This window comes from Haliotis cracherodii, unplaced genomic scaffold (assembly GCF_022045235.1).
Source record: "Haliotis cracherodii isolate W230 unplaced genomic scaffold, xgHalCrac1.p SCAF_1, whole genome shotgun sequence".
Classification (NCBI taxonomy): Eukaryota; Metazoa; Mollusca; class Gastropoda; order Lepetellida; family Haliotidae; genus Haliotis; species Haliotis cracherodii.
This window is the reverse complement of record NW_027266264.1, coordinates 14216377-14330645: the sequence shown is the minus strand read 5'-3', so window position 1 is coordinate 14330645 and position 114269 is coordinate 14216377. Positions and strand designations below refer to the sequence as shown.

General features: G+C 38.6%; 4 protein-coding genes and 1 pseudogene across 6 annotated transcripts; all 5 read right to left on the bottom strand.

Moving 5' to 3' along the window:
* Window positions 1–3081: 3081 nt before the first annotated feature.
* Window positions 3082–18124, bottom strand: LOC139460208 (protein quick-to-court-like). 3 transcript variants are annotated; one of them, XM_071241726.1, is made up of 5 exons: window positions 18049–18124; window positions 10261–10905; window positions 8919–9146; window positions 5730–5825; window positions 3082–4784 (listed from the first exon to the last, which is right to left on the bottom strand). In XM_071241726.1, the coding sequence occupies exons 2-5, from the start codon at window positions 10807–10809 to the stop codon at window positions 4464–4466; spliced, it is 1194 nt and encodes a 397-aa protein (XP_071097827.1). In that variant the 5' UTR covers window positions 10810–10905; window positions 18049–18124; the 3' UTR covers window positions 3082–4463. The 3 variants fall into 3 exon arrangements, with proteins under 3 accessions (XP_071097827.1, XP_071097819.1, XP_071097833.1); XM_071241718.1 differs by lacking the exon at window positions 18049–18124 and adding an exon at window positions 15561–15650; XM_071241732.1 differs by lacking the exon at window positions 18049–18124 and adding an exon at window positions 15578–15635.
* Window positions 18125–39944: 21820 nt separating this feature from the next.
* LOC139454296 (CD109 antigen-like) lies at window positions 39945–51854 on the bottom strand. Its single transcript, XM_071235920.1, has 16 exons — window positions 51822–51854; window positions 51172–51306; window positions 50570–50708; window positions 48468–48644; window positions 48141–48219; window positions 47598–47754; window positions 47242–47316; window positions 46837–47020; window positions 46450–46664; window positions 45174–45344; window positions 44003–44065; window positions 43624–43733; window positions 41759–41906; window positions 41085–41187; window positions 40784–40875; window positions 39945–40049 (listed from the first exon to the last, which is right to left on the bottom strand). Exons 1-16 carry the CDS (start codon window positions 51852–51854, stop codon window positions 40038–40040), a joined length of 1893 nt encoding a protein of 630 aa, XP_071092021.1. The 3' UTR covers window positions 39945–40037.
* A 187-nt stretch (window positions 51855–52041) lies between these two features.
* Window positions 52042–80318, bottom strand: LOC139454285 (CD109 antigen-like). The gene is made up of 22 exons (XM_071235909.1): window positions 80276–80318; window positions 80021–80083; window positions 78089–78246; window positions 77653–77678; window positions 76706–76874; window positions 76391–76461; window positions 75932–76057; window positions 75440–75479; window positions 74646–74739; window positions 74040–74157; window positions 73610–73837; window positions 73150–73320; window positions 72669–72767; window positions 72278–72340; window positions 64621–64812; window positions 63480–63629; window positions 63152–63220; window positions 62682–62715; window positions 56059–56178; window positions 54476–54494; window positions 53193–53310; window positions 52042–52173 (listed from the first exon to the last, which is right to left on the bottom strand). Exons 2-22 carry the CDS (start codon window positions 80077–80079, stop codon window positions 52042–52044), a joined length of 2256 nt encoding a protein of 751 aa, XP_071092010.1. The 5' UTR covers window positions 80080–80083; window positions 80276–80318.
* A 23693-nt stretch (window positions 80319–104011) lies between these two features.
* LOC139460199 (alpha-2A adrenergic receptor-like) lies at window positions 104012–105511 on the bottom strand. Its single transcript, XM_071241712.1, has one exon. It carries the CDS (start codon window positions 105509–105511, stop codon window positions 104012–104014), a length of 1500 nt encoding a protein of 499 aa, XP_071097813.1.
* A 6840-nt stretch (window positions 105512–112351) lies between these two features.
* LOC139454278 (alpha-2A adrenergic receptor-like) lies at window positions 112352–113864 on the bottom strand (annotated as a pseudogene).
* Window positions 113865–114269: the final 405 nt, after the last annotated feature.

Genomic DNA, 114269 nt, shown 5'->3' with positions numbered 1-114269 from the left:
AAACACATTTTATTGCACGTTAGAATCAAGGGTATATTATTTATCAACCAACATCCAAGGACCTCTGGTTTTCCGTCACCAAGAAAGCAACGTTGAAAGTCTCCTACAAAAGATTGGAAACTTACAAAATTAATTAATTCAGTACATTCTATGTGTCTTGTAATTTATTCTCAAATGATTGTACAAATAATTTTACTACAGTCAATTATAAATGTTATGAATTAGTATTACACCGTTGTTGTGAGAATGTAAATTTCCCATGTAGTGGTAAGGGTAGCCTAGTTGACATAGCATGCCAGAGCGGAACCACGTTCGAGTCTTCACAACACGTGTAGTCATTTAGTCAACGTGGTTGCAGTATAGATTTGTGTATTGTGTCATGACGCTCTGCACACAGCTCAGTTGACGATACTTAAAAGTGGTGATTTCTGGGGTAATCAGCTACGAAATAGCTATTCAGATGTTAGTTAAGATATGCTGGTAAAGTACAAGGGTTGCTGATTATCATATGATTCCTTTTGCGTTTTCTGAGGTCTATGAAGATCACCTGGTGTCATCACTGATTTTCGGTGATCCATTCATATAATTTTTACCGTTATTTTGGCCAGTAGAATCTGTTTCGTCAGATAATTGACACTAGATATTCTCTATCGTTAACGTTTGATATATATTGGATGCAATATTACTGAAATGATAGTGTAACCTCGCTCACTCACTCACTCACTCACTCACTCGCCCTCTCATTCACTCGCTCACTCACTCACTCACTCATTCGCCCTCTCATTCAATCGCTCGGTCATTCAGGCGCCGGTCCGGCATCATACATCTGCACCTTTTTAATACTGGGCAAAACACGTGTGACAGTGATATCCCCAAAAGTGTATAGAAAGGCTCATTAAAGCTGTTCTGGCCAAACTTAGCTATGCATTTATCTACCTGTGATATTTGCACCAAAAGTGTGCCCCATGTTCAGGGAGTTTTGTACACTACACGTACTAGATTTGCGTAAGTTACATTATGTCCACATGTGGTAATGTTGAAATAAACGACGAGTGGGAATTGTTTATCGTACAATCAAACACTTCAAGGAGAATAAACCATGAGGGGCACAACCCCGAGTGGTTTACTCTCCCTGCAGTCTTTTATTGTACGATGTACAACGACCACGAGTCGTTTATTTCTTATATGATATCAGCATCTTGCCCAACCTGTTAAACAATGTTAACAGAATGTACACGATTCAAAAAAATATTTACACGTATTCAAATAAATAAATGATGGCTCCCTGAATACAATCCGACCTCGGCAATGTCGGACAAGTCCATTTTATGACCATGGGGGTCACGTGTGGTATTTCCCCGATATTCGCACAATTTTCACGTCCGTTCTATGTACCCTTTCTCCCAAAACAGATTGTCACATATCTCCCCCATATGAATGCAATCATTCGGTCATTGCGCGCATCTGCATTGCCTAGCTACATCTATGGGGAAATCTCACGAGACACGTCCCTCTAAAAAATAAGGTCGTCCAATTTACGACGTCATCAAGTTGTGAGAGCATGTTTGAATTTCCAGAAATGACGCCATGATAGAACAATGTTTTATCGTGAAATAGCTATCTTATATTCACTGATAATTTAACTTATGAGCGTATATTTTCTATTGCATTAAGCGACAGCCTTCACATTATAAGTTATTGTAAAGTGTATATACCAAAGGAGAAAAGAAGGGTTGGTATGTTCCGTGGACACCGCAACTTAGCAATTTTACAATATATCAGTTAGTCCAGCTGATAAACCAAAAAGGGTAAGAAATGCTCTTCCTTCCTTTAAAGTTATTTTCTAGAGAAGATGTTATTAAAAAAAATTAGATAAGGCAAGGGTGAAAATGTGCATATACCTTTTTTATGTAATTGTGTAAGTTGCATATTCACTATGGTATTGAAATACTCCACGTGCAGTGTTTTCAGTAAATGATGTGTGTTCCGGCTTAACAGGTTATAGGTACGTGGAATGGTCCCTGAAATTGACTTTGCCAAAGCAACCAGAAACCGGAATTGCGGAATCCGGACTTACCAGGTGTCACTATATATCTCATCTATGCTTTACAAAAGAAATGGGATAATGGAATATATTTATGTGTATATTCACCGTAAGCAAGTGTTATTAATATTTATACTTTTGAGGGGAACAGATGTCGCTTGAATATTTCATTAATATTTTTCATGGTTGAACAAGGTATGATCGTATGTGTAAACGTTGACAGTGAACAGGTCACACATACCACTGAACACGCCAGACAAACAACTGAACAGGCCAGACACACAACTGAACAGGTCACACACCCCACTGAACAGGCCAGACACACCACTGAACAGGTCACACACACACTATTGAACAGGCCAGACACATAACTGAACAGGTCAGACACACAACTGAACATGTCAGACTCGCCACTGAACAGGTGAGACACACCAATGAACAGATGAGGCACATCACTGAACAGGTGAGACACACCACTGAACAGGCCAGACACACCACTGAACAGGTGAGACACACCAATGAACAGATGAGGCACATCACTGAACAGGTGAGACACATCACCGAAGGGGCCAGACACACCACTGGACTGGACTGCACAGTTCAGCACACTGAAATACACCAAACGGAAGTTTGAGAGTATATTGCCGGAATTACCGACATGGAACGACCATTAAGGTCATTTCTTCAAATGAACTTGATATCTCCTTGGATGAGATTGGTAGAATCCTTTGGCCGTATTATTTCTAATAACTTTAGTTTGTGGATTTTCTTCCATAAATCATAATTAAATTTAAATAACTTGTTTCAAAATGAGGTCTGAAAAGTTTGAAAAAATATATAGATAAGTCAAAGGGTTAGTTCCCATTGTACATAGATTTACTTTGATTTTTTTTCTGAAATTCTGCAAACAAAAATCTCATTGAGAAATATAAAAAAAAGTCTGTTCTCTTAATTATTTGTAATATTTGTGGTGGACAAGTGCGGATAAACGTAATTATTAAAATAACGCCCCACTAACAACAATATACACTGCCGATTACTGAGTGTTTATTCACAGGACATGTATATGACAAATTGCATATATTACAGTGTTATTTGCTCTGACGTTTCAAGTAACAGATACATGGCCAAGACGACAACCTCGGTGGTAAGTCCTCACGAACATGCACGCAGACAAGATGGTGACAACAGACAACATGGTACCATACAGCTTCGAATACAACGGAAGGTAGCAAGATGTAACTGAGTTTGCCGTGCTGCTGCTCCCTACAAACGGTTTCAACTTGTCGCTACACTGTGTAGCGAGTCAATACGCCAATATTAAAATCGGTTATAGGGAGCAGTACAGACAGATACCGCAGCTAAGCCAGATGTATCAAATTAAAGGATTGGTCAAAGCCAAACTACTTACCCCCCAGGGATGAACAGGTCAAGTAAAACAGTATCAATGATCCCCCATGTACAAACCACACAATGAATACTCCCTTACTTCGGTAAAGAAATAAAGGACTGGTTCTCGCAAACGCCGGGTAATTAAATTGTTCGAACATTATACACAGACCGTGGTCCTTCAACAGACACTGCCACCACATCGCGACACCGGGTCTTTAGAAGCACGGTAGTATGCCTATATAGACTTATATCCCTGCACGGACATTTTGCATCGTATCTAACATCCAATTCAACTTGAATTTTTCTCCAGGAAAAGAAAATGTCTGTCTACGTTTTGACAGAATCTTAAACTGACAACAAGCGCGTTGCTTATTTTACACACGACTTGAGGAACACCATACCAGGAATTGTTGTCTTTCACAAACCACCTGTATTCTTACCTAAGTGTGTGATGGAAACTTCAGACATGCAACCTTAGTAAAAACGGAAAACCCTCGGTGTGCCGGACGTTTCAGTTTATGCCGAATGTTCATCTCCCGGACGTTGACAGACTAAGCAAATTCCATATTCCATTTGTCGTGATCCTGGAACATCTTATGTGTAACGCGACGTCCGGATTAACAAGGTAGCACTATATACAGATTACATGAAGTATGTATTTACAATGAATTTACTAAGCTAACCATTTGAAAACCCACCGTGTCATAAGCTGAAGCTAGAATGACTTATAATTGTTTCCTAGCAGATACTTAAATGGTGGGAAATGATCTCGAGATACGTAAAAGTTCCAAATCTATCTTAAAAATGGAATAGTACAATCAGAAAAGGTCACAGACACAAAACATGGAATGCTATTGATGAAAGGGTATCGGCAGATAAACACAGACACTTCATAATGAAGTACACCTCGAAAATGATGGATGATGCTCTTCATGGAACTGAAAGGAACTTCCCTACTCACAACTGCAAAATAAGTCTCAAGGCCTATATAGTACAAGCCATTTGGAAGAAGTACAACTCCCAGAAATCACGTTTTCGATTTAGATTTTCTTTTCTCAGCCAAGCCTTTAGTGATCTTCTTCTTCTGAACATCACTGAAGTTAAAGATTTGGATCATTGCTCTGAGATGGTCGTCCGAATCCTTGTCTGTGCTCAGGAAGTGGAAGAAGGAATCTTTGAGAAACCTGAGAGTCGTCTCAGCCTCTGTCTCAGGCTTCTCAGCAACCTCATACATCTCCTCGCGTCTCAGACTCTGCCACTTGGCCAGCTCCGCCTGAGATTCAGACAGCTTCTTCATCATCTCCGTCATCGTCACCTTCTCCTTCCCTGACTTCACCAACATCTCCAACTGAATCAGGGTAAAAGATCAAATGTGTTAGTAATTTTGTATTTGGTTGTGTGGGTAGGAATATTTGACTGTTCTCATACACTGCACAGCGGCCTGCGCAAGACAGTTTAAAGTCAGAGCCAGCCAAACAAGTGGCTGAGAGAATGAACAGCGATTGATGTCATTGGGGAACGACACGCATATAGAAAGGTCACATACTGTAGCCAACCGATCCTTATTATTCGGCCCTGTCGCAATAAGCCAGGTCGCATACTGTAACAACCGATCGTCATTGTTCGGCCCTGACGTAATAACCGAGGTCAAATCCGGAAACCAGCCGAAGGCTCCAAGAACTATCATGGGACACTGGGGACCTGGTTTATCCCTGAGGTGAGGTGAAATGGGGTTTAACGTCACGTCCAAGATTATTGCACTTATATAGCGACGTGCATGTACGTGTGTGTGTTTGTGTGGCTGCTTGTACTAGTCCGGACTGATGCCGATTTATAGTGCTAGCTCACTGAGATACCATGCCGCAGTTTAACATGAATACCCCACTCAGACACAGTATACTGACTCCGAGCCGACCAGTCCTTGTTTTAGCTCCTTAATGCCGAACGCTAGACAGGGTAACAACAAGTACCATCTTTCAACGTCTTTTGGTTTGACGCGCCCCGGGATCGAACCCCGGACCTTCCGCTCCCCGGGCGGACGCTCTACCACTAGACCACGGAGGCGGTCGGTTTATCCCTGAATCCTCACGGGAAGGGCTGGTTACTGTATGTGTTCATAAATCAAGTGCTTGACAACACACGCAGGCTATATCGACGTTGGAAGTCAACATAATCGTTGATAACACCAATGTTTCGAGTATTTGCCCGAGCATACGTCTTTATATGTGTATATCTGTGTTGAGATGCTGGTAATAAGTGATATAGATTAACACATTCACAGGGCGACTCTTACCTCATCCTCCCTCTCGAATTTGGCTGACATCCTGCCTTTCTCGTACATTTCCAGGTACATTTTCTTGTGGTGCAATTCCTTTGATTCTGTGGACTCCTTCAAAATACACAGGGCAAATTATTAACATGACTGAGGAATTTCCATCGCTTTAAATACACACGGCATAACTGTTTTTTTTTTAAAAAACCTGGAGAATTGTGATCGATTAATAGAGCCTTCTTTGGTTTTCGTAAGTTCAAAGGACGTCTGAGAAGCGGATAACCTAGTGGTCAATGGCACAGTCATTCACTGTGAAGTGTGATAAACATCCTACATGTGCGACCTGCCTGCCTCCCTTGGAGACCATTTGATGTTCAGGGATGGGGTGTGTCTGGGGTGCTTTGAAAGGGATAATTTGAAATAATAAAGAAAAAAAGGACTGTACAAAAAAAATGTTCAGCACCCGTCTTGTCTCCTTAAATCATATTTACTGAACAATACCGTCTCTAACAGGAGATACTGAATCAAAGAGCACAACACTTCAACCATCAAACGAGACAGTAAATCAGCCTAATCGTCTCCAACAACCACAATGACTTCCCTGAAAGAAAACTAACATAAGCAGCCCAAAAGCCATTAAATCAACAGAGATCAAGTTTATTTTCATCCCATCCGCCTACTATGAACTCAGACCCGTGACGATCCGGGTAGAATAGGTCTTCAGCAACCCATGCTTGCTGCAAAAGGCGACTATGCTTGTCGTGAGAGGCGACTAACGGGATCGGCTGGTCAGGCTCGCTGACTTGGTTGATGCATGTTATCGTATCACATTTGCGTGGAGCGATGCTCATGATATCAATCACAGGATTGTCTGGCCCAGACTCGTTTATTTACAGACCGCCGCATATAGTTGGAATATTGCTGAGTGCGGCGTAAAACAACAAACAAACAAATGATTTAGCAATACCCATCCCACCTATGTATACGTAATCTCTTTTATTCGGTCTTCTCATGACGTACTCTCTTCCACCATGTTGGAGGTTGTTGTGTAGATAGCCCGGTGGTTTAAACGATCGCTCTTCCCGTCGAAGGCCCGGGTGCGATTTCCCCTCATGGGTACTATGTGTGAGCCCCATTGCTGAAAGCGGCGTAAAAACATACTCACACACTCACTCGACCATGCTGTTATTATATCATCGAGGCGGTCGGGTAGCCTAGTGGTTAAAGTGTTCGCTCGTCACGCCGAAGACCCTGGTTCGATTCCCGACATGAGTACAATGTGAGAAGCCCATTTCTGGTGTCCACCGCCGTGATATTGCTGGAATGTTGCTAAAAGCGGCGTAAAACCATACTCACTCACTCACTCACTATTATATCATCCTTCTGTTGTTACTATTAAATCCACTCTAGTTAATCTCTCTCATGTATGCAATTGTTGTAACTGATAATCCTCAACCTATTATATGTATTCTGTACCATGTTAATTTTTTCAGTCTTGCTTGACAACGGTACAAGGATCAATACCGAAACGTCGCTATTACAGTAAAATACAGAAGTAGTTAGTGAGTGAGTTAGTGAGTGAGTGAGTGAGTGAAATGGGTTCTACGCCGCTTTTAACAGTATTCCAGTTATATCGTGGCGTGTCAGCTTAATGTGGAAGGAAAGACCGAAGTGATGCAGGTCTCAGACGTTTACCACTTCGGTGAAACCCACGAGCACGGGTATGGTACTGACAAACCTAGAAACATAGGTTTCTGGCGTGTCCAAGGGACGCAACTCTGCACAGCGAATCGCGGCGCCTTGGACGAGTGGGCCACACGTGTCCCCGAAAGCAAAGCAAGTAAGCATGTCCTGGTTACTTTGAACAGCACTGGTTAACATTGAGTTACGTCCAAAGCCTTTATGTTGACAACTGCATCTCCTTTATAACTTTGTAAAAATCGAAGAGACGACACACGTTACAACCATTAAATCCTTTAACAGCATCTACACAGAGACGTACCGTGGCCTTGACAGTGTGTTTCACATTATACATTGATTTCTCCGTGGTCGTCACAATACTTCCACTCATTGCTACATTGATTGTACACAATAATCACATCTTAGACAGCTATGTCGCTATAATGCAACTTGTAAGACTATTGTCTTGTAGCAAATTCCAAATCATCTGAGTCACGTATAACGATTTGCATAGCGAGAGAGAGGGAAATACATGCGTAATTCTGACATGAGCTCAGTTACTCTTGGGGCGAAATACCCACTGTAAAAGTAGCCGAAGTGAAGACGATGTGTTTTCTAAACTTCCGGGCAAAAGAATATATACACTTGAAAATTGGATTTGACCAAACATTTACAAACGTTTGCAAAACGTAACCTTTCGCCGAAAGACTGCAAACTTAAGGTTCAAAACACAACCATGATACCTGTATCAAATGGAAACACCTTTTAATGTTTGTTTCATTTATAACCGCCATCAAACTAGTGTGTATATTTCCCCCCATTTAAAGTAGGTAACAAGTCAGCCTGACGTCAATAATAATGCGATGTGATGACGTCAATAATGATACGTGGTATGACGTCAAAATATGTTTGCATTGCTACAATAATACTGTTGTGCTGTAATTATTACACCCCTGCTTCGTATGTGTTACAAACTCGCTTTGTCTTGAACCTAACTGTTTGTACAATTCTCTATCCTTTAAAAGTTACAGATTCAGAAAAGTATATTTCCTCTACATTTTCAAACACATTCTGCTTGTACATATGCCTTATGTCTTTACTTATGTTTGTTCTTATGGCGAGAGAGTCATACAACTCTTTCTCGAAGTTGTTTGATCAAGGACACAAAATTCAAGACCTCAGTGGATCTTTCAAATGGTTTCATGGTAGACAGGTGGATGGCGTTTCCGGGTTTGAAGCATCAGTAGCAAACAAGCCATCAGATGCAGTTCCCTGTTTTGGCTTGTACCATATATTCCCGGGTTTTTTTCAGATGAGGAGTTGATTTGCCTTTGCATGTGTTTGTGACGGGTGCCACAAGTGGGGCACAATACGCTCACCTTCTCGCGAACTCCTGGCGTCATCACTATTTGATAGTGATTCATAAACAGAGATTTCTACTTTTTATGAAAAGGGCTTTGTCGTTTATATTTACCTCTATATGCGTTTTATTCTTAAAGTTTGAACATGTTTTCCGCTTGCTATACTTACTCGAAGTCCTTGAAGTGTGGTTTCTAGAGCATTGACAGCTTTCACAGATTCTTCATAAGACAACGTGAGGTCGTCATATTTGGTCGCCATAATTTCTAGATTGTCCATGATTTGTTTCACCTCTTCATTCTTCGTGTCCAGAATATTCTGCGCCTCCTTGCCGATGCTCTGTCTCAGACTGTTCACTTCTCCATTCTTCTCTTCCAGAGTCTTCTCCAGTTCTTTAACCTGCAGAATTGTATAACCACATCGTCAGGAAATGTGAACTGAAGCAGAATGATGACCTTGCAGCATGACCGTCAAGGTCATCACTTCTGGAAATATGATGTATTTACTTTTTAAGCAGTGGTATCGAGATTATTGTGTTAAAAATAGAACCTTTTGCATTAATTAGAAACATATACAATAATATAATCATATATTAACCTTTAAGTCATGTATGTTTCTAATTTTACAGCCGAAGTCCCGGGTTTGATTCCAAACATGGGTACAATGTGTGAAGCCAATGTCTAGTGTACCACGCCGTGATATTACTGGAATATTGCTACAAGCTGCGTAAAACCATACTCACTCACTCACTCGCTCTAATTTAACAGATTTTCGTGAAGAAGGATACACATATCGAACTGTGCCTACGATATTAGGCATTCCCCGTGGGAATTCCGGTTTAGAACTAGCCTCACGCAACCTATGCTGGTTTTGGAAGGACAGAAGACAGACATGTGACATCATATCTCGATAGCGTGGGACGTTGATCTATTGATTCCTTGAAACAGTCTCCAGCTATACAGCTGGAATATTGCCTTGGCGTTAAACAACACTCCTCGCCCACTCATTCTTATTCTATATGTCATGGAATATAACAACGCATTGGAATATAACAACACAGTTCATTGTCACTGGAACAATATATCTAACTAAAATATACGACTGCAGAGGCAAAGTGTAATGTTTGATGTAGCTTGGAATTACCACATGAATTATGAATTTGAAAGCCATATATACCCCTGTTGTGAGATGAAATGGTATTTCTTCTCTCGTTCATGGATAGTCGTGTAATTTGGTATGATTAATAAAAAATCACACTGACATATATTCATATGCTAACTTAATTCTAATAAATTATATATATGAAAACCCCACAGACACAACTGAAGTATTCATTAATAGAATCTTCATAATTAACCACACACACACACACACACACACACACACACACACACACACACACACACACACACACACACACACACACACACACACACACACACACACACACACAATACCACCCCCCTCCTAAATACACTATTGGCTAGACATTTAAACTCAATTCAATAATCACCTGTTTCTTAAGATCTCTGATTGTCTGCCCCTTTCTCTGTGTCGGGGTTAGGTAGTCGTCCTTGTTAGCCTCGAGTCCATGTTCAAGATGGCTCTTCTCTATCCTCATCCTACTGGTGATTGTTTCCTTTGTTGGCGCATGATGCACGACTGAGTTGCAGTCAAGACTGTTGCAATCCCTCCTCAGCTGTTTCCCGGATTTACTCCCCTTACCTTTCCCACACACCTCACTTCCACAGTCATGGGAATGTCCAGCATGGCTGTTACAGTTTTCCGTTGCGGAACGTTCAAGCTTGGGTTTAGTTTTTACCGGAAGTTTTGACGTCTTTTTCTTTGGTTTGGAGTCGTCAATATCGACCTGCTCCAGACTCTGGTCATCGGTTTCGAGACTGTCTGTGAAACTGGACATTGACTGGGAACGTCTGACTTGCGAAGGGAGGCCATCCTCTTCAGTTGTCTTAGAGCTTTCACTGGGTGTCTTGTTGTTTTCCATGTTGTTGACTTCAGTATTTGTGTCCTCCTGAGTGTTCTCTACTGTGGTGCTCTCCATTTTGCAATTCTTACGAGTGCCGGTTCTTGAAAGTTGTCTTCTTATGGCTATCTAAACAATATTGTTGAACATCACGTCCGCTGACTCGTGGTAGCTCTGTAAGAATTAAGATTATGTCAGAATACAGTATTACACACACTCCAAATGGCGAGAGTAAGAACGTCAATATCAACCCACCAACAGCCCTGCAATCCACCTTACCAGGAACTTAAGCGAGTGAATATGGTTTAACGCCGCGTTTGGTAGCATTCCTGCAATATCACGGCGGGGACACCAGAAATGTTTATCCTCAATGTGTAATTCTATGGTAAAAATAAATGATGTAAGCGAATAATTAACAACGATATATCATATTTGCTGACACCTCAATCCGTTTCTGTGATATTGTTATGAACATCTGTGACGAGTTGTATCTGAATCGATATATCAAACTAGCGCCCCGTGTTCTCTGATTGCTGAATAACAGATATATATTATATGCATTATGCATGGAGGCCATGTTCGCTCAAATGTTTATATATAAACGTGTTTAAATACACATATCAAGGTATATCAACAGGTATTGTCAAAATACCTGTTGGTATTAATGTATCTTTTCTACCGATAGGGCAGGAAATGCTTAACACCCTTTTCGCAAAAACTTGGTGTCATCACTGATTTAAAGTTATCCATTCATATAATTTTTACCTCTATTTTACCTTTTACGCTCAATGAAATATGTTTCGGTCGATAAGCAAGACTGGTGGTGACGTCTCATATTTACATGTGGATGAGTTAGGTGCAACGGTGCATTGAACAGTATCCTAGGTATGTCATGGTGTGTCAGCTTGGTGTTGGAGAAAAGCCGGAAGTGGTGCAGGTGTTTACCACTTAGGTGTAACTCACAGGTAACAGGTGAGTCTGGTGAGTCTGGGAATTGAACCGATGATCAAAGTTTTCTTGCACTCCCAAGATACACAACTCTGCACAGTGAAATTCAAGTCACAGAGATGAGAGTATGAACGTCAAAAACATCGAGGTGTTGATAAATACATGATAAGTTGTGTTGTTGACAAACGACATATAGCAGTTGTTTTTTTAAGAACACCCACAAGTTGGATCATTGATAAACAGCATGTATGTTATATTGTTGATATAATTTGTGTTGTTGACAAAAGACACATAGAAGTTTTTGTTTTTTAAGAACACCCACAATTTGTGTTACTCATAAACAGCATGTAAGTTATATTGTTGATATAAGTTGTGTTGTTGACATACTGTTAAACTTAATTTGCTATGCACATGCGTATGATTTTTGGTTTATATTAAAATTGTTATTATTGGACTGACATCTTTGGGCATGAGATGTCCCACCACTGTGAATAGTATGATTGAATTTCATGTTTAAACTATGCTATAACTATGCTATAAAATGGTTCAGAGAATACCATCTCCAAACTATGGTAGACTATATTGGATATCAACAGTGGGTACTTACACATGGGGACGTAGATCTGTAGGTGATACTTGACGACGTAGACTATATTAGATATCAACAGTGGGTACTTACACATGGGGACGTAGATCTGTAGGTGATGCTTGATGACGTAGAGTATATTAAGTATCAACAGTGGATACTTACACATGGGGACGTAGATCTGTAGGTGATACTTGACGACGTAGACTATATTAGATATCAACAGTGGGTACTTACACATGGGGACGTAGATCTGTAGGTGATGCTTGATGACGTAGAGTATATTAGATATCAACAGTGGATACTTACACATGGGGACGTAGATCTGTAGGTGATACTTGATGACGTAGAGTATATTAGATATCAACAGTGGATACTTACACATGGGGACGTAGATCTGTAGGTGATGCTTGATGACGTAGAGTATATTAGATATCAACAGTGGGTACTTACACATGGGGACGTAGATCTGTAGGTGATACTTGATGACGTAGAGTATATTAGATATCAACAGTGGGTACTTACACATGGGGACGTAGATCTGTAGGTGATGCTTGATGACGTAGACTATATTAGATATCAACAGTGGGTACTTACACATGGGGACGTAGATCTGTAGGTGATACTTGATGAGGTAGACTATATTAGATATCAACAGTGGGTACTTACACATGGGGACTTCAGTTTTGTTAGTTCGCCTGGTCCAAATATAGTGCTATGCGGTACTAAAAGTTTTCATGGCGCCCATGGGGCTTAATAACTTCCATTTAAGAGTGTCTCTTTTGCATACACAGGAACGGTGGGGTAGCCTAATGGTTTAATCTTTCGCTCGTCACGCCGAAGACCCGGGTTCGATTCTCCACATGGATCCAGTGTGTGAAGCCCAATTCTGGTTCCCCCCCCCCCCCCCCCCCCCCCCCCCCCGCAGTGATATTGCTGGAATACTGCTAAAAGCGGCGTGAAACCATACTCACCCACTCACTCTTTTGTATACGCACTTGTATTGATACAATATATATGCAAGTATTGTTCAACGTGAATATGAATGAAATGATTCTGTTATGTCTCAAGCAACAATAGCCCCACTTTATGACGGCGCCCTGTAAATAATCCGGGCCAATTTAAACAGTGGCTGTCAGCATGAATAACGGTCCACACCGTAGGGGCACAATGATACATAGTCAACAAATCAGTACCCCCAATTCTCCTCTAACGACTTGGGACACAAGGGGCCTATTCTTCTCCGGAATCCAAGAACACATATAGGTAAACAAACATTGCAGAATCAGCTGATTTTCCAGCATATGTTACAGTATATTGCTAGCATGACTACAAGCAATATGATATATTTATATCTCTATCTAGAGCCAAGTCTTGACAATAAATACCGGTAATGTATTGACATTTACAAGCTGCATCATTAACTCCCCTGTATCAACAGCCTGTAATGGATGTTGTTACATTGTGACCTTAGACCGACTACAAAGACCGAGCTGCAATAAACACTTTAAACTACAGGCACATGGCAAGATGGTCGCTGGTGTTTCTGGGTTAGTTGGATATTTACATCGCTTCTTATGAGGCAGAGACCATCAGCTGCTTTCATACAGGTGGAGTTTGGAATATGAGTGTTTTGGTTTGGAAACAGGCGAATGATTAGGTTATCCAATTAAAGAAGAAATATTGATTGTCGACTCGCGTTTTCTTTGAAGCAGTTGTACACGTGTCTAGATATTTCACCCTCCCCTCTCAACAGCATTCACCCTCATTTCTAATCTCTAAGCCCTTAATATTTGAAACCAGCCAATTGTCACTTTTCCTCCTGGAAACAGTTCAGGTACTTACTTGTACGAATGAACTGTAACTTGGTAACGATTGATTTTTTCGCGAACACCTGGCGTCATCACTGATTTTAAGTTATCCATTTATATCAGCGCTGTTTTGCCAATTACGCCCAGGGAAATATGTTTCGGCGGATACTCAAGACTTGTATCACTCTTATTCTCTGCCGTTGACGTTTTATATTTACGTGTGGAGGAGTTTGGTTTAACGCTGAATTGAACAGTATTTCAGTTGGGAGACGGCGTTTTTAGCTTGGGAGGAAAGCCCGAAGTACCTACCCGTATTACAATATTGTATCTGATGATATGTCAGTTTTCTATTTAATACTAATACTAATACTAATACTAATACTAATACTAATACTAATGCATTTATAACGCGCAAGATTCCATTCACCAAGTGGATGCTCATAGCGTTACACTATTATTACCCCGGTCAATGGATCAGTGAGCACTCGATTTTCATTCTCATCTCCCTGGGGAGTATACAAGCTGTGAGCTGTGAGGCGCTAGAAGGTTAACAGGTTGTGACGAGGATATATGATGTTGTATTTTTCTGAACTATACAACTCTGAGGAAGTTAATAAACCCCGGTATCCTAACATGATAGCTTATATCTAATATAAGACTTAACGAATGTTTCAGTTCTTCTCAAGGAATGGTTTCTGATTAATCCCACGCTAGCCCTTCTCTTCATATTTAGTAACTGACTAAAGACGACCTTATCATGAGACACGATAAGACAGGACTACTTATCAGAAAGTGCATGTCAACTGGAGACTAGTATTTTGTGTCGGTGAACGCTTGTTACATGCCTCGTACAAGACGCCGGTATGAAGAACGTCCATTCAAGATTGTTTCGAAAATGTGCGTCTCCTGTATCAGTGGTACTTAAGCAGCACGCGATGGGTTGACTCACAGTTATATAACACGTTGAACCTCCACTGCTCTGTATCACGATCTGTGTCAGATGGTGGTTCTTGTATAAGAATGAGCTATGCAAGCGGTATATTGATCAATTTCCTGAATTGGCTGTCTACACGCTTCATGTATACAGTCAACTTGACATCTCTATAACATACACGCGACGGCTGTGTGACATATTCCCTACCCTGACCACCCTTTACATATCTTCTCACGGATTACAGCTGTTAATTAAGACATGCATCAAGATTATAGGAACTGATACTTATATGGTACGTCTTACAAATGTTACGTACAAAAAAGAATATATATATTTAGGCATAATCAGGAAAGGAATGCATGTATAGGTCTTTACTTGATAAATTGCAAGGCAGTCAATGCCAGATGTTTGTTCGCATATATCGACGTTTGTGCCACAACATATACTAGTGTTTGATATGGGGAAATACAAACTTATCACATGTCTAGTCTAATGATTATGTTACTGACACTTTTCACTCATACATTGATAGAATACACAAAAGTCCAACCTTATAAACATCAGTACCTCCGTATGTGTAGCTGAAGTACCTCCAGACAATTCCCGTCCAAAATCAGCCCCCTCGACAACAAGATTCACAACCGGTGAGTTATTAGTTTGCACCCACCAGTATTTGATTCGCCTATGCTTATAAAACTGAGCACAGTTGGTGCATGTCACTGATATGGTATCTATTGATTTGTATGAATAAATAGAACAACGCCTGTTTGTCTTGTCAATAGCGGAGATTATACATTTTTAATTATTACTGGGCATAAACAACTGTACAGAAGCGTATTTGTACTCCTTAAGAAAAGATTGTATAGTTGAAATATTGTATTGATGTCTACGTGTTAGGCGAGACTGTAGTATTTCTGATTTTTAGAACAAAAATTGAAAGCGACGAAAATTTATAAAAAAACATAATAATTTTAGAAGTCATTCAATTATTCTATAACATTAATTAATTGACAAAAGTGAAAACACCATTGTTTTAAAAGTAATAACTTGCTGGGTCAGCACCTCAAAGAAATTATCTCCAAATATGTTTGAAATATTCCTACGTATGTTCAAGCCGGGTTAACAATAAACTCTTACTTATTTAGTCGCTATACGTTTATATAATCTACAGCTATTATTAATCGTCAAAGATCCTTTTAGGAAACGTCCTTTTCCCTTCATATTGAACTAATTAATCATGGGTGTCAAAACAAACACGACACCGGTTTATCACTGCACACGAGGTGTTATCGACAAGCAGGGCGCACCGTGTAGAACACACTGTAGATTTACCTGGGTTGGGATTCAGCAAGGCGGGCTCTTGCAACCTGTTACATTGCCTGCCATTCAATAAATCGTTCATTTAGATTCAGCCCAGGTACCATTGTCTCGCGGTTACTTGTGTGAAACATATTTTTGTACGGTGGTGTGTGCTGCATAAGCAATGTTGTGTTTCATTGTGAAAGTTGGCTTCGTGTGATCGTCATAGATAAGATTGATAGATGACTATAAAGCCTTCTATGTGCAAAATTATAATCTATATTAAGAAATTGATAATATCCATGAATTATAACCTTGGTATTTAAAAAATACGGTTTAATTTCTATACAATTCAAACCGCAGAGTCAAATCAATCCAAGTGGATTTTTATAGTAAAATATGTCAATGGTAGATTATATTATGGTAAAGGTACGAAATCCCAGAATCAAGCTGTTAACACACACCTACTTAATCACAAAACCGAACACATGACGTTATCTATAATTGTGTGCGTGGTTATATGTAGAGGTATATGTAGAACTGAATCGATAAAAATGAATAAATAACGGTTAATGTTATATACAAAATTCCTACATCAAATATAAAACCTATTGATTCTATTATTGTCGAAACAATTTTATAAATATGGCGAAAGAAAATGTTTCCATGCAATGCTGCATTTTCAAGGTGACCTGTAGGGTATGCTCATCCTCTGATTTTATAAAAAAAATTGTCCCAAGGGAAGACTTTCGCACACCTTCCAATTCACCCAGGATTCAAAATTGGTTTAAAAGATTTTGTAAACACGAGCGAACGATTGAAAACTTGAACATTGTTTTCTCGACCTTAAAAAAAGAATTCTCCAGATTAATACGCTTAATTTCCCTGACAGGAATGCGCTTTTAAATACTGTCTGACTTTCGTACAGTTGGTTGGTTGGTTGTTTTACGCCGGACTCCGGAAATTCCAGCTATATGACGGCGGTTTGTAAATAATCGAGTCTGAACCAGTGAATCCAGTGATTGACATCATGAGAATCGATCCGCGCCATTGGGATCGATGCCATGCTTCAACCAAGCAAGCCTGACCACCCGATCCCGTTAGTCGCCTCTTACGACAAGCATAGTCGCCTTTTACGGCAAGCATGTGCTGCTCAAGACCTATTCTACCCCGGATCTTCACGGGTCACATCAGTACAGTACGAGACAATATCGTATTTGAGTGAAACTATCTACGTATTACCTGGACGAGGTGAACCGAGACCAGAAAGCAGGAACAATCCACGTCATCGGTTACTCTGGGGTCATCGGTCAGGTCACAGAGAGTAACCTAACAGTACCCGTTAGACATCAATGGGGTGCTTGAGACCTGGTCTGATCCGGAATTGAGTGAAAGAGTGCTATTTTACGCTGCAACCAGCAATAAACAGACTACATCACAGCAATCTGGAACACATTTCGCCAGGGACACCAGTGGTCAACAGTATGAGCAACGATCCACGCCGTCGGGGCGGGATGACACGTAATCATTAAACCACACACTGTTACCACTAATACAATTGTGCCCAATGTGGCCGACCCATACAATAAGGTACCGGGCACCTGTCCGCCCCATACCAACTCGAGGTTTACTGAATTGAGCGACCATACCGGAATGCATACGTTTTGTACACACTGACACTAAATTGATTAAAAGTGGGACATTTCTTTCAATTGCTCGTGTTAGCGACTGATACTTACTGTTGAGGATGAAGAGGCTCCACTATGTTGCTGTATCTAATGTATCCAGCACTGTTAGCACATGCTACCAACATTGATATCATAAGTGTTGTCTTATCAATAATCAATACTGATATGGGGAGCGTTGCAGCTCGCGGCCACGTGTCGCTGTCTTGTCAATATAACTAGACACATGAACATATAGGACATCGCCAGGGTCGGTTTCCCAGATACTGCGACCCGTTGATTTCAGAATCCTAGTGTAACGTTAGCATGGGACTGTACTTTGTGAACGCAATTTTACCATGAGTCACTGGGGCTACTAGGCTGGGAGCTCGAGGGCATGAATGGGAATTACGTTACTTTTAACAATATTCGCAAAATAGACTATTGGAGTCGTGATGAGTTCTTTGCGATGAATCGAACCGAGTAGTGTGCCCGTCAAACTAACACACTCCCAACTGCACGAGACTACATGTGGAGAAAATAATTTCAGTTCAACCTACAAAATCGGGTTAAACATTTCCCAAAACATAGTACAATGCTAACTTAACAAAAGTCGTCGATTATATGCCTGTGAGTTGAGTTGAGTTGAGTGTATAGCAATATCACGACGGGGAACACCATAAATGGGTTTCACACAATGTACCCATGTGAAGCATGTAAACCGGGTTTTCGGCGCGATGAGCCAAAGTTTTACTCTCTAGTCTTTTCCACCGCACCCCCACGTTTTAGCCTCTAGTGTCTTCCACCGCACCCCCAGGTTTTACCTTCTAGTTTTTTCCACCGCACCCCCAGGTCTTACCCTCTACTTTTTTCCACCGCACCCTCAGGTTTTACCCTCTAAGGTGTTCCACCGCACCCCCAGGTTTTACCTCTAAGGTTTTCCACCCCACCCCCAGGTTTTACCCTCTAAGGTGTTCCACCCCATCCCCAGGTTTTACCTCTAAGGTTTTCTACCCCACCCCCAGGTTTTACCTCTAAGGTGTTCCACCGCACCCCCAGGTTTTACCTCTAAGGTTTTCCACCACACACCCAGGTTTTACCTCTAAGGTTTTCCACCGCACCCCCAGGTTTTACCCTCTAGTTTTTCCGCCCCACCCCCAGGTTTTACCCTCTAAGGTGTTCCACCGTACCCTCAGGTTTTACCCTCTGGGGTTTTCAACCGCACCCTCAGGTTTTGCCCTCTAGGGTCTTCCACCGCACCCCCAGGTTTTACCCTCTGAGGTTTTCCACAGCACCCCCAAGTTTTACACTCTGAGGTTTTCCTCCGCAGCATTTTTTACCATTCAGGGTTTTCCACCGCACCCTCAGGTTTTACCCTCTAGGGTTTTCCACCGCACCCTCAGGTTTTACCCTCTAGGGTTTTCCACCGCACCCTCAGGTTTTACCCTCTAGGGTTTTCCACCGCACCACCAGGTTTTACCCTCTTGGGTTTTCCACCGCACCCCAGGTTTTACCCTCTTGGGTTTTCCCCCGTACCCCCAGGTTTTACCCTCTAGGGTTTTCCACCGCGCCCCCACTGAGTGAGGGAATGATGAACCACGACACAGTCGATATCTTGCAATGATCCAATCCGGAACAGACAAACAAGCGACTGAAAAAACACGAGAAGCGACCCAGGGCCAATGAGGCACGTTGACACAGAGCTGGTCAACTGATCCAATTGTAATCTCATCGTACAACCAACAACAGGACACGCAACTTCAGTACCTCAAGACTAGTGATTGCACTACATACTGACATTCTTATATTCATTTTCACAAATATGTTTCACCCCGTGTAATGAAACGACGAGTTCCGCAAATGGAGATATAGTTTCTGGAGAAAGTCGCTTTCTTATATCCAAAAAAAAATTTAAAAAATTCTTATATAAAAAAAAATATCTACTGGCGTTTAGTCAGCACTCAAAGAATACACAACTGCTGATGGATATCTTAAACATCTTATCTTTGAAAATCAATGAATTAGCTTCTCTTCTGCATGAATTTATAACATTTCAAACATGGTAGGCGTCATATGGTTGCAAATTCATTTCTAACCCCAGTCTTTATTGAACCAACTTTTGTTACTCAAAATTACCCGGCCACAGATTTCGTGTTACATGTATGAGTAATGATTAAATAGACATAATAACATTTAAAAACAGTTCTTTCAATTCTGTCTTGCATAAAAAAGTTTATTTGGTGAGATGTTAATGAAGTTTTCACACCTTACTCAATGGCACTTTATTGGATCGGGTGGTCAAACTTGGTGACGTGGTTGACAGCGTACGGTCGTGCCCTGACGACGTGGATCAATGCTCATGACACTGAGACCTGCATTGTCTGTTCCAGACTCGATTGTTCACAGGCATCCGTAGTACGAAAGGACTATCTAAGGCAACCAACAAACACTTTATACTTTTTTATGAATATTGTGTGCCGGTACTATCACGTTTTGTTACCAGGACAAGTAAATTAATATTTCATTTATAGTACACACATCGAGACAGCAAGGGTATATTGCGCTACCATAACACAGTCAACGAAACCTAGCGGGGAGTCGATGTCGTCTCTTAATGGCAACGGTTCAATTTGACTTGAAGTATCTTATGGCCTGGTAAATATATTGTTTCCTTTCAAGCCAAATTGTCATCAAGTATTAATAGTATGGGAACGAGAAGGCTGAGCATGCCAAGTACGGGGGACATGTATACCTGGAATCCCAGTGCTGACCTCCAACACGTTTCACTCGGAAAATGATACACTTTTCTATGATTTACACATTCCGACAAATATATATATGCTATATATTTCAATGAACACACTATTGAAACACGTACATCATTTTCTTGACAAACCCAGGCAGCCTTTTTTAGTTTCTGTTTGATATAACTTGTGGACGTATTCAATTTATACAATATAAATTTATATAAAATTTAACACAGTTGTCTTTTACAACAACATGTGACTGTCACTTAGATATATTTTACGATATAAAACTATAACTGTTAACGAAACTAAAAGGTAAGATTATTTTACCAAGATGTTGATAGTCGTACGCACAACCTGATTGGTTTGTTGTGGTTTTATTAACATCAGATCGATAGATAGTGGGACGATTCGTCTAGCAGGATGCCTGGTCGTGGAAGATCTAGAAAGCCCTCTATACGGGGTCACGTCAAAAGGACCCTCAGCAAACTTTGCCCGCTCAATCAAAATGAATGATGGATTGGTTTCTGAGTCAATTGTTGATTTCAGCCTTCAAAAAACGTTTCGGCTTCAATTTAATCTTAATTTTATCAGCACAGTCCTTTTTTAACCGTTTATTTTGTGCCCGGCGGTAAATCGATCAGAACAAAAGAAAAACGAACTTTCCGTTCACAGTGCAACCTTCTGGGTGATGATGGCATAGCACTCAGAAACAAAGACAGAGTGATGTTTTAAAAGATGCTATTCTCCTAACAATCCAGAGATTGTGAATAACGATCTGCGCCGTCGGGCCACGATGATACGCAATCAACAAAACCACTGGTTGCTAACAATTTGGGGATAAATCAGGGGATCTTGCAGGCCAGGGTAACATCGTGACATTGTTCTGAGTGCTGCAGGACTCTAGCAACATGTGGTCGTCTGGTGTTATCGGTTATTTGCAAATCTCATCCTGGTTTCTCGGAGCATTCGAATTACAATCAATCATAATCATTTGATTCCTCACACCCCGGATGATAACGCCACCTTCACAAAAGCGATCACCTTCAACAGAAACATGGCGTGACATTCACCTCGACGCGTGCAGACATTTATCCTACCACCGGATAGGTTGACCATGAAACGTGACTCGTCACAGAAGAGGACCTTTCAGCAATTGTGTCTTTACTACTGGAGACGTCAACGTTTCTATTCTGCCTTCAAAACTGGCCGTCTGGCTGGGCGCCTCGCTCCGATGTCGAACATGCGTACACGTCGTCGGACTGTCTTCACGGACACGCCTTAGTTGCCAGGAAAGGTAAGGGCTGTGAATGTTCCTGTGTGGATCCTTGTCGAAGATGCATGGTTCGATTCTATAAAGGCCGCCCCTTGCGGCGTGAAACGAATCACACACTCACACTCACTCCCACCCATATACTTTATCTCTCGTGAAAGGTTGGGAAGAAACAGAGATTGTAACCAAACTATCTAACATGCATGAATAAAACAGCACCTCCTAATGTCAACAGTTAAATATTAACACAGTGGCGTATTTTTGTTTCACTCTGAACAATGGGATACTGACTTTAGTGGTATGAAGGAATCCCAAAACTGGTCAGTCTAACTGATTATTCAGAAACATAAAGTGCCTGTACATTTGATATATACTGAACCAAATTAAAAACTTCACAATAGTAAAGTTTTAACATTTTGACCATTTATCATTGTGGGCCCTTATTGTGTATTTAAACAGTAATGGCCACGTATTGTCTTCAGATAACTTCCGTTTTTGTGCAGGTGAATCAATCAAAATCATGTGCACAGCACTATAGTGGCAAAAGTGTTTTTTCACGTGAAACTGGTCACGTGGCCACAATACCGCACGTGTATTCAGCCATACTTGTTAGCAGTCATTAAAAATATAAGAAAAACACAAGAAAACAGAAGTCTTTAAGGCCATTTGTCATGCCTCGCCTTTCAGATGTGCAACGTGAACGTGCCATCGGCATGTTGCAGACGGGAACGTCCGGAGCTGAAGTCGCAAGGACGATGGGTTGTTGTCGACGGACCGTTTATGATTTACAGACGCGTCTACAGCAAACGGGTACCACCGCTGATCGCCCTCGGCCAGGTCGACCACGTGTGACGTCACATGCAGAGGATCGTCAGATTGTCTTACGTCACCCCCGTAATTGATTTTTGACGGCTACATCAACCAGAAATGAACTTTTCAGGGGTAGACTGAGTGCGCAAACTGTTCGAAACCGTCTGAGAACTGCTCACCTTCAAGCACGACGGCCATACTGCGGGCCGATTCTGACTCAATTACACAGCCGTCAACGTCAATTGTGGGCACAGCGACACTTACGATGGACTCAGAGGAATTGGAATCAAGTAGTCTTCAGTGATGAATCCCGATTTAATCTTCGATTTGCTAATGGTTGGGGGAGGGTGTGGAGGCGCCGTCATGAACGTTACGCCCAGTGTTGTGTACAGGAAGTTGACAGATTTCGAGGCGGAAGTGTCATGGTGTGGGGTGCTTTCTGTGGCAATGCACGTTCCAGGCTTCTTGTCATCCGTGGCAACCTCAACGCTGCTGCTTACCGCGAACAGGTACTGGCACCAGAACTTCTGCTTTTTATGGCAGCACATGCACCCGGTTTGATCTTCCAACACGACAATGCCAGACCCCCCACAACAATTTTGACAAGACATTTCCTTCAGAATGCGGAAGTCAACGTCATGGACTGGCCGTCAAGGTCTCCCGACCGCAATCCCATCGAATACGTCTTGGATGCTCTTGGCAGAAGTCTGCGCACTCTCCAGAACCAACCACAGAATTTGCAAGATCTTGGCACTATTTTGCAGCAACAACGGCGTCGTCTTCCCAATCATGTGTTCACAAGCATCACACGGTCCATGCGGAGGCGTTTTGTGGCAGTTGTCAACGCACATGGTGGCCATACACGCTACTGAACTTATGTGCCATCAGGCTTGGGACTTATTAACTGTTGATGTTATTACCGAATACCGTAGGTGCTTGACACAAATTATGCTTACCACCGTTAATTAAAATCCTTCTTTGGACATTAATGATTAAAAATTACTTTCTCTGATACATTTGTCCGTTGTATATCATATATGGGATTACTTTTAAAAATGTGAAGTTTTTAATTTGACTCAGTATATATTTGTTGAAACTTTGAACAGGTCCTATTTTCCCAATTTAAGGAGAGTATATAAATATACGCACACGCACACGCACACGCACACGCACACGCACGCGTACACCACGCACACTGATTGTGACATCCCGTGGTCCCTTTGGGTCTAGGGACACACCATTTAAAAAGCTGCAGCCTGGTAGTTCAGGTTGAGAGATGCTCCTGGGCGTTGATACACACGACGTCCAAGTTCGTCCCGCATTTTCATATCTCTTTATTTGCCAAAGCAGTACTCAGAGATGTTCCTAAAACAAAGTTAGTGCCACGTAATTGTTGTGTCGGAGGGTGTTATGCTTTAGGAATTGAAACTGAGGGCCAATCTCACTAGACAAACTGGACACATAACTTCTAAGTCGTTTTATATCATAAAGACCTCTACGAAACCTCTGTATTCGGAGTGAATTAAAGCCACTTCGAAATTTACTTAATGCCCTTCTGCATTATAAGTTATATATATTTACCAAATATAATTCAAATTCAAGCAAAGATTTAAAAGAAAAAACATTTTTCCAATGGTTTTGATGTATTAAGTATACCTTGGCAATCGTAAAAAAAGCAATCTTTCAACCTTTGTTTTAATACATTTCGGAACAAACTTTCATCCCTAACCTCTTGTGAGAACCATTCCTACTATTCCAAATCCATATGGAAAGATCAGACCTTTCACCTGTGTTGCACAGTTGGGGTGGCGTCTGTCGCATGTTTTCTTTAACATAAGATAATATGTGTGGATATCTATACGGATGCATTAAGCAATATTTAACAGAACTTTACAAAATTGTATGTGTACACGTTCGATTGATTCTCGCGCTGTAAAACCCCAAATTTCACTTCCGTCAGTTAAGATAGGTACAGTCTTTTTATCAAACATTTCGAAGGCCACTTTAAGTGGAATATTGTTCCTTCTTATTATTGACTCCAAAGGAATATGGGCTTTACTAGCCTGTTCTGAAATGATCTTAGCTGCTCTATTCCAGACAAGTTTGGGAGTAATCATTAAATTTAAATATTTATAAGCATTGGCAATTGTTGTGGCATTACCATTATGAAACCATTTTGCATGAACAGAAAGATGGCCACTAATTTTAAATACCATTATATTTGATTATCCATCTTACCGAGTAAGTATATAACAAGTGTTGTCTCTTTTGCAGTTTCACAGGGGTATCTGACACTGGAATTAGATCGTCTTGAAACAATAATGCTAGGATATTAAACATTTGTTTCAGATATGAAGATACCGACCTGCAGAGACGTAAACATGTACTCCACCAATTCCTTAATGAAAATCGAGAACGACAATGGACTGAGAGTACAACCGGACACCAGAAGAACAAGTAAAATAATATGACAACTGTAGACTTCACACTATCATACATACTCTCTATAGTCGTGTAAATGTCCCATGAATTCCAGTTTGTAAAAAATATATAACAACTTTTTCCTCTTTACAAGGTCAAATACTTTCCGAAAATCGATAAAAGCCTCATAGAATGCACCCTTTCCCCGAGTTATATATTTGTGGACAGGTGATTGGAGGATATATATATATATATATTATCTACTGTAGAATGTCCCTTTCTAAACCCACCCTGGTATTCTTAAATCATATTCCTTGTTTCTACAACTTGGTCTAATCTATTATTAAGAAAACACAGACATATCTTACTCATAACGTTTAACAGTCTGATGCCTCTGGTACACTACTAGTAGTTCTCAGGATAACACGACTCCGTCCCCATGTAAAGTCGAGAGGAACCTCGATTCGTCACTGACGTCAATGGCGCTACTGTCTGACACAGTTTCTACTCCATTATTAAACGTCCGTCATTAGATTTCGATTATGGCACTTTAAGGCCATGAATCGTATATCACGTTCTAAATGGTTTCACTTATTTCAAATCTACCACGCCATGTTGCATCGGTTTGCAGATTCTATTACCTTCAAGTCCCAATACATGATTGGTTGAGACAAGATACACTGAAGGGTATACTGAGTAATACACCAGGATACACTGATGGAAGACAAGGTAGAAACGTTGCTAAATATATACTATGTCAAAATACAGGAACACAATGCTTCGTGGAAATTTTAGATCCAATCAGCCAAGGCACGTATGGGCTTTCACACTTAAAATATTAATCACCTCGGAGGACAGTGCTTGCAATAATCTATAGTCAAGCCAATTGATTCTTTGTAGTTTGTCATTCAGTCATGGTAGTCATGTATGTGGCGGTGATCATCTTTAACCTTGTAAAGTGTGGCAGTTCATTGTTCCTTCCACCCATCCAATGTTATGAGACAACTAAATATGATGTTGTCGCTTTGGACTTGACAGCGATACGCCAGCAAATGATATGTTCCACGTTCTGTGAGGAATCTTGCAAGCCAATGCTTCTGCAGCACACATCAGTCTCATGCAAAGACAAGAAGAACATTTTTCAGCAATCTACACAAAAGGACAAAACTGAAGGTAATTTTAATCAGTCAAACATTCAACCACTTTATAACAGGTTAAAACACACATGAGGGGCAGTCGGGTGGTTAAAGCGTTCGCTCGTCTGGCCGAAGACCTTGATTCGATACCCGACATGGGTACAATGTGTGAAGCCCATTTCTATATTGGGAATATTGGTGGAATATTGCTTAAAGTGGCGTAAAACCATACTCACTCACTATGACACACATGACATCAAACATCAAGATCTCTCTATGAATCCATGGATTTTGTGTGGTGTGGTGTTTGATTAAAAAAATAAATTGTCCCAGGACATTCTCGGAAAATTCAAATAATCTTCAGAAAAATACAATGCGAATTGAGCAGGTTGACAAACATATATTTTTTAACACTTTTGTACGACTTTATCGAAACTAGAGATGTCAGTGAACCAATGCAAGAGATAATGTTTAACATCTTTCTCCTAAATCATAAGAAAGTTTCTTGAATTTAGTCGATGTTTCTGAGCATTTTGCTGATTAAGTGGCTCAGAAGGGGGAATAAAACGTCACTCATTGATTCGTTTTATCATGTATTTTAAAATGAATATGATCAAAGTGGCTCATTTGTGTTGGAGGAATAAAACGTCATTCATCATATTTCTCCAATGAATATGATAAAAGTGATCACAACGTTGCTGTCCCATTCGAATAGTTTGCACGGCAAATAATTATAATGTAAAAGTGAAGCATACAAGTTGAAAAAAACCATCCAAGTTGTTCAAATCTCTTGTTATTGTTATGAACACCTGCATGTATTTGTTTAGGTCATTTATAACATAAAACTTAAAAGAATATTCATCAGGGTCTCAACACTGACACTTATCAACAAGGATTCTTAATATTTATGCCGACACAAAAGAGGTCGTATTTAATTGTCTTTAGGCTGTGTAACATTTTGTTAACGCATTCCTAAGGTTTATGCACATCTAATGGGGGACAGATTGCATGATAACTGAAATTAAATATTTGCAGAATGTCTCCAATAGTTTTTTTTCTGTAAAATATGTTATCCGTCACTGTGAGAACAAATCCTTAATATAAGAGGGCTTGATTGTGATATATTTTATGAAACAAGGGAAGTATTGTTTTTAGTTCAAAGTGCTAAATCCCGTTTCGTGACAACATTGGGTCATTAACTAAATTCATCGTGTATTATTTTAAAGAATGTCATGCTCAACACATGGTGCATATTTGTCTCAATAGAATTCATCTTCGGTGTATATCAGTTCATTACGTTGATATAAGACCCGTGAAGATTCCGGGGTAGAACAGGTCTTCAGCAACCCATGTTTGCCGTAAAAGGTGACTATGCTTGTCGTAAAAGGCGACTAACGGGATCGGGGGGTCAGACTCGCTGACTTGGTTGATGCATGTCATCGATCCCAATTGCGTGGATCGATGCTCATGATATTAATCACTGGATTGTCTGGTCCAGACTCGATTATTTACAGACCGCCGCCATATAGCTGGAATATTGCTGAGTGCGGCGTTAAACAACAAACCAACCAACGTTGATATAAGGAATAAAGACCAATTGTCTTCCAATGCTTGTCTTGTTTCAGTTTGCATGAACCACAGTCAAATCATGGATCTCTGGAAGGGCGCGTCAATTGTAGAACACAATACCAAAACATATTTGGGTACCAGTTTAAAGGTCTGCGAAAAAAGATGCGTGGAAATGAAACAGTTTGTGTGTGTGTCGTTTGACTTTGGTCATCGTTTCGGTGTATGCTACCTGTCCAACGTTAGCTACTTTGAGGTACCAAGCTCTGTTCGCTTAAGTCATGATCCAGAATGGACACATGGATGGAGAAAATGCGTGGAATGGAGATTTTTGTAAACCACACGATTTGTGACTTGGGGAGTCGGGTGACCTTTGAATTATTAAAGTTGACAGGTTCACATGACAGTACTCATAACGTACTCACAACGATGAGAAGTCATCAGATTTTGACTTCAGAGAAAGGTCAGTCCCCAAGAAATCACCGCCTGTCACAAGAGTATGGGGATAAGTGCCATAGTTATTCCACTGTTAAACGTTGGCCAGCTATGTTTAAGGCTGGGAGAACAAACTTTGATGATAACCAGAAGTCTGACGACCCTCAACTTCCATCAATAAAGATTCAATCAAGGAGTTGATGTCTTTATCTACTTTATCTATTTAGCAACAGAAAGGTTTCACTAAAATTCTATAGGCGTCTCCTTTATTGTTTATATTTTCTTTTCAAATGTGCTTATTCATCACGTAATATAGACCATAGGCCAAGGTTACACAACCATCATCTTGAGTAAGGAAATAACATAATAACGGAGACTTAATTATAGTCTTAGTTACACAGCTTGTTATACATACAATAGAGAAATATCTCAATGAATAATAGATATCCGAAATATGTAGAAATATATATTCATCTTTAACATGTTTAACATCAGTACTTTCAACTTTTGACTTGACTGTAAGCCTGAAGACCTGAAGGTCCATTCCTCTTTTGTACTCGAGGGGCGGTCGGGTAGCCAAGTGGTTAAAGCGTTCGCTCATCACGCCGAAGACCCGGGTTCGATTCCCGACATGGGTACAATGTGTGAAGCCCATTTCTGGTGTCCCCCGCCGTGATATCGCTGGAATATTGCTAAAAGCGGCGTAAAACATACTCACTCACTCACTTTTGTACTTGATTCCAAAGCTCCATAGCAATCCGCACAACAAGAGAGATATTGCTGGGTCCAGCTAATGTCTAGCCAAATCCCTGTCTCAACGAATAACCATAACCCTTAATACAATCAAACATGGACTTTCTTTATATTCACAGAAAGTATTTGAGACAAGTGGAATCAAAAATATGTGGATTCTCAAAAACCCAAGAGATTTTGCAATTCAGGTTCAAAACATTTTTCAACTTTTTCAACTTTGTTCACCACTATCCCACATGGCAAACTTCATACCTTGATCCATGGAGGTTTTGTTTTTAAACGTGGTAGCCATAGATATAGTTACATACCCATCTTAAGAGGTTCAGGTAAATTGGTCAAACATGAAAGCAAACGCCATCTGAAGTTCACTGAGAAAATAATACGTGAAATGCTGGACTTCCTCATTGATAACATCTATGTACAATCTGAAGGGTACGACATTTAAGCAAGAAGTAGGCATCCCCATGCACACCAGTTGCTCTACCCTTCCTGCTGATCTGTTTCTGTATGTACATAAATAAGAAAATCCTTCTCAGATTGGCAAAGTCAAAACAAGGTAATTTGGCCAAGAAGTTCAACCTAAGCTTCAGGTACATCGATGATCTGATATCTTCAATAACCATCAAATAGCCAATTCACTTCCACTGATTTACCCACCCGAACTAGAAATAAGAAACCAGTGAGACCGTGTCATATGTTTCATATTTAGATCTATGCATAAAGATTCAGAGTGACAAAACCCTCTCCACAAGACTGTATGACAAGAGGGATGACTTCAGCTTTCCAATAGTCAACTTTCCCTTTATGTCGAGCAATATTCCAGCAGCTCCAGCCTTTGGTGTTTACATTTCGCAAATTGTGTCGTCCAAATCAGCTTGCACTTTCTTCCAAGATTTTAAAGAGCGTCATACAGCTCTTGCTCAGAAGTTGTTTGATCATCGTTATAACATTCAGGGCATCTCTAAAGCTTTTAAATGTGGAGGACTATATGTTCCCGTGTTTTTGGTGAACAATTGACTTGCCTTTGCATGTGTTTGTGACGGGTGCCACCGGTGATGCAGGACATCTAACCTTTTCGCGAACACCTGGTATCATCACTTTTTAGTAGTGATTTATAAACACTTGTAGTCAGAATCGTATAATCGACAATGTTTTGGGCAGAGATTGCTTATGAATATGGAAAGGGTTTTGTCGCTGCTAGTTACAGAATTATATCGTATTCATTCCCATGTTCCCAAATATATTATGCCCGTCTCTATCCTGGGTTTGTGCGAAATAATCTAAATTGACTATATAATTTCGATGAAGCGTTTAACCATACAAATATGTTTGAACATTGCGCAACCAAATGTTTTTGTGCCAGTTGAGAGTTACGAATGCCAAATCCAGCTGATGAATGAATTTCAAGCTATACATACTTTAACAAACCTCTCTTACAATACAAGTACAATTATCCGCTAATTAACCCTTTGCCAATTTCTGTTACCATTTCCATCCTATATCAAAAGCAAATCATAATATTTTGATGGCTCTCCGAGGTCAGCAGTAGTGTTGATTATAAGTGACACTAGCAGTGAGTGCTGAAGCAAGCATTTGTTACCCCTTGGTATCAGTGGCACGTTTATTGGGATTTCCTCGGGAAACCATTTAGAATCACATCACATTGCTGGTTAAGGTGCTGCGTTTTTGACACATATGATGTCAAGGAAATCTAAAAACTAGGATCTAAGCTCGTAAAATAGTCGCGATCAACCTAATGTTGACAGTTACTGGAAAATCACTTTATTTCCAAACCTATTTAAAAACATGCGTTTCGTTTGCGTTTCAGTTATATTATGAAAGCAGTATTCAAATTGGACCCGTGAAGATCTCGGGTAGAACTGATAACCCATGCTTGCCGTAAGAGGCGACTGTGCTTGTCATGATAGGCGACTAACAGGATCGGGTGGTCAGACTCGCTGACTTGGTTAATACATGTCATCGTATCCAAATTGCGTAGATCGGTGCTCATGATGTCAGTCACTCGATTTTGTGGTTCAGACTCGATGATTTACATATCGCCGTCATATAGCTGGAATATTGCTGAGTGCGGCGTTAAGCAACAAACAAACAAACAAGCAAACAGCAAACGAATACAAATGGTATTTATGAAGAAACTTATGTAATCGTACGTAGTGATTAGTCAAAGAATTTTGAGCTTCTTGTTCCATCTGTATGTTTGTTCTTCTCAGTATGTTGAAGGAAAAAACGGTTTTGATTGAAGTACAGGTGCACGTAAGTCCGCAAGTAACTAAACTGACAAGGTAAATATTTTGAAAGTTTACTTGATGACATTAATTTTGTTTTTGATTATTTTATTAATATATAAACGTGCTATGTCCGTGAACGTACTTTTGTATTTTCAAATTTGCAGTCACATGTACCTCTTTCACTTGACATCATAGTCATAAGCGAGAACAACAATTATGAAGAGACACACGACATGGTCACATCATTCCGACAAACACCCTTATAATATTGACACATGCAATAGCATGCATTACATACCGTAAACTAATAATAATGATACAAATTTTCAAATGATAACAAATGTTATATTGGGGATGACACTTTCTTAGGAAGGCACAGATTCTCATTCTGGGTTGAGTCCTTCCGGGATTCGAACAAACACTGCCACAGTGAGGCACTAAATCTCCTGCACACAAAGTCAGCGATCTAACACACTCAGCCACCGAGGTTTCCACATGCTTCGATAATTATACCACTACAAAAGGTACATCAGTCATGCACAGCAACTTCCAAATAGTCACCCGTGTAATCACGACTTTCGTGTACTCGATTATGGAGATGCGTAATTATGAAACGACAAGAGGAAATCTTACTGCAAATGCTTGGTTATCGTTCAAAGGTCCTCATGGCCATTTAACAGTTGATACTATGTGAACTTTTTAAATTCTAATCACATCTCCCTTTGAAAATTCTGTTAAGTGAACACCTTTAGTTCTATGAGTTCAATATTGTGGCCTACAACAATACAAGAAAGTTGTCCATGTTGCACCTGTTTATTGAATTATGATCAAAATAAACATTTACTGAGGAAACAAAGGATATTATCATATGTCGGTGGGTGGTCGTGTTCCACGCCGGAGGTATCCACCTATATGAAATTATTGAAATTCATATTATGTACCATAACACAACTCATGATAGTTTGGTTGATCGAGTTTACATGTGGTCAATGATCAAGCCGAAATCTCGAATGTCAAATATTAGGATAATTGGCCTATGGATTCGCCTCTTACATCCATGTTTCTTATGAACATCTGAAAACTGTGCAATAATAGTTATTACATGAACACTTACATGCATATCTTCCAGTTTGTGTCATTTATGTTGATAGTTTGATTAACAGAAATGTTATACTACGAAATCTACGCATTGGCCAGAATTTTATATAAATCATGTCAAATAGACAAATATTGCTAACGTGAATGTTGGTAATACAGCTACTTTAAACTACGCCAATCGTTAGGTTATTAATGGAACCTAGTTGCATGCTTGAATGACGGGAAATACGTACATCTGCCAGTTACAATATTATTTGAACAACAGTTAACATACTAACAAATAGAAATGATAATATTAAAGATTTTATCGACATGTGGAATTACATGTCTCCTTTTCATACAAGTATTTTCTCTCAAGTATTTGCATTAAAGTGAAGTGAATATTTGGCCTAATGGTTAATAAATACACAAAGCAAAGTAGATTTACAGTTTAAACAATTACGCTAAATACAGACATGCAGACATCAATGGTATATGTCCTAGCTGTATACCTCTTCAAAGTAAAGATCAACGTTGCCATTCCTTTCGTTTAAGGCTAGGTGAGCTGGTGATCATCTGGAAATCAGGCTGAAATTCAGTGGGAATGCCTGCTTGTATCACCGCCATTCCGCTTGATCCAGGCAACAGCCATCTGGACAATGAGAATAAGATTATTGCTGTGTTTCGACTTCCTTTGTTTAAAAAGTGACTGATCTATAAACGAGGTCAATTTTCCTAATGTATGACAGACGATGGAGAAGACCTGTGTGTGTGTTGAAGGGCTTCTTGAAAGGTGTCTAAAATCTAAACGCTCACCTGGATATGTAGTCAACAGTTTTAAATGTCACCAAAGATAACCACTTAATTCTTTTCAAACATTTTCTGAATAAATACTGAGGACAAACGTGTTAACAAATATGTAACAAGTACGTAAATGTCTACACTATTTCTAAATCTGCAAGATTGAGTGGGTGAGTGAGTGAGTGAACATTGTTTTACGCCGCTTGTAGCAAACTTCCAGCAATATCACGGCGGGGGACACCAGAAATGGGCTCCACACATTGTATCCATGTGCATTTTGAGATTAAATAACTCAGTAGTGTCTTTTTTAAAAATGTAGCTATCATGGTGACAGTTTCAGCTTTATGTAGGGTTGAGGTCAATGGTCAAATCAAGGTCAAAATTTAGAAAATCACCAAGAACGGTACATATATGTCTTCACATGTATGGAATTGAATTACATTGTTCAAACAAATAACTGTAATGTTTATAAATAGCTTCTTCAATGTGGCTTGTGTGACGGGGTAACGTCAACTGAGTCTTCAGCAAACTCTGACCGCTCAATCAAAATGAAAGATGAATGGATTTCTGAGCCAATTGGATTTCAGCTTTCTAAAACGATTAATCTTCAATTTGTCTTAATTTCGTCAATATAGTCCTCTGTCAACCGCTTATTTTGTGACCGTTTCGGTAATTCAGTCAGAACAAAAGAAAAACAACAACGAATTTTCCTTTGATAGTGCAACCTTCTGGGTGAAGATGGCATAGCACTCAGAAACAAAGACAGAGGGATGTTTTAAAAAATGCCATTCTCCACTAGGATCTCCTCGATTTCGAGATACAGAATCAGATCTGCTGTTTCGAATGTTTCGCTCGTATCGAAAATGTAGAAGCTCTCACGCTGAATGGTTGATAGGAAAGTTCACCTGATGTTACCTCAATATAGTGTTCGTCAGATTTTGATGCAGAGAGGTGTCGAACCAGGTAAACGATTTGGTTTTTATTAGATAAAGGTCCCGAGAATATGCTGAAACACATAAGCAACAGGAACAGAACTCAATACATTAATCATTGTTTGTTGATGTTTAACTCCGCAATATTCCAGCCATATGAGAGCGGCCTGTAAACAATCGTGTCTGGACCTAACAATCCAGGGATTGTGAACAACGATCCACACCGTCGGGCAATGATGATACGCAATCAACCAAGCCACTGGTTGCTAATCATTGGTGACAAATCATGGGTTCTTGCAGGCCAGGGTAACATCGTGACATTGTTCTGAGTCAGATACTGCAGCTGCCGCAGGACACAAGCAACAAGTGGTCTGGCGTTATCTCTCTGCCAGAACCGTTCTGCAAATTAGGTTTCAAAAACTTTAAAAAGATCATTTGCAAATCTCATCCTGGTTTCTCGGAGCATTCAAATTACAATCAATCATAATCTTTTGATTCCTCACACCCCGGATGATAACGCCACCTTCACCACAGCGATCACCTTCAACAGAAACATGGCGTGACGTTCACCTCGACGCGTGCAGACATTTATCCTAGGGTCGGATAGGTTGACCATGAAACGTGACTCGTCACAGAAGAGGACCCTTCAGCAAATGTGTCTTTACTACTGGAGATGTCAACGTTGCTATTCTGCCTTCAAAATTGGCCGTCTGGTTGGGCACCTCGCTCCCATGTCTTACATGCGTACACGTCGTCGGACTGTCTTAACGCCTCAGTTGCCAGGAAAGGTAAGGGATGTGAGTGTTTGGGTGTGGATCCAGATTGAAGATGCATGGTTCGATTTTAAACGGACCGCACTGTGCGCCGTTTAACAAATCACGGGCTCAAACTCACACTCATATACTTTCTCTCTCGTGACAACCAGACAATCGTACATGTATGAATTACGACAGTACCGATGGTGGCAGTGTAATCTAATCTCAAGGTTTCAGGTTTGTCAAATCTATGCCACGGACAGTGCTTGCCATAATCTATAGTCACACCAATAGTGTGTCATTCAGTCACTGTAGTCATGTATGTGGCGGTGATCATCCTTAACCTTGTAAAGTGTGGCAGTTCATTGTTCCTTGCACCCATCCAATGTTATGAGACAACTAAATATGATGTTGTCGCTTTGGACTTGACAGCGATACGCCAGCAGATGATATGTTCCACGTTCTGTGAGGAATCTTGCAAACCAACATATCTGCAACACGCATCAGTTTCGTGCGAAGACAAAAAGTCTAGTCTTCAGCCATCAACACAACAGAACAGAACTAAAGGTAAGTTTAATCAGTCACACATTCAACCACTTTTATAACAGGTTATAACACACTTGACATCAAACACCGATATCTAGATCTCTCTATGCATCTATGGATTTCTGGATGCGTGGTGTGATACTGTTTTAGAATGAAAAAATAACTTGTTCCAGATAATTCTTGAAATAAAATACAAATATGCTTCAGAAAACAACACAAAACGAATTGAGCAGGTTATGAACAGACTCATAATATTGTAACTCATTTGTACCACTTAATCGACACTAGAGATGTCAGTATACCGAGAGATAATGTATATCATATTTCTCCTGAATCATAAGAAAGTTTATTGAATTTTGTCGTTGTTCCTGAGCATTTTTGCTGATTAGGAGGCTCCGACGGAGGAATAAAACGTCATTCATTGCTTCGTTTTATCATGTATTTTTCAATATATATGACCAAAGTGATCACAACGTTGCAGTCCCACTCGAACAGTGTACAAAGCAAATGTTTGAAGAAATTTAGCATGTTAGTTGAAATAATCGAGAAGGGGAGAAAAAGACCATACAAATTGTATAAATGTCCTGTTATTGTTTTCAGCAGCTGCATGTATCTGTTCAGGTCATTTTCAATAGAATAATGAACAGAATTTTCATCAGGGTTTGAACACTGACACTTATCAACTAGGCATCATATTATTTATACCGACACAAAAAAGGTCGTATTTAATTGTCTTTAGACTGTGTAATATTTTAGACTTTAATACCATATGAAATGTAAGTTAGAAATTGCAAGATTCCAAGTGCGAATAAGGATGGGTGGCGAATGATCCGTTAAAGACAAGTTGATTCAAAATTAGCTTGAAAGGGTTCCAGTTACACATTAGTTCTGGGCTGACACAATTAATAAACAATTAATAATGCATAGTTTATGTATGATCATGATAATAAAATGCATTTTTAAACGATCTGTTTATGAGAAGTACGCGGACTGGTAAAAATGTTCAAAACCTAACTAACTTTCAACTCTGTGCCATAAGAAAGTGAACTAGTTAATGTAGTTTGTTTGATTAGTTCACTGCAAGTGTATTTAGTCTTTTGAAGCCGTTTGTATATTAATGACAGCCAGTTGAAAGTGATCGGGGTCCAAATTCACACAGAAATGGAAAAGAACGAGTTCCGGACAAAGACTGCATATGACACGTGTATTGTGATAACTGTCCCAGGTATTTCACTGTTAAACGTTGGGCAGCCCCTGTCATTGCCAGAGAAAAATATGAGCTAACTTAGGAGGATTTCGTAACATTCAAAAAGAGATACCTAATGGGTGATGAAACATAGGTCCTATGACCCCGAGTGAAAACGTCAATCCATGGACTGGAACCATTCCACATTCCGGCTCCAAAGAAAGTTAAGTCTTCAAGATCAGTGAAGAAAGTTGTGGTCACTGTATTCTTGGATGCAAAGGGCGTGATCCATATTGATTACTTTGAAAGTCAAAAGACGATTACCGGTGCCTACTATTCTGATTTACTTCATTGCCTGAGAGATTCTATAAAAGGGTCGAGGAATGCTGACTGCTGGAGATCTACTACTTCATGACAATGCCTCTTCTCACATATCTCGATTTGCAAAGGCTGTTGTGCGACAATGGGGGTTCGAAGAGCTTCATAACCCTTCATACTCGCCAAACCTGGCACCAAGCGATCGCCACCTGTTTCCGAAACTGATAGACACCTTTGTGGAAAGCACAATGTCGACAACGATGACCTCAAAGCTGCAGTGAATGGGTTTTTCGGGGTGGCTTCACAAAACTTCTTCCTGACTGGAAATAGAAAATCTTTGCTATCGATATGAGAAGTGTATCGAAAAGAAGAGAAATTATGTTGCCAAATAAAATTGCAAACAATTTTACAATTATTGTCTTTGTTAGCTGGGTTAAAACGTTTTGACAAGCCCTCGTATAAACAGCTAACTCTATGTCCCATACTCATTGTTACTAATAAGGAGCAATTTAAGTACCCAAATAGTACTAAATCTGTAACTTGAGTTTAATCAAAGACAGGATAGATGACCTCATTTCGTGGAACAATGCCAAGACCAATGAGTATCTTCACTTCATCCGTCCACAAGAGTAAAACTCATAGCAACAACTAATAATCCATACTAAGCGTTTCTTTGGTTGTTGTCTAACGCCGCACTCAGCAATATTCCAGCTGTATGACGGCGATCTGTAAATAATCGAGTCTGGACCAGACAATCCAGTGATTAATATCATGAGCATCGATCCACGCAATTGGAGTAAAAATGTCATGGCACTCAGAAACAAAGACAGAGGGATGTTTTCAAAAACGTTATTCTCCACTCGGATCTCCTTGATTTCGCGATAGAGAAAGCAGATCTGCTGTTACGAATGTTTCGCTCGTATCGAAAATGTAGAAGTTCCCATGCTGAATGGTTGACAGGAAAATTCATCTGATGTTACCTCAGTATAGTGTTCGTCAGATTTTGACGCAGAGATGTGTCGAATCAGAGGCAAAGATTTGTTTTAAGAAGATAGAGATCCCGAGTATGTGCTGAAACACTTGAGCAACAGGAACGGAACGCAATACTTTAATTATTGTTCGTTTGCTGTCAGCGAGCCTGAGCACCCGATCCCGTTAGTCGCCTTTTATGACAAGCATGGTCGCCTTTAACGGCAAGCATGGGTTGCTGAAGATCGATTCTACTCCGGATATTCACGGGTCTCGAGGCATAAAGCTTTCAATAAGTACTTATGGTAGACAGGTGGAGGAGTATATGTTCCCGTGCTTTTTCGGTGAACAATTGACTTGCCTTTGCATGTGTTGGTGATGGGTACCACCAGTGAGGCAGGATACGCTTACCTTTTTGCGAACACCTGATATCATCACTATTTGATAGTGATTCGTGATTCATAAACACGTGCTCACGATGTAGTCGGCATTTTACAATCGACAATTTTTTGGGCAGATATTTCTCATGAATAATGAAAGGGTTTTGTCGCTGTTTGTACATAAAATACATCGTATTCATTCCAATGTTCCCCAATATTTTATGCCGGTCTCAGGCCTGAATTTGTGCGAAATAATCTCAATTGACCTTAGGATTTCGATGGAGCATTCAACCACACAAATAGGTTTTAACATTGCGCAGCCAAATTTTTTCGTGCCACTTGAGAGAGACGAATGCCAATCTTGCTGATACTTTAATTACAATCAATAAGTACTTTAAAGTATTTCAAATACTTATAATAAAATTATTCGCTGAATTAACCAACTGTTAATTTCTATTTCCATTTACATCAGATAGCACAAGCAAATTATTTTATTTTGATGGCTCTCAGAGGTCAGCAGTACGGTTGGTAAAGGCAAACGCTACTGAAGACGGTAAATTGTAAAGAAAACACGAGGAACATTTTAAAACGCTCTGGCCACCTTGAAGCGTTCCTATGGCTTACCTCCGTTGGCTTACCTCCGATGGTTTGCTCTCGCTGTTGTCAATCTTGGCATCGATATGTAACACTGGCAGAGGTAGGTGAAGCAAAGATTGTGTTACCCCTTTATAACAGTGGCACGTTTATTGTGATTTTCTCGGAAAGCCATTGGAACCACATACCATGATTGGTGAAGGAACTATCAAAAAAAGGATCTAAGCTCGTAAAATGGACGCAATCAACCTAATATTGACACTTGCAAGAAAACACTTTATTTCCATACCTATTCAAAAACTTGGGTTTCACTGTAAACTATGAATGCAGTATTAAAATTGATTTACAAACGTGCAATGTCAGTGAAAATATTTTTGTATTTTTACATTTGCAGGTGCGTGTACCTCTTTCACTGACATTATTGTCATAAGCTAGAAACCCAACAATAATTATAAAGGAACAATTCGCTGAAATGGTCACATGACTCCGACATGACACTTGCAATAATATTATGCACCGCATACCATCGACTGATAATAATGATACAATGTAACAAATGTTATATTTGTGATAACATTTTCTCAGTAAAATACAGATTCTCTTTTTGGGTTGAGTCCCATCTGGGATTCGAACCCACACTGCCATAGTGATGTACCTAGCCGCCAGCACATAAAGTCATCGATCTAACCCACTCAGCCACCGAGGTGTCCACATGCTTCAATAATAATACCACTCCAAAAAAGTTCATCAGTCATGCACAGCAACTTCCAAATGGTCACGCGTGTAATCACGAATTTCATGCACTCGATTATGGAAATGCGTAATTATGAAAGAAGTGGTAATCTAAATGCAAATCCTTAGTTATCGTTAAAAGGGCTCCATGGGCCTTTCAGAGTTGTTTCTATGTGAAATTTAAGAATTTAAACCACATTTCCACATGAAAATTCTGTTAAGTGAACACCTTTAATTCTATGAGTTCAATATTGTGGCCTACGACAAAAGAAGAAAGTTATCAACGTTGCACCTGTTTATTGAATTAAGAACAAAATAAACATTTACTGAGGAAATAAAGAATGTTGTCATATGTCGATGGGTGGTCCTGTTCCAGGCTTGCAGTTATCCAACTATCTGAAATCAATTAAATTCACATAATGCAGCATGACACACATCTGAAGATAGTTTGGTTGATTGAGATAACATTTGGTCAATGATCAATCCGAAGTCTCAAATGTCAAATGTTTTTTAATTGTATTCGCCTCTTACATCCATGTTTATTATAAGCGTATGAAAACTATGTTATCATAAAATCACTGATTTCGTTTGGCGAAACGAAAGTAGGAATGTATTGCAAATAACATTTCTGCGATGAGGTCCGAAAATAATTATAACGTCACATGAACACTTTCATGCATATCTACCGTTTTTATCTTAATTATGAAGATGGTTTGATTAACAGAAAGTTTTCTATCACGAAATAATTGGCAGGCTTGTATCTAGTAAACAGATTGATAAGCGAAGTTTCTCATTTCAAACAGATGGGCTACAATCTTCTTTGTGATATTGACCGTTACATACATAATTTCTAAATGTGTATTATGTTGAAGGTATGTACGATGAACTGCTATGTTTTATGTTTACATTCAAGATTTATGCAAACATCTACGCATTGGTCAGATTCTTACATAAGACTTGGTCCGTTTGAGATGAATTCTCATAACGTGTTCACATGTTAGGATTTGAATGAGATCCAATGCTTATGTATCGTTTACTCCAGGGTCATGTGCATGTAAAATATTAAATATGAATAAGCTGAACAGTTTCTCCATTCAGTTACAACTTTTACAATATGTCCATTCACGAACCAGATTGCCACAGCCGTCGCAGTCTGTGCACACGTCACACAGTTTGGCATTTTCAAGCTCAGGGGATACATAGAAAACTGATTTCTGATTGGCTGAAAAAAAGCAATAATAGTGCATGACATGATAACTATATATAGTTCATAAATATATATATATATATATAACTATAATCCAAATGATTTATGGTGGGGGAAATATGCTTTTAATGCTATCAAACTAGGGAGGAAACATTTAGAATGATGTTTGGGGTTTAAAGGTTTTTTTGAAATCGTTAGGAACGTATTTCTCTAATTTAGGCTACCTGGATTGTAATAGTCAAAGACAACAACCAACGACTTCTGTGTTCTGAGAGTCATTCCAACCCGGCCTGCCTTCATGTCCACACATACTTGACTTGACCCGATCTGTAGACACATTTAGTACATATATTATTACGAATATGTATAAGTTTCATGAGCAATTTATGATATTAACTAAGACGTTTGCAAAAGTAATTTATAAGTAAGGATAACAATTCTTAATGAATATAGAAATACTTTCTCAACAAGATGGAACACTGTCTTCTGTTGATAAAACTAAATTCCCTGTACTAGGTTTGTACACATAATTTCTGTGACCCTTTGAGTTCAGCCTCAATGGATAAATGAATGTAAGAATATCACTATCGACAAAACGAAACATTCATGACGTCAAATAGACAAGATGTGCAGTTCTTTATTAAACAAAAACAAATGATTCCGATTTTACAGAAGATCAGTTACTACTTATTACAAACGTGAATGTTGGTAACACAGCATATTTAAACTACGTCACTACACAGTAACCTCGCGATCCGCGACTATCTCAAGGTTATTAATGGAACCGAGCTGCATGCTTGTCTGGTGGGACATGTCAGTTACAATATTATTGGCTGAACGCTTAACATACTAACACAAAGATGTGAGCTTCATAACACCTTAATCCCCAGCTGTTTACCTCTTCAAAGTAAAGATCAACGTTGCCATTGTTGTATTCCTTTCGTTTAAGGCTAGGTAAGCTGGTGATCATCTGGAGATCAGGCTGAAATCCTGTGGGAATGCCTGCTTGTATAACCGCCATGCCACTTGATCCAGACAACAGCCATCTGGACAATGTGTATAAGATTGATGCTGTGTTTCGTCTCCTCTCTTTTTGTTTAAAAAGGTGACTCTGATCCATAAACGAGGTCAACTTTCCTAATGTATGACATGTGATGGAGAAGACATGTACGTGTGTTGAAGGGCTTTTTTCAAGGTTTCTAAAATCTAAAAGCTAACCTGGATATGTAGCCAACAGTTTTAAATGTCACCAAAGATAACCACTTAATTCTTCTTTAAACATTTTCTGAATAAATACTGAGGACAAACGTACCTAAATATCTACACTATTTCTAAATCTGCAAGTTTGAATGTACTATTGAATAACATTGTTGCAATGCATATATTTCACACAACCTTTCAATTCTGAGCCTTGTATACTTTCTTAGGAGAATATCAATATAAATTGCCTACTATTTCAAACAAAACAAAACACTAACTTCCTGATGGTTTGAACAACATTTGCTAGCGAATGCATTGTAGAGAATGTTTGAGCATGGTCCAAAATGTCATGGTCAAACTTTGTAATATCCCGAAAAGCACACGTCTTGAACCCAACTACTAACTATACATATACCAAATATATCATTACATTTTGAAATATGGCTTAATGATGGCCACAAGTCAGTTTTCAGTATGAGTGCAAAGGCCAAATCAACGGATAATGCATATTGAACCCGACTACCAACTACACATGTATCAATTTGCATCACATTTTAAACCCAAATGACTGAGAAACTATAGCTGAAATATAGCTGAAGTTTCAGCTTCATTTGTCCAGTGGTTCCAGTGGCGACAACGTTTATCACGAGTGCCTAAAGCGTTTTGTATGTTCTACCACTGAAAATCGTATTTTGATTTCCTATCGAGATGATTTGAACAAACTTGAATAATAATCTGATATTCTCGCCACCAGGTTTTTCAGGCCTTTTCAGCTTTGGAAAAGATATTTTTGTTAAATCAAAGATCGCTCCCTTGCCTCGAACTCCCTGATGGTAACAAACATGCATACACAATGTCAGCTGAATCCATCAAACCATAAAACAAAAGTAAAATATGTAAAAAGGTTTATGGACAATTACTAGGGACGACCTGTGACGACAATGACCAATGTTCTTAATTCTGACACCTAGTAATTGTTCAAGAGGTTCAAATCTGATTGTCAGTTTGGCCGCATATTGTTGCAGCAATATTGAAAACCTTGTAATGGTCATAACTATTCGTAACAGATGACATAAGAAGGTCAAAGGTCAAAATCACAAGATACAGAAATGATGAATAACACGCATGGTTGCTTCCTTGATAACGGGATCGTGTGGTCAGGCTCGCTGACCTGTTTGATGCATGTCATCGAATTCTAATTGCGTAGATCGCAGCTCATGATGTCAATCACTTGGTTGTGTTGTCCAGACTCAATTATTTACAGTCCGCCGTCATATAGCTGGAATATACCTCAGTGCGGCATTAAACAAAAAATAAATAAAAATTAAACAATTTGAAAATGACATTAGTCATGTGCGTACAGTTCTCTCACAATAAATCTTCATAAAAAAGGTTCTAAGGTTTGAATGTTGTCATTGGTGTACCTTTTAACATTGTGTTACTGACAGTTAACCCAAAATGTTCATCAACGACTCTGTGAACGCATTTTCTATTGAACAGTGAAATTCGTGATTAAAAAGTTGTATGGACTAAAAACCTGTAGACATTGTTAGGTTTACCAACCTTGTACAAATCCTCACATTGATAGTATTAACACTTTCTTTGGTTATGGAAGCTGTGAGGTCGAAGGCCGCGTCATCAGTAGTCACATTGACATTGTAGAACACACCAACCTTTAACATACGTAGAAAGATAACTCACAGGTAACGTATACTTACGCAAATGATTACTTCATTAAGGTAATGCTAATGATATTCCAATCCAATACTTCAAGTCATAAACACATCATATTTCTCACTTTATCAATTACGACATAAACTTATTGAAAGCTAAACATTTAGGTATCCTATCATTGACTTTACATCTTTTGCCTACATAATTCGTTAGAGCATTGATGACTGTTTAGGGTATGATTGATGTTTAAGGCCGGATCTTATCTTACCTCTATTATGCCCAGTCCGGACCCTGTAGCACTCACTCTGACCGTCTTACTGTCTCCAGGAAGCTGAATGGAAGAAAGAAAATAATTAATGTCATTCAGACTCATTTCAGCTGCTTGTTCCTCTACGTTGACGTCTGTTATTATGTTGTCCTTCGTGTATATTACATGTGGTCCTGTGGATGCCAGGTAAATTCAAACAAGTCAACCTTACGTTCTAGTTACGTTAGGTTTAGTGTCTCTAATCAACATTTTAAATGTTCCTCTGCAAAAAACACGTGGACATAACGGGTATCAAAATAGACCATTCTTGTATCAAACATAATAGTTTTTGTCACTGATGCTCCAAGCTGGGAAATGTAATCAGCTCCAGTTGTAAAGCCAGAAAACTGTGTTATCTTTCAGTCGAACCTGAGAAGTGAACGTCACACATACGTAATTTGTAGAACTGCCCACTTTCATCCCATAAACATTGGACGGATTCGACGATTTTTCGGCCCTGCATCAAAGGATAGTGTACAGGACGTTGTTTTTGTGTTTAATACACTAAATCTACTCGCCACATCATACATCCAAGTACTGACAACATGGCACCAGCCTGGCGTTAACTTAACTCAACGTCATCACATGGAGCTACTGGACCTGCCACCCGTACAAGAACCCATGGGGATAAAGGTTTGGCCAATGCAGGACCCGCGCCATTGACCAAATGTTTGATACTGGTGCGATGTAAAGTTCGAACTTTATTATATTAATATATAAAAGGTTTACTTAGGCCTCGATTGCTATAACACTGATCAAACAACTTCAGAGCAAGAGTCGTATGACATTCTTCGTAGAAAGGCCATGTTGAATATTCCTAAAAAACTTCAAATTACTATCAATATACGAAAGGAGAGATGTTTTAGGTATTGGTCAGCAATAAAGTAACACGTAGTGCACTAAGTTATTATGAATATTTTACCTCGTTATTCCATAAATGAAATGCATATTTGATTTGTCAAACTCCGCAAAAGGCACATACATATGTCTGTTCAGGTCTCTTCAATAGTTTTCAATTGGACTTAATTTTTGTTTATGATGGAAACAAAGACATATATTTATATGTATAATTATATACTCTCTTTTTGTCAAATGATCGAGGGATAAGTTACGATATTTGGAAAGCACTAACCAGCAGTTGATGAAGGACGTCTTTGTTCGTGTCGTCCATGGTGATATGTTGAGTTACTCCACCAGCCATGACAGTAGCCGCTATGCTAGTGACATGTGGCGTCGACTGCTGTGTTGCTTTATGTAGTGATGTATGGAAGCTAGAGAGAGCTTCTAGTGCTATGACAGTGTCCTGGAAGAATATAAGAATTATACTCATAACAAACGGAGGGACTTGTGCAATATGGGGCCGACCATTTGATGTTCGTATAATTATGTTTTTTCACGAATTTTGGGGACATTAATTTTAGATTAAATCCCAGGGCCAGGAAATTGTAAATGGGAATGCTGTAACGGTGTTGGTGCTGATGGCCAGATAACCATCAAATTATGACAATAGCCTGGTCGAAACAGTTAGAATTATCTATTATTTGTCTTTGTTTGTTTCTTGTTTAAGGTCGTACAATAGTCAAGTAAAATGACGACAGTCTGTAAATAATTGAGTCTGGATTAGAGAATCCAGTGATTGACAGCATGAGCATCATTCTTCACAATTGGAATACGATGACATGCATCAACCAATCAGCGTTCCTGACCAATCGATCACGTTTGTCGCCTCTTATGACAAGCACAGTCACCTTTTACGGCAAGCATTGGTTGCTGAAGATAAATTCTATCCCGGATCTTCACGGATGAATTATCTAACAAGTGAGGCAGTTGCATCTGTAGTATTGAGACATAATATGCTTCGGGACTGATACTGATATGTTCTACATGGATTATCTGATGATGCTAGAGTCAGATACACACCAAGATATTTTGCCACATGAGCGAAAGGAAACGTTGTCTGCCCAATGTATTGCATTGCATTGGTCTCTTTATCACTGAACTCAACAAATTTGGGACACCCGGAATTTAACATCAGCAATACATCCGTAAGGTTTTGATCATCGGCATAAAAACTATAATCCACCTGTTGCATAATCAGATGCCCCAAGGGCCTTGTTTACACGAGAACCACGAGGAACACTGCATGTGACCTTGATTACTTGACATGACATTGTTGATCTGGACTGATCTCGTTGACTGTAATTTATTATTTCGATACTATAAGCACAACATGAAAACAATACAGCTCAAACTATAGTCGCACTGCAAATACTCATTGGTTTCTTGTGGTGCTAAATGCAGCCGAAAGTTCCAATGAAAGCACGAGGGACAGATACGAGACTCGGAAACACCGTAAAACTGTAGCTCAGACACCGTTGCAATAAATACAGCTTTCCAGATATACGTACCTGTGTTGACGTGAAACCTCCATTGGGGTTCCTCTGATGGACAATCCATTTCATGACCTTGAGCCCCTCCCCGAGTTCCCCGCGCACAACGTGTGTCAGTAGAACGTAAGCTGTTGTCTCAATATCGATGGGATTGGAGAACCGCTTTTCTCTACTCCAGGGTTGGCGTTTCGGGAAACTGGTCGTTTTGGTTGCCGTCCAAAACTTGACATCTCCTGAAATAACGTTTTTATACTTTGTATTGGCTACCGTTTATTCGCATGTCTCAGAAGAAAATAATGACAAACGATAACTGCAACTGATGACACAAGCAAATTAAACGCATGATACCGGTTATAGATATCACGGTGACTGTTAGCATGTACTGAAGTTTAGAAGAGTAATTACCTTCTGAATGGGTAATAGCTTGTAGTTTGTTCATAGCGACATCTCCCAGTGAGCTGTGAGCAAGGGTGAGAGCATATGCTGATATTGCCAAAGCATGGGCGTGGTTCTCATCAAGAGAGTTAAGCTGACCCGACAGGTAGTGAAGAACCTTTCTTTGGGCATCACTGATCGAACGTGACGTTTTCTTAAATAACAATAAGTTTAATTAATTAACATTTAACGCTGTAAGTATCTTAATTCGGCCAAATATAAATTCGTTCCAGTATGGAGGATAAATACGCCTTCAAGAAGCGTTAAACGTCATGTTGCACTTTCTCAGAAATGTAAAAGTTCATTATCAGCACAATATCAAAAGATATCAAAGACAACGTTAATTAGGTTGTTTTGTAATAAATATGAACATACATGTTCCAGATTCTTGACGGATCCCAAAGCTATGGACACGTAGGCAGCAAGGGCCACTGCTGATTTGACCCCTCCCTGGTAGACAGTTATGAGCAAAGCAAACACCATCAACATGGTGGGAAGAAAACAACTGCATAGAGTTTTTACTCCAACCAAACATCCGTTGCAATGTAGTAGTTTTCGAAATTGTTTAAGTTGCATAAGTCTGTGAAAATGTATCTCAGTATTTTGTCCTATTGCCTTACATGAAATACAATAAATGTTGTATCATAATAAATTCATACACTGTTTTCCCTCATGTAAAAGGAAGTGTTATTAATGTATTCATGTTATTGAAATTGATAGACGGAACCTACCTGCATGTACTTATGGTAGAGGGCATGTTTCTCTGGAAATGATCCATCAGAAGTTTGTTGTAGTAATAACCAGTTGACTGCTCCGATAATCACATCTTCACTTATGTAAGCCATATCTGAAGCCTCACTGAACGACTTAACAACAAATGCGGTTAGCCTGGAATAATACAATATTTGTAATAATGACTTACGTAGTTATTAGGGACCGACCATTTGATATTATTGGGAGAGTGGGGTGGGGGTTGGGGGTGTTGGATGGGCTGGTACTTAAGAAAACAATCATTATGCCTGAACATTTTTGTAAAATAATATTTATGCTTCAGGCTCTTGAAAACAAAATAAAGTGCCTGCCACAAACATACGTCATTGTTGCATGATGCAATTACCGCTCCATCACCCCCACCCCTCCTTCCCGAATATCAAATGGTCGGTCCTTTAGTCCAATAAGCTAGATTTACCGTTTGAAATCAGAAATAATATTACCTCTCAATGCATTAAGCTTCACATTCAACATAAACTTATGAAGATGTATAACATTCCTACCAAGTGCTCCCTATACTGTTTGTTGCAAAAGTTGCGAAGGAACCATCTGTCAGCTGATACAGCAACTCGTGTTGATAACCTGCAATGTAAAATGAGAAAACAGAAAGTAACTATAGTCACACCTTGTTTGCTTTATGAAACTGAAAAAAGTACTACTTAAACATTATGTTCTGAATAAGTAAACCTGTCCGGATAATGAATGGCTACATGATTGTTATCTATTTACTACTTAGCAAATACTGATTCGTAAATGAATGAAGAAATTCAGTAAAAATCCCACAAAGAATATGTATATTTCTCTTTTTCATGTTTTGATGTATAACAAACCCTGTTTGATGAAGCTTGACAGTTTCTGTTGAATAGATGACGTCATTTGACCAGTGCTGCTTAGGTACTTAAATATGTAGATATCAGGAGAAAGCCCTATCATCGTTTGTTCACCACATCCGGTTGGAAAAGTTAACAGTTTACTCAACCCGTCGATACTCGGTGCCATTATGTCGCCTGCAACAATGTTGAAAATAAATGTTATGTACCTGCTATCATAAGATCTTTCTAATTGGAAGGTAAGTCTAAGGCGCCGCGATTCGCTGTGCAGAGTTGCGTCCATTGGGCACGCCAGAAATCTATGATTGTGGGTTCGAATCCCGGTTCATCCCGATTATGTTTCTAGGTTTGTCAGCACCATACCAGTGCTCGTGGGTTTCACCGAAGTGGTAAACGTCTGAGACCTGCATCACTTCGGGCTTTCCTCCCACATTAAGCTGACACACCGTGATATAACTGGAATAATGTTAAAAAGCGGCGGTGAACGCAAATCACTCACTCACTCTTTGTAATTTACAGGTTTTCAAGCCATACTTGTCAAAATGGTGAAATGGTTCTACATTGTGTGAATGTACAAAGAGTATACAATATTCTCACGTTAACAACATAAACACATCAGACTATTCCTCTGTGTATGATGTACATACACTGTCATAGGGTACGCATGTGGTAGTCCTGCACCATGACCGTGGAATATATGTATTTTATGAAAAAATAATAATCTAGAAATGCATACAAAAGCAAGTCTAGCCAGCTCAAGCTCTGAGGCATAGGGAATTTTGAAATATTTTTAGAGCCAAGAGGGATATTGTGTAACATAAGATTTCAGAGACTAAATGTTAGTCTACGCATGTGGTTACTACAGTCGAATCAGTGTATTCCGAGCTTAGTTATCTCAAACTATTGTTTATGCGAACACGTAGTCCCTTTTGAACTATATACATTCAAATTTGGCCCTCTATTTTGAAATGCTGGTTTAATAATTTTAGTGCCCCTTGTTTTAGGAGTGTCAGCATAGGAAGCAGAATTGAAGAATTGTATTTAATCCCCGATAGATAATTTCAGTTCAGTTCACCTCACCAAATACTACCCATGTCCATCTTTGATCACAACTGTTAAGACACAGTACTAAATGCATTACAGCTTCATTTTGTTCAATGAAATCAGTTCCGGATCTATGAAAACATTGGATTTGAAACAGAATGTTATATGCCTCTAGCTACCTAGCCTCTAAAGAAAACAGCGTTATCACTATCCGCGTGAAGATTCTCGGGGTAGAATAGGTCTTCAGCAACCCATACTTGCCGTAAAAGGCGACTATGCTTGTCGTAAAAGGCAACTAACGGGATCGGGTGGTCAGGCTCGCTGACTTGGTTGATACATGTCATCGATCCGAATTGCATGGATCGATGCTCATGATGTCAATCACTGGATTGTCTGGTCCAGACTCGATTATTTTACAGACCGCCGTCATATAGCTGGAATATTGGCGTTAAACAACCAACCAACCAACCAACCAACCAACTATCCCCGCCATGGGCTACATTAGAATTTTGTTTGTTCATATAGTAGTGAATATAAACTATTAAATAGCTGTATAAAGCATTAAGAAGAGATAGGCAATTGGGCCGCGTAATGTCATCAGAACAAAAATGATTAATATATAATAAAAACACACAAAGGGCCCCTTCTCTGGAAAAGATAAGTATCGCTTAGATAAGCTTACTTCAGTAGTTTCTGCAGACACTTTTTGCACCAAGTAAAATAACATGGATCAAAAGCCGTTACTCTTTAAACAAATAATTTATGGGACCTTTTTTCGAACTCAGTCTTGACAATATTCCCTTCGATAAGCATGCAAACTGAATAAAACTATTTACACGTGATTTCCGGAGTGAATAACTTCAGAGTAACCCGAGGGACCTGTCTCCCATGGGACTTCGTGAGTCATGATTCTATTTAAGTGAAAAACGGTTATGGGAAGGATACATATGACATTATGAACTTTCATAAAATATTTTGATCAGTCAATATTTGTTTACCGTTCATTCTCATATGACATTTGTAAACTCTGAAAAAAATGTGCTCATAACGTAAGGTACCTGACAGCTTTGCTTTGATGACGATAGATTCTTGAATAACTGATGGGGGAAGAGCGATGTCCAATGAGTCGACCACAGAATGTGCAGAGTTGAGATCTAGGACAACTGGTAGGTTGTAGTGTTGTGGGGCACCCTGGGGCTATACAATATGAGGAAACAGAAGGTTTAAAAGTCAAACGTCACTCTGGGTGCGTATCACTTCTGATATTAGTGAGTGAGCATCAGCTATATCATATTTCAACTCATCATGAGGCATGTAACTAATCGTGCCGTGACTGGTCCAGTGGTTGATACCATTACCAACATTCAACGCCGTTATGATACGATGACATAAAGTGAACCAAGTGAACACATTGTGAACAAAAATAAACTTATTTTAGTTGAGTCGTGCAACAAGCGTGCGGTGCTGGCCATAGTGACCAACTTCTGATATTTCTACACATCTTGAACATACGTTAAGTACGAAGGTTGATCCCTCAACATAACTGACCTGATTTGCAAGGCAGTGTATAAATTCATCAATACTTAACCAATACTTCACTTAATTGATAATTGATGATCCTCAATGAGACGCACATTGTAAGTTCTACAAATGCACAAACCTTGACAACAACCTCCTTTTCAACAGAATCTGAAACACCATTGAAAATGCTTAAAGCTGTTACAGTGATCTTTACGGTGCCAAGGCTGCTGAATGTGACCGGGACGATGAAAGATAAACTTTCTCCTTGTTGATTCTGCGAATGTAAAAACAAATAAGGAAAATGTATGAATCTCGTACAAAAAATTATCGCCCCCTTTAATGGATTGAATACTCCAATGGTGTGTTTTCAATCACATGCGACGACTCTAAGTATGTTTGCCGTTTTTGCGTTATTCTAAGCAAAAGCAGTGTATCATAGTCAGTCTCTGTAATAAATACTATTGAATTACTGTTTCAAGTCAAAAAATGGCTTCTCCGCAATGTCTTCGTTGCAGTAGAGTCAACAATATGCTACCTGAAGTGTGATATCTGACCTTTCCAATTCTGTAAACTTCCTGTTGGTTCTCCGAGTTTTTAACCACCAGAGAGATCTATAAAATAAACAATTATATGCGTTCAATTCAATTATTTAAAGCTGAAGGAAGTTGTTCTAAATACGTTAATGTGAATTCTAGATGCTGATTTTTCTTTGGAGTGACTTGACATTGAGTAAATATGTATCCGCTCTTTACAGCGCAACAAACACAAGATGACACAAATCCCCATTACTTTGGGTGGGGTGTATAATTGTAGCTCTGGCATATTCGTCCCGTCTTAATTTCTTAATATTTATGCAATCTTTTAGAAGTGAAAAAAAACATTCGTTAAAGGTCCATTGAATATCACCTTTTAAGGGGTGTAAAGTCAGACACGTATCAATATCAGTATCAGATACAACATCATTTTACCGTGACAAGAAAGCTAAGTGTGATATACATGGAGTTGAATATTACTTAGCAATACTTACAGGACCATCACTGCTCATGTAGTTATACACCTTAGGCTGTAATAGTATTTGTTCCCCTAACACGATGTGATTCGGAACAGTGAGCGACACAAAGAAACTGAGAAACGTTTGCACCTGCAAAAAGCATATAGTTTACTTGTACTTCATAGTACTCTGATGTTTGCAATAATAGCGTAAAAGATAATTGCGTCTTTCTGTTTCAAAATACTGGAGACATACATCGTGCATTAGTATTTTTTCAAGAGATGTGATGGCGAAGTGACATACTTAACCATAGACCGCCTCCGTGGTCTAATTGTGGAGAGTGCGCCCGGAGAGCGGAAGGTCCGGTTTTCGATCCCCGGCCGCGTCATCCCAAAAGACGTTTAAAGATGGTACTTATTGTACCATGCTCGGCATTAATGGGCTAGAAAAAGGACTGATCGGCTCGGAGTTAGTATACTGTGTCTGAGTGGGGTATTCATGTAAAACTGCGGCATGGTAGCTCAGTGGGCTAGCACCATAAATCGGCATCAATCAGGACAAGTACAAGCACACACACACACACACACACACACACACACACACACGTGTATGCACGTCGTTATATAAATTCAATAATCTTGGACACCACGTTACCCCAATTGCACCTGTCGTCACTTAAGCATAATCCGTTTCGTTACCTGGAATAACCAGATACCCTATTCTTAAACGGAATCCCTCTCCCTTTGTCAATTCAATATAGCTCATAACCTTAATATGCCATTTAACAATTGATATAATATGTATGACTCAAAATAGAAGCACGCACAGACCCCGGACATTATGAACCTTTGTTTAGTTTGTTATATAACGGCGTACTCGGCACGCTAGCTTTATTCAAGACGGCTGACTGTAAATTGTTGAGTCTGGACCAGACAATCTAGTGATTGAGAATTCTTGCTGTACTTCATTAGAAATGTGGAGTAATGATACTATTACAAGAAATGATACAGTAACTATTTCTTATCTCTTTTGTAGTTATCATCCCAGCTAACACATAACATTTTCAAAAGGTTTCTTTATAGTTTTTTAAAAACATTTTCGTCAAAAACATTATATTACCGTTTTAGAAATGTTTCATTACTATTCAAAATGTTATATATTTTGTTTACCTCGGCATATTCTGATGAGATGCTCAGTCCATACTTTGAGTTTAATCCAAAGGCACTAGCCACCCATGTCGTCAAAGTGTCCCCAAGGTGCACAGAGACGTCAGCGGTACCCGTTTGACTGCAAAGCATGAATCAGTATACATGAATCTACGTAATTTGGTTGTTATTAAGGCCATTGAAATATCGCAAGGACATGTACAAATAACAGAATAATTGCAAACGAGCATCACTGCTAATATTGTATATGTGTCTACCTGTTTCGAAGGCGATCTTTCACTCTAACCATGTCCAAAATCTGATTTCAATACGAAGAGCAAACCTATATTATTGTCAAAATGTCAAAGAATGTCACATGAAAAAAAAATCAAATTAATTCGTAAAAATGAAAAAACCCTTTCCGTCATCTTAAGAGATCTCAGCAAAATTCTACGATTCCGACTATGTCATGAATCATAAACCAAATAGTGATAATACAAGGCATTTGCGAAATGGTGAGCGTATCCTGACTCTATTATGGCACCAGTCACAACAACAACTTGCAAAGGCAACCAAATTGTTCATATAAAAAAACACGCCCGGAAAATATGGTGCCTGTCAAAATAGGGGATTGCGTCGGACATGATTTTTGTCACTGGTGTGTTGTAGGTTTGAGGGCACAGTCACGTCTACCATAAAAAGGTTTACTAAAGACCCTGAATGTGGTAACAACCTTTCAGCAAAAGCCGCATGGCGCGCTTTTAAATCTTGACAGAAATGGGGACACCAAAGGCTTGAGCTGCTGCAATATTGCCCGTCATAAAGGGAAAGAGTTGGTGAAAGAATGAGCCATCATTCGAAACATTTAATTGGAAAGAAACTGAAACAACTGACATATGTTGGGATCGCTGTATGAGGTTTTTTTCCAATTTCAATGTGAAGAAACCACAGCATCGCCTAGAAATTAGTATAGTTCTTGATAATGTTTTCAAACTTTTGGCCAGACCAGAAACAGAAACAGACTCTACTCACTCACAGAAAAGACTGCATGTTCCTGAATAAATAATACGCAAAAAAGAGAATTGATGTTTTAAATTCCAGTAACATTTTCACATATTTCAAATTTCAGGAACATATAATCACAGGTGACGTCGCTATTGTTTACAATAACAAACTTATTCAAATATGGACCAAAATATCGTAGGCAGCCTCCAACTAACTGAGATCACAACTTTAACATCATTATGAATGCTGTTGAAGCATATGGCCAAAATTGTTGGAAAGATAAGAGGAACCTGTGATGTTGCCATTGGTAGAATGCACAAACTGGAAAAGAGGAAACAGAACTGGAATAAACTCATGCTTTTCAAGACAGCTGTCTACAAAGTGTGGCTGCCATACGTGTAATGTTTGTAATTGTTCCAACTGGCAAGGCCCCAAATAACGTAACCATTATAATTATGTAGGCATAACTACAATAATTGTTTAATCGAAGAACCTGATGTGAGATGAGGTGAAATGGGGTTTAACGTCGCGTCCAAGATTATTGCACTTGTATAGCGACGTGCATGCACGTGTGTGTGTGGCTGCTCGTACTAGTACGGACTGATGCCGATTTATAGTGCTAGCCAACTGAGATACCATGCCTCAGTTTAACATGTATACCCCACTCAGACACAGTATACTGACTCCGAGTCGACCAGTCCTTGTATTAGCCCCTTAATGTCGACAGGGTAACAACAAGTACCACCTTTTAACGTATTTTGGTATGACGCAGACGGGGATCGAACACCGGACCTTCCGCTCTCCGGGCGGACGCTCTACCACTAGACCACGGAGGCGGTCCAAAGATCTTGGTATACGCATAGAAGGCCGGTATGTTAACTGAGGAAGCAATCTGGCAAACTATCAATAGAATTTTATATCGGATTGGCAAAACCAAAACAAAAGGAATTTGTCCAAGAGGTAAGTCGATAATCTGATGATATCGTTCAATAACGGTTAAATAATCACTTTCCTTGCACTCATGTACCAGCCTAAATGTTTGAGTCGTATTCGAACATGTTCCTCTTACTAAGATTACAATGAGCTTCATACGACTCCTGCTCAAAAGTAATTTGCTAAGGGTTACAACATTCAAGGCCTCAGTAAATTTTTCAAAAAGTGTTATGGTAGACATCTGGAGGTTATAAATTCGATGCAACCCTGACATTAATATGTCCTATGCAATTACCTAGTTTGACTGTACCATAGGTTTTAAGGTGGGCAATTGACGTATTTGTGACGGATGCCACACCTTTTCGCAAACACCTGGTATCATCACTCTGTCATAGTGATTAATATACACATGCTTATGATATAGTCTGAATTGTAAAATTAGGTATTCTTTTTAACTGATTTCTTATTATTATGGATTTTCTGCGGAAAGATTACATATTTTATACCCAATGTGGATGCTTTGCCAAAGGAGAATCTCTGGAAAGTTCGCTCGTGTCCTTATCTTTCGCAAATTGATCGACCCTGATACTGGTCGACGGGTAAATGCAGGGTCAGCTGTAGGGTATTGTATTGGTTCCATTGGCGTCGGTGTCCGCAGTGTCCTGAATCATAAGACAAAACTATAAATGTGAAGTGAAGTTTTGATTATCTGTTATACGTGTCATACGCTTATAAACATAATTATATATTTGTGCGGAGTTTTAGCATGAGAATATAGATGAATGTGATGAACACACACACACACACACACACACACACACACACACACACACACACACACACACACACGCATATATATATATAACGAATGTGAATGTGAATGTATATATATATATATATATATATATATATATATATATATATATATATAAACAAGAAGCTCAACACTTACCATAATATTCGCAAACAGTTCCACTATAGAATTGGGCGCAATGGCATTTGAACCCTGGTATCTCATCCTCGCATGTACCTCCATTTAGGCATGGATGTGAAGTGAAGCATTCGTTTATATCTGTATAGAATAATTTGTATCCATATTTACCAAAGCTAACTATGTTTAAGTGAATGAATGAATGAATGAATGTTCCTCAAGAGTTGCATCCGAAGATCATATATAGTCACATTCGTTATGTGCCGATTTATGGTGCTAGCCCACTGAGATACCATGCCGCAGTTTAACATGAATACCCCTCTCAGACACAGTATACTGACTCAGAGCCGACCAGTCCTTGTTTTAGCCTCTTAATGCCAAGCGCCATACAGGATAACCACAAGTACCATCTTTTAACGTCTTTTGGGATGACCCGGCCGGGGATCGAACCCCGGCCCTTCCGGCGGACGCTCTACCACTTGACCACGGAGGCGCCCCAAATGTGGATAGAGATGCATCATATAAAGAAAGAACAAGCATTTGTAAGCGTGTATGAATTTTTGGTATCATGAGAGATTGGGTCTCTGTGCTAGTCTCTCTCTCCAAATGTTTTGTTCATTCATTGATATCCGTCTTATTACAGTAGCTCACCAAGCTGATTAAGTTGGGAATGAACCACTATCAGTATATTCTTTGAAAAAGTTGTCTAAATGGTACTTTTTAGTAGTAGATAGAAGATTGCTGCATATGCTTACCGGACGACTAATATTGACAGTAGAGTTGGTAGTAATATGAGCACAGAATGATTGTTTGGTTATAGAGTTACAATCGTTACAGACTTAGCAGAATCTGGAAAAATGTACACATTAAGCGGGGTGGGGCATTTAAATTGGCAAAATTGTTCTAAATTGACTTATAGTGTACTTTCATTGGTTAACCCACAAATTTGATAAATTCATCATGGCCGCCACCGAAACATGAAAAATAATCTTCGGTACTAAACATGGTGGGACCATGTGGGTGGAGGACCACTTGGTAAAACATTTTATGCATCATCCGGAAAAATACCTGCACACTGGAGATCTGTCGGCATACTGGTGACATTCGCAACCTTCAATGCACGGTGAGGTCATTTTCTTACAGGTATAAGGCTTTCTCGGGGATCCCTTGGAATAAATCTGATTTATGAGCATGTTTTGGGAATGGGCGGTAGAGAGAGAAGTCATTGTACCAGCTGCCCATCTTTGCTATCCTTAATAGATATCATTCTGGAAAACCTCTCACGAAATAATTTGATAAGCAAATCAATAAACCTATCAACCTAGCCTATGAATCTACGCACAAACCCAAGAATCCAGAACTTTTCCAAAGCATTCCAAATGTTCCAAATTTAAAATACTGATACTAAATTGAATCGAATTATGGCTAATGTAACAATGATAAAAAGTAAAAGCCAAAGCCGTAACTTAAAGAAGATATTAACAGGTGTCAAATTTGACTCATGTATTCAATTCACTGTCTCACAATGTAAACGGGAAAATTGTGGAATTTGTGAATATATAGTTGCCGGTTCTTGTATACAGTTCAAAAACGGGAAACAACCATTTCATGTACGCTCTAACCTTGACTGCTCTGCAGAACATTATATTTATGTTACTATATGCCAAGCTTGTCATGAGAATTACAATGGACAAACGGAGCGCTTAAGGGACAGAATGCGCGTCCATAAACAACAGATAAAGTACCCCAAAACAAGGTGCATCCCCTTAAGGGCTCACATCGACAAATGCGCAGTAGGAGAGGATATAAGATTTAAGCTATTTCTTTTCTTTCAAATAGATACTGCTGATGCCATGCAACGTAAAGCTAAAGATTTTTTTTTTAAAAGTTGTGACCATCGTTAAATAGGTAACGCAATGTATATGTATTAAATATTGCTTGTATTGTTAATGTTACCAATGTCAATTTAAGCCGCCAATGTGACGTAATGACAACGCCGCGTCACAGTATTTGTATAAAGTGACGTCATAATAGTTTTCTTAACTGTAATCACTTCTCACTGAAGATAAAACTGAAACATGTAGGACAACAGTTTGTGTTGTGTAATTTTGTTTTAAATTTCTGTGCATATGTGCTACAGTACAATGCAGCAAACACAAGCGATTCTCTTTCTGGGTAGAAATTAACACATTCAAGAACGGTGAATACAGACATTATTGCTTCGTGTTTATTTCTGATTGAAAAGGTGTTTGCGTGTTACAACATGCGCCCCTCCTCCAAATATTAAGTGCTCTATTGTAATACCGTCAGGTCCTGGAGATTAAGTTTGCTTCTTTTAAGATTGTGTATATGCGATCTAATTTCTGAAACGTGGATTTCTGTATACAATATATCTTCTCGCGGTTCATGTTTACGATGATTTTCTACAATAATAAAATGAAGTTTTGATACAATGGTTGGTTTAAAGTTTTCCAAAATTTCATCAAATTGGTGAGGTTTTGTTAAGTCTGAATAATAGTCACCTCACAGTTTACATATATCAGCTGAAGAAACAGCACTACATTCATTGTAAAATAGTTTATCAATAAATGGACTCTTACACCTCAGTTTACGAACATTTTTATAGAATTTATTTATATGGGCTTTGCATGTCTTTCTTTTTCTGAACTGATTTTTTGATACTTTACATTTTGATTTTCGGTGTAAAAGTCTTAATTCCATTTCTTAGGAATTGTATAACCTAGAACTTTCTCCTAGTGGCCTATCGCCCGCTATCCATTTTCGTCTTGCTACCATCATTTCACAGTGGGGTTCATGTAACCCATCATTTTCAAATGGGGCATGAAATGTGATCTATATACACTCTTGAATATATGGTTAGAGCTAGCCTTCATTTACTCAGCTCAGCGTTAAAGTGCTCAAAGACATCAGGTTGAACCTGTTCAGATGCTATACACACGTATAAATACTTATGTGCAAGTCACCTGTTGTGTGCCAATTTGGAACATGTGCTGTATGCATATGGGGTGGAGCTTGATGTGTTCACTGTATGCAGACAAGGCATGGGGAGTGGTCCGAAGTATAGTAATGGCAGTGATCAAGTATACTACAGGGGATGATGCAGTTACTGAAGAGGGACAGTATGATGGCATAGTCATAGTCGATGAGGGTTGTATTCACATTGTCATTCCTTCTGTACGCATAACCGGGACCTGTGTTGCATAAGTTATGAGTTACACTTACTAGGTACCTATGATCCATTTTACGTTTTGGAGTAGTTCATCACGATGCGACATATTTATTCCTGTATTGCATTTTGTGAGATTCTGTCCTTGTTTCTCAGTCTTTAGTTGTCATGACTGTTTGCGTTCGTAGTAGGTTGTGTGAGTGGAGATTGGCACTGAGTAGTCTCAGGTGTGATTGCTGTTGATTCCTGTTTGAGTCTGTTCAGTGGTGACATCAGTTGATGCTGGAGGCGATTTTACTGCGCTGGCATAGGAGAGCTTCATCTTGGACGTGACATTGCCTATCTTTTGTCTATAGTCTTTTGGTGTCCTTTTTATATTTAAGACGGAGTAGTTCATGTTCAAGCTTGTGGACTCTTTCCTTAAGTGTCTAAATTTCTTGTGAATCGGGCTTGAGTTGTGCTCTTAGTTATGATCGTCTTAATTCTCAATATTCCAGCCTTTTGGCAATGTCTTAAATTGTCTTGCTCTTGTGGTCGACTTCAAAATCTTTTTTTGTGAATGGTCTTCTTCCAGTTTCAACTCAGTGTTTCAACTTATCAGCTTATATGGTAGCCTGTGACAGACATTGTGTCATTCGCACAATATGGATCAGTATGAGCCCAGTGGCATCAGTATCACCTGTTTTCTTTCGCCCTGTGTGTCAGAAAGCATCATTTTCATCGTTGTCGTACGAAGGTGAAGCCGGCATTGACATATGTCGGACAATCGCTCCACTAACTACTTTAATCTGGGTACATGTTCTGGTACACCTTCTTCGGTGAAGTGAATTGTGAACATAGCCATTTTTATTTCGTCGTTTGATAAGCATAATCGTACATGTTCTCTCTGTGAGGTGATTGATATCTTTCACTATAGTGTAGTATAGACCTGGCTTGATTCTTCTATTGTCAGCCAATCAATACCCGAGCGGTAACTGTGAATCTCTGGTGAAGATTCCATTATTGAATAGGCTTGGGTTATTAACACATGTGTGACTAGAAGATGAAGTTATTGCAAATAGTTTAACAGATTTCGTCCAAAATAACAATGATTTCACTTTCCAAGAAAATTCTATTTCACAGCATTGTTTTCCTGAGATGCTCAGATATTGAGAGTTACTCTCTCATGTTATACAGTTGTACAGATCATTAGATAAGTAGCAATTTCTCAAAGTGAAAAGGTTTACGTGTAAAACCCCTAATAGGATTAGCTGCAGGGTATACTATTGTAACGGGGAGAGATAGTATCGGGAGTCCTGGAGAATAAGGCAAAACAATAAATGAAAAATGTAATTGTTAAAATTGAAACTTTACTCACGGTTATGTCTGACAAGCCTAAGACATTCAAGTTCTTGTTGTTTTAGAATTTGTATTGTAATTAAAAGTGTCATATATGTTTATAATTATTACAGAAGTAACTTCTTTGATCCTTATATACGAAATACCCAATTGGTTTCTGTGGATGTTTAGCATGAGAATATATCGATGAATATGATGAACATATCACTAGTTCATATACATGTATATATAGTGTATATATGTATATATATACTACATTCGCAAGTAGATCGACTTTCCGTAAATTTCGCAAACTTGTCCACTATAGGGTTGGGAGCAATAACATTTGAACCCTGATATCTCAACCACGCATGTACCTCCATTTAGACATGGTTGTGAAGTGAAGCATTCGTTTATATATACATAGAATAAATTTTCTCCATATTTCCAAATACTAACTATCCTGAAGATGAAGTTTTCACCATTCGTTTGTGCTTTCTTTACCTACATCTTCTGTGGTCGCCAGTGTTGCGATAATAGAATAAGTCATCTTGTGATAACACATTGATCTTTGATATTAACATATTGATATTAACGGTTATTACGATGTCTAAGGGTTTGAAGTGGGTATTTCCTATCTTTAATATGTTGAAGAAATTAATATGCACCCTTTGTAATACACAAATCGTCTTAGATCCTGCCCAATATTGTAAGTTTCTGGTGAATGTTAGGCTAAATGGTTCAGAATGTCTTGTGGTCCTTCGCGTAGCTCGGCACCTTCTTGGCTAACGGCGTTGTGTTGGGCTAATGGGTCCGCCGACAAAACGTCTCGTACAGAGATCGGTTGGCTCTTCTACCGTCCATATTCATAAGAAATTTCGACTATATCATGAGCATATGTCTGTAAATGTGTTGGTCAACGTGTGTTAAATCATTTATTCCCTGTCTATGTGGTTGAAGTCTGCTTTTTCAATTCCTTTTCTGAGTAAAATTACGTATTTTGCAGTAGTTTTCATAATATAATGAGTTTAGTACGATCACTCTCCCCAGATGTTCTCATTCTTTGATGACACTGAATTTATCGTTCTTTTAGCCAAGTTTTTGCACACAAGGGAATAATTTTCCAAGGTTTATATATAGTCATCCACATGACTGTCCCCGTTTTCTTTTGGAGTAAATGCACACATTTTACATACTTTTCATTAGCTACATCAAAAGTAAATGTATCACTTTCATTTGCATGTTAAAATATTCCAGCAAACGTAAGTTACGGCCGAACTATCTTATATCAACTTTAATCTCTTCGCGAGTTTTCTGTGAATAGGTTGTAAATTGTAACATCCTCATTTCAAAATCATGTTCACATTTTTGTCATTAATTAGTCCCCAAAACGTTAGTATAGTTTCAGGTAGCAATGTAATTGATGTGAAAAGATGTCGGTTTTCTAGAAGAGGACTGAAGGATTTCATTGTCGTGAATGTTGTTTCTTCGTTGATTTGTGAATATCGATATCTACGATGCACAATTTTGGCATGGCTAACTGTATACGAATATGCCGACCAGTAACATGCATAAAGGTGCATAAACATGCTCATTGCATGTCGATCAACTCGCAATCTAATTTTACCAAATGATATACTATTTACTAAGACCAGCGAAGGTAGAAAACGTATGTTCATAGGCATACACTTTAGATGTTATCTTTTCTCGTGAATATTATCGATTGACACTAGACTTTGCAATTGTCTTTTATGTCCGTATGTTTTTGACACTGATCATGAATCGCGAAGGAATTAAAAATAACCACGCCATTATAATTTTTGTAGGAATGGGATTAGTTTCTCTTTCAGATGTTACCGAAACGATATTATAATAATATTCACCCATCGGCTCTGAAGATTACGCGGAGCGAATAACCAACGAGCTGCGAATATACTGGCAAAATGAATTATGCCATCTGGTCCAGAATACGCAACATGAATTCACATTGTCCAGGAACTGATATTCCGTTGATCCTAGTTTTAAGCAGGTTATTCAATATATTTCCATAATTATTTTAAGAGGACACAAATAACTTCGAAAGTGCCTCTACGACTAGATGTTTACCTGATGATGTTTACTAAATGATCTAAATAATTACCTGTTTTGAGTGTCCAAACAGACATACCAGTGTTCTGAAATCATACGATTTTGTACATACAATAGTTTGTTTGTTTGTTGTTTAACGTTGCACAAAGCAATATTCCAGCTATATGATAGCGGTTTGTAAATAATTGAGTCTGGACCAGACCATCCAGTGATTGAAATCATGAGCATCGATCTAAGCAATTGGGATACTATTACATGGATCAACCAAGTCACCGATCCCGTTAGTCGCTTCTTCGACAAGCAAGGTTTGTTGAAGATCAATCCTAAACCGGATCTTCACGGGTTCACACGTGGAGAGGATCAGCTATTGTGGTACAGCAAACGTGTGATCCAACCTACAAACGCACCCGATGGATTAAACGGGTTGATCAATTTAAACAATAGATGTACACAGTAATTAAGACACCTTTCAATATTTTTTGGGTGACCTTCCTGCTATGAAAGGAACAGTATTATACTTACCGTGAGGAGGCCTTCGTTGTAACCCACATCCACGACAGAACCGCCTTTTGACAATAACAGGTGTTTATACTAAAAAGAAGATTTTGTTAAAAAACCGTCAATAACAATCAGTTATAATTTCTACTATATCGTCTCCGATATATAAGTATGCCCTAATATGGTCATTCTGTATGTATATTATTCTCAGAATTAGAATATCATGATGATATGATTAAACTACATTCTTCATACCATTTGATGGACAGCTTTTATGTTAAACAATTTATTTCCATATCATTCCACGTGGCTTTAATCTTATTGTAGACATGTATATATCGAAAGGACCTACCCTGAGTTCAGTGATTTCGTTTTCATTGCCTAATATGAGGACACTCTTATCAACAGCTGTGAGGGAGACTATGGATCCAGGAGCTCCTGACACACTGAGAGTGATATTATCGCCCGGAAGAACAAGTGGTTGTTGGAAGCTCAGGTGCAGCTAGAACGCAATTTCATTATGAATACATAAAACATTCATAACTCTATTTACTTAATATTTTCTAAAACGGTAACAGCACAGATGAACTCTACACTTTTGATCTGGTATGAAGCTCAAGGAATATGTTTATTTGATTTCGAATTATACATAAAACTATCAAACTTAAACTAAATTAGGACATTAGGACGTATTGTTCCTTCCCAATAAGTAACATAGTTACCTTTAACCACAATGTGTAATATCATCGTTACCTTTAACCATATACATTCCCTTCTTTTTTATGGATGGGTTATAAATGTGTAAATATAAATAGGTTATGAACTCAGTTGCAACAGTCGTAGCCAGATACGAATGCGTTCGGTTTGTTTTCAAATTATAATAATACAAAAATAGTTTCTTATCCCCACACCACTATTTATATAAAAAACGTCACATCGATAGTGTGACGCGATATGCATAACGTGGAATATAAAAAAATTTAATATTTCAATCTGTTGACCATAGAATCTATAATACACGTTCTTTGTCTTTTTCTGTCATGTTACCTGTTATCACACATACATGAATAGTGTAGGTACCGTAAACTACACTACAATGATCCAGGGCCCGATGTGGTGGCCGTCGTACTAGCTGTTTGTTGCTAGTATTGTAATTCGCAATCTCTGATCGAGAAATTCCATATTCATGGTAGAATATCCATTAATGAACGTATTAATTCTTTTCCTGGAACATAAATACTCAACGTTCAATAAACCCTTTTATCTTTAAAAGCACAAAAAAGACTTTTCGAAGAAGAAAATTGGATAAGGACCATTTGTATAAAGTTAATTATTGAAAGTTTCGTCAATTGGTTTCAGAAGAGCAAATATTGACGGATGAAGACGTCACAAAGGACACAGGCGCATTTGGATATATAGCCCCTATGATCAATAGAAAAGACAATTCCTGAGACAGCTGGTTGTTTTGTTATTTGATGGTTTCCCATGTTTACCTCATTATTGTCCGAGCCATCTATGTTCACGTGAACCCCGTCCGCAACCGCTCCGCCGTCTGGTAAGAAGTAATACACAATAATGTACGCATCTGGATACATATCTGGCGTTATGTGGAACTGCGTAGTTACTGAAGACTTGTTGTGGGTAGATATGACGCCGTCGCCAAAGACGTCAAGACGCACGATTATCTGGAAAACATATGACTGAACTTGTACTTGATTTCTTTCAAGCGGAGTTCCATTACTCCGATTTCATATAAGACCCAATCGAATATGGAAACTGTCCATGATTTTCTGCTACTGTATATATATATATATATTAACACCTAACTCTATCCTGATGCCTGATTGACTATTATACGTTATTCACCATCAGTAGACATCTGGGCCCCGATCCACAAAGCGTTCATAGCCCTACAAACATCGTTAAACGCGTCGCAACGTTATGGCAAAAATCATGAGCGATCCACAAAGCTATCTTATTGAAAATATATCGTAAAGTTAGGAGTGGTCAGTACCTATCGTAAATCAAACATATCTGTCGTAACTTTAGTATAAGGATGGCGGCATATTTTTTCCTTGGCTTATTAGAACTAGGGTACTTGACACGCTCGATGACTACAGCATTATACGGCGCTTCCGGCTACCACGTCATGCCATATTTGAGCTAATAAACTAACCAAACAGAGCCTTCCTATGCATTGTCCCCGGAAACACAGGTTTTGATTGCCTTCAGATTTTATGACAAGGGATCGTTTTTCACTGACCTAGCAGACTTGCAATGTGTCACGGGTGTTTACCCGCACAAACGAAGCTATCGTCAAACAACTAAAACTGATTTCGATTCCAAAGGCAACATCCGACCAACGATTTACGAAGGAAGCATTTTATAACACCTCCAAAAGTGCTTGGTTGTACAGATGGCACCCTGATGTCTATTATGCGACCCACCGAAGATGAAGAAGCGGTTTACGTTTGCAGGAGGTGTTCCACGCCGTAAACATTCAAGCGATCTGTGACGCAGAACTTAGGTACATCACACTACACAGCAACAGCAACATCCTATTTAACAAATGATAGTGTCAGTATGAATCAATCACTCGTATACAAACGTGATAAAAAGACTATAAAGTGAAACACCGTAGGATACACACCTTGTTTACTCCATTAATGACTTTGACAATGAATTGTGGTGCCACCTATTCATTAATATTTCCCAATCATTACGTAAGGCCCAACATAGGTTTCTATGACCGAAGAGAATTGCCATTTTGATAAAGGACGATTGTTTTATTACTTTAAAACAACGCTCACTTCTGATTAAAGAATGAATAAATAAAACTGTAAACAGCCAGTTGGACTATCACACACACCGACATTTATTAAATAACTTAAATATATCATTAATGAATGCATGGCTGATGAAAGAATTACATTTCTATTCAAAAGGTAGACACGTGTGGTTTCCAAATGGCCGGGTTCAACTCATGATTCGTTCTACTACAAAAAAGCAAGATTGGGCAGTATATGGAGACTGCTGGGAATGATGAATGACTGCTAGGCGATTCAGGGTAGCAGGAAATCATTTGTTTTAAATATTAGTCATCCCTACAGAGATAAGAAAACACAAGTTAATATTTTATACTTTGGCACACAGATCATCATAATGTGATTTTCAGATTCCAGTGTTTATTTCATGTTAGTCACATCAAAGTGAATTGATAATAATTTGAAAGCAGGGCCCATAAAATCTAGCTTTGAGTGAAAGTGACACCGACACAACTGTCACTAAATGAAATAACATTTAAGTTGTCTTTCACGATTTAAAGGTATGGTTAGTATGTTTAACGCAATTACGCTTTTTCCATCAGAAATGCATGTTGACCATGGCTGCTTACGCCAATAGTTAACCCTACAACACCGTCTGGGGAATGCTACACCACTGCTCACTGTAGAACACGCAATATTCTGGAGAGGGCTTTTGGACTCCTTAAATCCAGGTTCAGGCTTGTACATTTGCATTCTTTATTCTTCTCAAGGAAATATAACATTTATCAGTATTTGATACATTAGTAAGGCATATATTTGTGCTAATGACAGATTAAGATAATGCTTTAAGATAATACTTATACTTTATAAGTAAATCGGAGATGTGGTCTTTTAAGAATATTTCGAGTTTTACATGTAATGTGATTAGTCAGCCTCAGATTGCCAGCTCTTCCTACACAAGAAGACCTGACCCACATGTATGGGATATCCTACCAACTCAGGGACGTCTCAATGACAAGCTGTTGTCTATAACTGTTTCTATTAATCATCGTGTGATTAAGAGACATGATTTTTTGTAACCGATGATAACTGAAAACAGTAGCTACATTTACCGTCTGAATGTTTATATTTTGGAAAATGAATCAAAGTATAAATGAACTGAATAATTGGGGATACATTCAGTTGACCAACTTCCAATGAAGTTTCTGTCCTCCCATGTGTATTCTGTTTTTTCAACATCTATAGCTAGAAGCTGCTTCAGGACGTTGAGTTTCTCCTTCTATATGTTAACAATGGTATCCTTGTCTGAAAGAAAGTTTCATATTACATAGCTCAAGTTTCACAGAAACAGTTATGTTTCATCCATCTGTATATCAAAATATATCGAAACAAAAAGCCGGGTTTCTTGAGTAAAATACAGTTTTTCCCTTTATTCATCTATTCAAATTTCAAGCTTGATGTATTACTGTAATACCAGTAAGAGTCTTTGTGGCCTTCAAGTGTGAAACTACATCAGCTGTATTAAAGAAACAAAATCATTTCACTGAGTCATATGAATGTTGTCTTCAAAATATAATCACGGGAATAGGAAATTCTGAGTATAATGTGGAAGTAATGACAATTTGCTATTTAAAAAAAACACCTCTCTCATATGATACATGAACACACACACACGCACAGATTGTAGTGTCTGGCACACAATTGAAGTCCATGAACTATATTTCTAAGACCTTTGATATTGTATACATGATTTCATGTAATGGTGTTAGGGGTATACTTGCAATAAACTATTACAGTTGTTAATCTCTCCCACCCAGAACCCTTCAAATGTGTGCAGTATTTCCATTATGTATATGGTATAACCTTGGAGGACATCATCTGCTGACATCACACTCTCTGAGTATGAGTATGTATCAGCCCCACAAGTCTCTGGAGTCACTCGAGTTGCTGGAGTAGTGTCTGTAAGTTATACGATACATGTACTTCCAATTTACCAATTTTCTCTGTCAAAATCAACTTTAAGTATATATTTCTTCTTTTACCTAACATGATCACAAATCCCTTTTACTTGTGATATGAATTATAATATGTCTGAGAGAAAGTTATAACATAAACTATGAGACCGGTTTAGTTAACAACTGCACATACAACCAGTCACCCTACCAATTACACAACTTACCTTCAAATCCACTGATGCTGGAGAGGAGGGGTGTCGCATTCATATTGAGTCGCATTTTTGGCTAGGGGCCAGCAGTCGCATTCTTTTGGAGACGCATTAATTTCACGATTTACAGTATTTTAATCTCATTTCTATCCTATGTTTTGATTACAGTTAAAACTAATTGTTAAGGTAAGTGACAGGTATTTGTTATCATGTCAAATAAATTTGTCTTCTCGATTTTTTTTATCCATATGAGCATATGAGAGCCTCAAAAGTAATTTCAGGGAATATGTCTAACAAACTTGATGTCAAATCAGCGAATATGTATAATTATACCTGAACAATTTAGGGATTATGTATATTCCCTGAGTGAATCAGACATTAAATATATTCCCTGATTATACATATTTCCTGTAACACATATAAATAAAGGGACAAAACCCTTTCCATATCCAAAAGAAATATCTCCATAAAGAAGTGTCGATTGTAAGATTCCGACTCTATCAGGAGTATGTGTTTAATAATGATACCAGGTGTTCACGAAAGGGTGAACTTAACCTGCCCCATCGGTACAAGTCAAAATAGGCAATTGCATCGGACATCATTTTTGAAAGCTTTACTGGGGCCTTGAATGTTGTATCCTTGATCAAACAACTTCTGAGAGTCGTATGACGCTCTTTAAGATCTTGGTATAAAGAGCATACTAGAATGCATTTCAAAAGATGTGAAATGTAAACACCAAAGGCTGGAGCTGCTGGAATATTGCTCGACTTGAAGGGAAAGTTGACTATGGGAAAGTTGAAGTCATCCCCCTTGTCTTACCGTCTTGGGGAGTGTGTTTTGCCACTCGGAACCTTTATGCATAGATCTAAATATGAAACAGATGGTGCGGTCTTATTGGTCTCCATTATTTCTAGTTCAGGTGGGTAAATCAGTGGAAGGGAATTGGCTATTTGATTATTATGGAACGATATCAGACCATCGATATACCTGAAGCTTATGTTAAACTTCTTGGCCAAATTACCTTGTTTTGACTTTTCCGATTCATATGCATAAAGAAACAGATCAGCAAGAAGGGGAACACAACTGGTGCCCATGGGAATGCCTACTTTGCCTGAATGTCTTACCCCCTAATATTACGTAACTTCATATGACATTTGCTTTCATTTTTCACAAATTGTCCTGAACCCCTCAATGTAGATACATAACTGTATCTATGTTCACCACGTTTCGTAACAAAAAACATATGGATCAAGGAATGAAGTTTTTCCTTTACATAGGTTATGGTTTGAAATGTCTTGACAGAATGGAACTTGGTTCTTTTATGAGATTGCAGAAAGTCAAGCAAATCCTTTGAGATTTTGAGAATCCACGTGGTATAAATTTCACTTGTCTCAAATACTTTGTGTGAATATAAAGAAAGTCCTTCCTTGATGGTATTAAGGATTATGGTTAGTCTTTGAGACAGGGATTTGGTGCTACATTTGCTGGACCCAGGAATATGTCTCTCTTCGTACGGACTTTTATGGAGCTTGGAATCCAGTACAAAAGAGGAATGGACATGTCTTCAGGTTTCAGAGTCAAGTCAAAAGTGGACAGTACTGATTCATGGTTTTGGAAGATGTCTTCCTCAGTTAACACACTGGACTTGTTTGTGGCATTAATTGATATGTCATTTATACCAAGTTCTTTGAACAAACAGTTAATGTAGTGATGGTTACATATTATGTTTATGTTTTCTGAGGCCATGTCAGAGGGAACAACTACAAACCTTTCATGAAGGCCAGCCAGACTTTGGATGACAGCTGGCTGGGACAGGGTGGAATATTGCAAATTCCGTTTCCTCTGTTTCAGAATGTGCATTCCACCAATGACAACATCACGCACTTACTTAACCCACGCTGAAAGACATTCATCTGGTTCCTCTTCTCTTTTGGCCCCCAAAACCCAATCATTTAACATTCATGAAATGCACGATTGAAAAAGAAAATGGAGGCTCACCCGCTGTTCCATTTAAGTGAGGCTGGATGGTGGAATCACCCCACCAGTTCGTGTTGCCTCTCTCCTTCTTTCTGCTTCTCTTTACCTTGTTTGACTCCTGATGGGACAAAATGTATAAATACGCAAACAAACCTTTAGTACCTGTATAAACAGCTTCTCTCTACATTATAAGATAAATATGAATGTTTCACTGTACACATATAGTGTCAGGACAAAGACATTTTATATTACATGCAATTAATTTACATAAATGATATTATGTTAAAAAAATTCTGTGTGTATGCACATACTTGTAGTCATTCCATTTCTATTTTACATCCTTGGTCAGTCTCTTGACACCACTGTTTGCACTAATGCTGAATCAATTTCATTGAAATTTATAAAATGTCCAATGAAATGCGTTGACATTGGTACTTAAATATATTTTAGTACTTAGAAGTAACAGAGGGAAGGGTTAGAACTCCAAATCTTAGCAATATAATATATCTAGAGATTGTCTCGTCTTAAATACGGATAGATTGGTGTCCCTTTCTGAATGTCAAAAATTGCTGCCCGTGTCACTGTAGCGCTAGTTGCAGCTTATATATACATATCTTTCGCATCAAGTTATTACCAAGACGGGTTGATCAAGTGACTCCGTGTTGACAGGTTGGTGGGATAGGCTATTGATACATACAGATAATCACCGTCAGAACGCTTTCCTCGTCCTTCCTTATTAAACACAAAACAATGATGTTTTATGTGATCATTGTTGACATATTTGTACTCAATTAATAATACCACACATATCACACACACACACACACACACACACACACACATAGACACACAGACAATTCAATGCATTCACTCACCTCTGTGAAATGTCCTCCCATGCTTGTTCCTCTTGCTGGTCGTCAAATTGTTGGTAAACGACGAAAACAACACGTATTTTTGGGACTGAATACCCGCTGTCACAAGGGCTTCTTACTCCAGTCTTTACTTCTTGTTTTTTTTTCGGTCGATGGCTGACTTGAATCCATGATCGCGGTGATAATAATACGACTGGCTTCGTCTGCTAACAGAGTGCAGGGAAATCCTCCCATATATTTACCTCCATCACAGGAGAGCAACGATCTTAATTTACGACATTGATCGTAAGACAATGAATTTATAAACGGATTAAGGACACCTTGTGGATCGGTCGTAAATATTAGTAAAATTATCTTAATTTCAATCGTAACTCTTACGATCTGTGTAAATTACGAACGCTTTGTGGATCGGGGCCCTGGCACCTATTAAATAGCCTGAACACATCCAAACCCATAACATATTAACCGGACAAAAAACAAATATTACAAACAAAATATACTTATGACGTAATCACACATACGTTATAACTGAAACTAACAATGCAAATTCTTCGACCCCAATATGATATTACATTCATTTTTTTTCATCTAAACTGTTTATCAGTTTTGGGACAAAAAACATTTCACTAATAAAATAGAGTTTGATTTATCCTAAATTGTAGTGAAAAGTGTTCGGTTACATCTAGCTCCACCCCGAACACTTAAAGGAGTAGCTATACATTATTCCCTCTAGCCCATCTAAACAAAGATTAATCTTAACATAAACAGTCAGTCAAAGGAAAGTATACGCCCACGTTTGATTGTGGCTAAAAATGAAGCAGACAAGAAATGTTATTGAAAGGTGATGTATTTGATACAGGTACCATAGTTGTGTTTTGAACTGAAAATTTGCAGCGTTTCGGCGACTGTTTTCAGGTTTGTAACGTTTTGATAGCGTTTGTAATGTTAAAGTCAAATCCGGTTTTCAAGTGTAGACTTTCCTTTGCCTGAGGGGCGGTCGGGTAGCCTAGTGGTTAAAACGGTCGCTCGTCACGCCGAAGACCCGGGTTCGATTCCCGACATGGGTACAATGTGTGAAGCCCATTTCTGGTGTCCCCCGCCCTGATATTGCTGGAATATTGCTAAAAGCGGCTCACTCGCTCAATCAATCTTTTGCCTGAAAACTTTATGTACTACAAAATGTGGGAACCACACAGTATTAATGAGACGTCAAAAAGCAAGAACTCTATTTTAAAATAATACATGTACATGTACGATTGCAGTCACTACAAATCATATACTGTAAATATATTTGTTTTCTAAATATATATGTAAAGATGTTTCATTACACAAACAGTACCGGGATGAAACTTTAACTGTTCCTAAAACGTACTCTGTAGTTCAGATCCGGAAGTACTTGATTCGAAAGTATTGTAACATTGAACCAGTCATCCACCTGAAAAAAATCCGTTGACTCCAATTGATGGGGTATCATACAGGTATCTCATTTATCCAAACTGGTATTTCATTTATATAACTTTCTTACACTTCTTGTTTTCGCCTTCTTGCACGAGTAAAAAAATGACTAAGGACTATTTTTCGAACTTAGGGCTAGTTCGTGAACAATATGTTTGTTATGAGCTGTTCCTTTTCTTGCTATACCTCCATAGACAATTAATTTGGGTCAAAACTTTGTTCCTTGGACTGAACATTCCACATGTACGGATGCGCATAAAAAGTTAATTTGCTCTTGTTTTCAGTTTTACATCATTAAACTCGCATACTTTTACTTCTTGTGACAAAGGCAGAAGTTCCAAGAAGTGACCCTCGGGCCCTGAAAATGAGTAGATATCCATATCCTTGCTGATTCCCTGATATTCGACCTGTTGATAGATAGGAATCTGTGTTAAATCATGTCTGTATATTGTTGCATTTTTGTAAGTACACAAAGGTGTACATTAACACACTATGTCCTTGGCTGCGCGATTCCCTTCATATGTTTAGTTAGTTACATTTATGTTTACTTTTATGTGGGGATTCCCAAAGCAACATATGTTTGTCGTACGAGGCGTTTGAATGGATCGGTGGTCAGGCGTGGTGATTGTGGTTGATTGTGTGTCATCGTACCAGGATTGTGTTTGACTCATTATTTCAATCACTGGTATATCTGGTCTAGATTATTTGCAGGCCACCGTCATATAACTGGAAAACTACTAATGAGGGTTGCGGTAAACAACAAATAGGACAAAAAAATGAATGACTTGCCTTCACATTCAGACTCCAAGCATTGCTAGGTATTACGATCTTAACAGTATTGGAACCATGCGGTACAGGTATAAACGTATAGCTGGAGGGGTGACTGTTGATAGTGGTTGTAAGGGTTCCTTTTAACAGGGGAGTTGGGAGTTGGTCTCCGTTGGCCTGTTGTATCAGTATCTTCAACCAAAACCACGACAGTTAGTGACAGCAACTAATTGAAACCCATAGCAAGCTTGATCGTTCAAACAGTTTTGAGATATGACAGTTTCTAGAAGGCTGGCTGTAGCCATGTAAGAGCGACATGATCGACATGATTCGAGGCCTTTTGCGACCTGACTTACGTCTGATCGACTTGCCAAGCCGCCGAGAACCATATTTTACCAAACAAGGTATATTGAAGGAACAAAGAACTTCCACGCCTATTTTTCAATTGTTTTTCATGTAAAACTCTACCATGTTTATTTACCTGTATATCAAAAGGCAATCCTGCTCGGAAAAACTTGGAGGCTGGAGTGATTTGTATTTCTATAGGGCTGTCGTAGAGAACTACAGCATTGGAGCCGTTCATGGTGATACCCTGATCCGATACATATGCGTCTACATAGAGGGAATCAGAAGAGAGCGGATCATTAAGACCTTCACCCATTTTTCTTATTGCAGACATTGGTATGTCAAACGTTGCAGAGCCTTTTATCTGAAACAAAATTTATTTATTGATGATAATCTGAGAATGTCTACTTCTGGACCTACATCAGAACTCTTTACAAATACCATAACAACGTGTTAAAGAAAAACCATGTGTTCACGTGGAATATAGAACCGTACGTGTTTCAAATTAAACGTGCTATTTGCGATGGACAAAAAGTGTGAAATGTATGAATTTGTTAATAGATCACCGGTTTCGGTAGTGGTGAGTATGCAGGAAGCGTTTGTCCATAATATTGCGGCTGATCCCATGATTTCAGAGAGCCAATGATCGAGACGTTACCCTGGACGTCTTTTCCAAAAACATACCTTGCGAAAAATTCAGAACATGTATTTAGCAAATGTCAATATAACATATTTGAAGACATGAAAACGTTCCTTGAACAAGGTTACAGCATTCATATATACTAGTATTACAAAAGTATACCATGAAAAGATTTTAGTTAGCGTAGGATATAAAGAACGACATTTCGAGAAATGAATTTGTTTGATGTTTACAACGTTGCTCATCATGCTAGAATGGTTAAGATGAATGTCTTGTTTGATCACTTTATATTTCAAACATAAGACTTTAAGTTTGCACAAAGAAAAAGGCGACAATTCATTGAGCCAAATGTTTTGGATGTTCGTCTGCCTTTAACTAAAACAGATCAGTACTTAAGCAATGTACGTTGTGTTTTAGACATCTCACATGTATATGCATTCAGAGTAGAGCATGTTTCTGTTGGATGCAGCAATATATTAGGCTGCTTTGTGTTTTATCTTAGACTTGATGAACTGTTAAACATGAACAGTACCTGGCCGTTACTTTCACATGTACAAAATCATCAGTCAAGGCAACAAATTTGTTTTGTTGTGGAAATTCAACCTTAACTTCATAGTTTGGTAAATCTGTAAAAATGACAAAATCCGTTCAATGCTAATAAATAATAGCGACAAAACCCTTTCCATATTCAGTAATAATCTCGAATGAACAATTCCGACAATTCAATATCATCAGCATGTGTTTATGAATCATTATCAAATAGTGATGATATTAGGTGTTCGCGAAAAGCTGAGCGTATCCTGACCTATCGCAGGCACCCGTCATAAGCACAGGCAAAGCAAGTCAAGGGTTCAGCAAAGATTTCTTATAATTATGGAAAGGGTTTTGTCGCTTTTCCTTCTAAACATTGTTTTCGTGTTATTACAAATGTATAGTAGACTTGAGAATAAACATGATCCTATTGTTCTACAACATTTAACAACAAGCAGCTGTTCAGCTTTATCTCCATGTCTGGGGTGAATATTTGTGTGAAATTTACGTATTTCATTTCTGTTTTCTAGTTTGAAAAGTAATAAGGACTGTTATGTTTTGATTGACAGAATCATGTCATGATGTTCATTGATGATGTTCAGAAATAGATATGTGTCTCCAGATAAAGCATGTATGTACCACACTAGGTACTCATATAAAAATTCTTATATATGATCCATGATACCACGGTTCTTTGTTAACGTTTTATGTCAATTTTTTGCCAATAAAAATCACATAATGAATACCCAAACCAAATAACACTCTAATGTTACCAATTCGTGACACAATACTCACAATAATCCATGATTTTCAGATTTACCGTCATCGAATTTACCTTTAAACAAAGTCCATTTGTAATTATGAAATAAAGGGCTCGTACATGCAAAATAGCTAACACTAAGTCGCTGAAAATATATAATATTGATAGAAACAAACAACTTGAAAAGGAGCCCCAGTGACATGGGGAGATTCAAAACGGAGAGAAATCTAGATTTGCTTTATTTAGGGCTTTTTGCATTTCATTTTGAGTGGGCGGAAGGGAAAATGATATGGTTCAGGGACTGTGAGACAGACTAGCAAAATAGCTTGTGTTTTTTTGTAAACACAGACAAGAAAAATGAAAGAAAGGCTGATTACAGATCAACCTGCTGCAACAATACCTTGTCACAACATGCAAGTTCAACCACATAAATCCTGGCAATTATCATTGTCACTGTAGACATGTTATAAGTCGTATCACTTACTCTGGATAGGAAGTGTAAGGAATTGAAAATGTTTAGACCTTACCCCGTCGCTTGCAGTGATTGACCAAGTTCCAAATGGCACATCATCTCCAAGTTCAAAACTATGACTCAGTACACCGTTAGTCATCAACAGATTGTTCCACAGTTCAATTTTCTGTCCCTTAGAATCCTGGAAATGGGTTAATGTCTGGGTTAATAAATGGGTTAATAAAATCTGTATATTTGAACATTCTTAACAAGCATGAGTGTACTTGAACTACGTTGTCTGATACATGTGATTTTTGCAAAAGAAACTTGCGTAATGAAACTATTTCATGAAGCGGAACATAAAGACCGTGAAATGTTTATTCCAAAACATTTATAGTAATGTTGTCAATTGTAATCAAACGCTGGATACACTTTTCCAAGGTTTTGATAAAGTTGATAAAGTATACTGTTTTACTGCTACGATTAATTGTTGATAGTCCAAAATCAGAACTTCCGGATCCATAATTGATATTACCTTCACAGTAACTGTTAATGGTGCAGACTGTGGGATTAGATGTTGGTTTAATCCTATAACTCGAAATCGAACTGTAACAGATTGGTAAAAGTCTGTATATTGAACGTATTCTAAAAATCGGGTTGATGTGAAATTAATGTTCTACGGCGATTGAGAACAACGTTAAGTACTGTGACCAAACATCTCAACCTTAAGGGTTATTAGTTAATAGATAAATGAACATGTCTGAATTAGCTTTATGAGTATACACGAAATACACGAACACATCAATTACGACAAAAGAACATGGCATGTAGGGACACTGCTTGTACGTACCTGTTTGTCCTCCCCTGTATATGAATTTATCTGTTTGTATTAGGTAATAAAAACCATCATCCCTGTATGCAAGCTGGGGAACTGGTGTTACAGATTCCATGTTGATTCTTTGAGTTGTAGGTTTGCAGATGAAGGTGTACATCGTATCTTGGGTTATAGTTGGTGGGACCTGTTTGGCAAGATGCTATATTACGCATGTGGCTCAGAAAAGAAAGTGATTCAACACCCACTACAAAAAAGGTCAGACTACACAGTTTGGTTCAGAAGTGCCTACTACATGTATACAAACCCAAATAATAGGTCAGTAGAACCTATTGGCTGTGTTAACACTGTTTAGGATTTCTGGCCTATGAAATAACATAATTCAGTAGGATATCAGACTGTTCGTGTTGACAATCTCTAATCTCGAACCCGGGTCTTTGGCGTGACGAGCGAACGCTTCAACCACAAGGCTACCCGACATGGATTAGTAGATATGTTTAAAAAAAGGCAGAAGTTACTTAAAACAAAAAATTAGTTACCACTTACTATACCTTGGTGATAAATGATATGTTAATTGTGTTACTTCCCACAGTCAAAGACCTTATGCACGATATAATACATGTAGAAAACGAAACGTTGCATTATGCAAGAACTTTTAACAATTCATGTTGCATTTCCCCGTGATTTGATGGCTAGTTATGCCAGACGAAAACAATAATCTAAACTAATACCCCAGGGACATGAAGACATTCCAATTGCAAGTGAGGACTGAACATCACTTATTTCTTGGTTTAACTGACCTTGGGTAGTATAGCCAGGGAATGCTATAAATATTCTTTTCACCCTGGCAAATATGATCTTTCGGATTTTTTGCGATCTGCCATGGAAACCTAAATGGATAGATCACCAATCATTACAACCTTTTTCATTTTAATCTTCTTTCGATGGAAAATAATATTCAATACCTTCAACACCAGCTTCGATACTGTTTCTGAAATAAAACGAGCCTTTATATATTTATATGAATGTATGTTTTACGACTAAGACAGTGAGTTTGGTTAAACGCAGCTTTGAATATTATTTCATTTATCTCACAACATCTCAGACATGCGGCAGGTTGATAGTACTGCCAATCCTGGAAATAGTAGCACGGCGATTCTTGGATTCTTTTCGACCAAGACCAGATGTGTGAATCAATGTTTGTAATGACCTAAACTAACTGTAGCAGCTGAAAACATTTTGTTTTCGGGTTAAAACAGGGTTTAACTATCGATTCTACCTTGCGAATGGGACATGGTAGTAAACATTTTAAAATGCATGAAGACTTCTCATTTAATGTGTATGTGAGCTACTCAAAGTCGTCTCGGTTTTTTTAGACAAGACCTTATGCTATTTATTTACCTGGGTAAACGTCAATTTCTTTTGATGAAACAAGTTCCCCTGTTGACGTTTTAATTTGTCCAACTAAAGGAATTGTCCATGGATTGTCTTTGCTGTGGATTTCAACACTGAAGTTCGTCCCTGGCTCAATGTATTTGGGAACCAGAAGGATCACGTTTCTGTGTAATGATTAAGATTAATACTTTAACATACATAACGAGTTCATACCTATACATACATATAAGGTCCGAACACTAGGTGCACATATTTCACTATTTAGAGAGAGTTATATGACGTGGCTTACAGCCAGGAAACCTTTTGGGGTTCAACTCAAGGCTAAGTGAAATTTCATAACAAAGAAATCAAAATGGTTGCTGCAAATTAATATATATTCTAATGTTCCCAGTTATTCGGAAAAGCGATGCGCGTGTTTTGTGCTGCCGTAGCAACCGTCATAAGGTTGGGACAAATTCATTATGGTGTCGGCCATATTGAATAATTTTTAACGATCCAGTCATATATTTTTCATCACCATTTCGCCTCAAACGCCTAAATGAATCGAATTCGGCAGATAACTAAGACTCTGGCATTGACATTATATACATGTACAGTGTATATATTCAAGGGGTCTTTGTACGCACTAGGAAGTGACAATAACGAGTCGATAGCTTGCGGTACATACAAGTTTTCATCATACAGGAATATATTGATCCCCAGGAAGATCCGGGTTAGACTTGGTCGTCAGCAACCTATACTAACGGGTCTGACTAGATTGTCATCGTATGCCAAATTCGTGGATAGATACTCATGATAGGTTCAGACTCGATTATTTAAAGACTGTCGTCATATATATATATATATATATATATATATATATATATATATATATATATATATATATATATCCCAGAAAGTATATATATATTTTCTGGGACTGTTTTGTTTTCGAAATATCTTATCTACAGCGAGATTACATCAAAACAATTAGGTTTATCTTCTAACTGACCTGCTATTCACACTGCTATAGGTTATCCGGGAGCCTCAAATCTACCGCGGATGTCTCTTTATTAGGTCTTCAGCAAGTCCATGCTTGTCGTAAAAGGCGGCTACGCTTATCGTATGAGGCGACGAACGGGATCAGGTGGTCAGGCTTGCTGACTTGGTTGATGCATGTCATCGTATTCTAATTACGTGGATCACTGCTCGTGATATCAATCACTGGATTGTCTGGTCAATACTCGATTATTTACAGACCGCCGTCATATAGCTGTGAAGTTAAACAACAAATCAACAAATCAACAAACCCTGGATCTCTGTTACACAATGCTAAGAACGAGTTCTGTCTGAAACTACGATGGTGACTGATGAAAACCAAATGGGACTGGTTACTGTCCAAGAAGGATGAGACTAATCTCAGGATAAATACGCGTGGGACGACAACCTCGTGTCTCTCTGATACTTAGGAGATACACATGCAGTTTTTTACAGTGGCGCTATGTTAGTTGAAGATATGAGAGCCCTTATTGAATTTCAACCGGTTTAGAACCGTGTGACATACAACATAAGCCGTCTTAGTTGGATACAGAGAAGGTCATATTCCTTCAAGCTCCCAGATGCCCCTAAAACTAAATAAACATGCCCTCGGTCGATTTAGATCGTGTTTTCTTTATTAAATATATTTCCACACATGACTAATGCAGGAACTTAACTCAGCATTTCGTAACCTTCAACTGTACACACATGCATCATTATTTTAAGATGCGTACCAACAACGGTTATGAAAGAAGAATTTCCCTATCAATATTAGCTTCCATGTAATGAGGCCGCCAAATCCATTGTTATTGTGATTTATAACCTCTGATTGACCAAGCAAGTGGAGTGTTTTCCATAGTTCGGGTAGAGTTATGATTTAAGCTCGATTCGCTGTTGTTCTAGTTGAAAGCTGTTACTCACTGATATCTCGCTGAACATGATGGGGACAGGAGCGCAAGAAGTACCAACACTAAATGCATCTCCCTGAAACAGAAGCGTTGTGGAGGTGTAAAAACTGGCAAAATGTTAATTAGATTGACTGTTCACTTAACGACATCAGTAACCGAGCCTTTCTTTTAACTTCCCACTTACATTCTTTGTTTTTTTAAAACAAATGCTTGGTATTTTAATATTATATTTGCAACCTATGATTCCTTTGGAAGTAAACCCTCCTACCTGTTTGTGTCTGTTTCACCTCAGTAATCTTATTCCAGACACATTAGGTATTATCTGATAATAGTTACTGCGCAGTTTAAACACATGATCTATTCACATAAACATCTGCACTGTACATGTTTTATCTCATAGTCGACATGATGTGCATGTAGATTGTGTTTTCTGTAAAATATGTTTATTTCAGAGATTAGATGTTAGTCTAGCATCATGTATGTGGTGCGTTCACTGCATCAGTGTTGACATTAACATGAAATTTACACACCACGTTTAGCAATATCCAGCCATATTGTGATATTGGTTTCACACATGCAAGGCAGACCATGAAATCATGACTTTAATTTGGACGTGGCTCGCTGGTGTGAGGTAACCACTGGTCTATAACTCATAATCTCCTGTAGAAAAAGAGCCAAACGTTTATACGTTGTTTTGTGTAAAAGGATATTGTAGGCTCGACATGCGCATGTAATCCATTCACCAGTGCAGAAAAAACACTTCCAAGAAGATGTTGAAACTGATGTGTTTAGCAAGCCGCTAGATTAACATAAACAATCTGAATGTATAAAAACTTAATTGTGTTTTGATATATATCAAAAGGAACATGGAGAGTCTGTCTGAAGGAATATAGACTTGCATGGGATAGTTTAGATAGTTGTATTTCATGGTTAGAGTAAAGCTTAGTCTAGTAAATATATTATTGTGAAAAAAACTAGCAACTGTACTTAAATCAAAAAGGAGCCTCAGTGAGATGGAAATTTCAGCCTGAACCTGTTGAAAATCTAGGCTTGCTTCATTGGGGGCTATGTAACATTACAGTGAGGGCTGGGCGAAAGAGAAAATAATGTGGTTCAGGGACTGTGAGACAAACTACTTCACGGTCTATAGCGCCGTCGTGATCTTAAGAGCTTGGCAATTTGAGCAATCTGAGACTGCGACTCGACACCTGTTGGCACACATCAGATACCAGTCACTATTGTCACTACTTCTCTCTCCCAACGAAAAATAAACCGAAAAATGTCAGAAGTGTATATTTTTAAACCTGACAATTTACTATTTAGATACATGATTGAACTTTAAAGTAATTAAATGCATCTCGTGTTCAAGAATGTATTATTGGTATCTATGATGCTGGTGCAGTTTTGTTGCCATTGTGTAGCTTTTGTGGAGTTATATTTGAATATCAAATACATATATTGAAATATGGAATTGAAAAGGAGCTCATCATTGAAGTGTGTCAGATATGAATTTCCATGTATATAGGTTGTTGTCATTTCAGGTTGTGACAATAGTTGTGTTTATAGTTTTACCTCTAATAGTATCATCTTTAAGTGTTAGCCTATAGTTATTTTTAGATCTTTGTCACCTCTCTCACGGGTATAAGGGGTGAAAGGTTGTGTTGTGTCATTGCCTGTCTTAGGTTCTTTGTCTTTCGCTGCCCCTTGTTTGTGTCGATTTGCTTGTTTGGAAATAATAAAAGCTACTTGCACGTCAGCCATTGCACTTTACAACAACTCAGAGCACTTAGGACTAAACAACAAGTCTAAAGGTTAGTATAATGTTTTAAGGGTTCTATATATGTTAGTAGTAATGGTATTGATGTAAATTAATTATTCTAGTGTATCATAATGTTTGCTAGAATTATAATCGTATAGTCGTGTATATTTTGTGCAGTGACCTTTACATTAATACTGTTCAGCATTATTTACCACACGTTTATTGCTGAAATTATAAATATTTAAAAACGAAGAAAGATACACTGTATTAAACATTAGACATTAATTTGCCATAATTTGTAATGCAATATTTCTCAACTTTTAAACTATACATAGTATAATATAATGATCAGAATGCCTGTAACGGGCGGTGTTTAAAGATGTGAATTTTAGTCGCATTTATCAGCGTTTCAGTAGCAATATTGTACATCTCCTGGTAGATGTTTACTACTCCATTATTAAACGTGTCATAAGCTTTCGATTATGGCAGTGTAAAGCCATCAATCTAATCTCAATGTTCGTGATTGCAACATTAAAACCATTCAGCCATGGGCTTTCACACTTAAATATTAATCACCTCGGAAGACAGTGTTTGCCATAATCTGTAGTCAAACAATCTTTACTTTTAGTTTGTCATTCAGTCACTGTAGTCATGTATGTGGCGGTGATCATCTTTAACCTTGTAAAGTGTGGCAGTTCATTATTCCTTCCACCCATCCAATGTTATGAGACAACTAAATATGATGTTGTCACTTTGGACTTGACAGCAATACGCCAGCAGATGATATGTTCCACGTTGTGTGAGGAATCTTGCAAGCCAATATTTCTGCAACCCGCATCAGTTTCGTGCGAAGACAAAAAATCGAGTCTTCAGCAATCAACACAACAGAACAGGACTAAAGGTAATTTTAATCAGACACACATTCAACCACTTTTATAACTGGTTGTAACACACATGACATGTTATGTAATGATGTACGTGTGTGTGTCACAATAACTTTGCTTAGAATATGGGTGATACATGCGTGATTTCGAGATGTAAATTTGTCTTTCACCTGTCGGGGGCAGGGATGGCCCAGTCGTCTCAGACACAGCGATTCGCTGTGCACCATACCCGTGCTCGTGGGTTTCACCGAAGTGATAAACGTCTGAGACCTGCATCTCTTCGGGCTTTCTTTCCTTATTAAGCTGAAACGCCGTGATGTAACTGGAATACTGTTAAAAGTGGCGTTAAACCCAACTCACTAGCTCCTTAATCATATGAAGTTTTCTTGAATTTAGTCGTTAATTCTGAGCATTTTTCTGATTAGGTGGCTTGGTTGTGGCAGAGAAATAAAACTTCATTCATTGCTCTGTTTTATCATATGTTGTTGCAATGAATTTGATCAAAGTGATCACAACTTTGCAGTCCCACACGAACAATGTACGAAGCAAATTATTATGATGTAAAAGTTTAGCATGCAAGTTGAAAAAAATTGAGAAGGGGAGAAAAAGGACAATCCAAATAGTACAAATCTCCTGTTATTGTTATTTAGCAGCATGTATTTGTTCAGGTCATTATCAACAAACATAGGAACAGAATTTATTCAGGGTTTCAACACTTACAACAAGGATCTTTATACCGACACAAAAGAGGTCGCATTTAATTGACTTTAGACCGTGTAACATTAAAGATTTTAGTACAATTTGAAAAGTAAGTTAGAATTGCAAGATTTCAAATGCGAATTGATCGCTGTTTCTCTACCACGGATTATCTCATTCAAAAGGTTAATGCACATCAAATGAAATATAGAATGCATGGTGACTGTAATTAAATATTTGCAGAATTTCTCCAATAGTGTTTTTCGATAAAATATGTTATCCACCAGTGTGACAACAGATCCTTAATAGAAGATGTGTTTGATTGTGATATATTTTATGTAGCAAGGAAATAATTGTTCAAAGTACTAAATTCCGTTTCCTAGTAACATTGGTTCATTAATCAAATTTCTCGTGTATTATTTCAAAGAATGTCATGCTCAACACATGGTGCATCTTTGTCTGAATAGAATTCACCTTCGGTGCATATCAGTTCGTTATGTTTCTAGGGAATACAATGTCTTACAATGTGTTTCTTGTTTCAGTTTGCCTGAAGCACAGTCAAATCATGCATCTCTGGAAGGGCGCATCAATTGCGGAACACAACAGCAAAACATATTTGGGTACCAGTATAAAGGTCTGCGAAAGAAGATGCGTGGACATGAAACAGTTTGTGTGTAAGTCGTTTGACTTTGATCGTCGTTTCGGTGTATGCCACCTGTCTGAGGTTACCTACTTTGAGGTACCAAGCTCTTATCGCTTAAGTGATGATCCAGGATGGACATATGGCTCGAGAAAATGTGTGGAATGGAAATTTTTGAAAACCACATGATTTATAAAACGACTGGGTGAGTCGGGTGACCGTTAAATAATTAAAGATGACAGCTTCACATGAAAGTACATGGATAATTTAATAGTGTATATCCCCAACGTCTCAATTTGCAGCTTCCTTTCTTGCAACGAGTTCATCCTGATAGGACAGGACATGCTTAACCTCAGCATGTGGTGTCATGGCTGTAACGTAACAGTGTGCCCTGATTACATATATATTTTCTCCGTGTTTTGTCACATCGAGAGAGGCACTCATCATGCTCAATGTAGCAATCTTCTATTTGAAACTGGTGCCCTTTTTGATTACTATCTTCAAAAGAAAATGGGGATTAATCACTGACGTGCACATTTTTTTTCTGAATTGATAATATTTGCGATTTGGGACTCTTAATTGTGTTAGAAAACATAATTAGTTTAGTAAATGGCTGAGATATATGTATCTGTATTCCCAAAGCCAGGTGTGAAAAGTAAATAAAATATTGGAATGTGTCTCACCTGAAAATTATGACTAATAGAAAGCATGTAGTGCGTGAGTGAGCGAGTTGGGTTTAACGCCGCTTTTAACACAATTACAGTTATATAGCGGCGTGTCAGCTTAATGTGGGAGGAAAGCCCGAGGTGATGCAGGTCTCAGACGTTTACCACTTCGGTGAAACCCACGAGCACGGGTATGGTGCGAACCCACAATCATAGGTTTCTGGCTTTCCCAAGGGACGCAACTCTGCACAGCGAATCGCGGCGCTTTAGACGACTGGGCCACCAGTGCCCCCAAAAAGCATGTAGAGGGAGGTGAGAAAGAAAGTTTAATCAAGCGGACGAAAGGGTTGACCGAGAGACAGGAATGTTCTCATTTACAGATCAAATAATTTGGTTTGGTTTCTTGTTTAACGACGCACCTAGCAATATTCCAGCTGTATGACGGCGGTCTGTAAATAAACGAGTCTGGACCAGACAACCCAGTGATTGATATCATGAGAATCGATCCACTCATTTGGGATAGATGACATGCATCAACCAAGTCAGCGAGCCTGAACGACTGGTCCCGTCAGTCGCCACTTACGACAAGCATAGTCACCTTTTACGGCAAGCACGGGTTGCAGATGCCCTATTCTACCCCGGATCTTCAATTGAAAGACAAGATACTACACGGTAATAAGGATGGATTGCCAATGATTCGAACCAAGATTAGGGTCCCGTTGAAGCTGAATAGATTGAAAAAGAGCTTGAAAGGGTTTCGTATTACACATGAGTACTGGGCTGACATTCATTTGCTAAGACAGTAAAGAATTAATAATGTACAGTTGATATATGATCAGGACAATAAAAATGTATGTTTAAGTGATCTGTTCATGAGAAATACGCGGGCTGGTAAAATGTTCGTAACCTTACTAACTTTAAACTACGGGCCATAACAAAGTGAAATAGTTTATGTGGTACATTGTTTGAGTTGTTGACTGCAAGTGTATTTGGTCTGTTGAGGCCATTTGTATATCAGTGACAGCCAGTTGAACGTGACAGGGGTCCAAATTGGACACAGAAATTTGAAAAGAGCGAGTACCGAGCAGTCATCAAGTTTGTGACTTCAGAGAAAAGTCACGCCCAAAATTCATCACCGCATGTCACAAGAGTATGGGGATAAGTGCCCTAGCTATTCCACTGTTAAACGTTTGGCAGCTATGTTTAAGGCTGAGAGAACAAACTTTGATGATGACCCTAAGTCTGGACGACCCTCATCTTCCACCAAATATGACAAAATAGAAACGACAATTCATACTACACAGGTAGTGTGACACAAGTAAAACTAATACCAGTTGATCCAATACACATAATTAGTACCATGGAAAGCGCTATGACGACAGCGATGGCATCAAAGCTGCCGTGAATATTATTTTCAGGGTGGTTTCAGAAAACTTCTTCCTGACTGGAATTGAAAAGCTTCACTATCGATATGAAAAGTGTATTTAAAAGCAGTGAGATTATGTTAAAAAATAAAATTGAAAACATTTTTACATATTGGTTTTGTTAGCTAGGCTTAGGACCCTTTGACCAGCCCTCGTATAAACAGCTTACTCTATGTTCCATACTCATTCTCACTAAAGAGGAGGTTCAATGTACCCAAATATGACATAAAGAAACGGCAATTCATAGGTAGTGTGACACAAATAAAACCAATACCAGTTGGTCAAATAGACCGATTAGTACCAACGCTTGTTGATCTAATGGGCACATGAAGTACCAACACTGGTTTATCTAAGATGCACAAGACGTGTCGAAATGGAACAAGCAGACATAGTGATAGTCAAGCTTGGGATGTCATAATGCATAGTTTGCGTTTTGTAGTTTACATGGCCAAGAATCTCGCCATAATTGCATGCATTATTCCACTTAGTCAGTCTCCCAGAACCGAGAGAATAAATTCCAAAAGGAGTCCAACTCAAGTCTATTGATTCCTTCATATATATAATATAACTTTTCTGGGACTAAATGTCATATTCCACTGTGTAACTTTACTTTATTCAAAGACAGGACATATGTCTTCCTTTCGTGGAACAATGCCAAGACCAATGAGTATCTTCACCTCACCAGTCCAGTAGAGTAGAAATCATAGCAAGAACTGAGAAATCATATTCAGTGTCCTCATTGGATGTATGCACAGGCGTCGGCCTTTCCTCACATATTAAGCTCACACACCGTGATATAACTGGACAACCATACTCACTTACTCACTCAGCCTATGCAAAGACTTTCAAATTGATTGCAATCTCTGTACTAGGATTTACGGCAACAGAGATTATTTTGATTTTGCAATCTTGAATTTCCCTTTCATAACGAACGGTAGGGATTAATTCTGGCTTACCGCGTCTACATTTCTCAGGTATTTGAGAACATTTATACTTCATTAAATTTCCACGGAAGGCACATTTTGCGTACAGATAATTAAGCTTTTCAATCAGAATTTCACCATCAAAGGCCTGGCAATTCAAGAAATGTTACAGCAGACATTTTACACTTCCTCACTTACTGCCACTTACTTAATGGATTGGGTTGTCAGGTTTGGATACATGATTGTGAATATCTCTTCGTGAACACCTGGTGTCATCACTGATTTTCAGTGATTCATTCATATAATTTTCATCACGTTGACGCCTTGTGGAATATGTCTCGACAGATAACCACGACTGACTACAGCGTTGACCTTTTGTGTATAAATGTACACATAACATATAGACGGTACAGTTGCGTTAATTGATTCTTTGATGTCGTTATCTACACATTTAGCAACAGAATTGTTTCATTAGAATTCCACTTATTGGTTATATTTGCTTTCCAAATGTGTTATTCATCACGTAATATAGACCATAGGCCAAGGTTACAAAACGATCTTCTTGAGTGAGGAAATAACATAATAATAGAGACTACATTATAGTCTTATTTACATCGCTTGTTATACATACAATGTTTTACATCGCTTGTTATACATACAATGTTAATTGCTTACAGTGTAATTTACATCTGACATGAGAAGGTTGAATTAGTGTCTATCCCATCGGAGCTACATAGAAATCCGCACAAAGAGAGATATATTGCTGGCTCAAACAAATGTATCATCAAATATTTGTCTCAGCGATTAACCATAATGCTTAATGCAATCAAGGAAAGACTTTATTCATATTCACAGAAAGTATTTGAGACAAGTGGAATTAATATCAAGTGGATTCTAAACAAACAAAGGATTTTGCAATCTCAAAAGAGAACCAGGTTCAATTCTTATTTTTCAAACATCTAATTTTTCAACTTTGTTCACCACTATCCCACATGGTAAACTTCAGGAAAAAAATCATTCCTTGATCCAAGGAGCTATTGATTCGAAACGTGGTAACCATAGATATAGTTACATATCCATCTTCAATTTGTCAAACATGAACGCAAACGCCATCTGCAGTTTACTGAGAAAATAATAAGTGAAATGCTGGACTTCCTCATTGATAACATCTATGTACAATCTGAAGGGAAAGACATTTAGGCAAGAAGTAGGCATCCCCATGGACACCAGTAGCTCTACCCTTCTTGCTGATCTGTTTCTGTATGCACATGAATCAGAAATTCTGCTCAGATAGGCAAAGTCAAAACAAGGTAATTTGGCCAAGAAGTTCAACCTAAGCTGCAGGTACATCGATAATCTGATATCTTCAATAACCATCAAATAGCCAATTCACTTCCACTGATTTACCCACCCGAACTAGAAATAAAGGAAACCAGTGAGGCTGTGTCATATGTTTCATATTTAGATATACATGTATGCATAAAGATTCAGAGTGACAAAACACTTCCTGAATGACTGTATTACAAAAGGGTTTACTTCAAGTTTCCAATAGTCAGCTTTCCCTTTATGTCGATCAATATTCCTGCAGCTCAATCGTTGTTGTCTAAATTTCACAGTTTTTGAGGAACAATCGAGCTTGCTCTTTCTTCCACTATTTCAAAGAGCGTCAATCAAACTCTTGCTCAGAAGTTGTTTGATTATGGTAAAGACATTCAAGGCCTACAGTTTTCAAAAAGTATTTATGTAGACATGTCGAGGAGTATATGTTCCCATGCTTTTTCTGTTAACAATTTACTTCCCTTTACATGTGTTTGTGACGGGTACCACCTGTGTGGCAGGATACGCTCCCTTTTCGCGAACACCTGGTATCATCACTATTTGATAGTGATTCGTAAACACGTGCTTATGATGTAGTCGGAATCTTATGAATATGGAAAGTGTTGTGTCGCTGCTGGTAACATAAAATACATCGTATTCATTCTCATGATCCCCCATATTTTATGCCAGTCTCTGTCCTGAGTTTGTGAGAAATAATCTAAATTAACTATATAACTTTGATGAAGCGATCAACCATACAAATATGTTTGAACATTGCACAGCCAAATGTGTTGGTGCCACTTGAGAGAGACGAATGCCAATCTTGCTAAAACGTTAATACTTCAATCAATAAGTGCTTTAAAAACTGCTCTTACAATACAAAAGCAATTATTCTCTGAATTATCCAGCTGCCAATTTCTGTTACCATTTACATCATATAGCAAAAGCAAATAATAATATTTTGATATCAGAAGTCAACTGTACTGTTGTTTGAGGCAAATGCTACTGAAGACGGTAAATTGTCGAAAAGAACACATGAGCAACATTTTCAATGCTCTGGTCAGCTTGAAGGGTTCTGACAGCTTGCCTTCGTTGGCTTGCATCCGATGATTTGCCTCCGATGGTTTGCCTCCGATGGTCTGCTCTCGCTGTTGTCAATCTTGGCATCGATATGTAACACTGGCAGAGAGTGATGAAGCAAATATTTTGCTACCCCTTTATAACAGTGGCACGTTTATTGTGATTTTCTCGGAAAACCATTGGAACCACATACCATGACTGGTCAAGGAACAATAAAAAAAGAATCTATTGACACTTGCAAGAAAACCCCATATTTTCATACCTATTCAAAACTTTGCGTTTCTTTTTTTTTGTTTCAGTATAAACTATGAATGCAGTATTTAAATTGTGGTGCTGAAAATATATAGTATTAATGACGAAACTTATAAAAAACATAGGCAGTGATTAGTCAAAATATTTGCAAGCTTCTTATTCCATCTGTATGTTTGTTCATCTCTGGATTTTGAAGGTATGAGAGAAAAAAAGGCTTTGGTTGAAGTACAGGTGCACGTAAGTCCGTAAGTATGTAAACAGAAAGGTTCATAGTTTGAAAATTCACTTGATGACATAAATATGACATTCGACAGGATTCCTAATCTTTTTTTGTTTCATTCTTTTATAAATATACAAACGTGCAATTTCAGTGAAAGTATTTTTGTATTTGACTGACATGTTAGTCATAAGCGAGAAACTCAATAATTATAAAGAAACACATCGCAGAAATGGTCACATGACTCCGACTGACACCCTTATAATATTGACACATGCAATAATATGATGCACCACATACCATCGACTGATAATAATGATACAATGTAACAAATGTTATCTTTTGGATAACACTTTCCTAGTGAAGTACATATTCTCTTTTTGGATTGAGTCTCATCCGGGATTCGAACTCACAATGCCAGAGTGAGGTGCCTAACCGCCAGCACACTAAGTCATCGATCTAACTCACTCAGTCACTGAGGCTTCCACAGGCTTCAATAATAATACCACTTTAAAAAGTACATCAGTCATGCACAGCAACTTCCAAATAGTCAGCCGTGTAATCACGACTTTCGTATACTCGATTATGGAGAAGCTGAATTATGAAAGAAGAGGAAATCTAACTGCAAATGCTAGTATATCGTTGAAAGGTGTCCATGGGCCTTTCAGAGTTGATACTATGTGACATTTACGAATCTAAATCACATCTCCACGTGAAAAATCTGTAAAGTGAACACCTTTAGTTCTATGAGTTCAATATTGTGGCCTACGACAATACAAGAGCGTTATCCATGTTGCAACTGTTTATTGAATTATTATCAAAATATACATTTACTGAGTAAACAAAGGATGTTATCATATGTCGATGGGTGGTCGTGTTCCATGCTTGCTGTTGCGATTATCCAACTATCTGAAATTAATTAAATTTATATCATGAAGCATAACACACGTCTGAAGATAACTTGGTTGATCAAGTTTACATGTGGGCAATGATCAAGCCGAAATCCTAATTGCCAAATATTTTGATAATTAGCCCATGGATTCGCCTCTTACATCCACGTTTCGTATGAGCGTATTTTGATATTGACCGTTCCATACATTATTTTATTTATGAATATTATGTTAAAGGTATGTACGGTGAACTGTTATGTTTTATGTTTACATTCAAGATTGATGCAAAGATCTACGCTTTGGCCAGAATCTCGTATAAATCTTGGCCCGTTTGAGATAAATTCTCATAACGTTTTTACATGCTAGGATTTGAATAAGATCCGGCGATTATGTATCGTTTACTCCAGGGTCATTTGCATGTAAAATATTGAATATGAATAAATTGAACAGTTTCTGTAATCATTTACAACTTTTATGATATTTACTTTCACCGACCAGATTGCTACAGCCGTCGTAGTCTGGGCACACGTCACATAGTTTTGGCATTTTCAAGTTCATAGAAATACATAGGATACATGGAAAACAGATTTCTGATTGGCCGAAAAAAGCAATCATAGTGCATGACATAATATCTATAGTATAGGGGAGATATGTTCTTAATGATAACAAACTAGGGAGGAAACATTTAGAATGATGTTTGGAGTTTATAGAACATTTTGAAATCGTTAGGAACGTATTTGTCTAATGTAGGCTACCTGGATTGTAACAATCAAAGACAATAACCAACGACTTCCGTGTTCTGAGTGTCATTCCAATCCGGCCTGCCTTCATGTCAACACAAACTTGACCCGATCTGTAGATACATTTGGTACATATATGATTAAGAATGTGTATTAGTTTCATCAGAAAACTAAGACGTTTGCAAAAACAATTTATAAGTAAGGATAACAATTTTTAATGAACATCGAACACTTTCTCCACAAGATGGAACACTGAATTCTGTTGATATAAACTAAATTCGCTGTACTAGGTTTGTACCGTATCATTTGTGTGACCCAATGAGTTCAGCCTCAATGGATAAATGAATGTCAGGAACATCACAATCAACAAAATGAAATATTCAAGAAGTCAATTAGACAAGATGTGCAAGGTTTTTTATCAAACAAAAACAAATGATTCCGATTTTACAGAAGTTCAGTTCCTGCTTATTACAAACGTGAATGTTGGCAACACATCAACTATAAACTACGTCACAACATGATAACCTCGCGATCCGCGACTATCTTAAGGTTATTAATGGAACCGAGCTGCATGCTTGACTGATGGGAAATACGTACATCTGCCAGTTACAATATCATTTGCTAAACACTTAACATACTAACACAGGAATTATAATATGAAACATCTTATCGCCATGTTGTAGAATCACATGTCTATTTCATACAAGCATTTTCTCTCAAGTATTTGCATTATAGTGAAGGGAATATTTGGCCTAATGGTTAAGAAATTTGCTCAAAGCATACTCAATACAGACATGCGTACATCTGCCAGTTACAATATTATTGGCCGAACGCCTAACATACTAACACATAGATGTGAGGTACATACACCTTATTCCCTTGCTGTTTACCTCTTCAAAGTAAAGATCAATGTTGCCATTGTTGTATTCCTTTCGTTTAAGGCTAGGTAAGCTAGTGATCATCTGGAGATCAGACTCAAATCCTGTGGGAATGCCTGCTTGTATCACGGCCAGGTGCTTGATCCAGGCAACAGCCATCTGGACAATGTGTATAAGATTATCGCCGTGTTTCGACTAAACTCTTTTTGTTTAAAAAAGTGTCTCTGATCCATAAACGAGGTCAAATTTCTTAATGTATGACAGACGATTGAGTAGAGCTGTTCATGTGTTGAAGGGCTTCTTTCAAGGTTTCTAAAATCTAAAAGCTAAACTGGATATGTAGTCAGCAGTTTAAAATGTCAACAAAGATAATCAATTAATTCTTTTCAAACATTTTCTGAATAAATACTGAGGACAAAAGTGTAACAAATTACGAAATGTCTACACTATTTCTAAATCTGCAAGATTGAATGTACTATTGAATAATATTCTTGCAATGCACATAGAAGAAACATATATTTCACACAACCTTTCAGTTCTGAGCCTTGTGTACTTTTTTAGGTGGATATTATTTCTAATGCCATACAAATTGTCTACTATTTCACACAAAACAAAACATGAACAAAAATTGATGTCATCGTTCCTCAGCAATTTCAGAGGAGAAGATGCATTTTGAGGTTATATAAGTGTCTAAACAATTTATTAATGTAGCTACCATGGTGACAATTTCAGCTTTATCTAGAGTTGAAGTACAATGGTCAAATCAAGGTCAAAATTTAGAATATCATCCAGAATGGTACATATATGTCGGACCGTACTACTATTTTCACGTGTATCGAATTATATTACATTGTGAAAACAAATGACTGAGTAATGTCTATAAATGGCTTCTTCAATGTGGCAGGTGCAATATTGAAGATTGGATTCGAACCTCTTGAACAAATTCAGGTGTCATCTTTGGTGGTAGATACATGTGAACTTTAAACTTCACTGATCTAGTGGTTTCTGAGGATATGAAGTTTACAGTACGAGCGAATGTATTGAAGAGAATGTAACGGCATGGTCCAAAATGAACAAAGAATGATCAAACATTATAATATCCCGAAGAACACATGTCTTTAACCCAACTACTACCTATACTTATACCAAATATCGTTACATTTTGAAATAAAATGGCATAATAATGGCCACAGGTTTCAGCTTTCAGTATGAGTGCAAAGGCCATTTCATTCATTTTCAGCTTTGGAGAAAATATTTTTGTTAAATGGACATTGACTAGGGACGACTTGTGACGACAATGACCTATGTTCTTAATTCTGACACCTGGTTATTGTTGAAGGGGTTCAAATCTGATTTCCAGTATGGCCGCATATTATTGCAGCAATATGAAAAACCTGGTAACTGATTCATAAAAGAATGACATGAGAAGGTCAAAGGTCATAGTCATAATGTACAAAAATGCTGAATAACACGTATGGTTTCATCCTTGAAGAACGTGTTAATTTCTTTATCCCAAAACCTAGTTTACCACAACTTTGAGACTTGGCCCTGCTATGAAAATGGTTTGGTAAAGATTGGTGAAAGATGGGGCGTTTTCTACTGTAGCTCAGATAATCCTGACTGAACTATTCTCATTCTTATTTTGTTTGTCACCATGATTGTGTTTCATGAAAGGCATCACAATCGAGAGTTTCTTTTCTTCTTCTTTTCTTTATTATTAAAACCGGTGAAGATCCGGGTTAGAATAGGTCTTCAGCAATCCATGCTCTTCTTAAGAGGCGACTAACGGGATCGGGTGGTCACATCATACATCCAAGAACTTACAACATAGCACCACCCTGGCGTTAACTTCACTCAACGTGATCACATGAAGCTACTGGACAGTTCACCCGTACAAGAACCCATGGGGACAGAAGTCTGGCCAATGCAGGACCCGCGCCATTGACCAAATGTTTGATACTTGTGCGATGTAAAATACAAACTTTATTATGTTATCATATATCTTGTTGAAAAGGTTTACTAAGCCGATGAATGCTGTAACACCAATAAAAACAACTTTCGAGCAAGAGTCGTGTGGTACTCATTGAAATCTTCTCAGAAAGACCATGTGATGTTTTAGTTATTGGTCAGCAATAAAGTAACATGTTATGTACTAAGCTACCATGTGTAATTCACATTGATACCACATAAATAAAATGAATAAATGATTTGTCAAACTCTAATTCGCGAAAGTCACATACCACTTCATGTCTGTAAAGGTCACATCAATTTGGTTCAGTTAAGTTTGGGTTATGACGGAAGCAAAAACATATATTTATATGTATAATTATATACTCTTTTTTGTCAAATGATCGAGGGATAAGTTACGATATTTGGAAAGCACTAACCAGCAGTTGATGAAGGACGTCTTTGTTCGTGTCGTCCCTGATGATATGTTTAGTTACTCCACCAGCCGTAACAGTAGCCGCTATGCTGGTGACATGTGGCGTCGACTGCTGTGTTGCTTTATGTAGTCATGCGTGGAAGCTTCTAGTGCCATGACAGTGTCCTAAAAGAATATATGAATTATACTAATAAAATACGGAGGGACATGTGCATTAACACGTTTTTACATATCTAAAAAAAATAGAAGTGACAGAGTTTTGAATGTTGGTAGTCATGAGCAGATTTGAGGTCAAGAAGGAGGCCATTACAATGCAAGAAACAGTTTCTGGAAGATCGAGTATCAAGCGTATTCGACTTAAACATAGGGAGGAACTGATAATTTGATTAGAATGACCTTTGTGTCCTGTATGAAGGAACACATCATTGGGGCAAACGATGGACACATCTTAAGTCCATTCTTTCGCGGACCTGAATCAAAAGATGTTTGTTTGTTTGTTGTTAACGCCGCACCCAGCTTTATCATGTGGGTCTGTTAATAATTGAGTCTGGACCAGGCAATCCAGTGATTGACATCTACGCAAATGGTTGGTTGGCTGGTTGGTTTGTTGTTTAACGCCGCACTCAGCAGTATTCCAGCTATATGACGGCGGTCTGTAAATAAACGAGTCTGGACCAGACAATCCAGTGATTGATATCATGAGCATCGATCCACGCAACTGGGATCAATGACATGCATCAACAAAGTCAGCGAGCCTGACCACCCGATCCTAATAGTCACCTTTTACGACAAGCATAGTCTCCTTTTACGGCAAGCATGGACTGCTGAAGACCTATTCTACCTCGGAATCTTCACGGGGCCTACGTAAATGGGATGCGATGACATCCATCAACCAAGTCAGCGAACTTGACCATCCGATTCCGTTAGTCGCCTCTTACGACAAGCATTGGTTGCTGAAGAACAATTCTAACCCGGATCTACACGTCTGAATTTTCTAACACGTGAGGCAGTTCAATCTACAGTATTAAAACAGCAAATGGTGCCAGTGTTTACGAGTGATACTGATATGTTCTACGGAGATGTTCTATGAGACGATGTTAGAGTCAAGATACACACCAAGATGTTTTGCCACATAAGCGAAATGAAACGTTGACAGCCCAATTTATTGGTTGACTTGGCATTTTCAGTCTTGAGAAGGTATCTTTTAACATTGCATTGGTCTTTTCATCATTGAATATAAAACAAATTTTAGGCATTTAACATCAGCAATATATCCCTAACTATTGAATCATCAGTATAGAAACAATAAGCTACCCGTTGTTGACAAATGAGATGCCCCAAGAGCCTGTTTACATAATGAGGTGAACCCTGTGGAACACTGCATGTGATCTTGATTAGCTGACGTGACTTTGACCAGGACTGATCTTGTTGCACGTTTGTTATACTATAGGGACAACATGAAAACAATACTGCTCAAACATTCATCGCATTGCAAATACTCACTGGTTTCTTGGGGCTAAATGCAGCTGGACATTCCAGTGAAAGCACAAGGGACAAAAACGAGACACGGAAACACCATTACGACACCATTGCAATATATACACCTTTCCAGATATACGTACCTGTGTTGACGTGAAACCTCCATTGGGGTTCCTCTGATGGACAATCCGTTTCATGACCTTGAGCCCCTCGCACAACGTGTGCAAGTAGAACGTAAACTACTGTCTCAATATCGATGGGATTGGAAAACCGCTTTTCTCTACTCCAGGGTTGGCGTTTCGGGAAACTGGTCGTTTTCGTTGCCGTCCATAACTTTCCTGAAATAGTGTTCTTATATTTTGTATGGGCTACCGTTTATTCGCATGTCTCAGAAGAAAATAGTGACAAACGATATTTGCAACTGATCACACAAGCAAATTAAAAGTATGTACTTATGATACATATATATCAGAATGTACTGAGGTTTAGAAGAGTAAGTACCTTCTGAATGGGTAATAGCATATAGTTTGTTCATAGCGACATCACCCAGTTAGCTGTGAGCAAGGGTGAGAGCATATGCTGATATTGCCAAAGCATGGGCGTGGTACTCATCAATAGTGTTCAGCTGAGCACACAGGTAGTGAAAAACCTTTCTTTGGGAATCATTGACTGAGCTTTGCATTTTCTTACAAAACAATAAGATAGTAAAACTGAAAGTAATCTTAGTAGCATAAGAAACTGTTTCAAATGTATTTGTAGTTATTATCAGTGCTAGCAAACAATACCTGCTATCACAGGGTATTTGAAATCGACGGGTTGTCAAGTGAAATGTGTCAAAATGACAAATACTTTTTTATATTCAAACTTTAACAGCAGAAACACAGAGCTGGTCGTCAGCAACCCACACTGGTCGTATGGCGACTAACGAGATAGGATTGTCAAGAACGCTGACTGGGTTGTCATGGTATGCAAAATTCGTAGATCGATGCTAATAATGTTATTTACTGTATAGTCTGTTTCAGACTCGATTATTTAAAGACCGTCGTCATATATATATATATATATATATATATATATATATATATATATATATATATATATATATATATATATATATCTTGTTACGTGGCAGTACGGCTGCAGAGATTGTTGTAAGTTTATTTGAATGTGATCGTATCAGTGTCAGTAAATGATTGAAGCGCTAGTAAAATGACGTGTGTCGTTGTGGCCAGATTTTAACAGTAATTGTTCAACAAAATTGGCTGTTATAAGCAAACACAGCCAGCGTGATCGTTCGAGGGGTTTCGTTATATTTCTAGAAGGCTGGTTTTCCTATATAGGGACCACACGACGGCAAGTTTTAAAAACATCTCGCAGCATTTTTTGTGCCAGGCAACTTCATTGTAGTACATCAGTCTGATGCATTATCATTTTTTTTCAAGCGTTTTCTGGGACAATCTTATTTTCGAAAAACGCAAAAAAAATTAATATAAGAGGTATCTTATCTACAGTTTGACTACATCAACATTCAAAACAATTAGGTTTATCTCCTAACTGATAACTGTGTAGCTGTTATACGTATATGTTATGTGTGTCTGGAGCCTCAAATCTACCCTAAATCTCTCTCTAATAGGTCTCCAGCAACCCATGCTTTTCGTAAGAGGCGACTAATGGGATCGGGTGGTCAGGCTTGCTGAATTGGTTGAAGCATGTCTTCGTATCCCAATTGCGTGGATCGGTGACAATGCTATCAATCACGGGATTGTCCATACTCAAATATTTAAAGACCGATCTGCAACGACATCATTAATGATAGGGCAAATGTCATTTGACAACAGGAAGTTATGTTTTTCTAAATATGGTGACTGATGAAAACGAATTGGGACGAGTTACTGTCCAGTCATCTACTCATTAAGTCATGAGATTAATCTCCGTATGAATACACGTGTGACCACAACCTGGTGTCTTTCTGATACTTAGGAGATAAACATACAGTGTTTTACAGTAGAGCTATGGTTGTTGTAAATAAGATTGAATTTGGAACGGAACGCGCCAACTTTAGAACCGTGTGAGCATAAGCCGTCTTAGTTGGATAAAGAGAAGCTTCACATTCATTTAAGCTCCCAGTTGTCCCTAGAATTTAAAAAAAAACATGCTTTCGGTCGATATAGATTCCATGGTGATGCGGCCGTCAAATCCATTGTTATTGTGATCTATGAATAAGCAGATCCTCGCGAATACCATGTTAATCTCATTGTACGACTGATTTTCATAACTTTCAATGTACCATATGGTCTACACATACATACATGGAATATGAGTTAAAAATAAACAAAACATCATTTATTACCCATTTGTTTCCCAGAAATCGTTTTGCAGTAGTGAAACAAACGCTTCGCACGCACCAGTGTATTGTTAACGTCTTCCTGACGTCATTCGAATATGATTGTGACGAAGGTCAGAATGACTAGAAATAACGCCGTAGCTGAAAATTGTTGACGTCATTCGACAATTGTGGTTTTCTAAGACAGCGGTCGTGATAAGTCCATTTTTTCGAAGGGGACTTAAAATGATGGGTAATGAAGAAATGAAAACACCTGCATGTGTGTCATACTCGCTCGGGAAATACAAGAATTCTGACATGTTTTCGTGAAAACAGTACGACACACATGCTCGTATACTAATCGCTATATAACTTTATTTGTTTCATGTAATTGGTAATTTCGCATGAGACAAGGACACGTACACCTTCTAACACATGATTTTGTGAGTCGTTTAGTCTACGATGTCACCAAAGGGGAAGCGAAACGTGTTCAGCATCAATTATATTATACCTGAGTAAGCATTGTTTTCATCTGCTCATAATATCACAGGCATATCTATTGACAATACTAGCCAATTAATGACAGGTTGCATGGGAAACAATTCTTTAAGTGAAACCTTAGAATGATACTATATTTTATATTTACAACTTCCTGTGAAGCGACATACCTTGTTTTGGAGGCGGACACTTTTTACCCGGATGAAAACGGTGTCCTTAATTCATAACGAAGGCTGTATCTTTAACATGTGTTAATGCAAGTGAATGCACTGCCAATATTTCCGTAAAATTATCAAATGAAGTTTAAAATAAGGATGTGAGGAAATATATGTTGTACATTTTGAATGTATACTAATAAAGCTGTGAACGTTTACCATGTTTTCTGCTATTCTTATATTCCTATATTATTGATGTCAGGCATTTCCGTGGTGTTAGGACGCATTTATCAGATAAGCATTTCCGTAGTAATATTGTATATCTATATTACTACTCCATTATTAAACGTGTCATTAGCTTTCGATGATGGAGGTGTAAAGCCATCAATCTAATCTCAATGTTCGTGATTGCAACATTAAATCCATTCAGCCATGGGCTTTCATAATTAATAATTAATAACCTCGGAGGACAGTGGTTTCCATAATCTGTGGTCAAACAATCTTTACTTTTAGTTTGTCATTCAGTCACTGTAGTCATGTATGTGGCGGTGATCATCTTTAACCTTGTAAAGTGTGGCAGTTCATTGTTCCTTGCACCCATCCAATGTTATGAGACAACTAAATATGATGTTGTCACTTTGGACTTGACAGCGATACGCCAGCAGATGATATGTTCCACGTTGTGTGAGGAATCTTGCAAGCCAATTGATTCTTTGTAGTTTGTCATTCAGTCATGGTAGTCATGTATGTGGCGGTGATCATCTTTAACCTTGTAAAGTGTGGCAGTTCATTGTTCCTTGCATCCATCCAATGTTATGAGACAACTAAATATGATGTTGTCGCTTTGGACTTGACAGCGATACGCCAGCAGATGATATGTTCCACGTTGTGTGAGGAATCTTGCAAGCCAATTGATTCTTTGTAGTTTGTCATTCAGTCATGGTAGTCATGTATGTGGCGGTGATCATCTTTAACCTTGTAAAGTGTGGCAGTTCATTGTTCCTTGCATCCATCCAATGTTATGAGACAACTAAATATGATGTTGTCGCTTTGGACTTGACAGCGATACGCCAGCAGATGATATGTTCCACGTTGTGTGAGGAATCTTGCAAGCCAACATTTCTGCAACACGCATCAGTTTCGTGCGAAGACAAAAAATCGAGTCTTCAGCCATCAACACAACAGAACAGGACTAAAGGTAATTTTAATCAGACACACATTCAACCACTTTTATTACAGGTTGTAACACACATGGCATGTTATGTAATGATGTACGTGTGTGTGTCACAATATCTTTGCTAAGTATATGGTTGATGCATGCGTGATTTCGATATGTAAATTTGTCTTTCACCTGTAGGGGTCACGGATGACCCAGTCGTCTTTGACACCGCGATTCGCTGTGCAGAGTTGCGTTCCCTGGGCACGACAGAAATCTGTGACCTTGGGTTCGAATCCCTGTTCACCTTGATTATATTTCTAGGTTTGTCAGCACCTTACCCGTCCTCGTATGTTTCACCGAAGTGTTGAGACCTGCATCACTTCGGGCTTTCCTCCCTTATTAAGCTGAAACGCCGTGATGTAACTGGAATACCGTTAAAAGCGGCATAAACCCAACTCACTCACTCCCAAATCATCTGAAGTTTTCTTGAATTTAGTCGTTGTTTCTGAACATTTTGTTGATTAGATGATTTGGTTGTGGCAGAGATATAAAACTTCATTCATTGCTCTGTTTTATCATATGTTTTGCAATGAATTTGATAAAAGTGATCACAATTGTGCAGTCCCACTCGAACAATGTACAAAGCAAATTATTATAATGTAAAAGTTTAGCATGGAAGTTGAAACAAGTCGAGAAGGGGAGAAAAAGGACAATCCAAATAGTACAAATCTCCTGTTATTGTTATTTATCAGCAACATGTATTTGTTCAGGTCATTATCAACAAACATAGGAACAGAATTTATTCAGGGTTTCAACACTTACACTTATCAACAAGGTTCCTTAATGTTTATACCGACACAAAAGAGGTCGTATTTAATTGACTTCAGACTGTGTAACATTTTAGATTCTAATACCATTTGAACAGTAAGTTAGAATTGCAAGATTTCAAATGCGAATTGATCGCTGTTTCTCTACCGCGGGTTATCTCATTGCAAAGGTTAATGTACATCAAATGAAATATAGAATGCATGGTAACTGTTATTAAATATTTGCAGAATTTCTCCAATAGTTTTTTTTCCCCACTTAAATATGTTATTCACCAGTGTGAGAACAAATCCTTAATAGAAGATGTGTTTGATTGTGATATATTTTATATAGCAAGGAAATAATTGTTCAAAGTACTAAATTCCGTTTCCTGGTAACATTGGTTCATTAATTTAATTTCTCGTGTTTCATTTCAAAGAATGTCATGCTCAACACATGGTGCATCTTTGTCGGAATAGAATTCACTTTTGGTGCATATCAGTTCGTTATGTTTCTAGGGAATACAATGTCTTACAATGTGTTTCTTGTTTCAGTTTGCCTGAAGCACAGTCAAATCATGCATCTCTGGAGGGGCGCATCATTTGTGGAACACAATACCAAAACATATTTGGGTACCAGTATAAAGGTCTGCGAAAAAAGATGCGTGGACATGAAACAGTTTGTGTGTAAGTCGTTTGACTTTAGCCATCGTTTCGGTGTATGCCACCTGTCTGAGGTTACCTACTTTGAGGTGCCAAGCTCTGAAAGGAGCTCTTCACCAAGATGGACACATGGCTCGAGAAAATGTGTGAAATGAAGATTATTATAAAGCACACAATTTGCAAATCGAGTGGGCGAGTCGGCTATGAAAGGTCATTACTCATTTAACAGTGCATGTCCTCCGACGTCTCAAACTGCACCTTCCTTACTTCTTATTCACAGCGTATGCGCTTGATAGAGCAGGACACGTATATATTTCCTCCGTGTATTGTCACAGCGAGAGAGGCACACGTCATGGTCAATTTAATAAACGTTATTCAAATATTTAAAATTATTTAATGGTTAATTTTACATCTATCTATCAATGTCGTAAAAGCCCCGCTGGAGTTACAGTTTGGAAATGTTGGTTCAAGATAATGTAGACATGAATGATTGACAACCAACTGTCCATTCCTGACGTCCAAAATGTTTAATGGCCTCTGAATGCATAAAAAGGGGTTATTACGTGACTCGTCACTGAACCAAACTTGTCTCTATCACAGTTGTAGCTATACTTTGTGACCTTGATACCATTGACGTCGCAGCCGACGATGCAGGTCCGTCAAAATGACTGCTCGTCTAGGGTGAATACCTACAGCTCGTAAGCGCTTCTTCTACTGTCTGGGCTGATATCCTGCGCAATTTCAAGTCAGAAAGATATTCACGATTTTACTACTTTTGCGTTTCATTTTTGACAGAGTATGCATTGGCATCTTTGACATTAGTGGCATTTTGTCTGGCATACCCAGTAATGAGTTCATTTTTGTCCCGACAGTGAGATAGGATATAGGATTCTTATACAGGATGAACCAAGACAGAGTTAACTGATATATTCGTTCGTTTCGTGGGAGGGGTGTGTGTAGTCTTGCTTGATAACGGTATTAGCATCTATACTGAAACGACACATCAGTGTCTCTTGAGAATATAGAATAAAGGAGGTGTCATATCGTCTTTACTGATTGAAAAAGGGGAAAAAAACAATGTTAAAGTTGAGCTGAGTGTAGTGAGCGGGTGAGAACGTTGCTACCTTTTTTAAAAGATGGGCTTCACACATTTCCTGGAATATACTTGCAACATCCGTTTCCTTAATCACTTATGTATTTGAATGGTTTTAAACTATGTTGACAATAGTCTACCAACATTGGTCTTAAACATATAAACACTAACAGCCTTGATACAAAGTGGTCTGAGGAGATGTGGGGAGTTGCGTAGATTCACCCCGACGGTGATCCATAGGACACACATCCTTATTGGCTCCACCAATTTCTTCTTTGAACTTTCCTCAAACACTAAGCTCACTTTGTAGTATATAAATGAATAACCATGCAAAACAGCATTAATCCACATCAGCTCGTGCGCTAAATACCACTGGCGGATCCATAGGTGTGCGTGTGTATGTGTGAGTGTGTGTGTGAGAGAGAGAGTGAGAGAGAGAGAGAGAGAGAGAGTGTGTGTGTGTGTGTGTGTGTGTGTGTGTGTGTGCGTGAGTGTGATGGAGTGTGTGTGTGAGTGAGTGTGCGTGTTTGTGAGTGTGTTTGTGTGTGCACAACTGTGCCCCGTAACAGCAAGGTGTGGTCATGACGCCACCAGTATGTCCTTCTACCACGTTACAACATGGATTTGGCATGACGTCATTAGTACGTCATTGAACCCCGCATGACAGCATGGCCTAGGCATGGGCGACCAGTACTTCTTTGTACCCAGTTAAAGCATAATGTTGTCATGAAAGCAACTGTACAAATATCCCAGCACTCCAGCAGCCTGGTCTTTCCGAAATAATACTCTTTGAAATTAGAGTTATAGTAAAATCCCTTCATTGGAACGTAAAAGTATGGCAAAGTTTAAAAAGTTACTATTTTAGTGTGAATATGCCTTCTCTTACAGTTTATACCTCGTTTCCACTTATATGTATCATTATGAAAGACCATACTTCCCTTTACGTGACATTTCCTAAATTTTCTCAATATTTCTAATAAAAAAAGACACTCATGATTAAGATATTTTATTCCATTATTGCGCAATTCGAAGGATAGATGAAAATCAACATTCGTTAACTGCCGCAAGCTGTACAATCTTCGATCATGTATTTCTGCCACAGATGCTTCTAAAAACATCTTTAACTTCATTTCTAAACTTTAGGTTAAAGAAACTATACACCAGTGGATTCACTGCAGAATTTATAAAATACGAGCGAAAACACAGATGATACAACACCAGGTAAGAACCGTCGAGATCCTCAAATGTTTTCTTAAGAATAGAGCGCGCTCCCATTGCACAGAGATGGGGCAGGAAACTCAGCACAAAAACCAGCGTTATGACAATCATCATGGAGGTCGTCCTCGACACCATCACCCTTCCTGATTCCTTGACGCGTTGTGGCGTCCTGGTGCCACCCCTTGGAGCTTCATGCTCTGGTTCTTTTGGTATCGGATCAATCTCCGATAGCGTGACATCACTTTGGTCCAAAGACATGCTTCCTCTTCTACAGACAACGTTTATTGTGACTGCTTCTTCATGACTGGAACGAGTTGACCGGTGTGTGGGTTCGCTTAACAACTTGTTGTCTCTACCTGAAAAGTCACATGTATAAGTACTTTCCACAAAAGTTCCAACTGAGGATTCTGATGCATCATAAGGTCTAACCTGAGACATGACTGCAGGATCCAGTGCCATTGGATGTGATTCCTTGTTTGCGGTGAGTGACGGTTCATGGCGGCTAGAACGTTTGGACGATAGAGTTTCCTCCTGTTCCGGATTCCGCGCTTGATGCTGTCTTACGTCCGTCAACGGTGAATCACAAAAGGCCTCTTTACTCACACAATTATTCCTTTTTAACTTTTCCCGAAACTGCATCTGTTTTCTTGCCCGCATTAGAATACGGGAATATAGTGAAGATAATACAATTATTCCCGTCAGAAATAACAGTATCTGAAATCCATGGTAAATAATGGGATAGTATGTGTTAATTACATCATCACTGGTTGCACAGGTATATCCAGTGATATCAGAATGTGGTACTGGTATAGTCCGTTTTCCTTGCGTAATCCATGATGGCGTGGAAGCAACAAGAGACACGAAGAAACTTAGATATATGGCCCTTTTGGCTTCCCGTAATGTGATCTGCTTACCACATGGTCTGCATATCAGTTTGTATCTGTCCACTGCAATGGCTACCAGGATTGATCCAGAGGTGATAGAACAATACAGTAAAAGTGTTCCATAAAACTTACAAAGCCAGTTGTGATTCAAGTGGTACATGTATCGTATAGAGACAATCTCCACCGGGATGCAAACACCACACATAACCAGATCCAACGAACCTAGTGCAACCAGGAATAACCGAGAAGAAATGGCCTTTAATTTGACTGTGTAGATGTAACATACCATTAAATTCCCAAAGAAACCAACCAGCATCAGTATCCCTATAAAAAGTATGACAGGCGTCAGTTGTAGGGCTACCTGATCGCTATATTGTTCGAGTGTAAGTGTTGCGTTTGCTGTACTCGTGTTATCAAACATGGTTTCACTGTCAGAGAATGTTTTTCTGCCAAGAGTAGTTTTTCTGTCAGTGCTTTTCATCGTTGGATAATTCAGAGAAGATGCAGGGCTGTAAAAATGAAACGATATGATATAATTTCAAATACATTTAATTTCAGTAACTGCTACTCCATTGAAACAATTGTCTTATGTTCTTCTACATTTGATCAAATAAAACAAAACAGCTTGCATCTTATTGAAATAAATATTCTTATGGTCTCTTTTAATTGGGGCGGTCGGGTAGCCTAGTGGTTAAAGCGTTCGCTCGTCACGCCGAAGACCCGGATTTGATTCCCGACATGGGTACAATGCCTATTTCTGGTGTCCCCTGCCGTGATATGCTGGAATATTGCTAAAAGCGGCGTTAAACCATACTCACTCACTCTTTTACATGTAATGGGAAGAACGCTTTGTTCACGTAAATTAATTGTGGACGAAGATATTAATTGTCTGTTTATAGGTTAGAATACTAGCATATCATGTAATGATCTGTGAATTATCCGATTCAATAAGTATCTTTGATATAGTATATATCATCAATGCTTCACACATGTTTCAAAGTCACAGACAGACAATGGGTAATTATCTCTATCTCACTATCGCACTACTCTGGTCATTATCAGTCGACGAAAATGTATAACAGGTTGCAGTACATACATACCTCTTTCACGCTCCTCAGCTCAAAGCAAAATGACAGCATGAAGGATGTAAACTACATAGGCGTGAGTCATTGCTACACAGGCCACTTGTAGCAAGGAATGGAAGAATAGGTTTCATGTACATGAATCACACAAGGACACACACATTGTAAATTGTACAATATATTCACTGCATCGTCCATTCGAGTGGCAACCTCGCCAGTGAACGGGACAATTGTACTTTTTAAAAATTGGTTTTCTTCACTGGACAATAGTGAGTGACAACACCACCACCCCCGCCCTCCCCCGTGGTACGGCATTCAAGTACATATATATAACCCGGTATTTTATTTCAGTCTGCTCCACTGAATTTATCTTTTACCATATCGCCCTAATGTACAATACGCTTTGTAAAATGTTCCTGTAAGGCGAAAGGCTTACATTGCCTTACTTGCTTTGTCAAAGATCGATAAATGGCATGATCATACATATGCATACTCAAGAATTGAAACTAACAGTACCAGCAGTATTGGTTACATGTACCAACTGCCTCAGAGATTCAGATGAAATCCTCTCTCTCCCTTTCTGGGCAATGACAAAAACATTCTGATCAGTAGGGAATTCTAAAAAATTATCGGGTCACCATTTCTTCCCTTTGTTTTCAGTAAACAGAAAAAACTATTTCTAGCTCTTAATCAAAAATGAAAGCCATGTTTAGAAACGTGAGAAACACTTGTTTACTTTCTATGGCCTACCATGCTGTTGGATAACAGTGCTCATGTTTCCGTGCAGCCATTAACCCGCATTGTATTGAGTGGTGGCTTCCTCACTGGATGTGTGACAATAGCCTGGTATCACAATTACATGCTATCTGTTTGTCACTCATTATTAAATTAATGCTTAAAGAGAAACTAGGGTGCAGAGTCTGTCGTCTATTTCCAGTCTGGGCTTTGACATTGAATGGTGCCCTGTGTGAAATTGAGTAAAATGTAGACAAGTCTTAAGGAGTTTTGCTTATGAAGAAGGCCTGAAAGAGAACAAAGGATGCTAGCTGATCAGGAAATGAATCTGCAAAACTCCTGAAGACATGTCTTCATTTTTCTTCTATTCAATCAAGTCCACACACAATGTTCACAATGTGTGAGCTTCTCTACCCAAGTATTAATACAAAAGCATGGATATATTTGTATTTATCCATTTTAATCATAACCTCTTTAAAACACAAATTTAGTTTCAAATAGAATACCAGTTTTAAAAAGCCGATATTCACTATGGTGTTTTTTGACGATGTTAGCCATAACATTGTAAATATTCGTGAATGAGAATCGCAAAACCCCAAGTATGTTCTCTTACTTAAAGAATTGCCACATAAACCGTTCGCATAATCATATCAAATCTCTACTAAAAACCATTCTACAATGTGCACTTTATCATGAAACACATCCTACTTCCTCAAACATAAAATATCTCTCAACATTCGACTTTGACAAAATATTCTTTTTGTGAAATATATTTTCACATATGCCAAGCTCCGTAGCAAGCATATATTTACAATGCGTGGAACAAGGCTTTCTACTATTCCCTGTGGCCCTAAACGAGTACTTCATTAATCGCTTCTTCGTTTTTGTACATGCTGGTAACAGGAAATATAGAGCAAGGACATATATTCTTCTCATTCTGTTTGTTTTTATCAAGAAAGGTTTAACTAATTATTTTAATAGGTAACATTATAAAATACAACATCAATGCATATCATTTTCTAAGGTTTCGTGAATAATTCAAATGTTTTGAAACTCTCGTGATTTCTCCATTACATTATGAACCGTTTAAACAATGAATGACGTCATTGGTGTGTTTTAATGGCCGTTCCAACATTATTGTTCTGTTAAAGACTTGGTCATTTCTAGATGCGCGTATGCAAAGCGCAAACCCTACGTGTATACCCTCAGGTTAATAAAACTGTAAAATGAATGGTTTTGCACAAACCTCACTTCACTTTTCTTCTTTTTGAGATTGTTTCTCTGTGGAGTATTGAGTTTTCTGTACATCAATCTTTTACATATGTGGCATTTTGTCAGACCCACCAAATAACAAATACATCTTGTTCCAATAATGAGTGCTACTACATGCAATAGAATCCCAGTTTTTTTAACAGGATGGCTAACGGAAGGAGTGTCATCAAAACGAAACTGACAATTTGGAAGGGCGGCATAATTTCCATGCATATTTGAAATATGTCATTAATGTGTGTCTTTATTTTAATATATGTTGTTTGTTTTTCATTTAATTTTAACAAGATATGTATTTTTTCTCAATAACATATCCACATATCCATATTCACTATTATGGTAAACGGACCACACAAGAACACTGAGACCAAGTGTCGGGGATATGTGTGACCTCGTTGGTAATGTTAAGAAAACTACATTTGCCATACTGTAACCCTAACTGACCAGTTGCTGTACAAGTTTTACTTGTAATCATATGTGTCTATTTAGAACGTGTACAATTCAAATACACCCAAATGATTATTCATGGTATCAGAGCACACACATGTTTACGATTCGCATCACATCACTAGCTTGTGATAATGTAAGAATTAAAAAGTGATTCTATTGCATTTGATTGGCTAATCAAGCACTTTTTTTGCGCGAAAATAATTTATCGCGGACTATAGTTTCCTAATTGGAAGATACTGGGATAGGTAGGACTTATTGCACTGAGTGATGTTCAAAACAGTACATGTATTACACTTTATGAAATAGCTCAATCAGTGTAAGGAAAAACCGACCTCTTCAGTTTATTCAAACAACAACGAAATGAAAGTATTCATTAATTATTCATCAGGAAAGTATACTAAATAACATACACTTGAAGCAATGTAATGGAACCAGCAAGTCTATACAAACAAGAAAAGAGGAATGTGTATAGATTAATTATGGTATTTTCGGTCATGGAATTTATTTAAACAGGTTTTTCAGTTTAGCACAGACAAGAGTTCTCTCGCTTACATTATTTGGACTACGGTGCTGATCGCTAATTCGTGACTTTGAGAAAGGCTGTAAAAGCAGGAAACATGCTTGTTACTTCAAACACATATTTGTTGACATCTATTATTTCTGAAATTGACAGTTATAAAGGGTGTATTGGTATATACAGCTGTATATCAAAATCTTAAATCCATTGCACACAAGCGGATAGTATGTGTTAATCATGTCATCACTGGTTGCACAGGTATATCCAGTGACAGTAGAACTTGGTGCTGGTATAGTCCTTTTTCCAGGTATAATCCATGTTGAGCTGCAGAAAAACCCATACAAATGGACATCTGGTTCTCCGTAGTGTGACCTGCTTACTAAACGGCCTTCATATCAGTTTGAATATACACCTCGTCATAAATATCGCACCACACATTTTAAAGTAAAAGTAGAAAGTATAATTTTCGGTTTTTTTAAACTACAAGTACAGATTTCATATACTACACCATCTGTAAACATAATATCACAAACACACCCTTTTCCGAGCTGCACTTGCATGCTTGCGTTGAGCATGCTTGTACCGGGGGTCGGTTTGCTAAAAATGCAGTATGCACATAGCCTCTTTTGGCGTATGTTATGATGGCAGACACATCTAAAATTTGGTTTAAGGCATAAATTAAGCTTTATTTTGACCAACCAGTGAAATGCCCAAGCGTCCAGTGCCTCTGACCCAAAGATGGCAAATTATTGGTATGCACCAGACTGGTATGTCATGTCGTGCTATTGGAACACAACTGAACATTAATCACACTGTCATCAGCAGGCTAATACGTAAGCATACTGCCTCCGGTGACGTGAAGGATGCTCCGAGGTCAGGACGTCCCAGAAAAAAAACAATGACAGGGAAGATCGTGCTCTCGTACGCCTAGCCAGACGAAGCCCAAAGTCTACTTGTACACAGCTGTGACATGGATGGCATCCATACAATAGAGTGTCCATCAGCACCATCAGACGACGCCTAAGTTCTGCAGGATTGAGAGCAAGACGACCAATCAGACGTCCACTCCTCACAAATCAGCACCGCCATGCCCGTTTAGCCTGGTGCCAAGCACTTGCTCGCTGGAACCTGAGGACATGGAGAAGGATCCACTGGTCCGATGAAAGCAGATTTTTGCTGCATCATACAGACGGGAGGGCACGACTTTGGAGGCAGAGAGGCACAGAATATGATCAGAGGAACATTCAAGCTGATGTTCCATTTGGAGGGGAGGGGGGTGGGTTGGGGTTGGGGTTGGGGTGGGTGGGGGGATCCGTCATGGTGTGGGGGTGTTGTTCCTACGATTGTAAACTTGACCTCATCACAGTTCCCGGAACACTGAATGGGCAGAGGTACCAGAACTTGATCCTGGAAGGTGCTGTTGTGCCTCATTTTGATAACCATGCTCTCGCCACACGTCCATTCCAGATAATGCCAGACCACATCGTGCTCGAGCTGTTGTTGAGCATCTCCAACACAACGCCATTGAGACACTACCCTGGCCTGCCAGAAGTCCAGACATCAATTCTATTGAGCATTTGTGGGACATTTTGGGACGTAGGGTGAGAGCAAGAGATCCTCCAGTTCAGTACCTTCAGGAATTGACCCATGCATTGCATGATGAGTGGAAGCAGATTCCCCAACAGAGATTTAGTCGTCTGGTGACCAGCATGAGACGGCGTGTAGAACATCTGATCCAAGTGCGAGGCAGTTACACTAGATACTGAGTTAGCCAGTCATTGTGGACCTTACTAGTGTGTTCGACATTAATGAAATGTGAACTGTGTTGTGTGTCTGTTGTAACGACTCCGGCAGCCATACTTATTTCACCTTATTTCACGGTGATTTTAGTTAACTTTGCTACAATTAAACCCTCAATTACTGCTCAAATTCGGTCTTTTGTTGTCAATGTTCTGACTGAACGCTCACATGAGGCAATATAAACAGTTTAACGTGCTTTTCTAAGCACCATTTTAATGAGGTTGAAGATCCAGTTTTACTTAGTGAAAAAAAGTGGGTGGTGCAATATTTATGACGAGGTGTATATATAAATTTATATATCCACGAGTATTGATCCAGAGGTCAGAGAACAATACAGAAACAATGTTCAATAGAAAATGGTGCCTGTATCGTATAGGGACGATCTACACAGCGATGCAAACACTACACATAAACAGATCCAGCACTACTAGGGCAACAAAGAATTGTAGAGCAGAACTACGACTTGCGACGTCAAACAAAAAAAGCCAGGAGTTGACACTTCCTCAATTTATATAAACAAATCTCCAGCGTGAAATATTGCTGATCCATCTCATATTACTTTCTTTGCTTTCATGATGGTAAGATGAGGTGAGGTGAGGTGAGGTGAGGTGAAATGGGATCGCGTTCAAGATTATTATACTCATACATGTACAACGACTTTAAAGTCCAGTACGTCGTGGTATCCTGTTAGAGCATGACGTGGTCATGACGGCCCTAGTACGTCATTGTAAGCAGTTACAGCATGACATGGCCATGGATGACTAGTACGTCATTGTATCCCGTTACAGAATGGCGTGGTAATGACGCCATTAGTAAGTCAATGTAACCAGTTACCACAAAACGGGGGCATGGATGACTTCTATGTCATTGTACCCTGGGACAGCCTGTCGTGGTCATGACGGTACTAGGGCGTCATTGTACCCCGTTACAGCATGACGTCGACATTAACGACCAGTACACCACTGTACCCCGGTACAGCATTGAGACGTCATGGGCGACCAGTACACCACTGTACCCCGGTACAGCATTGAGTCGTAATGGACGACCAGTGCGTCAATGTACCTCGTTACAATATGACGTGTCCATGAAGGCACAAGTATACCCATATTCCCTATTATCCCAGCACTCCAGCACCCTGGTCTTAACGAAATAAGCATCAAAAGTGCGAACTCATAGGTTAAATTGGTGAAAGGAGTTATTGTAAAATCCTTGCACTGTATAATATACTGTAACACCACAGCAACGTTATAAAGTTACGATTTCACTGTCAATATGCCCTCTCCTACATATTGTAGTTCGTTTCCCCCCATGTCACATTATTAAACACCATGCTTCCCTTTACGTGACACTTTCTAAATAACTTAGATAACAAAACAAACTCATGCTAAAGATATGTTTATTCCATTATCGAACAATTCGAAGGATAGATGAAAACTCAACATGTAAATGTAGCTTGCTATTATACACTCTACGTTCGTGTATTTCTGCCACAGGTGCCTCTAAATACAGCTTTAACTTCATTTCTGAACTTGAGGTTGAAGAAACTATATACGAGTGGGTTCACTGCAGCATTTATGAAATACGAGCGAAGGAACATTTGATACAACACCGGGTAAGAACCGTCGAGATCCTCAAATGTTTTCTTAAGAATAGAGCGCGCTCCCATTGCACAGAGATGAGGCAGGAAACTCAGCACAAAAACCAGCGTTATGACAATCATCATGGAGGTCGTTCTCGACACCATAGCCCTTCCCGGTTCCTTGACGCGTTGTGGCGTCCTGGTGACACCCCTTGGAGCTTCATGCTCTGGTTCTTTTGCTATCGGATCAATCTCCGATAGCATGACATCACTTTGGTCCAAAAACATGCTTCCTCTTCTACAGACAACGTTTATTGTGACTGCTTCTTCATGACTGGAACGTGTTGACCGGTCTGTGGGTTCGCTTAACAACTTGTTGTCTCTACCTGAAAAGTCACATGTATAAGTACTTCCCACTAAAGATTGATGTCCAACTGATGATTCTGATGCGTCATAAGGTCTAACCTGAGACATGACTGCAGGATCCAGTCCCACTGGATGTGATTCCTTGTTTGCGGTGAGTGACGGTTCATGGCGGCTTGAACGTTTTGACGATAGAGTTCCCTCCTGTTCCGGATTCTGCGCTTGATGCTGTCTTACGTCCGTCAACGGTGAATCATATAAGGCCTCTTTACTCACACAATTATTCCTGTTTAACTTTTCCCGAAACTGCATCTGTTTTCTTGCCCGCATTAGAATACGGGAATATAGTGAAGATAATACACTTATTCCCGTCAGAAATAACAGTATCTGAAATCCATGGTAAATAATGGGATAGTATGTGTTTATTACGTCATCACTGGTTGCACAGGTATATCCAGTGATATCAGAATGTGGTACTGGTATAGTCCGTTTTCCTTGCGTAATCCATGATGGCGTGGAAGCAACAAGAGACACGAAGAAACTTAGATATATGGCCCTTTTGGCTTCCCGTAATGTGATCTGCTTACCACATGGTCTGCATATCAGTTTGTATCTGTCCACTGCAATGGCTACCAGAATTGATCCAGAGGTGATAGAACAATACAGTAAAAGTGTTCCATAAAACTTACAAAGCCAGTTGTGATTCAAGTGGTACATGTATCGTATAGAGACAATCTCCACCGGGATGCAAACACCACACATAACCAGATCCAACGAACCTAGTGCAACCAGGAATAACCGAGAAGAAATGGCCTTTAATTTGACTGTGTAGATGTAACATACCATTAAATTCCCAAAGAAACCAACCAGCATCAGTATCCCTATAAAAAAGTATGACAGGCGTCAGTTGTAGGGCTACCTGATCGCTATATTGTTCGAGGGTAAGTGTTGCGTTTGCTGTACTCGTGTTATCAAACATGGTTTCACTGTCAGAGAATGTTTTTCTGCCAAGAGTAGTTTTTCTGTCAGTGCTGTTCATCGTTGGATGATTCAGAATGGAAACAATGTGATATAATTTCAAATATCACCTAAAACTCCGATAATACTTCCTTATTGAAACTGTCTAACATTCTTCTACATTTCATAAAGTAAAACACAAGTATTTGTATCTAAATAAGTACATTTTCTTATGGTTTCTTTTAAATATAATGAGAATAACATCGTGAATGTGTAAAAATCATGTATTTGTTTTCTGGTTTATAATACTTATATATCACGTAATGAACTGTGACTTATCCAATTCAATAAAGTATTGTTGATATAGTAAATGTCATCAATGTTTCACAAGTCACAGTTACACAAATGATAATTATCTCTGTCTCATTACTCACATGGTAATTATCAATCGATGAAATAGTGTAACCGGTTGCAGAATAAATACGTC

Excerpts from the sequence above, each read along its gene's own strand:
- LOC139454285 (XM_071235909.1), bottom strand. The coding sequence starts at position 80,079 with ATGCATTTAGTGTTGGTACTTCTTGCGCTCCTGTCCCCATCATGTTCA. Across the intron at positions 73,838-74,039 it reads ACTCACCACTACCGAAACCG|ATAAAAGGCTCTGCAACGTT; the intron begins GTGATCTATTAA and ends ATTTTGTTTCAG. Across the intron at positions 72,341-72,668 it reads CTTTGTCACAAGAAGTAAAA|GTGGATGACTGGTTCAATGT; the intron begins GTATGCGAGTTT and ends GATTTTTTTCAG.
- LOC139454296 (XM_071235920.1), bottom strand. The coding sequence starts at position 51,854 with ATGCCAGAGCTACAATTATACACCCCACCCAAA. Across the intron at positions 46,665-46,836 it reads AGCTATTACCCATTCAGAAG|GAGATGTCAAGTTTTGGACG; the intron begins GTAATTACTCTT and ends ACGTTATTTCAG. Across the intron at positions 41,907-43,623 it reads AATGTGAGGATTTGTACAAG|ATGGCTGTTGTCTGGATCAA; the intron begins GTTGGTAAACCT and ends CACATTGTCCAG.
- LOC139460199 (XM_071241712.1), bottom strand. The coding sequence starts at position 105,511 with ATGAAAAGCACTGACAGAAAAACTACTCTTGGCAGAAAAACATTCTCT.
- LOC139460208 (XM_071241726.1), bottom strand. The coding sequence starts at position 10,809 with ATGGAGAGCACCACAGTAGAGAACACTCAGGAGGACACAAATACTGAA. Across the intron at positions 9,147-10,260 it reads TCAGAGATCTTAAGAAACAG|GTTAAAGAACTGGAGAAGAC; the intron begins GTGATTATTGAA and ends ACAATTCTGCAG. Across the intron at positions 5,826-8,918 it reads CCACACTTCAAGGACTTCGA|GAGTCCACAGAATCAAAGGA; the intron begins GTAAGTATAGCA and ends TGTATTTTGAAG.